The sequence below is a fragment of the Camarhynchus parvulus genome, chromosome 6, assembly GCF_901933205.1.
Source record: "Camarhynchus parvulus chromosome 6, STF_HiC, whole genome shotgun sequence".
Classification (NCBI taxonomy): domain Eukaryota; kingdom Metazoa; phylum Chordata; class Aves; order Passeriformes; family Thraupidae; genus Camarhynchus; species Camarhynchus parvulus.
In genome coordinates this window covers 3427135-3544023 of record NC_044576.1, presented here as the reverse complement: position 1 = coordinate 3544023, position 116889 = coordinate 3427135, and the positions used below count along the sequence as shown (strand labels likewise).

Sequence of the window (116889 nt, the reverse complement as noted above, 5' to 3'; positions counted from 1 at the left end):
GCTGTCAAAGAAGGAGTCAGAGCTCTTCAGTTCTCATTCTCAAGGTTGTTTATTGTTCCTTATCTATAAAATTCTGTCTCTGGCCTGCTGAGGTCTGTTCAGCAGGTCAGAGAGAGGCACACTGGTGTTATCTTTTTATACTAAAAACTACCTGTACAATATTTACCATAACATCCCAATACCCATCACCCATGTTAGACAGTGAGCTTCTACCTTAAACCAAGCCAAAAGTGCCAACATCACAGCAGAAGATGGAGGCCAAGAAGAAGGAGACAGGCTGGACAGGCCCAGATCCCTCCATCTTGCCCTTTGAACCCCCATCCTAAAAACCAAAAAAAAATCTATTTTTCACCCTGTGACAAGCTAATTATTATTTTACTTAGACTTCAGTGGCTTGCAGATCTTCATATAAGGTTGGTAATTTTTTCCATGGGTCATAATCAAAGTCACAGAGGTCTTGGGCTCTGTGTCAGGGTCTCTGAGCCCCCTGGCAGGGGATTGAGCCACCCAGGGCAGCCAGAGGGATGTCCTGAATTCCAACAGGTGGCTCCTCTCCATCACCCTGCCTGGGAGGTGACTCACAAGTGACCCTGCTGTGTCCCTTCCTGGTGACAGCCCCCCCTGCACATCTGCTTGTGGGGCTGCAGGGGTTCATTCCCAGCCTCTGAAGTGCTGCCCAAGCCCTCTCCCTCCCCTTCCCACATGGGGCACTTCCTTCATGAGCAATTAAGAGACCTCAGGGAGCAGATGCAGCTCAGTGATGGAAATAGTTGCACAACAGAGGGTTTGATTGATGCCTTCTGACTTATCCCAGAGTCAAAGCAAGCTTGGCTGAACTGCAGGCAAGAGGAGAGGGGAGAAGTCTGGAGCAGGAGGTGTGAGGGAGGTAAAAGGAGCTGAATGTCCACATAACAACATCTGAAGGGAAACCTGAGAGGAATTGAAGGGCCCACTGCTGACTGCTTGCTTTGGGTGGTTGGTTTTGTGGTTTTATTTAGCTCAGTGTCTTGCCGTGAAGCCTTAAAATGTAAAAGTGACAGTTTTGAATGTACAAGTGTGTAACTGCACAACTCTTTGGGGTTCTGGCTCACTGAAATGTGTGTCCTGCCCTGTGGCTGGAGGTGACTGCTCAGGGATGAGTACGAGCAGGGGATGCACATCTGAGAGCAGCCCAGAACCAGCTGCTGGCCAGGGCCCTCCTGAACCTGGGGTGGTTTGTGTGCTCAGCAACCTCCAACATGTTCATCTGCAAGGCACCGCTCCCATTGCCCCCAAACTGATGCAGAAACTCTTGGCATCCTCTGCATCCTGGGACAAGGTGCTGGGGGAAGTCAGGGAACATCTCCTCAATTCTGTCAGCCACTCCCAGCCCTTGTGCTGCAAGAGGCAGTGGAAGGACAGCCCTTCATCATCATCATCATCCTCCTCCTCCTCTTGGAGATCTCTGGCAAAGCCACCTCCAGGCTGCAGTCTCCAAGCCTGAATCCTTCAGACATCTCCAGGTTTTCTGCCAAGGCAGAATCTCCTTCCATGGCTGGTTTCCCCCCGGTCCCTCGCGGCACAGCTGTGGCTGCTGCATCCCCAAGAGGTCACTCAGTTTGTCAGCACCCTTGTGACACGAGTTTGGTGGTGGCACAGGCCAGGGTGGCTCTCCCAGGTGGCACAAACCCTGTGTGGGCCATGGCCCTCTGAGGAACCCCTGAGGGAGCTGGGGGTGCTCAGCCTGGAGAAAAGGGAGACTCTGGGGTGCCCTCATCACTCTCTACAGCTCCTGAAAGGTGGCTGTGTTCAGCTGGCGTGGGCTCTTTCTCCAGAACAAGAGGACACAGCCTTAAGCTGCACCAAGGGAAATATAGGTTGGATATTAGGAGAAAGTTTTTTACAGAAAGGGTGATAAAGTTCTGGAATGTTCTGCCCAGGGAGGTGCTGGAGTCACCATCCCTGGGTGTGTTTAAAAACAGCCTGGATGTGGCACTGGGTGCCAGGGTTTAGTTGAGGTGTTGGGGCTGGGTTGGACTCGATGATCTTGGAGGTCTCTTGCAACCCAACCCAGAGATTCTGGAATTCTGGGATTCTGTGATAGTGTGAATTTTGTGATTCTGTGATTCTGTGATCTGTGAATTCTGTGGTTCTGTGAGTGCCCCTGGCCCTCACTGCTGGAGCACTTTCCCTCCCTGCCCTGCGTGTTGGATTTCAGATCACGAGATCAAAGTCAGCACTTTCCATCTCCAGCCTCTCCAGCACGCGTTCCCTTCTTTTGAAGCCCATTAAGTGGTTTAACTGGGAGACAGGAGCTCTTGGCTGAGCAGTTGGAATTAAGGAGCTGCTTTAGCCGTTCATCCCTCACAAGGATTTTTTACCTCCCGTGCCAGTCGCTCCTCACCTGTTTTCTCCCTCTTTGCTGCATTTGGGAGGTGAGCCAGGCTTCCATTCCCTTTGTGTGGCAGTGGCACTGTGCAGGTGGCTGGGGAAGGGTTAATCCTCCCTTCAGGGGTGTCCTGAGCAGGGCTGATGTTTGTGCTCTGCTCCCAGCTGCCAGCCAAGCCCCAGTGAGGATTGTTCTCTCTGTGTCCCCAGAGGAGCCCAGTGCTCTTGCAAACAGGCCGTGCGCAGCCTGGACACTTTGGTCTCACCGGGGCTGCTGCTTTTCTGTTTGTCTGTCCCAGCTGCCGCCAAAAGCTGACTTTTTATCTGATCTGTGGTCTCTCACCACGAGCTGATGTGGTCCCACTCTGATTTGTGCCTCAGCCCCGCCGTGCTCGGTGCAGGCTGAGCTGTGGTCTCGCAGAGATGAAGTTTCCCTCCAGCCTTTGCAGCACCAAGAACTAAAAGCAGAGCCCCTCGGTGCCACCTGTGCTGCTCTCACCCTCCTCCCCTCCCTGTTTATCCCTTTGGGGCTGTAATCAGCTGCACCGCTGTGGTCTGAACTCCTCAGCCTCCCCCAGCTGGAGCTGCATCCTCAGGTTGAGCTCCAGCATCTTTTTAAAGATATTTTTTCCCTCTCTCTTTTCCCAAATAGGCAAAATATGCTGATACTGGAGCATTTCAGCCTGGAGGTGGCAGACACCTGGCCTCCATCCAAGGCCTTTCATGGCTTTGAGGTTGAATCCAGTATCTGTGGACATCAAACCTGTGCTGATCCACAGCAAATCCTAAATCCACAGGAAATGCCAACAGCCTGGCTCTCTCCTCCATGGACATGCCTCTTGAGCACAGGCTTTGTCCTTCTTGATGTGGCAGCAAAGGCCCAAAAACGAAGCCACTTCCCCACAGGGTGTGTGCTCCTCCCCAGGGCTGGTGTCCTTCCCAACTTCCCCTTTGCTGCTTTTCCTGCTTTTCTGATTGAGCTGGATCCCTGGTAGCTCATCATCATTAATAATTTAATGAGTTAGACCCTAAATAAGTGGCCTGAGCTGATTTTTTTTTCCCCCTCTCCCTGTGACACACTGTCAATGACCCTGCTGCTTGCACAGAAAATTCCCGTTCAAATGGATGTTTTCCCATGGAAAACTCTTGCCAAATCACTGATTATTTTTTTTTTCCCAATCAAAAGAAAAACAAATCCAGAGCTGGAAAAATTCCTCACCTGTTCAGCTCAACAGCAGTGAGTTCCAAGCTGTGCTCTAAGATCTGCCCACAAGTCTATTGAATAGAATAAGAGATTTTTTTTCTCCTCCCCAGTAAATGGAGATATTTTCAGGAGGCATTTGGAGGCATTTTCTAGTACACTTTTTATTCTGGTGCACTTTTTATCCCAGACTCAGCTCAGATGAGGAGGGACCAGAGTGTGCAGAGCGCTGTCTGCAGCCGAAGGGCTGGGAGCTGACGCAGCAGGAGATTATTTGGGAATTAAATCCACCAGAGTGGCCTGAGGGGACCTGGTGCTGCTGGAAATCACAGGGCTTTACCCAGGCACAGCTGCCTGAGCCACTCTGAGGTCTCCTGGCCAGGTTTCCAAGGCTGCTCCTGCTCTGGGGTGCAGCAGTGCCCAAAGGTGGGAGCTGTGCCCACCCCTGGCCTGGGTCAGAGCTGGGCTCCTTTGCCCCCCTTCAGCTGCCAGGGGAGGATTTTGCTCTTTCAAAGGTGAGATATTTGTGCCAAGTGCTTTTGAGGCTCTGCCCAAGGTGTGCAAACCGTGCCAGAGGTTTTCCACATTCCATTCATGAGAACCCAGTCTGCCCGCAGGGATTTCAGTGTAGCTGAGGGTCGGTGAAATTTGGGATTTGCTCTTCCTCTCCTTCTCAGAAAAGAGCCCAAAGGCTCCCAAAACACTGCAGATGTCTTTGAAAACGAAGCTCCCTCTTTGCCTTGTTGTAACCCAAGCTCATGTTGCTAAAGGATTCAATAAAACTGAGAGCAACTCCTGGTGGAATTCAAATTGGGTGATTTGTGACTGACTGGAACTGAGTATTTTCAGTTGGAAGGGACCTACAATGATCAAATTGAGTATTTGAAGCTCTCTGAAAATTTCCCTGAAAGTTTTTCCTCCAAAAAACCATTGAACATGGTTTCCTAATTATATACAGTTTTATTCACTATTATATATAGAATTACTATTATAGGTAACTTGCATTGCATGCAGTCAGGTGAAATACTGTATGAAATGTTCTAAAATGGTGTTTTTACCTTGGTAAAAAGATCAGTATTGGTGACTGTGCTTATGAAAGCTTGTGCTCTAAACAGCATCACATTTTAGCCAGGAGGCATTTTCTTTTTAAAATAAATGAAAAAATAAATAAATTGAGAAGTCCCCGTGGAGAGCAGCCACCCTTTCTCATGGAGCACGAGCAAAAACAGGCTCCTCACTTCTGATTTCAGAGTGGGAGGCAGAGGGATCCCAAACACTTTCCTGCTTCACAGGGCACCAGAGCAGCTCTGGGATGTCACTGGTGCCTGTGAGACATCTCCTGACCAATGCTATTTGTCTGAATTCCCAGGAATGCTGCTGCTTGTTCTGCAGAGCGGAAAAAATGTTCTATTTTTGGCCGTGACAAGTTTTTTTTTTCCTTTTTTTTTTTAAATTCTGGGAATCAAATGATTCAAACAAAGCATGGCAAGGGTTTGTATAGGTCTGAGTGGTGTGGGATGGGGCAGAGCTTGAGGCAGGGACAGGAGGAATCTATTAGTGCTCTCCTCCCAGTTTAAGTGGATGGTGATGGAGAGATCCTGGCATGTCAGAGTGGAGGCAGACGTGGATATGTGGGAAAATGTCTCTTGGAGCAGGGAAAAAAAAAAGATCAAAACAAATGAGTAAATAAACACAGGAGCATATGTCTCAAGGCTGGGGGAAGAAAAAAAAAAAGATTGGATCAAAACTCAGAGATTGAGGTCTGGTGGGGGAAGGAGAAAAAAATGAGATTGGATCAAAACTCAGCATCATTCCAGAGCCTGAGGTGGCCCTGGGTGAGCAAAGGCACTGCCAGGAATTGTGGCTGCCCCTGGATCCCTGGAACTGCCCAAGGCCGGGCTGGACAGGGCTTGGAGCACCCTGGGATAGTGGAAGGTGCAGGGGTGGAATTTTGGGTCTTCAGGGTGCATTTCAACCCAGGCCATCCTGGGATTCTGTGACTTTAATTGGTCCAAAATTGCTTTAGGCTTTGGAGGCAAAATGGAGCTGGAATCCCAAGGTAACGTTACTGGGAAGGACCAGCCTGGATCACCCTTTAGGGAAGGATTTGGCTGATTTGGGGTTTTTCTGGTTCCCTCCCCTGTGATAGGTGATGCCCTGTGTTAGAGTGGTTTGTAGATGAAGCCTTCTCCTGCCCACCTCTTAAACAAAACCAGCAACTGGAGAACCTCGGGCGCGTTTGGCGTCGGCGGTGAAGGAGCCCCAAAAAACGCCCTCCTCCATAAACTGCCCTGTGCCAGCTCTGCTCTGAGAACCCTCAGGAAAACTTTGACGTGGGGCTGGAGCAGGAAGTTCATTAGAGCTGCTTTGATATCTGCCAGCGTGTTTTAACAGCTGCTCTGGAGGCAGCTCCAGCAGCAGGAGCGTGGTTGGGTTGGTGCTCCTCAAAGTCCACGCTGCCCCTGCTGGAATTCCTCTGTGTGTGTGTCGTGGCATGGCTGCTTTTCTTCTTTCCTGAGAGCTCAAACTCACTTTCACAGGGATTTGGGAAAATAAAATGGCCAAACCTTATTGATTGTGGCTTGTAAAATTCGTAATAATAACAATAATAATAATAATTAAAAAATAAATCCCTTGATGCTGGGGTGTTGCAGCCACAGTCTGAAGTTTCCCCGTTTCTCACTTCTGTTTTCAGTTGTCTTTCTCCCAAAATCCTCCAGCAGGCTAACATTTTCCATGGCTTGTTCATATCTAAATGACTTCTCAGGGTATTTTAAAATGAAATCATTGCAGTGAAGAGGTTCAAGCTGTCTCTTTGTGGTGAGGAACCTCTAAAAAGCCCAAAAGCAGAGGTTTTGACCCATTGGTCCACCCTCTTGGGGGAGAATCCTCAAATGAACTCTTGCTGTGGTGATTAATGCTTGATTGGCAATGTGCTGCTCTGTCATGGAAAATAAACAGCTCTTCCAAAGGTTTTCCTCACTGCAGCTGTAACCTTTATCCTCCTTTCTTGTCTTTTGGTTGATCTTCATTTTTATGACTTGGTTTTTGTTATGTTTGTTAGTTTTTTTGGGTTTTTTTTAAATCATAAAATCATATAATCATGGAATGGTTTGGGTTGGAAGGGACCTTAAAGCTCATCCCATTCCACCCCTTGCCATGGGCAGGGACACCTTCCCCTATCCCAAATGGCTTCCCTCAGTCATAGCCCATATTGGGTTTATCCTAAGCAAGGCCAATGTCTGGGTATGGATTTTAAAAGAAAAATGAAATTATTTTGGTGGCTGTAGAAAGCAAAACAAATCAAGCAAAGAAAAACAAAGGGGTTCCCAGCTTCCCACCTCTTTTAGCTCAGTGGATTCTACCTAAAATTGGGGAATGCACATCTGTAGGTCACAAAGTGGGATCTAAAATTGGGGAATGCACACCTGTAGGTCACAAAGTGGGAACTAAAACTGGGGAATGCACATCTGTGGGTCACAAAGTGGGACCTGAAATTGGGGAATGCACATCTGTGTATTCAGTGGGACCTAAAATTGGGGAATGCACATCTGTGGGTCATACAATGAAAGCCATGACTTTCTCCACCATAGGAGAGTGGGAGATATCCATGCTTTCCCATTGCTCCTTGCTCCTCCTCTTTGGGCTTTGTGGGAGCTTTTAGGAGAATGCCTGGTCCAGGCTGAGCTGTAAACACGGAGCAGGCCAGCAGAGGCCGTGGATTTTTGGGTCTGTGCTGGAGTTTTCCCAGATGGCAGTGGCAGGAGGCCCTGGGCTCACAGGGATCTGCAGGACCAAGGTGTGTCCCCATCCCTGGGGAGCACGAGCAGCCTTGGAGTGTTTCTCCTGCAAGTGCCTCCTGAGGTGAGGCTGGAGGACAAATCCCACCCTGTGGCACCTCCCGAGCCTGTCTCTTTCCCTCTCGGATCCCTCCTGCTCACCCCTGCCCTTCTGGAGGCACTGGAGCAGCATCTGCTCTGCCCATCAGTGCCTCTGCCCTGCTGGCCCCCAGCCCACGTGGATTGAGGACAATTTCCTTCCTTGAGCTGGGAGCACAGGCTGGATGGGGCTGTGGTGGAGGGGCATGGAGGCTGTGTGTGTGTGTGTGTGTGTGTGTGTGAATGCCAGCCCTGGCAGGAGCCCTTCTCCCTCTGAACTTGGGATCACCTTCTGAGCAGAACTTATTCAATGCCCCCGCACCCCCCAAATCCAATTCTTTCCACACTTTCTTCCCATTTTGCTCCTGAAGTCATTCAGCAATGACTTAACTTGCCTGGAGCCACTTCAGTGAGGCACAAATCCCCCCTGGAAGAGGCCGGATCTCCTGCCTGGCTGCTGGATGCAGAGCCCAGCTATTCCTGGAGCCACAAATCCTCACACCTCGTTCGTCACGGGCCAGGGCCGGGCCCTGGGGCTGGTGTTAATTACTTTGGGCAAATTAAGGGATCCCCAGTAACCAAAGGCATGGTCAGGCAAAGGGTTTGGGGAGGAATGAGGTGTCTCTCTGTGCTGCCTGGTGAAGGGCTGCTCTTGGAGCAGATGCTTCTTTTGGGGGTGAAAATCAATGCTGCTCTTCCCAAGCGTCCCTGGGAGCTGCTGTGGATGCTCTGGGTGGGCTCCAGCCAAGGCACTGCAGGGTGTGGGGGGAAAAAGGCAGGAAAATGAAACCCCTGGGAGCTGATCACCTCACAGAAGCCACCACTGCTGCTTCTGCAGCCTTCAAACTGCTCTTTGTTGCCATTAATTATGAGCTCTCTTTGTTGGGCTATTTGTATTTTGCAGGAATCTTCACTGGTTTGTCCTGCCACGGAAAACCAATGTCTGTCAGAATTTGTGAAATGTTTTTATTCCTGGAAAGAGAAAGAGTTATTAAATTTTGTTTTTTACATAAACAATCTCTGGCACCTTCAAAAATATTTTTTCACCCGGTGCCACAGATCTGTGACCCCTTAAATCTCCAGAAAACCAGTTGTGTTCAGATGGTTTTTAAATTATTGAGGAGTTTTGGCACATCCCCCGTGAGGAGAGAGAACAAGAAGGAGAAATCTGGTGAAATGTCCAGTGCAGGAGAGGATGGGGCTCAGAATCAGAGAATAATTTAGGTCAGAAGAGCCTCCTGGGGGACTCAAATCCAACTTTACCCAATGCCATGCCAGCTGTGGAGCTTCATGGTGCCAGTGCTGCAAGGCTGTGCTTTCCTGGGATTACTGGGGTCAGAGGGATGGTTTTCCTGGGATTATTGGGGTCAGAGGGATGGTTTTCCAGTGGCATTACTGGGGTCAGAGGGATGGTTTTCCTGGGATTATTGGGGTCAGAGGGATGGTTTTCCAGTGGCTTTATTGGGGTCAGGTGGGATGGCTTTCCTGGGATTATTTGGAACAGGTGGGATGGCTTTTCAGTGGGATTATTGGGGTCAGGAGGGATGGCTTTCCTGGGATTATTGGGGTAAAGTGGGATGGTTTTCCAGTGACATTATTGTGGTCAGAAGGGATGACTTTATTGGGATCAGGTGGGATGGCTTTCCTGTGATTATTGGGGTCAGGAGGGATGGCTTTCCTGAGATTATTGGGGTCAGGAGGGATGACTTTCCTAGGAATATTGGGGTCATGAAGGATGGTTTTCCTGGGAATATTGGGGTCAGGAGGGATGATTTTCCAGTGGCATTATTGGGGTCAGGAGATTTTGGGGACAGGAGGGATGGCTTTCCTGGGATTATTTGGAACAAGGTGGGATGGCTTTCCTGAGATAACTGGGGTCAGGAGGGATGGCTTTATTGGGATCAGGAGGGATGATTTTCCAGTGGCATTGTTGGGGTCAGGAGGGATGTCTTTACAGTGGTATTATTGGGGTCAAATGGAATGGCTTTCCTGGGATTATTGGGTCAGGAGGGATGGTTTTCCTGGGATTATTGGGGTCAGGAGGGATGGCTTTACAGTGGGATTATTATGACCAGGTGGGATGGTTTTCCTGGCGTTATTGGGGTCAGGTGGGATGGCTTTCCTGGGATTATTATGACCAGATGGGATGGCTTTCCTGGGACTATTACTACCAGGTGGGATGATTTTCCAGTGGGATTATTGGGACCAGATGGGATGGCTTTCCTGGGATTATTGGGGTCAGGAGGGATGGCTTTCCTGAGATTATTGGGGTCAGGGGGGATGGCTTTCCTGGGATGTCCTACTGCCAAATTCAAAGCCCTTCCTAGAAAGGCACTTGGCCTTCAGGATTCTGCTTCTTGCAAATAGTGTCTGTCACCAAACCCCTGGAAATGTGGAGAAAGAAGGGAGAAAACCCTCTCCAGTGCCTGCAGGTCAATGTCCTTCCAGGAAAATAAAAAAAGGGAATAATGGAATTTGACTCAGGCTCGAGAACAAACATGAAACCTCCCCTAAATTGCCATCTGCAGGAGAGGGACAGGGGAGAGCATGTTTACCATGGCAGGCTCCAGGGTGATGCAGGCTGTCAGAATTATAAAATATTCTTGGAATTGCTAACTGTTCTAGACAGTAATTCCACCTCGGGAAGTCTCCCAGTGCAAATGAAATCCATTACAGGAGGGCTCGGCACCAAGTGAGTCTGGGCACTGCTGGAGGAATTCGCTGCTCTTTGGCCCCAGCTCGTGGGGAAATGCTCAAGGAGGTTCCAGTGGAAGCTCCAAGGCCTGGGCAGGAAGGAAAAGCTGGGCTGGTGTGGAGGGGAAGACAAGAGGGTTTGAGCTGCCTTCAGAGTGGAAACCACAGCCTGCAGGGGATGGAAATGGAAACGGGGAGTGCTGGATGGCAGTGGGGTCAGACATCGGGAGAGAAACTGCTTGGGGATATTGGGAATTAGGAATTGTTCCCTGCTGGGGCTGGGTGAGGCTGGGATCCAGGAGAGAGCCCAGAGGAGGGACCAGCATGGGCAGAGGGATGGAGCAGCTCTGCTGGGAGGAAAGGCTGGCACAGCTGGGGGTGCTCACCTGGAGAGGAGAAGCTTTGGGGTGACCAAACCGTGGCCTGAAGGAGCTGCAGGAAACATGGAGAGAGACTCTGTACAAGGGATGGAGGGACAGGACACAGGGAATGGGTTCCCAGTGCCAGAGGGCAGGGCTGGATGGGATATTGGGAATTAGGAATTGTTCCCTGGCAGGGTGGGCAGGCCCTGGCACAGGGTGCCCAGAGCAGCTGGGGCTGCCCCTGCATCCCTGGCAGTGCCCCAGGCTCTTGGATTTCTGTGGTTGAGATGATTTCTGGGTATTAGAAAGTCTTTTTCTCAGCCCTGCGACCTAAGAAGAAGTTGAGATTCACCAGTTTTGCTTTTTGTTTATTTTTTCTTATTTATTACATTCTCTGACCTGCTGAGATCTGTCCAGCAGGTTAGGTTGCGGCACAGCCCTTGCCTTTGGGGTGGAGTTAACTTTTTATACTACAAACTACGTGTACTTTATTTACAATAATCTTTCAATACCTATCACCTATGTTAGACAGTCTGTCTTTACTCTAAATCAATTAAAAAGTGCCACCATCCCAGCAGAAGATGGAGGACAAGAAGAAGGAGAAGAAGGACAGGACACGCCCAGATTCCTCCATTTTGCCTCTTGAACTCCCATTCTAAAACTCCAAAATTCTACTTTTTCACCTTGTAACAAATTAGCTATCATTCTACTCAAACTCCTGTGGCTTGTAAATCTTCACACAAAGTTGGTCATTTTTTTCTATGGACAAAAATTGAAGGCATAGGGGTTTTTTGACTCTGAGCTTCTTGCCAGGGTCTCTGGCTTTGGACAAGGAGCTCCTGGCAGCTTTGAAGAAGGCTGAGGAGCTTGTGGAGAGGGATGGAGGCAGTACAAATAATAATATAAATATATTATATATTCGATATTTTTTTATATATATATATATATAAAATTGTATAGAATATATATTATACATATATGCTCCCAAAAGGAGTTTGTCTTTAGAGGAAAAGCTGACACCATTTCTTACAGACAGGCTGGGGTGATGTGCACCCAGGGAAAGGTGGCAAGGATGGAATGTGGCTCCTGTGACAGACATGGGAAGTACTGACAGGAAAAAAAGGGAATGGGGAGGTGGTGGGAGGAGGGTGATGCTGGAGGGGGTCTGGAATCCCAGGGGGGAGTCACAGAGCCATGGGATCTAGACTGGTTTAGACCCTAAAGACCATTGAAGGTCTAAATGTCAGGGATGTCACCCCTAGGTCAGCTTGCTCAAATAATTCTCCCTGCTCATCATGGGGATCCACATCTGGATCCTGGGAATATTTTGGTGCCCCCAGTACCACAGAGACACCTGCAAACTGGAACCAGTCCAATGTGGGGTCCTGTGGGAATGGGCAGGAGGGAGCAGCCCAGGGTTTTGTTACAAAGGGAAGAGTAAATGTTTGGGGGATTAAATTTTCAGGTAACAGGCACAGTGTTTTGAAAGGGACATAAGGAAATCCTCCCTGCAACACCAATTTCTCCTCCACAGAATCCCAGGAACTTGTAAATGCCTTTTTTCCCCCCTTTGCCATGCCTTGCAGAGGTGCTTGCAAGGATTTGTGCACAGCTGTGGAGTGGAGATGCCTCGTGGGCTGGCTGCAAGCACGGAGCTTTGAATGGCTGGTTTTATTTAGAAAGTTTCAAATCCACTTACTTTCCAACTGTGCTGGTCATGCTCATTTATTAACTTCCTTCTCCACCTCATTTACTGCCCGTCAGATGTTCACACCCAGGAAATGTGTGCTTGCATAACTGAAACTTTTGCAACCTCAAGGTTCAGCTTAAGCTTCTAGTTATATATATTTTTTTTAAAGGTGAGTTTTGCAGCCTCAGCCCTGTGTGCAAATCTGTAGTAACAGAGTGCTGTTAATTCCTAGGCTGAGTAAAACAGACCCACTCTCTTCCTCCAGCTGGCTCTGAAAAGCAGCTCTGTGTGGCACAGAACTTTCTGGTGGTTATTTCTTTTTTTGAGGGGGGGGCAAGTCAAACAAAGCCTTTTGATCAAAAATATGAAGCAATGACAGGGCTTGTTTCTGATGCAGGTTTGTTTCTTGCACTCACTTGTTTCGTTTGTCTAAACACCACGGGGAAGTACCTGTGGCAGGCAAGTGCTGCTTTCAAGATCATTTACTGAGAAAAAAACCAAAAAACAAACCAAACCAAAACAAAAGATTAGTTCAGTGTTTTTAACAATTCTCAGGGAATAACCTTGCCCATCATTCCACTGTGAGGGTTTGGAGAGTGCAAGCCCAGGCTGTGAAAGGAACCCCCAGCTTTGCCTTTGTGCAGACATCAGGATGGGGGGAGTTTCATCTGAGCAGGCTGAGACAAGCCTCCCTCATCGGGGAGACCCTAATTTGGAGGCAATTTTTAATGTGAATCCTGCAGGGTCAGGGGGCTCCACTTCCACCTCTTGGTGGTGGAAGACAGAGGACAGACACAGAGCAGGAGAGCTCGAGCTGTCCACAGAGGAAAGGTGGGCACAGAGCCCAGGTCATGCAGAGACCAAGGGGATCTTTGGGATCTTTGTCCCCCCTCTCTGCTTGGGTAGAGGAAAATGCCACAGCTGCTCTGGTTCTGTGCCAGGAGCAGACTCTGATGATGGGGAGGTTGCCCAAGCCCATCCTGGGGCTCCCAGGCTGACATTTGCTGCTGCCCGGCCAGGTTGGATTAAGGAGTTGTAGGGGAAGGTGTTGTTTGCCTGTGGATTTAGGGAAAGAAGGAATGCCAGGCAGGATGTTGTCCAGGCAGGATGAGCACACTGTGGGAGCTCCATAGAGCCACCAGGCAGGACAACTTCAGCTCCAGGCTGAGCATGGGGAGAATCTTCTAATGGAGACCTGATGTTGCCTTGCCTTGGGCAGCGCATGGGGAGAGAGAGGGGCTGCTTGATGCTGTCACCAGCTGCTCCAGGGCTGACACTGTGGTCTTCTACTGAATCCTCCCTAACCCAGGGAGCAGAGCAGGTGCTCCACGGGGACCTAGCTCATTTTTGGGACAGTTACAGTTCTTGCATGCCATAAGAGCAAAATTATTTCGAGATTAAACACAAGTTAGAGCACACAATTCTTTCTTTTTGCTTGGTTGCAATCTCAAAAGAAGAGATGGCCACAAAGATACAGGGTAAGATTGTGGTCTAGCAGGGTGTTGAAGCGTGTGCACTGATGAGAGAGTTACATGGAGTGCACTGCCTTCTGTGTTTAACAGTTGGACTAAATTTGCAGCAATTTATCACAGATGTGGAGGGTGGGCAGGCCCTGGCACAGGTGCCCAGAGCAGCTGGGGCTGCCCCTGGATCCCTGGCAGTGCCCAAGGCCAGGCTGGATGGGGCTTGGAGCAGCTTGGGACAGTGGAAGGTGTCCCTGCCCATGGCAGGGGTGGCACTGGATGAGTTTAAGTTCCCTCCCAACCCAAACCATCCTGGGATTTCCAAGGTTCAGCACCAGTGCTTTGCTTGGAGGGCAGTGTGGGTGTTGCCTGCTCACGTCACATGCTGGAGAGCTCATCTGAAACCACAAACCAGAATTTGTGCCCTGGCCAGAAGAATGTGGAAATGAGAGCTCATGAAACCTTTGCTGAGATGCTCAGGGTGCTGCTGCGTGTGACGCACGATGGGCACAGCGAGGAAAACCACAAAGGTGCAGGGCTGGGATCAGAAACACCACTTGTAACCTGGGCTGGGTGAAAAGGAATTCATTACTGGTACTAGTGATGCCTTGAGAAGGCTAATCTAGAACAGAGGCCAGACAGAGTTAAAGAATAAAGCAGGGATTTATTAAAAGGATCTCCTCTATGGATCCACCTTGGGCAGCACAAGAGCCCAGCCAGGGCTGCACCCAAGGTGAACCAAAATGGGCACAAAATGGACGAGCTGTCACAAAATCTCCCACTTTGATCAGTTCTGCTCCATTTGCATATTGCAGTTAATTGTCCAATTCCAGCTTTAGCCCATGCAGTCCCATCCTTGTTTTTCTCTCTTCAGCCCACATTGTTTGTGCTCTTGGGCCTCAGATTTGGATCATTTGTCCTTGGGCCCAGCTAGAGAAGGAATTGTTTTGTCTCCCTACTCTGTGCACAGAGCTCACCATCCCTTAATGTGAAGCTCAGACCCACACACTAAAGCAGCACAGAATCTGAGAAATATAAAAGCTAAAACTTAAGGCATCAGCAGGTCAAGGAAAAGTGTGCTCCAAGCCACCCAGGTGAGCAGTGGCAAAATAATTCAGTGTAAGTGGTTTCCCAAGGAGAAGGTGCAGATCCTGGTGGGATTGATGGTGCTCTGCAGATGACAGCAGAGCCTGAGGGATTGTGAAGTGGGGCCACAAGCTTGGAAGTGAACCTGGAAGTAGGATCACCAGCCAAAAGATTTTGGGAACTTTCCCTGTGGTGATCAGAGGCCTCACAATCCGAAAATCCTGCGAAGGGAAATGTCTCTACACCGGGTCATTTCACCTTGCCAAGCCAAATAGTTTAAATGCAACCACAGCCTTCAAGAGGGGGGATCTCAGTCTGGGAAGAAGAGATCCCAGAGAGAAGATATCCCAGATCAGGTACTGAACTGAAGGTGGAAAATCTGGGTTCAGGTCCAGGGGCTGAATAATAGGGGGAATTTAAGTGTCATCCCAGAAGGCTTCTGGCTTGTTTCTATAGGCTTCTGTGAAAAGCTTCAGTTTTAATACATATAAACTTTTTGCTGTGAAAAAAAATCCTCAAAATACCTGAAATCATAAACTGGTTAAGGGAAAGCATAGATTATTTCCAGAAGGGAGGGACTTCTTACTAGAATTCAGTGGGTTGTTTTGGTGTGAGAGTTTGTTAGCCTGGGGCCATTCTCAGTCCTCACAGGTCTCCTGGGCTCTTGTTTTGTAGTTGGGTTGGTCTGCTGCCTTCTCTGGAGATTTGTGAACTGCTCTTATCCTCCTCAGGAGTGTCCCATAAATAACCTTTGTTGGTTTGGGGTTTTTTTTGCTGTTGTTGTTGTTGTTGGGTTTTTTGGGGGGTTTTTGTTTGGTTGTTTGTTTGTTTGGTTTGGTTTTTTGGTAAGTAGAGAAAATGTCTGTTCCCTCCAGAGAAATCACAGCTCTGGCTGATGTTACCTTGCATTTCCCCCTTGTTGTAGTTTCTCAAGGTCATTTGTGATCCTGTCAGGGCATCTGGGGTTTGGTATTGCACACACATCCCTCTGAGCTGAGCTAACATGGAACCATGGAATCTCAGGATGGTTTGGGTGGGAAGGGACCTTAAAGCCCATCCAGTGCCACCCCTGCCATGGCAGGGACACCTTCCACTGTCCCAGGCTGCTCCAAGCCCCAAAGTCCAGCCTGGCCTTGGGCACTGCCAGGGATCCAGGGGCAGCCCCAGGTGCTCTGGGCACCCTGTGCCAGGGCCTGCCCACCCTGCCAGGGAACAATTCCTAATTCCCAATATCCCATCCAGCCCTGCTGAAGCTGGAGGGATTGGAGCACAGCTATGATGAGGAGCAGCTCAGGGAGCTGGCAAGGGGCTCAGCCTGGAGCAAAGGAGGCTCAGGGGGACCTTGTGGCTCTGCACAACTCCCTGCCAGGAGGGGACAGCCAGGGGGGGTCGGGCTGTGCTGCCAGGGAACAGGGACAGGACAAGGGGAAAGGGCCTCAGGCTGGGCCAGGGGAGGCTCAGCTTGGCCAGCAGCAGGAATTTCTGCATGCAAAGGGTGCTCAGGCCTTGGCAGGGGCTGCCCAGGCAGCTTTGCAGTGCCCAGCCCTGCAGGTGTCCCAGGAAGGGCTGGAGGTGGCACTCAGTGCTCTGGGCTGGGGACAAGGTGGGCACTGGGCACAGCTGGGACTCCATGGGCTGGCAGGGATTTTCCAGCCTCAGTGATTCCTTGATTTCCATTTATTTGGTACACTTGTTAATTTTTACCTTCCCCCCTCCCTCCTTTTCCTTTTGTTGGTGGCAGTTTGGGGCTGGTTCCTTTTCTCAGAGCTCTCTGGTGTCCGTGGCAGGAGCAGCAGCCTCTGCAGCAGCAGCTGCCAAGGCAGGGAGATGTTCCCAGCCCAGGGAACACGGTGTGCTCCCTGCAGCACAGAGCCTGCCTCTGCTGGAGCTTGCTTCAGGTGGCTCCACGTGTGTAGGTGCCACGAGTGACTCACAGATGACTGCAGAGCTGAAGGCTCCTTGCACGGGGTTGATCTGAGGTGAGGAGAGAGGGAGGAAGCAGAAATCTTGCATGACTCTCTCAGCTGGTTCTTCGAGGCTGCTGGGGAAGTCACTTGCCTGTGAAATTCTCTCTCTGGCAAAGAAGCTTGCAGCAGATCATTCCCAGGGGTTCTTCACTTCTCAGCAACCAGAGGCAGGAACCAGGGAATGGCTGGAGCTGTGCAAGGGAGGGTTTAGGGTTGGGTATCAGGGAAAGGTTCTTCCCCAGAGGGTGCTGGGCACTGCCCAGTCTCCCCAGGGAATGGGCACAGCCCTGAGGCTGCCAGAGCTCCAGGAGAGCTTGGACACTGCTCCAGGGATGCCCAGGGTGGGATTGTTGGGATCAGGAGTGGGATCAATGAATCCCTTCCAGCTCAGGATATTCGGTGATTCTAAAGCTGGGAAAGCCAAGATGACCAACACATCCAGCAAAAGGAACCTTTCCTGATGTGTGTTTGAATGCAACCTAAGATTTTATTTAATGAGCCAAACTGCTGTGAGAACCACTCCAAAACAAGAATTAAGCTTGTGGATCCAGGCCATCTTGCAGAAACTTATTTATGTCTATGGGAGCTCTGTCTTCAAGCTTGCGCTGTTGTCTCCTGCTCACATCTATTTTGAAGGACCAGAAGGGTTTTGGAACAGCTGGATGTGGTTCCTGTAGTTTTTAGAATCAAAGAATCCCAGAATGGCTTGGGTGGGAAGGGCCCTCAAGGCCCATCTAGGGCCACCCCTGCCATGGCAGGGACACCTTCCACTGTCCCAGGCTGCTCCAAGCCCCAAATGTCCAGCCTGGCCTTGGGCACTGCCAGGGATCCAGGGGCAGCCCCAGCTGCTCTGGGCACCCTGTGCCAGGGCCTGCTCACCCTGCCAGGGAACAATTCCTAATTCCCAATATCCCATCTAAATTTCCCCTCTGGCAGTGGGAAGCCATCCCCCCTTGTCCTGACACTCCATCCCTTCTACAGAGTCTCTCTGCACGTTTCCTGTCAGCTCCTTCAGGCCACAATGAGGTCACCCCAAAGCTTCTCCTCTCCAGGCTGAACAATCCCAGCTCTCCCAGCCTTTCCTTGAAAAATGTGAGTGCAGAAAACCACACGAAAGCTCAAGATTCCTCTGCGTCCTGTGGGACAATCTTAGAAAATTCTACCTGTTCCCACAGCCCTGCATTTCCCAGGGTCTAAAATTCCCATTTTCCTGCAGTGGCCTGGATCTAACCTGGACACCAGCTCCCACCTTGGCACACCAGGCTTTTGAGATGGTGTTGCAATGTCCTTTGGGCTGTGGGAGCAGAGAGCCCTGGAAATCTGCATGTTTGAGCAAGTTCAATGCAGTCGCCTCTGCTGGAGCCTGACTTCCTTCCTTGGAGCAAGCCCGAGGTTTGTGGGCTCCAAGAAGGTGGCAAGTCACCAACCTGGCATCCATAGGAACGAGGAAGGCGCGGCGCCGCTCCCGTTGCACAAAAATGTCAGAGCCTATGGAGAGGAGATAGATGAAGGTGGAAGCAAAACCTGGTTTATTTTCTTTCCTCCCAAAGCCTGTTGTGTTTCTGGTTGCTGAGAACCATCCCATAAGTGCCAACATACAGGAAAAATTTTGGTAAAGGGTTGGGGTCTGAACCTGCGGTGTTCATGGTGAGGGATTCCTCTTGTGACAAAACTTGTTGGCATTTTAACACTGGGAGCAGAGGGCAGAGAGGTTGGTTGTGGTGGTTGGCATTGGTTCCTTGGTTGAAGGAGGTGTCTGTCTGTGGTCACCTCTGCCCATGCGGTCATGGGCCACAGAGCTGGCGTGAGATGGGTCCTCATCCCTGCCAGCCCCAGGGTGACCAGGGTGATCTCCAAGGACAAAACTCATCCAGCATGGGCTGATCTTTGTTTTCCAGCTTCTTGGCACGCTCAGAGCCGTGTTTTTGAGCCATCTCCAGCGGCCACGTGGATGTTTCCTTCTGACAGCAAGAATGGAAACTGGTGCAACTTCTGGTTTCCTTTAAAGGAGCTTTAAAACAAACCATCAGGAGTGGCAGAACTTGTTGTAAAGTGGAGGCTTCATGTTTTACTCGTTACCGTGGCTCCAAACGTCAAAGCAGCCAGCACTTCCAGCATCATTGTCACAGTGCTCTTCCCTGGGAGGAGAAAATGCCCTGGCTATGCTGGGAATGACAAACAATGCTGGCACAGGGAGAGGCAACAGGGCTGAAATCAAAATGCTTGTGTTTATAATAATTGCTTTTACCGTGGGCCTTGGAAGGCTCCGGGTCCTGTAGGGTGAGGGGCTCTTTGGGTCATTCAATAAAATAAAATCAAACACACACCAGGAAAGGTTCTGTTTGCTGGATATGTTGGTCATCTTGGCTTTCCCAGCTTTAGAATCACAGAATAGAACAGGAATAGAACAGGGCATAATCCCAGTCCCCAAAGGGCTTGAGGGCTGTCAGACTCCTGCACCAGCCAGACTGACACCACCACAGACACACTGATTTTAATTGGGGAAAACAAAAAAGAAATTTATAGGCTTCTTTTTCAGCTGCAAATTAAATTTCTTCCGTCTTGTCAACGGCTTTTGGATGGCCACTGCGGAAGGATCCTTCTGGTGAGACAAAAAGGCTGCAGAAATAATAGAAATGAACGTCTGCAGCTGAGGAGCTTGACTGAGACTTGAAAAGTTTGCTTTGGGTGGGAGCCAGGTCCTGCTGAGGTCTGCAGGAGTTTTGCTCTTGGCCTCGGTGGGGCCGAGCTTTCACCCTCAGAGATCGTGTCCCGAGGAAGAATTTAGTCTAAAATAATCCTCAAAACTTGTGTTGTTTGACTCCCATCCAGGGGTTTTTTTGGAGGCTGAGTGGCTTTGTGTTTCTGATTGACTCGGGTCGCTTCCCTTTGGCATCTCCCAAGGATGGGCTCTCAACGGAGGGCCAGGAGGCACAAGGGAGGGTCAGGCCTCAATCCAGGTTCCCAAACCAACAGATTCTTTAATCTGGGGGGTGTAGGACGTGTTGGGTGTGTGCTGAAGCCAAACATTTTTGGAGGGAGCCATAGCACACGGCAGAGTCACACCAAGGTGGCATCATTGGGGGTGGGGGTTCCTTGCCTCCCCTCTGCTGATTTTCCATCAAGCAGGCTTTGTAAAGAGGGAAAAGGGAAATGGTAAGAAGCAGTTGGATTCTTGTTCTTGATGATTTTCCCCTCCTTTTTTTCAGGACATGGTGGCAGGAAAAGCAACTTGTCCAATTCACATCCCCTGAAGCTCCCAGGGATGCAAGGCTGGCTTTTCCCCAGCCTGCTATATATCCCATTTAAACAGTACATAATTATCAAGATTTAAGGTTTGCTTCCTGAACTCGACTGGTTCCACAGCAGACCCTGAGAAATTAATTTTTTTTTTTAACTGAGAGTGTGAAATAATTTTTACAGGTTCCTTTTGGAAAACCTTGAAAACAGTCTAGTAAATAGATCTATAGTGTATAGGCTTTCTTTGGTTGCACTTGAAGATGTCCAGTGTGGAGTGCATGACTTAGACTCAAAAAATAAATTAATCTGTGAATCAGTGACTGCAATATAGGAACAATCAACCACCAAGAGGCTCCTTGAAATCTCTGCTGAGCTGGCCTCTCTCAAAACCGTGGCCTTGCGTGGGGAAGAATAACAAGAATAAAAGGAAATCTGAGAATTATTTGTCTTGTCATTATTTTTAGAAAAAATAATTTCTCTTTTTTGCTGGGAGAACTTTCATTTTTCCCTGCTGTCAAATAAAGCAGTGAGATGGTCCTGCTGTGCCTCAGGCTGTCCTCTTAAAATAAAGGAAGGGCTAAAAAGATGGACCATCTGGAAGCCTGTGCAGAAGGAGCGTGCCAGAGCAGGCTGACGTGCAAGAGCATCCTTTGGATGTATTTTTGAACACTGGTCAATCCACTGAGGGCTTTTTTTATCATTGGGTTTTTTTTGTGATGAGTTGATGGCAACTTCTCAGAGGCTTTTTGCTGCATGTTGCAGTGCTGGTGGTTATTCCATGAGAGGCTGAAAGGGAATTTGGGGACGCGCTGTTTCTCCCTGGAAGCAGCCTATGACTGGCACCAAAACCTCCCCCAGCTGAGTTTTGGGCTGAAATTCCAGCTGGGACTGGCTATTCCTCCAGGTCAGTGGTCTCCAAACTTCTTTTTATTGTGCTCCCCTCTGTGCAAAAACCATTTTTAAGCGTGCACCTCAGCTGTGTGTGTGTTTATAAATTACATAACGTGCTACTGCCATCCAGGTATTTCCTCCTGCTGCACTTTGGATCATCTCATGCTCCAAAGGATGATGGCACAATCTTCACCCCATCTCCTCTTTATTGAGACCTTCCTCCTCCTCCTCCCATTTTGTTTTTTGTCTTGAGAGGCCTGGCTCCTGTGACTCCAAAGTGTGGAGTGGGAAGTTTTCCATTCTGCTGGACTTTGCAGGACTGATGCATTAATCAGCAGCTTTGCTTAATTTCTACTCCCCAGAGATGGGCAGAAATTTACCCAGATTCCTGGGAAAGGGGATGAATGTCCAGCACAGGCAGAATTCTTCTTCTTAGGTTGTGTCCTCAAGTCCCAGCCCTGGACTTGATGCATCCCTAGGGAAACAAGGCAGATATTTTTTTTTTTTTTTTTTAGGAAATGTTGGGGAAATCTGGTTTTTATAATGCTGGTGGTTCTGGATTGATGGTTGACCTGGACAATCATCAAGCTCTTTTCCAACCTTAATGTTTCTGTAATTTTTGGTGGAAATTTTCATGCCACAAGCCCGACCAGCTCCACCTCCTCAAAGGCTCCTGGTGTTCCAGGCAGCCTCCACAAGGAGATGATTCCTGCTCCTTTGGAGGGTGGTGGAGAGGGACATTTGAAGGCTGGTGATTTTTTACAAGGACAAGTGATGGCACTTTCCCTCCTCTCATCGTGGCCCGTGTAGAAAGTGCTGAAAGACTAAAGGGCATCACAGTGTGGGGGCATTTGTGCTGTTTGTTTCTCCAGCCATATGTACAGCTCAGTCCTTTTTATAGTGCCACATATGGCACAACCAGAATTGAATTTTTCATCAGAATTGTTCTGACCTGTATCATCCTGTTGGCTTTAGCAGAGCTAATTCCAACAGTCTGAGATTAGGACTGAAAATATGGCCCAGTTAGTGGAGGAGCCATGACTTCCCAGCCATGAGGAGGTGCAGATTTTTTGCTTCTTTTTTCTGCCAAGGTCAGGATTAAATGTGTGAGATGGTATTTCTTGTTTGGACTCAGATGTTTATTAGTTCTTATCTATGTTACAGTCCCACAAGCTGTGAGTTCTACAGCACTTCACTCTAACAAACTAAAAATGGAGCTCCATCTCTCTCTCTCCAAGGCCTTTTAAGGATAAACTGTCCAATTAAGGAATGACACCTGAATTATTTTTACTTTTAACTCAATAACCAACCACCCATGGCCTGCAATGTGGACTTTTTAATCCAATTACACAAAACCACCCAAACCCATGGAGAAGAAGGTGGAGAAGAAGGTAAAGAAGCAGGTGAAGAAGAAGGACCAGCCTCTGCCCTAAAACCCCCATCTTGTTTATATATTTTACTATATTGTAAAACCTTAGACTCTAAGTTTTCTACCATGTGATATTACACTTCTATTCAAACTCCACACCTACAATCCCAGATTATGGCAAGAATTCAATTCTATCATTCACTCAGATAGAATTGAATTCTATTATTCAATTTTGGAAGCTTTTCCACAGCCTCAGGTCAAATGCAGTGTTCCATTGTGGGTCAGTGCCTGTCAGCACAGAAAGTCCGAAATTCTCAGCAGCCAGGGCTCCAAGAACTTTGCCCAGTTTGTGCTATTCACACACGGCACGTGGTGGAGGCTGACAGAGGCTCGGATTGCTTTTGTCTTCCATGGGATGTGGTGCAGGGGGGGCAGGTGGCTGCCTCTGCCCACAGCAGCCAGGAAAGCAGCTCTGCAATGCTGGGGCTGGTGGCTCTGGCTGTGTTTTATGGCAAACAGGAGGCTGAGGGTGCTGCAGTGTCCCACCCCTGGGCAGTGGGATGCTGAAGGCTCCTGTGTCACTTCGGAGCTTCACACAGCAAACTGGGGCAACAGCCATGCCAAAATCACTGCAACTGGTGAGCTGAGCCTGCCCTTGTGTTCAGAGGGGGGAAAAAACCCTTTGGTGGTCTCTAAATCTCCCCTCACTACTGCCAGAGCTTCCCTCTTCAGCTTGGACTCTGAAAGGAAGAAACAGCTCTGATGGACTGCTGACAATTTGAGAAGATTAGAAACTGTCCTACAAGATTAGGAAGCTGCAAAAATGGGCTGTAGCTACTTTCTTTCCCAGTGCTCTCAGCTGCAGCTGAGAATCTAGACCAGACTTTATTTTTGGCAAGGGGGAAAAAATAAATCTCCTTTGATACTGTGCAAAAAAAAAAAAAAAAATGGAGGAGGGAAAAAAAAAGGCAAGTAAATGTTAAACCTTGTGCCTTGAGCAAGGATCTCTTCTGCTGTGCAGCAGCAGCATTTTAGAGCTGAAATCCACTTGCTTTGATCACTGATGAAAAAAAAAAAAGACATAAAAGGGATTTATTGTGAAATAATGGACTTGATCCCTGGTAATCCTTTCTTTGGGATTAGACTTGGAATATTATTTTTGTGATCTCTGGAATTAGACTATGCTGGCGTAACAAACCAGAGCATGTGAGTTGCTCTGCAGGATGAGGGTGAGCTGTGAATAGAGAATTACTTGCACAGAACAAAGCAGATGATGAATTTACAGTTCTATTTTTGATTACTCAAGGCCTACGGGCAAGTCTAGAATCCAGCATAAAACCAACCCCAAGCCAAGCCAGAAAAGACCCCAGACCTTCTCTTATTTGCTCTAACCGTTGGTTAGAGCTCCTTTTTTGAGGATTTTCCCATTCATGGGGATTTAGAAGCTTGTACCCACTCCTGTTGGTGCTGCTGTGGACATGAGATTTAAAATGTCCCTGGAAACCTCCTTGGGGCAGGTTCTGGTGGATGGCCACAGTGCTCTCCAGGGAAATTGGGCAAACCTGACTTTCTCTGCCCAAAGGGTGAAGCACAGGTAAACTGCTGAGAAATCTCCCTGGGCAGGTCATTTATGGGGCTCTTAAAACAGAGTAAGTGCAAAACGTGCTGTGAAACCTTGATGTGGAACTTTGAACTCCCAAATCTTTCAAAGGGAGCTGTTTCAAGGAATTTATTCCAGTTTTCTTGGCAAATTTCAGCTTTCTGCACTCAGGAGTAGCTTTTAGACGGGGGGGGCAATTTTTCAGTGTCGGGCTTTGAAACAGCTGATATTTGAAAAAAAAATAAACAAACCAAAACCACCAAAAATAAAAATCAAGTTGTGGGTAGAGAGGAAGCTATGGAAAGAGGAAAATATTCACTGCCTGCCCCATTCCTGGGTGTGCTGCTGGAATTGCAAAGGTCATTTTGTCACTGAACTTTGCCCAGGCTCCCAACCTCACCCTCACCTGTGATCCCAGAGTGGCACAAAGCCATGGCTGAAGGAGGACTAAGGAAATGAGCTCTGGAGATCCCCTTGGCATCAGGGGCTGCTGCTGTGGTGCCCTGTGCCAGCTGCTTCTCCACGGCCAGCTCCTCTTTTGGGAGCTGTGGAGAGCCCAGGACAAGTTATCAGCGTCCCCAGCACTGAGTTTCCTGGCAAAATGTCACCTCCTGGAAGGGCTGGGGGTAGGATTGCTGTGCTGGCTCTGTGCATTTGGGGAATTATTCATGGAGTGCTCGGATGGGGATCCCTCCCAAAAACCACTTGCAAGGATTTCTGGGCAATGTGATCCCTTAGGAAGCAGTCAGTGACTACAACCCGTTTTCCAGAGGTAAAACAGTCTCCTGTTCCCTCTGGGGGATGAAAAATGTGCTAATCCTTTCCATTTTTGGCTCAGGGAAGGCGAGCTACCTTTCCCAGCGTTGGAGGGTTATGGATGAGGAGCTTGGAGCCCATCCTGCTTGGCTGAGGCTCAGGAGCTTTCCTGGAGCTCTTCGTGTCTGGAGGTGGTGCTGACAGCCCTGGGCACAGCCTGCAGCTGGCACCACTCCCCTGGATCTGGCTGTGCCACCTGGATTCCCCAGATCCAAGGGCTGGCACCACAGCAGCTCCCCTTGCAATGCCCAGGGAAGGATGATGCAGGTCCATGGGATGGGGGGTGTGGTGGTGCCTGTTTTGCCTGCTGGCACAGAGCTGGGGGCTTTGCTGGGGATGGTGCTGCTGGTGGGGAGTGCCCAGCAGGACCCTCACCCTCGTTACAAACCCTGGGGGTGATGCCTCAGGTTCTATCTCTTATATTTGTCAGATTCTGTGCTGCTTTAGTGTGTAGTTCTGAGCTTCACATTAAGGGATGGTTTTGTCTCCCTACTCTTCACAGAGCAGGAAGACAAAACAATTCCTTCTCTAGCTGGGGACCAAGGACAACTGATCCAAATTGTCACGGACATATTTTATGAAAAATCCTTTTGCTAGGATTTTTTTCCTCCTGAGAAGCTGAGAAGCCTCAGAGGAAAAGAAAAGCAATAATTATCTGCTGCTGTGGAGTGCAACAGGTGCATCTTTGATTGGTCCATGTTGGTTGTTTCTAATAATGGCCAATCACAGTCCAGCTGTCTCAGACTCTCTGAGAGCCACGAGCTTTTGTTATCATTCCTTTCTCTTCCTTTCAAGCCTTCTGATGAAATTTTTTCTTCTATTCTTTTAGTATAGTTTTAGTATATAATTTTCTTTTAATATCATATATATAATAAAATAATAAATCAGCCTTCTGAAACATGGAGTCAACATTCTCATCTCTTCCCTCATCCTGGGACCCCTAAAAAAACCACCACACAAATCTCAGGCCCAAGAGCACAAACAATGTGGGCTGGAGAGAGAAAAACAAGCAGGATGGGACTGCATAGGCTAAAGCTCTAATAGGACAATTAACTCCAATATGCAAATGGAGCAGAATTTATCAAAGTGACAGACCCCATGACCGGGTGTTCATTTTGTGCCCATTTTGGTTCACCTTGGGTGCAGCCCTGGCTGGGCTCTTGTGCTGCCCAAGGTGGACCCATGGAGGAGATCCTTTTAATAAATCCCTGCTTCATTCTTTAACTTTGTCCAGCCTCTGTTCTAGGGAAGCCTTCTCAAGGCACCAGTGGTGCTCCAGATCTGCCTGTGCTCCCCTTGTGCCTCTGGCTGCTTCCTTTCCTTGCAGCCCCCTGCATGGAAAACCACAATTATGGTGATATCAGCTCTAACTCAGCGAAGGATCTGAGCTCCAACCTTCATTTGCTTTCTAGATTTGGACTCCTTGGTCCTAAATTCCCTAGCAGCAGAGTGGTGATGCTTGGGAATGTTCTTGGAGCAGAGTAGCCTGCCTGCACCAGGGTTTGTGCCAACCCAAGTCACACCTGAAGGATCAGCAGCTCATGGTCTGGGGCATCTGGAGTAGAGACCACACAACTATTTACAAGAATGTGTAGTAATAGGACAAGGGGGAGCAGCTTCACATGGAAAGAGGGGAGGTTTAGAGTTGAAATTAGAAAAAAAATCCTTCCCTGTGGGGGTACTGAGGCCCTGGCAAGGGTTGCCCAGAGCAGCTGTGGCTGCCCCTGGATCCCTGGCAGTGCCCAAGGCCAGGCTGGACAGTTTATTGGAAAGGGTTCCTGTTCACAGCAGGGGTTTAGAATGAGATGATCTTTCACTGATCTTTATTTTCAGGGAGGTGTGTGTGTTTGGGCTATTTGTGGGCACAGCCTTGCAGAAAACCACCTGCCTCTTGGGCTCTGAGTTCTGGCGAATTTTTGAGAGCTGAAATCTAGAGAGATTTCTTTGCTTTCCAAAGAAACCTTCACCTCTGGCTTTTATTTCTACCTTCAGTTGGTTGGCTTTCAGAGCTCCTCCCAACAGTGGCTTGAACCAAAACCACAGACTCCAGAAAAATCCAAGGAGAAATAATGTGAATGTCTCAGAGCACATGATAAAGAGGATATAGGGGAGATAAAAAAATCCTGTCAGGAAGACTCCATGGCCATAAATCCATTGATTTAGAGTCAGAGTCCCCTTTAGCATCAGCTGAAGAAAACCCAGGTGAAGGAAACAGGTACAGACTGCAGAGCAAACTGGTGGTCCAAGCTCTAAGACCCATCTATAAATTATAAAAAACCTCCCTTGGCTGATGGTGCCAGGCTGCAAAATGGTATCAGAATCTGCAGGGGCAGAGGAACATCTGGGTGCAGATCTCCTCCAACCCCCCAGGCTCCTGGGCAAGCTGCACCTGCCCTTGAGGGTGTGTTTCAATAACTGATATTGAAAACCCTCCATGACAAGCAGAAGCTGATGGGAAGCATTTCTTCATTCTCACAAACCATCACCCCCCAGATACATTTGATGAAGTGTGGGAACCCAAAAAGCTGAAGTTTAGTTTCCATTGCTCGTTGGTTGAGTTTTGCAGAGTCATTTTTCTCGCCTAAAAGTGGAGCAGTTTTCTGCTTTCTGCTCCAAGTTGTGCTACAGACCTGACTCCTCTGTGTGGCCTGCTCACCTTGCAGGCAAGGGCAGAGCTTGCTGATCTAGCGAGCCCTGACTGCTGCTTTTCCCCACCCCATCACTTGAGAGGGTTTCTCAGACACACCTGCATCATGACCTCGATTTTGACAATCAGTCTCACGAGGGGGTTTTCACAGAGAGGAGGAGGAGGGGAGGTTCTGCTCCTCTCAGCCCCAGCCACAGCCTGCAGAGCGCCCCCAGGCCTGCTGAGCAACCCTCAGCTGGTGGGATGTCAGAGTAATGGCACAGTGGAAGTAAAATTACTGATTTCTGAGTGAGTCCTTTCCTTTGGAGTAACACTGCCCTGCCAGGGGAAACCTTGGGGTTAAAACAGGGGATGTTTCATGAGGTTCTCTTCTGTTCATTGGGCAGTTTTCTTTATCTCTTCCACACCCAGTCCTCCCTCCAGGAGATCTCTGCTGTTAATGGGCCATTAATTATTAATTATCTGCTGTTCATGGCCAGTGAGTGTCCCTGCATGGCTGATCAAATTCCAGCATCCCATGGGGAGATGCTGCGCCCAGGGGAGGAGCCAAGCATTCCTACCTGGATCCAATCTGAGCTTTGGCACACCCCAGCAGCCTTTGCCTCCTGCATTGCCAGAGGAGCAGCTTTCTGCTGCCCTGCATTGCCAGAGGGAGCCCAGGCCCATCTGCAGCAGCCCTGGAGCTGCAGAGGAAAACTCCCCCCTTGTGCAGGATCCCTGCTCCAGCAGCAGCACAGCTGGCACTGCAGGAGGGCTGAGCCCCCATGGCATGGGGCTGTGCCACCCCCTGACACACAGGGGGCAGGGCATGCTCTGACTCTGTTTATCTTTTTGTACTATTGCATTTGTATTTTATTTTTCCTAATAAGGAACTGTTATTCCTATTCCCATATCTTTGCCTGAGAGCCCCCTTAATTTCAAAATTATAATAATTGAGAGGGAGGGATTTTCCATTTTCCGTTTCAGGAGAGGCTCCTGCCTTCCTCAGCAGACATTTGTCTTTCCAACCAAGACAGATGGTCTCTGGAAAGGGCTAGTCCATTGCTCAGGAGCATCCAAAAAAAGCCAAAATGCTGTGAGGAATTACCAGCAAAGGAAGGGAGAGCACCACGATGCTGCAGCACAAATCCACCACACCCTGGGAGCAGTTTTAGTCTCCCCAGCTCAGAAGGGAGGTAACAGAGCTGGGAAAGCTTGGGGAAGGATGGAAGAGCTGGAATGGCTTCTGTAGGAGGAGCTATTTAAGCCAGGTTGCCTATGACAGGTCCAGCTGTAAGAAATTGGAGTGTAGCAGATGGCACCAACTTCAGCTGGAGACAGGCTCAGGTTGGGCAGGAGAAGGGTGCTGCTCTCAGGACACTGCACAGTCCCCTGGTTTTGGGGATGTAAGGAGTTTTTGTGAGTTTAAAAGGGTGATGAACGAGTTAATGAATGAGCAGAGCACTGGTGGCTTCCAAAGTGACCCACTTCATAAAATCCCAGAGCAGCAAAAGAACCTGCAAGAGCCCCCAGGTGAAATTTCCCTGTTTTCATGTTTCCCTTGTTCCTACACCTCTCCCCGGGTTTTTGGGCAGAGTTCAAGGCTGGGTACTGGCGTCAGGGGATTTGCAACAATGCAGACATTGTCACGCTCTCCTGGCACAGGAAATCAAAGAGACCTTCCCTCATGAGGACGGATGTGATGAGCAAGTGATTTCTGCTTTACATCCTCATTCAAGCTGAGCACCTGACGATGAAGCCCAGAGTTCAGAGACTGAGGGATGGAAAAATTCAACTCCCCCAAACCATTCTGTTTCAGGACACCTGTGCCACCAGGTTTCTGAGTAAAAGAACTACTTACAGGCTGCCTCAGGATCCAACCACAGAGCAATATTGGCAGGATAAAAGCCAAGTCAGCCAAAATGCTGAATAAGCAGAGAAACCTGTGCCACTTGCAATGTGTTCTCAGCTTCTTTTGCCAGCAGAAAAGGGTCCTGGGCTTGTGGGTGATTCACTTTGTGTCACTTGGCTCCACCTCAGAGGTGAGGGTTTCGGAATTACTCAGCCCCATGCTAACGGAGCAGATCGGGTGATGCTGCTCAAGTTTTGCACTCTTTGAACCCAAAGAGTTTCTGAGCAGGTGACTTCAAAACGAGACCTCCACGCTCTTTTTTTTTTTTTTTTTCCCAGTTTGAGGCAGGTTTCATTCCAGTGAGTCCTTGTTTCAGACTGGGTGGCTGGTATTGATTGAGCCTCAGCACAACAATCTCAGTTCTTCACTGGGAAGGGACAAGTGGGCTTCAATTATGGATGACACAGAGCTCTTAACCATTACCCAGGCATCACAAATTCATTTCCAAAATCCCAGAGCCTGTTTTTTTCTAATCCAACTCACACAAGGAAGGAAGAGGCTTTGGTGCAGACTGCTTGGGGGCCTGGGCATGGTCTGGCAGAGATGGAACAAGGTGCAGTGAGAGGGCTCAAGCATCTAATAAGTACAACCCTCTTTTGACTCCATAGATGGTTTTTCCTCCCCTCCTTAAATTTCTTCCCCAAGGAAACTAGAATCTGACACATCAGAACAAAAGAGAAAAACCCCAAGCCTTGCTTAAACCATATATCCAAAACTCTTGTAAATGGAAAGTTTGGAAGCCAGAGAAAATGATGTGTTGTGACAGATAGGGTTATTTTCAAAGTCCCCAAGTGTATTCCTTTGCCCTTCTCTCATTAAAAAGCTACAGTGGACCCTGCACAGATGTGTTTTTAAAGGTGTAAAGAGCTGCCCAAGAAGCTGGAGGGATCAGGAGATACTCTTGTGAGGACTGTGGTGCCTCAGCCTGGCTGGGATGCAGTTGTAGGAGAAAATACCCACCCTGATCAGTGTAGATGGATTTAGGAGGTGATTGCAATTGTGAATTCTCCCTCAGCCTGTGCTTCCTGCTGAGTGGAGGCTTGGCTTATTTTCCCCTACTTCTCAACTACATGGCCACCTTTGTTTTAGCCATGAAGCCTTCTTGGCCAAGCAAATATTTTTATTAATACTCATCAGCAAAAATATAAACTGATACTGAGTTAGAACCACGGGCTCGGCTCTGATTGTTTGACCTTTAGTTTCTATTGACAACAGCAAAGTAAACTATTTCTGTGGGGACTCAAGGCTGATTTCTGCCACAAATAAATAAGACCATGAGATGAACACAGTGAGCTTTAAGTTATTAAACAGAGACCTGAAGCCATTGAAACTGGGAGCTGCCCTGGAAGAATTGATACCTGTGGAGCAATGAGTGTCCCTGGCAAAATGCTGCTCTTTGCTCATCCTGCAGGTTGGATTAGGATGGATCTGCCCAGTGGTGTGGCCTTGAGCTGAAGTAGACGTGAGAAGGGTGTCTGCCCTCCTGCCCAGCGCTCAGGGTGGGTTTTCAGAGCCAGCAGCTCCCTTGAGGAACATGAATGGGCAGGGAAGCTCCTGTGCACAGTTCTGGTGTTCCAAGAAGGATGTGGAGTTGTTTGGAACAGGTCCAGAGAAGGCACCAGGCTGCTGAGGGGGCTGGAGCAGCTCCCCTGTGGAGCCAGGCTGGAGAGCTGGGGCTGCGAGAAGGGTGTGGGGGGACCTCACAGCTCCTTCCAGGACCTGAAGGGAAGCTGGAGAGGGATCCTGCAATAGGGACTGGAGTGCCAGGACAGAGGGCAGGGCTGGAGGGGATATTGGGAATTAGGAATTGTTCCCTGGCAGGGTGGGCAGGCCCTGGCACAGGGTGCCCAGAGCAGCTGGGGCTGCCCCTGCATCCCTGGCAGTGCCCAAGGCCAGGCTGGAGCAGCCTGGGACAGTGGAAGGTGTCCCTGTCCATGACAGGGAGAGGAACTGTATGGTCTTTAAGTTCCCTTCCAACCCAAACCATTCTCTTCATCTGTAATTTTATGATCCAAGCAGAGCAGGGAAGTAAAACCCCAGATCCCACTGCTTTATAGCCAGATAGGAAAATGCTGAAACCTCAAACACAGACGAACCTGCAGTGAAAGGAAAAGGCAAAAAGCCCTGTTTTTATCACAGCTCTTGCCCTCAGCAAAGAGCAGGAGGCAGGTGGAATGCTGCTCAGGCTGTGTGGGGATGGCTGGCCCAGCAGACAGCCCAGGCCTGCTGTAGCTGCAGGCCCACGAGTCGTGCTGACCTTTTGGGAGCTCCCATCCCTCCCCCACAGCCTGGGACAGCTGTAAACATCCCCATCATAAAGACACAATTGTGAGATCCCATTTCTTTGCCATTAGGACCCGGCCTGGCACGGCCCTGGGTCGCCCGAGGGGCTGGGCAGGCCAGGCCTGTCCCTGCCCTCCTGCCATGGCCAGGGACCATGGCAGGCCACAAACCCCTCTGGGCTGTCCCTGAGCCTCTCCTGGCGCCAGCGTCCCTGGGACAGCTCGTGCCAGATGAAAACAACAGCCCAATTCCCTCCTGGCCTCTCACCAGTGCTTCCCATCCCTGCTGCTCCCCCGGGTGCAGGCGCTGAGGGTGGGGAGGAGGGCAGGAAGTCGCTGACGCGGGCGGTTGGATTTGGGTTTGAACACCATCCAGAAAGGAGCACCAAATATTAGTAAACAGATCAGGAAGCGTTTCCGTGTTGGGCAATAACTCTGCTTTTCCACGGCAGCCATCATCTCCAGTGGTTTTTCCACCAGGGAAAGAGACCCCACTTGGTTGCTTTGCTCAAACATCAGCAGAGAAGATCGTGTGATGCTGCTCAAGTTTTGCACCCTTTGAACCCAAAGAGGTTTTGAGCAAATGACTTCAAAACGAGACCTCCATGCTCTTTTTTTTTTTCCCTCCCCCAGTTTGAGGCAGGTTTCATTCCAGTGAGTCCTTGTTTCAGACTGGGTGGCTGGTATTGATTGAGCCTCAGCACAACAATCTCAGTTCTTCACTGGGAAGGGACAAGTGGCCTTCAATTATGGATGACACAGAGCCCTTAACCATTACCTGGGCATCACAGATTCATTTCCAAAATCCCAGAGCCTCATCCTGGAGCCCCTTCAGGTCCTGCCCTTCAAAGCCAGGTCTCTGGGCAGGTGCTGTAGCAGAGGATTCTGATTTGGGCATGTGTTGTATTTGCGGGGTGCCCTGTGGCAGGAAGGAACAATGGATCTGACTCCATGTTCTCAGAAGGATAATTTATTATTTTATGATACTATATTTTATTAAAGAATACTATACTAAAGAATACTAAAGAATACAGAAAAGATACTTACAGAAGGTTAAAAAGCTAATAATGAAAACTCTCCATAGTCTTGACACAGCTTGGCCCCAGCTGGCCAATGAGTGAAAACAATCCGCAGCAGAATCCAATGAAACAACCACCTGTGGGTAAACCATCTCCAAACACATTTCACATGTGAGCACAACACAGGAGAAGCAAATGAGATAAGAATTTGTTTTCCTGTTTCTCTGAGGCTTCTCAGCTCCCCAGGAGGAAAATCCTGGGTGAAAGGATTTTTCTAGAAAATGTGAATGCCACAGGCATGGGTCTGATTGTTGCAGAGCACAGGGTGCACGCTCCTGAACATCCCAGGGGATTACAGGATCCTGCAGCCATGCCCAGCATCTCCACCATGATCCAGGCTGAAAAGGAAAGGATCAGGATGCCTGGCCTATATTGCCTTGGAAAAGAAGATTATGAAGCAGTTTCCTGGCCGTGTGGTGAAAAGGGAATTACTGAGTTCCGTGGGCTCCTCGGGGCAGGGACAAAAGGCCTGTCAAGTCCTCCTGCTTCAAGCTGCAGTCCGTCCCGTTAGGAAAAAGACACAGGAATGAATCAAGCACTGCATGAAATCCTGGTTTTACCATTTCTCAGCATTCTGGGACGAACCCAAGCTGCTCCTCTTGCAACATGTGAGGGAAACAAAACAGTCCCTGATTCCGGAGGGCTGAACTGCCCCAAATCTGTGTTTCTGTGCTCTCCACCATGACTTCCACTCAACAAGTTCAAATGTAGGGGCTTGGATAAGAAGCCTGGGGTCAAGGGTTGGTTTTGGAGAGAAGACCTTGTTTTTGGGCACAGCACCTCCCACTGCAGCTGTAGAGGGATGCTGATGTGGGATGGAGGTGGCACCAGCACGAAGAAGAGGAGCTGAGAGGATGAGGGGAAAATCATTTCAAATGAGACAATCCTGACCCACAGCCGACAGCAACCCTAAAAGCAAAGGAGGAAAAAGCAACAGAATTTGTCTTTTTTCATGTTGAACTCCGTGAGATGGTGTGAGAAACCATCTGATCTAACACCTCGTGTGACCAAGTCACTGTGACTGCACGAATCATCCCACACAGACACCTGGTGATACTAAAGGTGACACTGTGACACCCACAGCTTGCCACTTGTTTTGCCTCTGGTGGTTTTCACTGATACCATCAGTGCTGCCTGCAATAACTAACAAGTGGCATTTGAGAACCAGGGTCTCCAGGGAGATGCCACCACACCTTGTGTTCTCACCACTTCAGTCTCCTTCCTACACCTCTGTCTGCTTTTTCTGGTTTACCAAGATAAGGGGCCTGTCTCACTCCAACCCCTGCCATGGGCAGGGACACCTTCCACTATCCCAGGCTGCTCCAAGCCCTGTCCAGCCTGGCCTTGGGCACTGCCAGGGATCCAGGGGCAGCCACAGCTGCTCTGGGCACCCTGTGCCAGGGCCTCAGCACCCTTGCTGCCCATCCTGGGCATCCCTCAGCCCCAGCAGCTGGGATAACAAAGGGAGCAGGAAAAGTGAATCCTGCAGGACCAGCTTTGCTATAAAGTGAGGGAGCTGGAAAAGGGGCTCAGCCTGGAGCAAAGGAGGCTCAGGGGGACCTTGTGGCTCGGCACAACTCCCTGCCAGGAGGGGACAGCCAGGGGGGGTCGGGCTGTGCTGCCAGGGAACAGGGACAGGACAAGGGGAAAGGGCCTCAAGCTGGGCCAGGGGAGGCTCAGCTTGGCCAGCAGCAGGAATTTCTGCATGGAAAGGGTGAATTGGTTCTTATCTATGTTACAGTCTCACAAACCCTGAGTTCTACAGGACTTCACTCTAACAAACTAAAAATGGAGCTCCATCTCTCTCTCTACAAGGCCTTTTAAGGATAAACTTAAGAAAGGACACCTGAATTATTTCTACTTTTAACCCAATAACCAACCACCCATGGCCTGCAATGTGGACTTTTTTATCCAATTACACAAAACAACCCAAACCCATGGAGAAGAAGGTGAAGAAGGACCAGTCTCTGCCCTAAAACCTCCATCTTGTTTATACGTATTACTGTATTCTAAAACCTTAAACTCTTAAATTTCCCACCATGTGATATTACACACTTCTATTCAAACTCCACACCCATAATCCCAGTTCTATCATTCCATTTTGGAATTCAATTTCAGGCCTTGGCAGGGGCTGCCCAGGGAGCTTTGCAGTGCCCATCCCTGGAGGTGTCCCAGGAAGGGCTGGAGGTGTCCAAGGAAGGGCTGGAGGTGGCTCTGGGCTGGGGACAAGGTGGGCATTGGGATTCCATGGGCAGGGAGGGCTTTTCCAAGCTCAGGGATTCTGGGATTCTCTAAACACCACCCAAAAGCACCCCAAGGGAATTGCTGGTGCAGCCTCCTGGCCCAGCTGGGAAGTTGATGCCAGGTTTAAGGAGCTTTGCTGGCCATGGGCTGAGCTCAGCCGTGTGCCCAGCTCCTGCAGGGCTCATCTCCAGCTCTCCTCGCCCGAGGGAAGCGCCGAACGTGCCGGGGCGTTCTAACGAGCTTTCCAAATGGTTCCTAGCCCTGTGCTCCCAGGCCAGGCCTGCATGGAGCAAACAGAGCTGTGCCGAGGCGTGGATGGAGCTGGAATCCTTCCCTAGCTGTGGCCAAGTGGGAATAAGAGTTACTTCTTTATAGCAGATGTGTAGCTCAAAGTTCACCATAAGGGCACTCACATCGAGAGCACAGCGTGTATTGTTCTGCAAGCAGGCTCAGCTCAGCCCTTCAAAAGACTCTGGAACAACTAATTTCATTATTCAAAGAATAAAGTGAGGCAGAGGGAGCCAAAATTAACCCTCTGGCCGCTCCCTGGAAGCAGGGATTTCTTTAGCACCCTGTGCTCACAGATGCAGGCAGAAAATCTGCCTCACGGCGTCCCAGCTCTGTTTTTCTCACTAGTTTAGGAGTTGGATGTCTTATTCCTCTCAGAATGACTACCTGGAGCCAGGCCAGGCTGAGCACCCCCACATGTGTACACTGCAGCAGCAAATATGACTCAGGATTTTCATCTCCACTTATGACCTCCAGGGAAAATCAGAAGCAATTTTTTTTTTAAATTATCCATACAAAAGAAGATCATTCTCTTACTGGCCAAATTAAAAAATAATACTTGCAGACAAGAAGGATAAAAAAAGACAAGTTCCACAAAAGGAAAATTCACCTATTTTTAGGCAGATTTGAGCAAAGAAAAATGCACTCCTTCGAATTATGTCCTGTCCTTGGACAAGGATCTCCTGACCATGTGGCTGGGGCATGAACTGTTCCTGAAATTCTCCCTGCCCGACTAAATTCCTCTCTCTGGAGCTGAGCTGCTCGCTCTGCATCAATCCTACCTGTGAGTTAAGTTCTAAGGGAAAAGCCCAGGACACCTAAAGGAAATCCACCCAGAGCAGGAGGTTGATAAAGGCTCAGGCAAGGACCAGGACCATGTGCAGATGGGTCCCTTTCATTTGCTGCTTCACTTCCCACTTCCAGCACACCGTGCAGGGGGTGGAAATGAGATGGGGCAGAAACCCCGGGTTTCTCCCCAACCCAGAGCTGCTCAAAAATCCTTTGGTGAGTCCCTTGGCGAGGGCCAGGGACCGGCTGGGGCTGTGATGTGTAACAGGGATTATTTACACTTGCTCCCGTCCTGCTGTGCCTGCAGCTTGCATTCCCAAGCTGGCCCCCAGGACTGCCTTTTAATTCAAAGGAAAGTGGGATTTGCGCTACCCAGGCGCGCTGAGGGAGGCAGCAAACCCCAAATGACCGGGATGAGGGGTGCTGATGATCTGATTTGGACCAGACTCGCTCCAGCTCTGCCTGTACAGAGCAACACCCGCGCACAGCCCGTGGCTATTGCAGCATCACATCTGGGAGCAGCTCGAGAACAAAAATCCCTTTGTCCTGGCGTGTTCCCGAGGCTCCAACCCTCCCGTGCCGGGGAATGTGTGAATGGTTTGCCGCAAATAGGAACGGCGACCGTGCCTGGCTAAATTCGAAGTGCTGAGCCCGGGATTTTCTGTGCTGGAGAAGGTGGAGAAGTGCGGGAAATGGATTTATAGAAAATTTTTAAAACTTAACAGAATGCTCATATAGTGTATATTTGTATGTAAACTTTGAGATAAGAAATGTGTATTGTTATGCAATATATATTATTCTATACTTAGAAACAGTATAGAGTGAGACAGACATTGTTAAGAGAGGAATAGATCTAGAAACAAGTTTTAAAAGGTAGTTTTCTAAATAAGACTAGATACTTTCAAGAAATAGAATTATGAAAGATACATGGAGGTAAGATTTATGAGGGGTAATTTTAGATTATTAGTTTTAAGGTATTTACAGCATAGCATAGCTAAAACTGATAGAAAGATAAGAAACACATAGTGTATTGTAAAAGATAAAGAAACACTTATAGTGTATTGTAATTAAGAAACAGTTTCTGATTGTGATGGTGTGAATTATAACACCTATATCATCTCACTCTTCTCGTAAGACTAAAAATAGAATGAAAAGTTTAATAGAATAATAGAATAAAGAATAAAAGAATAAACGCCTCTCAGTCACCCCATCTCTGGGTCAGAAAAGAACATAATCCGACAGCGAAGGAGAGTGGCCCATCCCCTCCTCTCCCGCCAGCTCATCCCCTTTCCCTGCGCTCTGGCTCGGGAACCAGCTGCCGGGACAGAGGCTGACCTATATCCAGCTCTGACTGCCCACCACGTTGTTTTTTTGTTTTTAAAACTCATTTTCCCCCAAATCTGGTCTGAAAAAGGACGGTCAAACCCTTGCCCGGGGCGCTCGCATCCCTGCGGGGAGCCCTCGCTGCGCAGCCCGCGGCACGGGGGAGATGCGAGCGGCTGATAGCGCTGAGAAAGGAAGGATGTCGGGCCCGGCACAGGTGAGGGAGGAGGTGCCGCTGGGCTGGGCTGCAGCTCTGAGCACGGCAGATAATGTCACGCTGAGCTGCGGTTGACCGCAGCGGCCCCGTGACCGGCCCGGCGGTCGGGCGGCAGGGGCACAGCGGAACGGGCTCGTTTTCCCGCAGCTCGGCTCGCATGGGGCTGGGTGACAGCCCTCGGCACTGAAAACCCTTCCCCAGAGGTTCGGGGATGAGGGTGACAGCCACACACACCCGTCTGGGTTTTTCCGTGGGATGAAAATTGGGAAAGGACCAGAAGCCTTTCCAAGCATCACCACAGCCTCCAAGATGACAACTCGCCCTGCACCCCCTTTACCTAACATGAAATTTCTCCACTGGGGTTGAGCCAGTGCTCAACCCATGTGAGCCCTCAGCACTAAAAACCCTTCCCCAGGTGTTCAGGGATGAGGGACAGCCGCACACACCCAGCTGGGATGAAAATTGGGATGAAAATTGGGAAAGGACCAGAAGCCTTTCCAGGGCTCTCCATGGGTTTCATCACCACAACCTCCAAGATGACAGCATCCTGTCCTGCAACCCCTTTACCCAATGCGAAATTTCTCCACTGGGGTTGAGCCTTTGGCATTAAAAACCCTTCCCCAGATGTTGGGGGACAAGGGTGTATCCTGGTTCAGGGCAAAATTTTGGAGAGCATAAACAGAAGACGACGACTGGGAATTAAAGCATCATATAGTCAACCTAGGACATTGTGACAGCCACACACTCCCGGCTGGGTTTTTCCATGGGATGAAAATTGGGAAAGGACCAGAAGCCTTTCCAAGGGTCTCCAGGGGTTTCATTACCACAGCCTCCAAGATGCCAGCACCCTGTCCTGCACTCTCTTTACCCAACATGAAATTTCTCCACTGGGGTTGAGCCATTATGGGGATTTTTGAATGAGTTAGAGATGGGACTTCTAAATTGGTTTTGATAATGTGGTTTATTTTTTTTGTCTCTTACATAGGTAGGAAGGGTAAGTTTGGCTCACATCTTTATTGTATGGTTTAGAAGGTCATAAGACCCATAGTTACAAGACTTTTAAAGGATTTATTGACTAATAAAACAAGGATATTTATGTTTTTTACTTAATCTTTGAATATTTTGTCTTATGGGCTCATGTTACAGTGTAAGCTTTCTTAGCCAATCATGTTATGGCACACAAACCTACAGCACTGCATTCTAAACTTCTTGTTTACCCCTGTAACTACTTTTATTTTTACATCTTAAAAACTCTAAGCTTTCTTCTTTTTAACTTAAGGCGCCTCTGCTTTAAACTATAAATCCACATTCTCCCTTCTAGCACCTAAGTTTGGAAACCTTTTCTGAGGTCTCAGATCAAATCCTGTGTTTAATTCCAAACTTGGCCTTACAAAGTTCTGAGAGCTATTTGCATGCTGGATTCCAACAAGCCACAGCTCTCTCCCACTTTCAATTTATTTACCTCCAGGGGAGAAATTTTGCTTGGATCTTCTTGAAAATGAAGCCAGTTACTCTCCCTCCTCCTCCTCAGCCAAGGGGCTGCTCCGTGCCCGTGGGGCTGATCCTGGAGGTGCCACCTGAGAGTGGGAATGAAGCACAAATGCCAAGGAGGATGCCAGGGAGGAGCTGCAGTGATCAGGGCATAGCAGCAGCAGAAGGCTCTGTGATTTCAGGGCTGCAGCTCTGCCACACAAAGCGGCTTAGGGACAGCACAGCTGAGCCAGGGGATGGATTAGAGGCAAAACCGGCTCTGGCTCTGGGGAAAGCTCTGCACAGGGGCTCAAGGAGCTCAGAGAGTGCCCTGGTCCTCCCCTGGGAGCAGCTGGGCTGCTGGGTCTGTCACAGCCTCCCTGTGTCCTGTCACCATCCCCTCGGAGCTGGTCACTCTGGCATTTGCAGCCCAGCAAACGCTGCCCTGGCCCAGGCAGCCACAGAGCCCTTGGTGCCAGGCTGGGGCTGGTGACCCAGACACAGTCAGGGTGGCACAAGGTCAGGTTCCTCTTCCCTGCACTGTCTCAAGGAGGAAACTCCTCTGCCAGTGTCACACTCCATGCTGGTGGCACTGCAGCAGCAGAGACTCTGCTCTGAGTCTGGGGCTGCACCAGCACAAGGCTGCCCCTCCAGCAAGAGGAAGTGTGGTCACAGGGGTGCTTTCAGCTGGGCAGCACCTCCCACCTGCAGCTGACTTTTAAAAATAATTTAAAAAAAAGAAAGAACCTCAACACAAAAACCCCCGAGTCTCCAAAACTAAATTAATCTCTTAAATTCTTTTCATATGCTTGCATAAAACCACGGCCCAGGTCTCTGGAGACAGAAGAGACTTGTCTGGTTGATTTCCTGGGATTTTCCCTGCATGGATGTGGCTTTTGGTGGCAGAGCCATCCATTGCAGCCCTGTTCCCACATTCCCTGATCCCAGAGTAAGAGCAGTGGCTGCACAGAGTGCCACAGGCCAGCCCTGCCAGGGGATATTCCCTGGGTGGAAGTTACCACAGCCGGGAGCTGGAGGGCTGTGAGAAGCCGTGGGCCTGGTTTTCCTTGTGATGAGGAACACAAGAACACCATGGTCTGGGGGCTGGAAGGCTCCAGTCCCACTTCAGGCAGTGGCACAGATGAGAGCAGACACAGCCATGCCCCTTGTCTGGGAACAAGGAGAGAGAGGCTGGAATGGATGGATCTGCCAGTTAATCAAAAATCAGGGGAAATCACAGGAAATCAAGCAGACAAGTCTCTTCTGTTGCCACCCTTCTGGACACAGTGGGCTCTTTGAAACATCACCCTGTGTGAGAATTCCATATCTGCCTGCTCCCAGCATTCCCACTGCCCAGAGGAATACATCCAACAACTTTTCCTCTCCACCTTAAAAAAAAAAACTCAAGCAGGTTTTACCTAAATTATCTTATCCTGGAGGGATGCTGCAGAATTGGTAGCCTGGCATGATATTTTCAGGAGGAATTTCTGCATGCAAAGGGTGCTCAGGCCTTGCCAGGGGCTGCCCAGGCAGCTTTGCAGTGCCCAGCCCTGCAGGTGTCCCAGGAAGGGCTGGAGGTGGCACTCAGTGCTCTGGGCTGGGGACAAGGTGGGCCCTGGGCACAGCTGGGACTCCATGGGCTGGCAGGGATTTTCCAGCCTCGGGGATCCTGGGATCTGAGGAAGAAGCAATTTGAGACTCATCAGGATTCAAAAAAGCTCCAAATTGAAAAACTCATGACTCAAAAATCATCTCTGGATCTGTGATTTGGGTGCTTGGAGGCATCAGGGTGAGCAAAGCTGAGATTGCTGAAAGGAGGAGTCAGAGACACTGCTGGTGTCAGAGGCTGCTGCTGATACAAACCCCCTGAAAAAGCATCACAGCCCTTCAGAGAGCAACCATTGGGCCAAAGATGCCTCACATCCAGTTTTTTGCCTACTTTTAAAATTAACAAGTCTTAAATTCTTAGTGTCGCTTAAAATACTCCACAAGAAATGGCCAAAGGCAGCAGAAAATCACTGTGGTCAGCTGGTGCGACACAGGATGTCAGATTTGGGTAAAATAAGAAAAACAGAGGCTGAATTGTACTCCTCTAATGGTTTAAATCCTGTCTGCTCTATTTTGTTATTTTCAGTGCTGTGGTAGAGAGGTACTAGACTTGTGACACGTGATTGAAGAGGAAGGGCAAGTTAAAATGCAATTTAGAATAAATAAATTATTTCTTCGTTAACTTCTGAGGAATTTTTGAGCCCATCCCATTTCACCCCCTGCCATGTCAGGGACACCTTCCCCTGTCCCAGGCTGCTCCAGCCTGGCCCTGGGCACTGCCAGGGATCCAGGGGCAGCCCCAGCTGCTCTGGGCACCCTGTGCCAGGGCCTGCCCACCCTCCCAGGGAACAATTCCTGCCCAATATCCCCTCTAACCCTGGTTCTGGAAGTAGGAAGCCATTCCCCCTTGTCCTGTCACTAGGACAAGGAGAAAATAAGGAGTTTCCAAGGAATAAACTCTGCAGTTTCATGGATTTTTGTGCTGCTTCAAGTCAGGCTCCTCTCCTTGACATAATTTTCATGGGCTGTAAAAGTATCAGGAGACCTGGCAAGAGTGCTGGATCTCTGTGCCTCTGCCAGGGAAAGTCTTATTTTAATCAAAGTAACCACTCTGAGCACCAGATCCTGGAAAATTCAATTTAATTCCATCCAAATAATTATTCCAGGGCACTGCTACATTTTCCTTTATTTGTTTTTTGCAAGATGATGTTGATGTTAAACTCAAATTCGATCCATCACAGCAAAATTCATAATTAATCTGGAGGAATTTTAGCAGCCTGAGTTTGAAATTGCTGTAAATGAGGCTTCACAGCCTCTGCAAGGCTCATGGCAGACTCTATGCAGCCATCAAAGTTGGAGCGAGTGAATCCATCACCCCCACAGATCAGGAGAGGCTGAGTGTGAAGAATCATCTGTCCTGGACAATTGGGCACAGCTCTGGTAACCTGAGAATGAAAAACATAAAGGGAGTGGGGAGAGAAAGTATTTCATTTACCTGAATTTCACACCAGAAAGATCTGAGCTCCTGAGAAGCACATCACAGAACCACAGGATGCTTTGGGGTGGAAGGGACCTTAAAAATCATCTCTGCCATGGGCAGGGACCTTCCACTATCCCAGGCTGCTCCAAGCCCTGTCCAACCTGGCCTCCCACTCCAAAAGGTAAATCCAAACTTTAACTATCAAAGCATCACAGTAAAATACTTACTTCTGGGAGTTGAAAAATTAGAGTAAAACTTGATTGTGTGTGGAAATTCAGAAACTGTACAGCTTGTTGTGTTTTATTTTCAATAGATATGACTTGTCTGAGATCCAAAAAGGTGTGAGGGTGATCTCACATTAGCAAAGTGGGGCTTGCAAAATCCCAGACAGGTTCAACCTCCTGTCTCTGGATCACAAAATTCCAGGATCCCTGAGGCTGGAAAATCCCTGCCAGCCCATGGAGTCCCAGCTGTGCCCAGTGCCCACCTTGTCTCCAGCCCAGAGCACTGAGTGCCACCTCCAGCCCTTCCTGGGACACCTGCAGGGCTGGGCACTGCAAAGCTGCCTGGGCAGCCCCTGCCAAGGCCTGAGCACCCTTTGCATGCAGGAATTCCTGCTGCTGGCCAAGCTGCTAAAGCATGATACTCTTACAATTTTCTTTTGATCATTCCATGGATTTCCACCCAGTAAATCATTTCTGTATCCCCCCGTGGGACTGTCAGCTTCCAAGGAATCTTGCTAAATCCAGGGATTTTCCCACTGATTCAGATGTACCCTCAGCTGGCCACTGCCAAGCCATTCTCTGCCGCTGCCATGCAAAGCACCCACATTTATGTTGCTGGCTGCATTTTCTGCTGCTGGGTGTTAGCATCTTTTCAAAGGAGGAAATTAGCTGAAAAAAACAGTTGTAACCCCTTACACTTTGTTCAGCTTAACAGAGGAGTCCATCCAGATATGGCAAATCCAGAGAGAGCTTCTCCCTCAGACCAGTTTTAAGTCAGTACTTAATTTATTCCTGAATTTTTCTCACCGATCAAGCTGAGTACAAACAAAGGAGAAAGACTTGGCAGAAACAGTCCTTTTTGAGTGTCCTTTCTCTTTGGCTACCCAGTGTTTATTTGGTGCTGGCTGTACCAAACAGCTCCTACCCCTCCTGGTATTTGGTCAAAGATCATGGAGGTGTTTTCCAGCCTCAGCAATTCCATAGAAACTGATTGTGCCAAAGACACACGGTGGGTTGGGAAGCTGCTGGCTCTGAATGCTAATGGTGCCTCCACCATAATTAGAGCAAGGGGATCCAGAGCTGCAGCTGTGCTGCTAAGTAGTGTCAGTAGAATTTTGGAAGTCCTAATCCCTCATCTGCCATGGATAATTGTAATGTCTGCATTTTAATCCCTGGATTGTGTTTGGCCATGTGAAGGATGTTACAGCTGGATTTAATTAACGAGCAGGATAAATCCCAACTAAAAGAGTCGGGGGAAACAGGCACCCATCTTATCAGTTCCCTTGGCCTCTGGGGCAACAGCTTATTATAATTGAAAGTAAAGAGAGCTTTAGCAGAAAGAGGGAGCTCTGCCCCAGATATTTCATTAAGGCAGTGATTATTTTATAGGGTGGCTTTAGAGATCTCTTTATTGAGATAACGGATCTGACCTACACGGACTTATCTGCAACCTAAGACATATTGACATTCATCCACCAAATTACAGGCTGGTGATAATTCCTCCTGTGGCACCAGCAGCTGCTGGACTCAGAGCCCTGGCTGGCAGCAGCAACAGAAGCAGGAGCTGGATGGGGTTTGGGAACCCTTTCCAGAGCTGGATCTATTGTATTTGCAGGGATTGCCCTGATGAAGGCAGGAATGATGCATTTGATTTCATGTTTTTAGAAGGTTAATTTGTTACTTTATTATATTAAAGAACATTATATTATATAATATATATAATTATATATAATATATATAATTGTTTATATTATATTAGATTAGATTAGATTCCATGTTTTTAGAAGGTTAATTTATTACTTCATTATATTAAAGAATACTATATTATATTAAAGAATATTATATTATACTATAATAAAGAACACAGAAAAAATATTTACTGAATGTTGAAAAGATAATAATGAAAACTTGTGACTCTTTTTAGAGTCCTGACACAGCTTGGCTGTAATTGGCTAATGAGTTAAAACAACTCACACAAGAATTTAATTAGGCAATTACTTTTGGGTAAACAATTTTAAAACACATTCTACATGAGCAAAACACGGGAGAAGCAAATGAGATAAGAATTGTTTTCCTTTTCTTTGAGGCTTCTCAGCTTCCCAGGAGAAAACTCCTGGGCAAAGGCATTTTTTCAGAGAATGTGAACACCACATGGATCCAACTCTTCTCACCCCCTCTCACCTACATCTCTCGTGAGCACCAGCAGCTCTCAGCAGGTAAGGCAGGAGAAAAGTCAGATGTCACAACCAGGGAACCTTAGCAGTGACACCTGTTTGTCCAAAAAAAACCCCCATAACTGATAAAGAGGAACTTAGAGAACACACACAACATTTTTTGTAGGTTTTATATAAGTATTAATACCCGTGCTGAGGTTGCTTTTGCAATCCACCAGTATTTTACTTGCAGAAAAATAAACTTTGTGCTAACCAGACCAGGTTCCCAAACTGGATGCAGATCAAGGGGTATGAACAGACTCCACAACAGCCATCCACAGCAACTTCAAAAAAGGAAAAATTTTTAGGGGACTGCTTTAAAAGTAAATATTTTGCATCAACCTCCACGTTCAAACTCACCAATGTAAATTAACTTGAGAGGCTTTGGGTAAACATGGAGATACACTCCAGTACTTTAGGAAATTGCCAACAATTTCCTTGGATTTTTAAAAGAAGACTGCAAAATATGCACATTTTGCTATTATTACCCTTAGGTAGTTTACTTTAAAATCCTTTTCACATAACATTCTGTTAAATTGAGCTGGGCCAAATCAAATAACAACAATTAGTATGTCTGTACTTCTGCTCTTCTGTGGCAGGGTGGGAATTTTGCTGATAATACCACGTACTTTTGGATGTACAGAGATGTATGGAGTCATGACTTTTAAATACCAGTGAAAATCCCACCGAATTACGTGGGATTTACTTCCTTCCTGTACACTGCTCCTACCCCTGCTTACCAGGAGAGTTGCACAACTCACTGCTGAGCCAGGCCCACAATGTTAAAAAATGGCTAAAAATGACCTGGCTTTGCTGGCCAGCCCTGGATGCTGCTCATGGCTGCCTGGAGGAATTTGTTTTGGATACTGAGCAACCATCCCCTCTCCTCTTGCTCCCTGGGGATGGAAAACACAGCCCCAGCAGGTCCTCCCAGCTGAGTACCTGGGAGTATCTCCATCTCTGGCACTTGATGCTGCTTGGCTTAGGCAGGGAGGGCACAATCCTCTGCAGGTGGCTGAGGATGATCTGCTGCACCTCCTCAGGGTCTGAGTCCAGGTGCTCGCTGCCAAAGGCCACAGTGGTGTGCACCACGACCGAGGGCCCAATTTCAGGAGACTCTGGAAGAAAGAAAGGAAGAGGAGAGGTGCTTTTGAAGCATTGCTCATCCATACCTGCCTTCCACACATGCTGACAATTGTGCCTCTGGACTGGGAGTCAGTAAGAACAAAAATATCTGTGGTACCACTCTGTTCTTCCAGATGGGAGAAAAGCACGTGGAATGACAACACAAGTCAGGGAGGACAATCTCTGCAACAACCTGGCCTTGGACACTTCCAGGGATCCAGGGGCAGGCACAGCTTCTCTGGGCAACCTGTGCCAGGGCCTCCCTGTAAAAAAATTGGTGTTTTTTATCTCATCTAAATTGACCCTCCCTCAGTTTAAAACCATCACCCTTTGTCCTATCACAAAAATAAGTTCTCATCTTATGAAATCATAGCTCAAGTGCTGACATTGATCCCAGCAGACTTGGAAAGGGCCAGGCTTTGTTACATTTGGGGCTGGCTGCAGGTTCTCTGCAGCAGGTGATTCCTGTCCCCTTGGCATGTTGGCTTGTCACCTTACAGACGTGGTCTAACAACCAGGAGCCAGGGAATTTGCCTGGATTAGGGGATTTTTGGATGCCCCAATGAGCAGGATGGAGCAAGGATATGGGGTTATGCTGCATTTCAGCTGAGCTGGCTGTTCAATTAAGTGATTCTTTCTCACTCCCTTACCCAGCAACTCTCTCCTTGGGAAGCCTCTCCTGGTTAGAACTTTGTTTGGACTAGCACATTCTCAGAAGATTTTATTTCCAGCAAACCAGTGTTTTCTGACCCAGGAATCCACAAAGAAAGAGGTGGTTGAACACTTGCTGACCATTCTGGCTCTAAGGCACTAAGCTTGATAAACTCCTTATCTCTGCCCTGCCACTGAAGAAATCTCCAGCTCCTCAAGCCAGAGATCCCCTCTGGGAAGATGACACATTCCAGCTTCCCAAAGCGATTGTTGGAGTGCTCAGGGGTCATCCAAGGGTCACAACCTGGTCTCCAGCAGAAAACTGTCCATGGATGTGATAGGCACACATCTCCCACAGGAGTGTTCTCCTCATTTTAGGGGAACAGCACTGAGTATTTTTCTCACATTGCTGCCCAAAACCTGGAGCCGTAACGGATCCCAATAAAAACCGTGATGCATTTGTTTCCTGACCCTCAGGGATTTGTAAGCTTCCTGGGGAGATGTGTTTTGCCATCTGAGCCCCATTCTGGTCCTGGGTAGCAGGAGTGGAAGGGTTTTCCCAAACCAAACAAACCCTGGAAGAAGGGAATGCTGCTGGGTCAGTGTGGAGGGCAGCAGAGCAGCTCTGGACAGGCTGGAACTGCATCCCTGCTCCCTGGGAGGCTTCACACAGTGCCAAAAGAGAAATCAATGTGCAGGCCTCATAAACCCTACCTAAAAGTTCAAAAAGATCAACTTTACAGTGACCAACTTTACTACACCTAGAAAGCAAGAGAGGTGGAGGGTCACTTTCAAAATGCCATGCTGCTGTTTGGGAGGAGGGCCAGCGAGCTTCCCCAGTTATCCTCAGAAATCCCTGTGGTTCTTAAGGTCCCATGTTCTCCCTGGAGTAAAATCTACTCCCTGAGAAGGCACATTTGGGAGGAGTCATGGAAAGAATGGCACTAACTTTTTCATATTCAGAAACCCAGCATTTCATTAGCCTTACCAACAGTTTCTGATTATTTTTCTAGAAGGCAGGCAGGGCTGGCAGAGGATTAGAACACAACCAGCTGCTTAACAAGGCAAAAACTTAAACAGTTCTTTAACTCCTTCATCTTCCTAAAAATTCGTATTTCAGGAAGGAATGGAATCTCTATTTCAAAATTGAATAGGATACTCAGGAATTATACAATGCCAAAAAACCTGCAAGGCAGATCTTCCCTTTAAATTACATAACCCCACAATCCTGGAGCAAAAGAAAGGAACCACTTCCCCTTTGATGTGTCATCTATCTTTAGTCCTCCTGGAATGCAGAGAGATGCAAAGACTGCAGTATTCCAGAAATAATTGATGCTGGAGAATTCCCACTGTCCCCCCCGACCTGGTATAAATATGGATGGGGTGTTTGAGGCAGCCAATCCCACAAAGTGTTTAATATTCATGCACGCCACACGGGGAATTCAGCACACGCTTCTGGTGGGCTCTCCTTACGTAACATCACCTCTGCAGGCAGGCATGGGATTCTGCCCACAGCAGCTGGGATCCTCAGCTGCTGGGAAAAGCCTTCCCTCCTGGAGGCTCCTGGTTACACCAGGAATTGGTGGCATCAGGGAAATTTCTTTATTAAATCCTGCGTGATGACAGCAACAAGGCCGGTTTGGGTTTCACTGGTGCAACGCCCACGAGTTGGATGTCTCTGCTTTACTGAGTCAAGGCAGGGACTGCCACGCCTCAGACAAGTGACAAGGACAGTCTGGGCTTCCAACAGCCTTTGCTGCTGGCCTTTGAGGGCTGGACTAGCTGCTTTAGGGAGATGTTCTCTGAGTCCCTCAGCAGAAAGCTCATAGGATCATAAAATGGATTGAGGATCATCCAGCTGCAAACCTCCTGCAGGGGACAACTACCAGCTATAGTTATTTTCTCTGGATCTCTACTGTTCAAGGCTGTTTATTAAAAAGCTGCTATTTGAGGTGGCAGTGAGGCTGAGATAAGCCTCCATTAATTGTGGGTACATCAGGTGAAGAAACAACTGGAGAAAGTGATGGCTTTTTGGGAATGATGACTGCCCTGGAAGATCTCAGCTGCCTCACCCAGCAATTCTGCTTTCTCTGAATGTTTACTTTGTGGTTGTCACCATCCTCTTCTTCAGATGAGTCCAAATAATCAAGGTTGGAGAACAAAAAGGTGGGAAAATGATGAGTGGAGTGGAGTTAAAAGAGACAGCGAGGTGCTCTTGTGCCTCCCACTGAAATCTTCTGCAGGGCAGAAGAAGCACAGGAAGAAAAATGCAGATGCAAAATACTTGCATGTGTGCTGAAACAAGCATAAAGGAACTTTTTATTCATGTGTTTTGGTTGCAGGACTTCACATGTAAATAAATTTCACACTCAACCTCCCTTGCCTGTGCTGTCTAAAGCCTGTCTCCTAGGAAGAGACACACACATACACAATTTGTTCTTCTTGGAAAAATTTGTTCATATAAACAGAACTCTCCCACAATTCAAGGGAAATTTTCAGTGAGAAAGGTATGTGTCAACACTGATGTTCTGGTACTTTCTATGTATTTGTTAACAATATGCCCCAAATAATGTGCTTTGTTCTTGGTTCAATTGCATCTGGAGACAGCAAAGCTGTCTGATAATTCCATCACAGTTCCATATTTGCTGTTCTTGGTGCTGGGGCTTTGAGACCACATGTGTAGAGAGGTGGGGAAAGTATGGGTGAATTCCTCCTTGACACTGGTAAGGATAATATCAGTAGGTCCTATTAACTATCAGGTACTTTTTGCTGAACACAACAATGGCAACAGAATCTCAGATGCAAGAAAATCTCCAGCTGAACGCTGTCAGTAACAAGGAGACCGTGCCAGAGAAACAAAAGATCACTCTGTATTTGGCTTTCCTTAGGCTCTTTTTTTCACATATTCACCTAAGTCCCTGCTGGAGAAAGCAGGATAGCTACATCCTTATTTTGGCCAGTCCAGCCATTCTTCTGTTTTGTTTTCACTCCTTTCAGATCAACAGGCTAAATTCTTAGGGCAAACAACAAATTTGTGCTTGCACAGAGGGATGGAGAATCTCTCCTACAAGGAAAGGCTGAGTGAGCTGGGAGTGTTCTGCCTGGAGAAGGGAAAGCTCTGGAGAGTTCTTAGAGCCCCTTCCAGAGCCTAAAAGGGGCTCCAGGAGAGCTGGGGAGGGACATGGGACAAGGGATGAAGGAACAGGACAAGCAGGAATGGCTTCCCAGTGCCAGAGGGCAGGGATGGATGGGATATTGGGAATTAGGAATTGTTCCCTGGCAGGGTGGGCAGGCCCTGGCACAGAGTGCCCAGAGCAGCTGGGGCTGCCCTGCATCCCTGGCAGTGCCCAAGGCCAGGCTGGACAGGTGGAAGGTGTCCCTGCCCATGGCAGGGGGTGGAACTTTGGGTCCTTAAGGTCCCTCACAAGCCAAACCATGCTGGATTCTGTGACTCTGATTGGTCTGCCAGTTTTTCTTCTTGAGCTATTCTATGCCACCCCACTCCTGGCAGGTGAAACACATTTAATAAATAAAACACACACTTCCTCAGCTGCCATCCTCCAGAAAGACAGGAGAAGGGTCTGTCTTGGGGGATATTCTCCAAGCCCTGCTGAGCACGTGCAGCCATTTCAGGGGCTCTCCCTGGTCACAAAAGCAGCTTGGCTGACTGAACTGGGCTGAGCAGCTCCAATTACCCAAGTCATTCCTGCTTCCAAGCCTTGAGGAGAGAGCAGGAGCTGCAGAGTAATGGGTGACGGGAGACAAACCAGTGAGTGCATGGACCAGTGTTTAAACAAAGGAACCCCAGCTCTTTCTTGGAATAGCAACATTTTGATGTCTCCAATCCCCTGACACTGGTCTCATAAAGGCAGTAACATAAACCATGTGCTGGGGGCTGATTTTCTGAGGGCCAGTCCGCTCTCATTGTGCGCTTCATTACAGGCCAAAGGCGACATGAAACGCCATCCGCCGCGGCCGGGAGTTAAACACTGGAGTTAAACACTCCCTCTGTTCAGAACAGCAACACTCAATTAAACAGCATTTCTCATGCTCTGCACCCTCCATTGTGGCTGTGTTTAAGGGGAATAATGGGAGCACTGACCTATATTGCGCTTCTTGTTATCGATGGAGATGAAGCGCACGCAGGGATTATCGGCGATGTAGCGAGCAGCCCAGGGGACAGCAATCCCTGTGCCAGCCTCATAAAACAGTCCCAGGGCATAACGGGATGAGTAGCTCACAGATTCCAGTTGCTGCTTTTGACTTGCATTAATTACTGTGAAAAGAGGGAAAAAAAAAATAAAAAAAGGGAAAAGGAAATCAGACAATCCCTCTCCGCTCAGAACATTAAATATGGGAATGCTGTGGTTAAGCTGATTATTCCTTCCTGAAAATGACCAGACTGCTAAAACTAAGAATTTAATATTAAGCCAGTGCTTTTTAGGTTTCTTTTTGTTGGTTTTTTTTTTTTTCTGGAACATCTCTTCATGAAGTTTTAATGGTGCATTATGTGGAGTGTGTCCTTCACACACAACCCTCCCCCAGCTGCTGGGGGTTCATCTCCCAGCTCTCCCTTCTAACTTCAAATTTCGATGATTTTGGTGACTTTTTGTTTCAAATCTTGTCTCAAAGGGTGAATAAAAAACAATAAAATGCTTGGCTTGCCTCAAGGACATCAAGTAAATGGTCATATGGCTCGACAAGCACCAAAATTATTTCACATATCAACAAAATGAACTCAGAGCCTCTTGAACCTCTGGGGAGAAGAGCCCTGTGACTTCTGTGCTGCAATTCAAATGAATGAAGAAAACCACACTTCAGCCTACAAAAGGTTTGTAGTGAAGTTCAGCTCCTTCAGCTGAAGGAATTTTAAAGCAGTTTAGAAAATTTCAGAGCAAGCATGAATCCTAATTCCTCCCTATGATTAACTCTTCTATCTTCTAATTACAGCAAGATCTGCTTTTTGCTGCAGTTTCGTAATCTTCATAAAAAGCTGCACAAAGTAGCATTAGCCCCACGGTGAGCATTCAAATACTATTTAATTTCATGCCACAGGGAAATCCACCAGCTTGGCTAATTGTGGAGTTCAGTCCCATGTCTCTCTCCCTGTGACTGGATGGATGTCCAAGGCTCCTGCGAGCTGGAGCAGCACACAGCAGAGACAACAGCTCAGCTGATGATGCATGAAGAAAGGAACAGCTCACCCCACAATGGGGCAGGCTGACCAAACTCAGGGCACAGCACTGTGGCCTGCCAGCTCTCCCTGCTGAGGGGCTCCTGGTGGGTCTCCCCCACCAGTCTGACCTAATGCCCAGCACACCAGAGGATCACAAGTCAGGTTCTGTCGCAGACAACTTTTATGAAAACTCTTTTCCTTAATATTTTTCCTCCTGAGAAGCTGAGAAGCCTCAGGAACAGAATGTAAACATTGATTATCTGCTGCTGCGGAATGCAACAGGTGGATCTGTGATTGGCCCATGTTGGTTGTTTCTAATTAATGGCCAATCACAGTCAGCTGGCTTGGACAGAGAGTCTAAGACAGCTGCCTTTGTTATCATTCTTTCTTATTCCATTCTTAGCCAGCCTTCTGATGAAACCTTTTCTTCTATTCTTTTAGTTTAGTTTTAATGTAATATATATAATAAAACAATAAATCAAGCCTTCTGCAACATGGAGTCAGATGCTCATCTCTTCCCCAATCCAAGAACCCCTGTGAACACTGTCACAAGATTCCACCTCAAATCCCACCAGAAACCTGCCCTGAAATGCCCCCAAGGAAAAAAAAAATAAAAACTGAAAAAACTTGGGGTGTTTTTTTTCACGTTTTCCCCACGAATATGCTGGGGACCAGAGCAATGGGGAGAGCAGAAAGAAACACTGACCAAGGCACAAAACCTGGGGAGAGGAAAGGAGGAGAAATTGGCATCTGGCAGGTGGTGGGGGGGGAGGAAGCAGGACTGGCTGAGCACGAAGGGCTTTGAAGAAGCTCCCCTTCCCTCTCCAGTTCTCCCTCTGAGAAGGAGCTGAGGGGTGCAGCTGCCTCTCACCCCTGCACTCAGATCTTCCCAAGAAGGATCTACCCCAAGGTCACTCTGCTCTCTTCCTCCCCTGGCACTCAGGGCTCCTGGGTGCCATGCCAAAGGCCCAGAGCAGCCTGGCACGCCCCAGGCAGGGCTCTGGCTTCCATCCCAAATTTCTGTGCTGCTCAAAGGCTGACCCAGGCTCCTCGGGACTGTCTCACCTCCATCCTCTTCCACAGCTTCCCTGCAGCTCCTGCAGCCCTCAGGACAGGGATGTGGATGGATTTCTTGGCTTGGAGGGGGAGGCAGGGATTAAGCAGGGCTGTGGGGCAGGCTGGAGGGCTGCCCTGGAGGAAAGGATGCCAGCAGGAGAGGACCTTGCCCATCCCTCCCTGCTGGAAGTGTTCCCTGGATTAAGTTCCTGTGAGCTTAACGTGGTGCCAGCACCCAGGAACATCCCAGGGCTCTCCTCCAAGCAGCAGCAGAGATTTTCCTGGGGCTTGTCCCGGCCCAGCCAGGGCACAGAGCTGCTGCTGAACACATTAAGCCCAGCCCAGGGGACAGATCCCACACAGAAGCCAGCCCCTGTCCCCTCTCAGGAAGGAGCTGTGCCCAGCTGGGCTCCCAGATGTCCATCACCACCTCCTTACAGCCACCACAAATAACCACACTGCATTGCACATCCTTGCTGTGCTCCAAAAGAATAGAAAAGTCCTATAAACAAGCACATGTAAAGTAAAATCCCACAGTGCACCACAATTTGTCCAGGTTGCTCTGGCTACTCCTTATCCCTTGGGGAAAGGAACATAAACAAAACCTCCTGAAAATTCCCTGCAATGGAGCTGAGCTTCCCTGCTCCTCAGGGTGGGAATTTGCTCCAGTTTTATTACAGGGAGCCCCTGAGCAGGTACAACCTTCAGAACATTCAGTGGTGCCAGAGCTGGGGTGGCCAGCTGGCTCTGAAGCACCTGGTTTGAGAGCCACCATGTCCTTATGGAGCTGCCTCCACCAGCTTGAGGAGGTGTCAGGGGTCACCAGGATGTCTCTGGGCTGGAGGGTTGAACAGCCGCACGTTGGGTGCCAAAATATTGGAATTTAATACCAATATAGCCAGATGGAACATGCCTGGGCTCATCTGGCCCTTGCTGCTTGACCAAAGGTGGCAGCTGTGGTGGTTTCACCTCAGAGACACCTTTGGCTGGCTGGATGCTGCAGCTGGGCGCTTGGGACAAGTCCAGGCAAGCAGGAGCTCAGGTTTACCTCTGGCCGAGAGGCTTCAAGGCAAGGTGAAGGAAAGGAGTCGGTTCTGCTGGAGGGTTTGGATCCAGAGCTTTATTCCTGGCTCACAGGCCTCTGAATCCAGCAACAGCTCCAACAGAACCACGAACCCCAAGGCTGTGTGTCTTTTAACCACAGGGAGAGGGGGAGGGAAGGGGTAGGGATCCCACCAACCAGGTAAGGGTGGGGGGCGAAGTCTCAGGGGACAAATGACACCTGGATGGCCCAATGTCCCCAGGGCTGAGTGGCATCTTTTGAACTTTGCCAATCACATGATGCCCTTTCTGGAATGCCAAGATTGAGGGACAGCACTCAGCAAGGGGGCAAGGCAGGGGAAAGGAGAGGTGATTGGCACATCTGGGGAAAGAACTGGGATACTGAGACAGGCTATTACATCGCACCGCAACAAGGATGGATGCTGGATAGCTGGATTGAGGATAAACTGAGATTTTGTCAGGTGTAAGCAGACCCATGGTGGTGCTTGGCCAGGGGATGATGGGGAAGTGCAGGATGGAGGGACACCAGCCCAGCTGGGCAGGCCAGGAGAGGGGAGAAGAGGGAAGGCAGCTCCAGGGCTGGGACTTCCCAGATCCAAGGGCTGTAAACAGCCAGGACAGCTCATTCCCATGGCCAGGGAAGGAACAGCTTGGGGAAGAAGTGACTTTTCCAAGCCTTGGGGAGATGGCATAACAGCCAGGCTGAGGACAGGCTGCCGCAGTGCCCAGCACCTGCAGGTGTTTGGGGACAGTGACAGGCTGCTCACCTGGTGACATGTGAACCCCAGAGGAGCTCACACAGGATCCCCGAGGCTGGAAAATCCCTGCCAGCCCATGCAGCCCACCCTGTGCCCAGTGCCCACCTTGTGCCCAGAGCACGGAGTGCCACCTCCAGCCCTTCCTGGGACACCTCCAGGGATGGGGACTCCAAAGCTCCTGACAAGGTCTGAGCACCACTTTCTGTGAAAAAAAGGTTCCTCCAGACCCCCAGGCTAAGCCAGAGCTGGGAGGGAACCCACAGGCTGGAAGCAGCAGGGCCCTGGAGCCCTGGCCAGGCTCAGGGCACTGAGGCCACGTCAGGGCATCCCTGGGCATGGGGATCCCCCAGCACCCCATCCCAGAGCTGCTCCTGGCTGGGGTTTTCTGTGCCCCAGCTGTGCCTCTGGTCTCTTTCTGGTCACACCATAAACCAGAACTGACTAAAACCCATCATCCCCAGCAGTCACATTTACACCCCAACATTTGAAAGTGCATTAATTCAATTACTGATGTGTGTTTGCCAACTAATTTCCTTCACTACTGCTCAGGTTCTTCAAAAAAAGAAAAAAAAAGTCTGTGGTTCACTGGGTTCTAAGCAGCTGCACATTTACCAAATGGAGGAAGTTTTTATAGCTCGAGAAGACAAGCAAGAAAGTGACGTCAAATTTGAAATCCAGCAGCAACAAAAAAAGCTGAGCTACGTGCAAAAACAAAGCTAAGAGTTGTAGGATTGAGGTTTTCCCCCTGCTCCATCCATTATGCATTTCAGCAAGGCCAACAAGTTGATCTAAGGACATGGAGAGAACCTTCATTTTGAATTTCCATACTTTTATTGGTTTAAATGAAAACCAGACTGTTGTTTTAACGCTGGGTATGAAACCACAAAATAACTATTAACTTTTCCCCTTCCAACAAAAACGGTTACGATGATTTTAATAACACTTTTGGAAAAAAGAAAACCCAACAAAAACAACAAAACAACCCAAGCTTTCAGAACACAGAATTGCCCAGCATAGAGCCATAGTGATATTTTTAAAGCAATGCATGAAGACATGAAAATCTTGTATTTTCCACTGCAAGACAGCTCCAGCTGCACTGTGAGCGCCACTGAAGTGAGTGTCCTCTGGAGATTTCATCACATCAAAGCAAGGGCCATGTATACTTTATTTGCTGTTTCTGCAGACACTGACAGCAGAGTGGATTACTTATCTGTAACACTCAATAAATACAGCCAGGGCCTTTTATCTGCTGTTCCAGGGCTTTAATGTCACCTCGCTGCCTCACTGGTGTTGTGGGAAGGAGAGGACCCAGAGATGCCATCAGGGCCAAGGCTGGAGCTGGCAGGCTGGGAGCACGGGCACCATGCCATGCAGGAGGGAGCCCAGCCTCCCACACAGAGCCAGGGAGGCAAAAATAAACCCAGCTGCTAAAACAGCCAGGAACTGACTGGAGTGATCAAGGTTTCACCCTGGGCTTTTCGCTCTTTCTGCCAGAAAGTGCAGGAGGAGGTTGCAACATCACGGAATCACAGACTGGTTTGGGTTGGAAGGGACCTTAAAAATCATCTCTGCCATGGGCAGGGACACCTTCCACTATGCCAGGCTGCTCCAAGCTCCATCCAGCCTGGCCTTGGGCACTGCCAGGGATCCAGGGCAGCCCCAGCTGTGCCAGGGCCTGCCCACCCTGCCAGGGAACAATTCCTAATTCCCAATATCCCATCCAGCCCTGCCCTCTGGCAGTGGGGAGACACCCTGCTCTGCGGAGAGGCACTGCAGGAGGGCACAGCTGCATCCCTCACCACCAGCTCCTGGCAACTGTCAGAGCATCCAGCAAGGACTGGGCTCCCTGCTGCCCCTTTGGGCAAGCAGAGATGGGCAAGAGCCACCACGGCTCAGTGCAGGACTCAGGAGGCTGAAACCATGTCAGGACTGCAGGGAACACCAGCTGCTACCATGTGAGATGTATTTAAAACAACACTTGTTTTGGAAAGTTTCACTATTGCTAATTCAGTGCTGCTAAAAGCTTGTGGGGACCCATGTCCCCATGAAGTCACCCCATGACATCAGAGCTCAGCTGGGACGCCTGGAGCCAGCTCCTGCATCACCCCAAGGGTGTGGGGGCAAACTTGGGCAAAGAAACCAAGATCCTGCTTTAAAGGCTTCCAGGGATGAGAGGGAAAACCCTCACTTTGTTCCACCAGCTGAGTGGCAGAGGGGATTTTGCATCCTGACAATCAGCAGCTCCAAGAAAGGGTAGCAAACAGCCAGAACTATCTTCTGCTTTAGTGCACAGCAGCTACTGCCTAGAAAGTTCAAAATCACTTATTGAGGTATTGCCAAGGTGACTACATCCAGAGCTAATAGACATGACCAGCCACCAAAGCAGTAAGGAAAAAAAAAACCCTTTGGCAGTACTTTGAAGGAATCAAAGTACTATTAATACTGCAAAATGTGAGGAAGCTGGACTTTTTACTTCAGGAGAAGATGGCTCTTTTTCACCTGAACTGCTTTCACTCTAAACTTCTTATTCTAATAATTCCATGGGAATGGCATTAGGGCCTGGCTTGAACTTTGTGACTTTGTCACTGCCCAGCCACCCTGCAGCTTCCTCCACCTTCTTCATTTCTTCTCCCACTTCATTTTATTGACCACCTGCCTCTCTCACAGCTATGCCCTCAATAACCCCACCACTGACCCTGTGCCCCAGGAGGTTTTGTGGCTTCCTTAGACTGCTTTGCTCAAGATTTTGCTTGCACCAAATCCCCACACATCACTCAGACTCTGCTGGTGGCAGGGCATCTGTGAGTGCCCAGTGACCACCACTGCTCTGAAAGCTGAAAAGGAAACTGTGGTTAAACGGCTGCAAAGATATTTTCAGCTCAGGTGTCAGGCTGAGGGATCTCCAGAGATTCACCCAGCAGAATGGGCAGCTCAGATGATATCTGCAGGGACAGTTTATTGTCACAGCTCTGCTCAGGAGGTGACTTGGGCTGGCGCGTTATCACAACATTCATTCACACACCAAAGCCTGCTTGGATGGGCACCTCTCCTTGCCCAGCAGGGACCTCTCCCACTGCTCTCCAGAGGCAGGAGCTGCTGCCCTGAGCTCTCCAGCTGCGTGGGGACAAAGGACAGGCCCTGCAGGCCAGGCTCTCAGCAGTGGCCATGCCACTGGCCCTGTGCCACCACCGCGCTGGCCGCAGCCCGTTCCCGCTGCTGCTCTGCGTGGGAGGGAGCAGAGGTTATGAGAAAGGCTCCACTTTTAATCCAGCTTCCTTATCAAACAGCTCAGAAGTTTGTTGGGTTGTTTTTTTAATTTTTAAAAAGGCAGTGTAACAGTTAAAGCCAGCCATGGCCATGCCTGCACTGAAATGGTCACTAAATGGAGTTATTGCTGTGATATTCTTCCCACTGCTGGAATAATCCTGCTCACCTCTGTGTGTGTGTTTGCAGCAACAAGGACCTAAATAATCACTACAAATCACAGCAGCCCTGGCTCACTTGGCACAAAGCTTCATTATCTCAAGTCTGTGGCATATGAAGGAAAGGCACATCTAGAAATGTAGATGATGAAGAGGAAAAGAGATGCTGGGGGAGAAAAAGACAGCACAACGAAGTTTTTTATGAAGTTCCTGATTTTGAGAACTTGGATAACTGTCCATCAGCTGCTCTTGATGAGATGATTAGGAATTCATAGGATCACAGGAGAGTTGGGGTTGAAGGCACCTCTGGAGATGATCCAGTGCAGGCAGGGTCACCTGGAGCAGGTGACACAGCAGCACTTCCAGGAGGGCTTGGGATGAATCCAGAGAGGGAGACTCCACACCCTGCCCAGGCAGCTCTGCCACCCTCATGGGAAAAAGTTCTGCCTCCTGTTGGTAGGCGGAACACCCTGTGTTTATGGCCATTGCTCCTTATCCTCAGCATCTCACTCAGTATTAAACTAAAACCTTGCATTTTCACAAGAAACATTTCCATTCATCTGCACAACCACACGAGTTCAAGTTTTGAACCAACAGAGAAATGGAACTGCACCTTTCCTAGAACAGGGGGCAAAGCTGGCACAGGGGCTGAGAGCCACCCACTCCTGTCTCCTGCAGGAAGGGCAAAAAATTTTAAAAAAAGAAAAAAAAAAGAAAAGAGGAGGGATGAGGAACCAAGGGAGAAGCTCCGTGGCATCTTTGCCAAACACTTCAATGCTCAACTCATACTTAAAAAAAAAAAAACAAACAGCTCTGATCTCCACAGCAATAATATTTTTTGTTACTTTTAACAGACAATTCAATTTTTAAATTTGGCGAACCACTATCCCCCATCCCCAATTCCATATTTTTACCCTGCATTACACACAGCTCCACACTGCTCTCTCCAGCCAGCATGCTCACTCTCAGGTGGGTTTAACGCACATGCTGACATCACATTCACATTTCCTTGTGCTTGTATTCATGAAGAAAAATAACTTTTCAGCCTGGTTATTGGGAGGGCTGAGCTGTGAGGGCAGAGGCTGACTCTCAACCCAAAATCTGGTCGTGCAATGCCCACACACCACAGCATGGAAATGCAGCTCCCTGTGGGTTATTGCATCCATGGTTTTGATCCAAAATTAATGACAGTCGAAAATGTGAACGTCTGCTAAGCTTCCACCCTGGGAAGAACAGGATATGACATTTATAAGCAAGTAGAACTAAAGGAGAAGACAATAACTGAGTGTTTCTCACCACCCAAACCCTTCCTGTGGTTACAGCACAACCTGCCTGGGGAAAGGAAGCCAGTTCTGTCATGGTTCAAAATGCCCACATTTCAGCTGGGAAATTTCTTCCAGTTTGGTTTGGCTGTGCAGCCTCCAGTACAGAGCATTCCTCCTTCCAGCAAGGAATTAAGAACCCCAGAATTTTCCAGGAGATTTTGGGCATGCCTGGAAATTAGATTCACTCAGAAAGAACCCTGAGAAATTAGTCAATAAAGCCCAAATAAAAAATAAAACGCACGTGTACACTCCAGTTCCTGCTTTGTAAGCATTCAGTGGGAGATGTGGATGATACACATGGCAGATTAGCAGGACTGCAAATCCAGTTTCCATACAAAACCTCATTTTTACTGTGTTATTCTCACAGAGCCCACTAATTCCTGTAGCTGGATGTTGACAGAAACCAAAGACATCTTCAAGAAAATCTGATTTATTCAGGGATCTCTACATAGATGTACGATCTTACCTTTGAGGTAAGAGGCTCGGAAAAGCCTGGCTATAAAAAATAAAGCTCATTGTCACATTTCCCCCGGATTAATCTGCAAATTAATTTGCAGAAGTTACTCTGTAACTTGATGTAGGAAGGAAGCTCCTCTAAGTCCTCTGTAATGACAGGGCACAGCAGGAAGATGAAACTGGATTAATTTGCAAATTAAGCTTCCTTCCTACATCAAGTTCCAAAGTACTCCACACAGTTCTGGTACTCTCTGGTGCCAAAACGTAAAAGCTCATTACTTATAATAATCACCATCATAAAACATTTAGCAAATAACTTCTTCACCTACTGTACACACAGCATTGAGCCGAATAATAAAGCCAGGAGGATTTATTTTCTTTAAATATTCCACCAGTTGCTGAAATAGCATTAAAAGCTTTTCAAGGCAACGAAGCAAGAGGTTGGATTATTGCTGCGTGCTGTGACTCAGGCAGAAGAAACACATAAATCAATTGAATTAGATCTGCCCTGGTGTTTGTGGTTTCTGGGCTGCAGCAGGACCCTAATGGCCTGTAGGGCTGGGACACAGCAACTGGGATTCTCCCACAAGGTCCCAGTAAAGGCAGACCCCTGGAAACCCTGCCCTGTTTCCCAGCTCACATCAAGCCCTGCAAAAAGCAACACCAGACAGTGCAGGGCAGCTCCACAATATCAGACACCAAAGCTATTTCCATTTAAATAAGAACTGGAGGAAAATGCTTTCAGGCATTAATTATTGAGGAAGGATTCAGCTGGCCTCTGGAAATTTCCACTTAAGAGGAGATAACATATTTTCTTCTCTTTTTAAAGTGCATCTGGTTCATTACCAGGAGGATGCAGAAGGAAGGAATACAGGTCAAAAAAAGTCAAAGAAACTGCATTCAACTTTGCAAAGAACCCCCTTGGGGTGACTCTTAGGGGATTTTTTTCCCCCCATTCAGGCCAGACTAGTAAGTTTCAGTATTACTTCTACTTGGACCTCTGCTTTTGGGAATGTTCTGAGTCACTCCAAGCAGCCTTCCTGGGCTTGCCAGTGCTGGGAGAGAGCTCCACTCTCCTGACACAGAGCAGCTGCCTCCTCCAGGCCACTGAGCCACCCCATCCACCTCTGGAGCCTCTGGGATGCAGAGCTGCAGGGACACCAGGGGATGCACCAACAGCAGGAACCTGCACAGGAGCCACCTCCTTCCCTCCCATGGCCACCTCCCCAAGGCACAACTGTTCCCCTGTTAAATCAGAATTATGATGTTTTCCCCCTGATGTTGTGGGAATTACCAATCCCAGTCCTCCCAGAAAGGCAGAGCTGAAGTGGAAGGCACAGCCAAGAAGGGGTTTGCTGCCATGCCCTCCTCCCTGGCAGTCCAGCTGTGCTTCCCATGTGGATTTTACTGCTAAGCAGAGACTGTGGTAAATACTGCAGGGTCTGTCTGCTGCCTCACTTAGTTAGGAAAAACGCTTGCTGGGGAGCTAAATGACCTTGCACATCTGTAGGGAATTTCTGGATGTCTCTTCTGCTGCTCACTCTCAGCATTAAGCTTTGTTTTCTCAATTCATCACAAACAGCCTCCCTTTTTTTGATATTATTAATGCCTGTGAGTTTCTATCTGTCACACAGTTTAGCTTAAATGCTTCCAGGCTGCTTCTCCTCCTTCCAGGGGTTTGGCCTGAAGTTGCATCTGTATTTTACCATCCTCAGATGGGTCCTCTACCAGCTCTGCTCATTTCCAGCCCCTCCTGAGCAGAACCTCAGTGCATGCTGATGGGGATTTTGCAATACCTTGAAGTATTGGGGCAAATCTTAGACCATCCTCTTCCTGTTCAGATTCCTATTATTTATATATTTATATATAAATATATAAATATTATTTATTCCTATATTTATATATTCCCCAGATCCTCCCTTTGGATCTGGTTTAGACAAAAAAATTAACAAATTAGGAGTAAGACAAGTCTTGAATGGTTTTTTTTTTTTGGTTATGCCAGAGAACAGTAAGACATTTGTGGTCTCTTCAGATAGATGCATCAGGAAGGTGTTTGATGGTTTATAACGTGCTGGGCTTGAATAAAAACCTGATTAGTAAATTTGCAATACCTTGAGGTAAATTGGACAGCTGACTTTTCCAAGAGATGCAGGCTATGATGGTGCAAATAAAACCAGAACTTAGTATGGTTTTCTTTTATTAAATCTGCAAAGAATGATCCCCTTATGGAGGTGATTCCTGACAGGAAATACCTTATCAGCTGCCCAATCTACCCTGCTTCCACCACAGGAAAGCACAGAGCAGTATGAAAGCAAAGAAGGAAAAAAAAAAAAAAAAAAGCAGAGAACAAATTCCAAAGAGAAAAGGGGTTTGAAAAGGGGTTTCTTAGTGTAAAAGGCTGGGAGAGCTGGGATTGTTCAGCCTGGAGAGGAGAAGCTTTGGGGTGACCAAACTGTGACCTTCCAGTGCTTGGAGCAGCCAAAAAAAAAAAGATGGAGACTCATTATAAGGGCCTGGACAAGGGAGAATGGCTTCAAACTGGAAGAAAGTAGAGTTAGATGGGATATTGGGAATTAGGAATTGTTCCCTGGCAGGGTGGGCAGGCCCTGGCACAGGGTGCCCAGAGCAGCTGGGGCTGCCCCTGCATCCCTGGCAGTGCCCAAGGCCAGGCTGGAGCAGCCTGGGACAGTGGAAGGTGTCCCTGCCCATGGCAGGGGTGGAATGGGATAAGTTTTAAGGTCCTTTCCAACTTATGATTTTGTGACAATCCTGAAGCCCTCCAGGAAAGCAGAGCTGCAGCAAGAAGATATTTTTCCCCATCTGATAAAGTTCTGTGCTCTCCCTTGGATGGGTGAGCTGAAAACTCACAAAATACCAAATCCCACTGCTCCTTCCACCTGCTGGGGTATGTGGAAAAGGCAAAAGGATCAGGGTGACAAAGTCACCAGTGAGAAAGGAAGAAAGGCACTGGCACAGGGACATGCCAGTGGTGCTAGGAAATTCATGACACATCACACACAAATATTTGCAATATTAAAAAAACCCCTAAATTATATTTGGAGGAAGTCTGTGATTTTCTACTGTTGGGAGAAATCTCATCACGAGCTGAAACACTGAATCCATTTAAATGTAATTTCAACTCCCAATGAGGCTTTCAAGCTTCCAAAGGCATACAAATGATTTCAGAGGGTAAATCCTCATGCTGCTAAGACACAGCCAAGAGAACTGAGCTTGGTTTGGCAACACCTGTAAGACAAGCAGGAGGGAGGTGCAGCAGGTTTAAAGGGAAGAAAAAAGGGATAAGGCAAAGAGGTGACACAAGGCAAAGACACTCATCTCCCTCCTCATCACCAGAGAAAGCAAATATTTGCTTCATACAACCCACCACAACTGTGCCTGTGCAAGCACAGAACTCCACTACCTGGCACTAGAAGCTTTTTGCGATTATCTTTATATATAATCATATAAATATATATATATGATTATATAAAAAGATATATACATATAAACTTTATCTATATTTTAATATATATATTTTATATATATAAATATATATTTATAGATACATTATATATATACACAGAACATTTATATATATATATAATATATATAAATATATTTATTTTATATATATATTTATATATATGTATATATACACAAACATAGAACTCCCACTACCTGGCACTAGAAGCTTTTTGTGATTATCTTTCTATATAATCATATATATATATATCTTTATATATATTTTATATATATTTTTATATATAATATATTTATAGATATATTATATATATATATACAAACACAGAACATTTGTATATATAATATATAAAAATATATTTATTTTTATATATTATATATATATATATACACACAAACACAGAACTCCACTACCTGGCACTAGAAGCTTTTTGTGATAATCTGATTATCTTTATATAAAATCATATATATATATATGATTATATATAAAGATATAGATATAATCTTTATATATCTTTTCTATAAATATATATATTTATATATAAATGAATAAATAAATAAATAATTAAAAATATATATAATCTTTATATATAATCACATACAAAAGCTCCCTGTCCCATCCTTTAATTCACCCCAAACACTTTATTTTTTGTGCCTGTCTGCATTACCAGTACTTCAGGGGGTTATGGGGAAGGAAATAAAGCCATAAAATTTATTCTTTCAAGAGGAGAATACAACTTTTCTGAAGAGAAAAGTTGTTATAAAACCTAGTAGCTAATGAGAAAGTTTATTTTTAGGAGGTTTCTGCACTGTAATAATTAGTCCAGGAGAATCTGGGACACACAGTTTCAGGAATCCTCATCCTGAGATAAAGCTACATAACACTGGAGCATCACAGGGCTGAGGATCTTTATAATCACCTCACAAGCATCTACAGATCCAAATTTGGATGGAATTTAAAGTTTAACATTCATAATATTGTGTACAGGACGATAATAAAAAAAAATCAAATCCATTTACTTTCATCTGAGAATTATCTAAGCAGTCTTACAAAGCAAATCCTCTTGCTGGGGAAAAAGAAGCTTTTGGACAATGGAAAAGGCCAGGACTCCACAACTGCCAGCCTGGACAGACATTTCCTGCAGGAAGAACTTCTCATCCATCAGATCTTTCACCCTTTACATGACTCTCATCTCCTCTAAAAATGGCCCTGACAAACTTTTCCTTTTTTAAACCCACACCAAGTGCTGCTGGGTTTCATAGGAGCTACCAGAACTGTGAAAAACACAATAAACCTCCTCACAGAAATCAAGAGACAGAAATCAAGGGTATAAAATGCCACTTGGGATCCCACATGCCACACTGACACTGTCCACAGACAGAGCACACATGAAATTTGGGGCTTTTGTTTTATTCTGGGTGGTTTTAAATCAAATAAGTTGTGGCCATATTTCTTTCTAGGTTTTATTATGCTTTTTTTTTTTCCTTTTTTTGTTCCCTGCAGCTGAATTAGTTCTAGACTTTCTGAGCCTTTCCTGCCAGAAGTTCTAATAAAGCAAAGACTGAAAAGCTGAAACAAACAGTTTTATCCTTCTGCTATTTTTAGAAGCCCATTTGAATTCTTATGTGCATATTTCAGTAACTAAAAGGGCAAGGGAGAGGGGAAAAACATAATTTCTGCTGTGTTCCAGCAGAAGAAGAATCTGAAGTGGATACAAAGGGAGAGAAAAGGGAAAAAACTGGGACTGGATAAAGGAGCAGGGAAAGAAGCAAAAGGGCAGATGAGAAAACCAAGGCAGTTTGTACAGAGGAAAAACAACATTAAATGCAAGGCAACAGGACAGGAGGAAAAGACAACAGAAAATACAGTAGAGACAACAGATTTACAGACAAAAAAAGTTCAAGGAAGAGAAGGAAAAGTTTCAAAGTTTTAGGGGACAGTAATTAAAAAGCAAGTGAAAGATGAATCAAGGGAAACCCGAACTAAAGGAGGAAAACACGGAACTGAGGTTTGCAGAGGGAGGCAGCCCAGAAGGAAGGCTCACATAATAACTGAGATTAACAGACACTTCTGCCAGATGTTCTGTCTCCCTGAACTCAGTAGAAACAATGGGATGGCTCCTCTTACTGAACTGGCAGGGAGTTTTATTTTGGGTTACACACTTTACGAATTCCAGTTGCCTTGGCCGGTGCTGAACGTCTGAAAGTCTCTTTAAAGATTTCCACTGCCACTGCTGAAAAGAAGCATCCAGAGAACTGCTGCTCTCCTCCCAGATATGCTCTGCGGGTTTTATTTACTCTTCTGAACAGCAGAACCATAACAGATCTCTCTATCAAAAGCAGAATAGCTGAAAGGCCCTATAATAACTTAAAAAGTTGCTGTGTTCTGTAACTGAATGCTCAGCCCCAAGCAAGCTCAGAGCTCATTCCACCTTTTCAGAAAAGGCTGAGACAACACACATCCCAACCTGAAAAATTACTCAGGCCCACCAGGAGCTGAGAGATGCTAAAATACACTAAAAATACAATAAATGCAGAAATTTTCAAGGCCAGCTTGAACAGAGCAACCAGGAAAGTGTCTCTGTCCCATGGCAGGGGGTTGGGGTGGGATGGTTTTTAAGGTCCCTTCCAACCCAAACCATCCTGTGATTCCCTGATCCTGTGAAATGGGTGAGGAGCTGCCAGGGGGTATTTTTAGTGGGCTCCTGCAGAGATGGGTAAGAAGTTTTAAAAAGTGCACAAACAATTAAGGAAATGGCAACGGAAAGTTGCTAATGGCACCAAGTCTGCCTGAGTGGGCAGCCCTGCAGGATCTGTACCTTCCATGCAGGAAGCTGGAGTAGCAAGGAGGAGCAGAGCTTGAATTTCATCCTGAAATGACAAATTCTGACCTTAAAAAGGAGCTGGAGGAAAAGAAAGAAGTCTGGGAGATGGGATAAATTAAGGAGGCTCAGCACTTCTCTGGACAGGGAATTCCCACCTCTAAGAGGATCTGCCAGCCCCAGAAAAACACTTCAAGAGGCAACAACTGGAAATGAAAGTTTTCAAAAGCAGGTGGTTAACTACCAGGTGTTTCATCTTTGAGGGTTTCTGCAAACCCTGAATGAATTTCTCTGCTGAAGTGCCAGAGGGGAACCCAAATGTGATTTTTTGTCATCTGAGAGACCAGGCTCCACTCAGAATGGGAAGGAAGGGCTGGCCTGTGGCAGGGCAGGGAAAAGACGCTGACTGAACAATCTTCCAAACTTGAAACCATTTGTGAGACCTGTGCAAAGTCTCTCCTGCCATATCAGCAGCCCAGAGGGGCTCCAAGAGAGCTGGGAAAGGACTCTTCCCATGGGAATGCAGTGACAGGACAAGGGGGAATGGCCTCAAGTGAAGTAGGGAAGGTTGAAAGTAGATATTAGGTTTAGATTAGATATTAGGAACTAGTTCTTTACCCTGCAGGCTTGGGGGGAGCAATGTCTCTCCTTCCCCAGGCTGGATGTGAGCCAAGACCAAACACAACTTCCCCAGTCTAAGGTAGCCCAAGGACTCCCTCACTCCTGTCAGCAATTCTGGTTCTTCCTGCAGCACAGCCTGGAGCAGGAAACACAGAGATCCATCCCTGATGTATATATACAATATATAATGATGCATTTATATAACATATATAATATAATACAGACACATCAGAGCCCTGATGGGCTGAGCAAGGGGCTGAGGCCAGCACAGGAGCCAGGCAGAGAGAGGTGCAGGCAGGATAGCCTGGGCAGCAGGCACTGGGAGCACTGGGAGCATTGGGAGCACTGGGAACACTGGGAGCATTGGGAGTATTGGGAGCACTGGGAGCACTGGGAGCATTGAGAGCATTGGGGGCATTGGGAACACTGGGAGCACTGGTAGCACTGGGAGCACTGGGAGCATTGGGAGCATTGGGAACACTGGGAGCACTGGGAGCACTGGGAGCACTGGGAGCACTGGGAGCACTGGGAGCACTGGGGGCATTGGGAACACTGGGAGCACTGGGAGCACTGGGAGCATTGGGAGCATTGGGAACACTGGGAACACTGGGAGCATTGGGAGTATTGGGAGCATTGGGAGCATTGGGAGCACTGGGAGCACTGGGAGCATTGGGAGCATTGGGAGTATTGGGAGCACTGGGAGCATTGGGAGCATTGGGAGCATTGGGAGCACTGGGAACACTGGGAGCATTGGGAACATTGGGAGCATTGGGAGCACTGGGAGCACTGGGAGCATTGGGAGCACTGGGAACATTGGGAACACTGGGAGCATTGGGAGCATTGGGAACACTGGGAGCATTGGGAGCACTGGGAGCATTGGGGGCACTGGGAGCATTGGGAGCATTGGGAGCGCTGGGAGCACTGGGAGCATTGGGAGCATTGGGAGCACTGGGAGCACTGGGAGCATTGGGAGCATTGGGAGTATTGGGAGCACTGGGAGCATTGGGAGCATTGGGAGCATTGGGAGCACTGGGAACACTGGGAGCATTGGGAACATTGGGAGCATTGGGAGCACTGGGAGCACTGGGAGCATTGGGAGCATTGGGAGCATTGGGAGCACTGGGAGCATTGGGAACACTGGGAGCACTGGGAGCATTGGGAGCACTGGGAGCATTGGGAACATTGGGAGCACTGGGAACACTGGGAGCATTGGGAGCACTGGGAGCATTGGGGGCACTGGGAACACTGGGAGCATTGGGAACACTGGGAGCATTGGGAGCATTGGGAGCATTGGGAGCACTGGGAACACTGGGAGCATTGGGAGCACTGGGAGCATTGGGGGCACTGGGAGCATTGGGAGCATTGGGAGCACTGGGAGCACTGGGAGCATTGGGAGTGTTGGGAGCACTGGGAGCATTGGGAGCATTGGCAGCACTGGGAACACTGGGAGCATTGGGAACATTGGGAGCATTGGGAGCACTGGGAGCATTGGGAACATTGGGAGCATTGGGAGCATTGGGAACATTGGGAGCATTGGGAGCACTGGGAACACTGGGAGCACTGGGAGCATTGGGAGTGTTGGGAGCACTGGGAACATTGGGAGCATTGGGAGCACTGGGAACACTGGGAGCACTGGGAACATTGGGAGCACTGGGAGCATTGGGAGCATTGGGAGCACTGGGAGCATTGGGGGCACTGGGAGCACTGGGAGCATTGAGAGCACTGGGAGCACTGGGAACACTGGGAGCACTGGGAACATTGGGAACACTGGGACCATTGGGAGCACTGGGAACATTGGGAGCACTGGGAGCACTGGGAACATTGGGAGCATTGGGAGCACTGGGAGCACTGGGAGCACTGGGAACACTGGGAGCACTGGGAACATTGGGAACACTGGGACCATTGGGAGCACTGGGAGCATTGGGGGCACTGGGAGCATTGGAAGCACTGGGAGCATTGGGAGCATTGGGAGCACTGGGAGCATTGGGAACATTGGTAGCATTGGGAGCATTGGGAGCACTGGGAGCATTGGGAGCACTGGGAACACTGGGAGCATTGGGAGCATTGGGAGCACTGGGAGCATTGGGAGCACTGGGAGCACTGGGAGCATTGGGAGCACTGGGAGCATTGGGAACATTGGGAGCATTGGGAGCACTGGGAACACTGGGAACACTGGGAGCACTGGGAGCATTGGGAGCACTGGGAGCACTGGGAGCACTGGGAGCATTGGGAGTATTGGGAGCACTGGGAGCATTGGGAGCATTGGGAGCATTGGGAGCACTGGGAACACTGGGAGCATTGGGAACATTGGGAGCATTGGGAGCACTGGGAGCATTGGGAGCATTGGGAACACTGGGAGCACTGGGGGCACTGGGAGCATTGGGAGCACTGGGAGCATTGGGAGCATGGGAGCATTGGGGAGCATTGGGAACACTGGGAGCATTGGGAACATTGGGAGCATTGGGAGCACTGGGAACACTGGGAGCATTGGGAGCATTGGGAGCACTGGGAGCATTGGGAGCATTGGGAGCACTGGGAGCACTGGGAGCACTGGGAGCACTGGGAGCATTGGGAGCATTGGGAGCACTGGGAGCATTGGGAGCACTGGGAGCACTGGGAGCATTGGGAGCACTGGGAGCATTGGGAACATTGGGAGCATTGGGAGCACTGGGAACACTGGGAACACTGGGAGCACTGGGAGCATTGGGAGCACTGGGAGCACTGGGAGCACTGGGAGCATTGGGAGCATTGGGAGCACTGGGAGCATTGGGAGCACTGGGAGCACTGGGAACATTGGGAGCACTGGGAGCATTGGGAACATTGGGAGCATTGGGAGCATTGGGAACATTGGGAGCATTGGGAGCACTGGGAGCATTGGGGGCACTGGGAGCACTGGGAGCATTGGGAGCACTGGGAGCACTGGGAGCATTGGGAGCACTGGGAGCATTGGGAGCACTGGGAGCACTGGGAACATTGGGAGCACTGGGAGCATTGGGAACATTGGGAGCATTGGGAACACTGGGAGCACTGGGAGCACTGGGAACATTGGGAGCATTGGGGGCACTGGGAGCACTGGGAGCACTGGGAACATTGGGAACACTGGGACCATTGGGAGCACTGGGAGCATTGGGGGCACTGGGAGCATTGGGAGCACTGGGAGCATTGGGAGCATTGGGAGCATTGGGAGCACTGGGAGCACTGGGAGCATTGGGAGCATTGGGAGCACTGGGAGCATTGGGAGCACTGGGAGCACTGGGAGCACTGGGAGCATTGGGAGCATTGGGAGCACTGGGAGCACTGGGAGCATTGGGAGCACTGGGAGCACTGGGAGCATTGGGAGCATTGGGAGTATTGGGAGCATTGGGAGCACTGGGAACACTGGGAGCATTGGGAGCACTGGGAGCATTGGGAGCATTGGGAGCATTGGGAGCACTGGGAGCATTGGGAGCATTGGGAGCACTGGGAGCACTGGGAGCATTGGGAGCATTGGGAGCACTGGGAGCATTGGGAGCATTGGGAGCACTGGGAGCACTGGGAGCATTGGGAGCACTGGGAATACTGGGAGCATTGGGAGCACTGGGAGCACTGGGAGCACTGGGAGCACTGGGAGCACTGGGAGCACTGGGAGCACTGGGAGAATTGGGAGCACTGGGAACACTGGGGGTACTGGGAGCATTGAGCATGTTTGCCTTCTGACTTTTTCATTTCTTTCTACTTCTCTCACTAGCATAGAAAATATTTAATTTAATTTTCCAGGTATGGTCAAAGCAGCTCAGAATTTAAGGTGACTCTTTAACCCTGGGTTAAACAAACCCCAACAAAAATCAAACCAAAACCAAATCCCCCAGATGCTGCAGAACAAAACTGATACCACTGTAACCACATGAAAAATACTATCATGATAGCTGTAAAAACAGCATTTCCAGTTTTGAATAGTTGCATGATACAATCAAAGCTCTCTGACAAAAAGTGCTAGGAAAAAAAACCTCTTGCAAAAAAACTCTTGCAGCCCCAGTCTCAATAACTAGGATTGGAAACTACTTATTTTTGACAAATCCCTTCATTCTGTGCAACTCAGGATTGTCACAAAGGCAACAGAAACCCATTAAGTGAGTGGTCCAGGCTTCCAGGGTATTAGGTCTCTTCCCTGGATCAAGTTGTGTATGTCTAAATATAATCCAGAATAAGCAGCTAAATGTTATCACATTCATAGTAAGTAACAGCAGAGCTTTTCACCTTAAATAGCCAACCCCAAAAGAGGAAACTTCTTCTGGGGGAATAAAAACACCAGGAAAACCTTGTTGTGTCTCAGAGCATTCTGCTGAAATCCTACTGGCACAGGTTCTGGTCCTACAGAAATCTCTGAAGAGATTCAGAAGGGAAAATCAGTTACAGCTCAGTCCCCTCTGCAGGACACTGCAGGGATTTTCTCACCTGACTAACCAGAAAAAATCCAGACCAAGCAAAAAAAACCCCACATAACGCAACAAAGAAATCCTGTCCAGTTATCTGGAAAAAAAATTCTTTCCAATAATCATGTCCTGGTCTGCTCTGTCAGTTCATCCATAATGCACTTCCCTCATTAAAAGATGTTATTCTGACTCTGGCCTTTGGCTGAAAACAGAGCACAGCAGGACAAGTGCATCCTAAACATGTGGAGAAGTTGCAGTTTTGCTTGGCATTAACACACTGTCCCTTCCTACACTTGTTGGGATTTACAGGAAGGTTCTGAACAGGCAGGAATTCTCTCCTCTGCTGTTTGAAATCCACCAAGCTCTAAAGCCCCAGCCCTAAGTGAGGTTTTTTACTTTTCATCACACACACACTCAATCACACACATCAGTATTCAAATTACATCAAATTGCAGAATGACCATAATGGATATTTCATGGTTAAAAATACCCCATGCAATGCAGTCAACACCAGCCAACTTCAATTGTTTATAGGACTGCAAACTCTTCTTTTTACAAATAAAGATTTCATCTATATGATCAAAGAAAGATTTCTTTCCAGCCACACTTAAAAAAAAAATAGCTTTTCAAGTTCAGAAAACACTTAAAGAATGAAGCTTCCCAAGTCCAAGTCCCAGCCTGCAGCAGATTTTACAGTTGAGTAATAAACCCTTTTAAAATATGGTTTATTATGGAAATACTATCAGAGCCTTCATTAAAGCAGGCGCCACGACAGCAGAGCTGCTTCCACAACAAATGGGCTCAGCAGAGAACACCAGGCACCCACTGGCCTGGCCATGGGGGGCTTCCCTCCCATCCCACCCTTCCTTTTCCCTGGGGTGGCATCCCTGGAACTGCAGCTCCAAGGTGCACACACCTCCTGCAATGCCACGGAATCGCTGCTGGCTGCAGAGTTAAAAAGGGATTTTAAACCAGACTTTAAGGTCTGAGGTTTAATTCAGCTTTGCCTCAAAGAGATCATGAAGAATTAAGATCCCATGTCAGCAACATTTCGTGATTTTCATTGAAATATCCTGGCCTCACCGAAGGCAGTTTTGCCCACAGCTTCAGAGCACGAGTTTTACCCAAAGTAAATCAGAGAAACACCTGCTCATTAAGAAAAGAAAAAAGGAGAAAAAATTATGCGTTATTATTACAAGAATTTGTTATATGCTGGTAAAATGGGTCAAGACTGAGAGAGTCTGGTAAATGTAAAAAGTACCTCAGCACCCTCTATCAGAGAAATTCAGAATCTGTGTGTAGAACACACTGAGGGCACCTATCCCAAGCAGGAATGTTCTCAGAGCACAGAGCCTCCCTTCCTTCTGCAGCCTTCCCTCCAGTTTTGCCCACAGCTTCAGAGCCCAAGTTTTACCCAAAGTAACTCAGAGAATCACCTGCTTATTAGGAAAAGAAAATAAAAAGGAGAAAAATTATGCATTATGACAAGAATTTGTTATATGCTGGCAAAATGGGTCAAGACTGAGAGTCTGATAAATGTAAAAAGCACCTCTGTACCCCAGAAATTCAGAATCTGTGTGTAGAACACACTGAGGGCACCTATCCCAAGCAGGAATGTTCTCAGAGCACAGAGCCTCCCTTCCTTCTGCAGCCTTCCCTCCAGTTTTGCCCACAGCTTCAGAGCCCAAATTTTACTCAAAGTAACTCAGAGAATCACCTGCTCATGAGGAAAAAAAAAAAATGGAGGATTTTAGAAAATGATGCTTTATTACAAGAATTTGTTATATGCTGGTAAAATGGGCCAAGACTGAGAGAGTCTGATAAATGCAAAAAGCACCTCTGTACCCTTCTATCAGAGAAATTCAGAATCTGTGTGTAAGACACACCGAGCATTGGGATAGAAATATAAATACATATTTTTTCACACTGAGGGCACCTATCCCAAGCAGCAATGTTCCCAGAGCACAGAGGCTCCCCTCCATGTGTCTAGGTTTAATGCCACAGTTCCTTACCCCGAGGCAAACAGGATTCTTTCTTTCCCACTCAGTTATGTTAATTGCAGAAGAACTTGCCTGTCCCTGGGGAAACTGTGGGAAGATCCTGCAGGGCCAGCCAGGGATCCTGGCCACATCCTCAGTGTCACTGAGTTTGCCTCCTGATTGCTCCATGTCTTCCAACTCCTCTCACCAGCATAGAAAATATTCCATTTTTAATATTTTTAATATTTAATTTTCCAGATATGGTCAAAGCAGCTCAGAATTTAAGGTGACTCTTGAACTCTGGACTAAAAAAAAAAACAAAACAAAAAACCCCACTCAAATAAAACAAACCAAAGTGCAGGGGAGGAGGGAGGAAAGGGGGCTTCTGCCCTGGCTGTGCCAGGAGCCTGCTGGGAGGAAGAGGCTGAAGGTTCTTCACAAAAATTGCATTTTCTTTGTATTTTTATTTCCAGGGCACATCACAGGCACAGTCCCTCCTTGATTTCCTCAAATGACCACATTACCAATTTCTTTTTGCAAGAAGAAGACCAACTTCTTGGTGTCCCCCCAAAAAACCATCAGGACATCAGGGATAATATCAGAGGAAAAGCAGCCAGAGAAATACACCTGACATGATTTAAATCCAGGTTTCTCCAGTAAATAAATCTTTAAACCCAGTGAGAGGAAGGCAGTGCAAGGAGCCCTGGTGGGGACACAGGAGGAGTTTGGGAAAGCAGTGCTGCAGATGAAAAGCTCATGGGCTGAGCTCCGTCCAGCCCACGCAGAGGAGGCCAAGGAACAGCTCAATCCCACCGGGATTGCAGAAATCTGGGAAGCAAACACTCACTGGAGCACTTTTCACTTGCAAGCCTAGCAAGGCCTGCTAAACCCAGGCTTCTCTCAAGGCAGGATTTAAAGGGAGAGATAGATTTATCAAAGGCAAGGAATGGAAGAGACCTCTTGCCCTTCCCAAAAAAGCTGAAAAATCACAAACCAGAGCGATCCCCACTCGAATGTACCAAGCATCCTTTGGCTCATCCATCACTGGAAGTGTTTATGCCAAGATTGGATGTTTGTTTCTAGATTGGCCCCAATTAAAACAGTCTTGTGGCCTCCAGGGCACTATTTTATCTGGTCAGAGTGGTCCCTCTGGGCTTTCTAATCCGTAATCTGATTTCCAATCATGGAACAGCACTGCAGTGTGCTCTCCTTGGTTCCATCCTTGGAAGTGTCATGCGGTGCAGGATGTGGTAAATAAAAGCACATAGCACTTATTTTTAAAGCTGGCTGGGCTGAGATAGGGAGGAAGGACTATTTGTGGGTGGTTTAAATGAATGTACTATATTTAATTCATGGCATTCATCAGATGACACAGCAAGAGGCACAGAACAAGGATCAAACAATTAAGATTTACTGAGAAAATGCAGTCATTCCACTGGTTTGGAATGGCTAAGGAGGGCCAGCTCTTCAGCCAGCCACGAGATTTTCCTTTTCCATTCATCAGTTTCCCCCCAAAGCCTGGCAGTGAAATCCATATTTATTCCCATTAGGTTTGGTGACATCATATATTTAAGAACACACCAGATCTCCCTGTCCCACTGATGAATTCTGGTGTGTAAAATGGGAACAGAACTGAAAAAATAACCTTGTCATGGGCTCTCAGCACTGAACTGGTCCCAGCTTGCTTCCCATCACTTTGAATTTTTGTGGATTTGCCAGAATGGAGGTGGCCAAGTGGCTCTTCTTATATATATAAATATATATATATAACATATATATATATATATATGCATCATGCCACTCAAAAAGTTTGGTTAGATTTTTATGATAAATACAAATAATAAACCTACCTGGCCCAAGAATGCCTTTTTTTTCTTTCCCCCTGAGTGCCCTATTCTCTCTCCAATTTTCCACACAATCAACAGACAAAAGAAGGTCTCGTGTGTTTCCTTGAGAAGAATTCTGTAATTAGAAAGAAATTTGACTGATACAGAGTTAGCTCAGTGGAAAAACTGCAGGAATGGTGAAATGATCAAAGTCACTTGTAAAAACAGACAAAACTAAACATTTGCTTGTGTTTATCCAATGGGGCTCCAGAAAAGAAACATTAATGAACATTTTAATAGGACATTTCACAGCCTAGATAAAAGCTGTATTAAAAAAACAATAATAATTCCAAATCAAATCTTGGGCACCTTAGGAGTATAAATGAAAACAATGAGCACTCTCCTACTTTTTATATGATAAGCAAATCTCTGTTTATTAAATATCAAGAGCCCAATTTTCATTCCACGGGAGCTGCATGTCTAATTCCTCCCAGCTTTTCTGGAAGAGAACACTGCAGGGACAGACAGCCATTCTTTCAAAGCCCTGATGTCTGTGCTTCTGAGTGGGAGCTCCTCAAAAAGGAACGTGAAAGAACGAAACACACATAAAGAGCAAAATCCACAGCCAGACAAACAATAAAGAGCACAAAACAATAAACAGCACAGAACAATAAATAGCACAAGGAGGCCAGGCTGTGATAGCACAGCAAAGCCTTGCCTGGCGTGCGTGTGCGTGTTCTGTCAAAGTTCAGAAAGTCACATCCATCTTTAATAAAGCAAAGCCACACATGGTGGGTTCATTACTGCTGAGCCTCCAGAGCTCGGTGCACTGCAATAATAATCCCAAGCTGGAGTTCAGGAGGTTCCAGGTCTTTTTCTGCGCGACAGATCCTCACGCAGTAACCAAACAATTCCCAGCCTCTGCTCGCTCAGCCTGGGATTCCCAGCGACTGCAAACTTCCCCCAGCACAACCAACAGAAACTAAAACACCACAAATTTATGCAAATCACCCCCAAAACACACAGGGTTTTTAAATTTGGGGCTGTCCAGTGAGAGAAAGGCAGTGCAAATAGCACCTCAGAAAGAGAAAATGACAATAAAAGCCCTACTGCCGCTCAAATTCTGCATATTTATTTTCTCTCCCTTCAGCCAGAAAAACAGAAATATTTTTTTGCTTTGCACGGATTGCTCCGTGGTGAAGTTGTGACTTAAAAAACTTGCATTTAAGTTAAATTAAAAACTTGCACTAAAAAGTTGCATTTAAAAAACTTCCACAGTCCCTGCAGTGGATTTAAGGCTGTGAGCTGTGCTCATGTTGAATAAGAAATTAGAGAGTTTTCAAAAAAACCTCCTGAAAACAGAGCCAGAGTGGAGGTGGCCAAGTGGCTCTTGTGCCTGCCCCACAGTGTCAGGCCAGTCAAAAAGTTTGGTTATATAATAATAATAATAATAATAATAATAATAATAATAATAATAATAATAATAATAATAATAATAATAATAATAATAATAATGTTGTTGCTTTGTTGTTGTTGTTGTTATCATCATTATATTTTTTATTTATTTTTTATTTATTAATGTTAAAATTTAAAAGAACAATTAATTTGTAATTAACATAATAACAATAATACTTTGATTGTATTATTATGATTAATTTAAGGATAAATACTAATTTATTACTCTTATAAATACCTATAATCAATTATTATAAATTATAATCTAAAACTGTGATAATTATCAATTATACTGTTAATTAATAATGTTAATATTATCAGTAACTATTAATTAGAATTATTATTACAAATATTCATAATTCGTATACATTATTATATAGTCAGTGTATAATTATATATTTTCAATATATAATTATATATTATATATAATATTATATATAATAACAATATAATATATAATAATATTGCATTGTTTATATTATATATTCAATATTCATATATATTATTATAGGATTTGGGGTTTTTTTTTTATTTTTATTCATATATTTAATGTATATTTACTTACATTTATATTTATATTTATATTTATATTTATATTTATATTTATATTTATATTTATATTTATATTTATTATCATTATTTTAATACAAATACAGCTGAAAATGAAGTTTAAGTCCTGCCCTCTCAGATAACATTGCTGCTGCTTTCAAGCTAATATCAAGTTGTGCACACCTGATGCAGGGAACAGTGAGGCAGCTCAAAATTCTCATTATTTGCCCCCACAAGCCTTTATTCAAAGGCTGCATGAATAAACCTGATACTGATCCTTCTGCTGCTCAAACAAAAAAGTAATATTAGTTCCCAAATCAAAACACAAAGTTTTAAATATACCACTTCTAGCATGCTCCATATATTGGGATTGGCAGAATAAAATTTGGCAAAGAACAGACAGGATTTGCCCTTGTTATTCCCCCCAGATTGTCAAAAATAACACAACGCTGATTAAAATCAGAGGAAACTTCGCAGAAGATGTTTTGGGGTTCTTGGGCAGCAGGAGTCCTGAATAAACTGGGAAAAAACAAAAACAAAATTAAAAAAAAAAAACCACACAAAAAAATAAGACAAAAAAAGGTCAAAAAAAACCCAAAACGAATAAATTAACACACACACACACACAAAAAAAGCAGCCCACCAAAACCCACCAAAAACAAAAAAAAAAAAAAAAACAGAAAATGGGTTTTGCACAGCTCCCAGACTGCTGGCTGTGCACAGGGACACACAAGATTCTCCCCATCCTTCTAAAACCACTCTGAGGAAGTCACAAATCCCAGGGAGAGCCTCTCCAAACCCTGCAGAAGGTTTCTAATCCTAAAACAATCGGTGACTCAGCCTTGCAGCCTGAGTGAGTGAAAAGTGCTGACACCAACCCCAGTGCCAGGGGTGAGCTGGCATGATAGTGATAATTCTGCACACTCACTTTCAGCCAGCCAAAATGCCTCCCAAAAATAGAACCAGAGATATGAGCCCTCATTAGAAGTGGCTGAATTACCAGGATTCCTAATTTCAAAAAAAAAAAAAAAAAAACTTTATTGATGACAACTCAGCAGGTTTCCATTCCACTGCAATTAATCTGGTAAAATATTCAGAGTATTTAAAGGGAAATTAAGGACTGGCCCCATAAAAAACAAATTCCTACCTGGCAGTTTTGTTGCATAAAGATTTACAACTCATTAATTAGCTTTTGGGAGATGTTTTAGGTGCCCTGCAATGAATGCACATCCCACACTGTAAACTGCACTGACAGGTTTTGGAGTACAAAAACCAGTGTGGTAATAAACAATTAATTTGTAAAAGCATGCTAAAATTTAGGGGTGGCCATTTGACACAGAACCACACCTGTGCAGCACTGATTTTTTACTCTGCTCTTTGCTGAATTTTATTCTGCCAATCCCGATAAAGGAGCATGCTAAAAATGATATTTTTTAAAACTTTTGTGTTTTGATTTGGGAACTAACATGACTTTTTTGTTTGAACAGCACTTTACTGCTGGAAAACAACTGAGAAAATGCAGAATTGTGGGGGAAATCTGTGCCCATCTGGGAGGTCAACCCACATCCAAATTAACTCCTCCAGCAAGAACCTCATCCTGTGCCTGTGCTTTGCAGCCCTCTGCATGAAAAACACTGAATTTACACAAAGCTGAATTTATTCTCCCTGATTTTCTTCTATTCCCATGGCTCCTCTTTCCAGAGGTCCACGTCCCTTCTTTTATTACCTAAATAAAAGGTACTAAATGCTTCCTTAGACATCCCTGCTCTCCACCACCACCTTTGAAAAAAAAATCCTCCCAAAGTGCTGAAACTCAGACAAAGCACAGCATTTGCACTGCCCTGAAATGAACATTTTTACACAGCAAAATGAAAGCATTTTTGGTACCAACTGTTCCCACAGAAAGGGAACACTCAATCCAGTTTCCCCAAACAGAAAAAAAAAAATAAAATAAAAAGGCAAGGAAAGCCATTTTTAGACTGTACAAAAATACAAAGAACTGATATAACCCGCAAGGAAGTGTGGCTTGTGTGCACCACTATTAATCTATCTTGACTGAACAATATATATAATTTTTATTTTTTTTTATTTCACTCTTCCGCCTCCACTTTTTGTTTGCTGTTGAGGACAGATAAGTGCTCCTGGCAGTATCTTGGCACAGGCACTTCGCTGAACACTAGCTATTGTAAAAGCAAAAAAAATAAATAAAAAAAAAAATCTCAGTCCCTCAGGTTCTGAGAATTTCACTTTAGGCTGAAAAGTCTCCAATTCCAGGTTCATGCTGGAAAAACAAGAAACCTTTCCTCTGCAGAGGCTCCTAACCCAGTCAATGAGGGGGTTTAAAATTCTGATTAAATCCTCTAAGGATCTGCCACTGCTGTGAAGGCAAACATCAGCCAAGACAAAGAATCCCAATCCTGGATGGTCTTTAAGATCCTTCCCAACCCAAACCAGTTTGTGGTTCTGTGATTTTGCCAAAATCAAAATAACCCCGGGGAGGAGGGTGCAGGAACAGCCAGGGATGAACAGCTCCCTGCACTGGGAGCCTTGCAGTGATCAAGGTTAGAGGATGATTAAAAAATGGATAGGGAGTTCTTGCCTTACCAATGTGGAAAACAAAAACAATTTAAAAAAATATGACATATTAGGAGTTTTCACACAGAAGGGAGTGGCTCACCCTAGTAAATATTCCAAATTACGCTGTGCACATTTTGTTTTTAAAGGGATTTTTCAAATCAGTTCACAGCGGTGTCATCTTTTGTACCAGCTTTGTCAGGCCTACTAAATTAGCTTTTTTTTTTTTTTTTTTTTAATTTATTTACTCTGAAGTGTCTTTTTAGGGAAGGTTTAGAACTGTGCCAAGAAATAAAAGTGCTAAATCTTCTCAGACGTGAAGGTATCTTAAATAACTGTGTGGCTGTGCCTTTGATCATTTCAGGGTAGAAGCCTGGCAATGCTGCTGAGAGGAGTCACCCCCTCTATTAGTTCAGCAGATCCTGCACTGAGAAGACAGAAACACTTTGAGGCTCACCAACCTTTATCAAGAACGAAGCAGAAAATGTTAACTGGCAAACCAAGGACTCATTGAGAGCAATTGCTCCCTCTGTAACTTGGTTATGTTAATCAAGTAACAGTTAGGGGGGGAAATAAAGGGGAAAAGAGATGGTTAACAGTAATTATCTCTCTCTTCTGCAAAGCTGATACATGCATCATCTGCCTCTTTGCTAAAACTTTATGGGCATCCACCACTTTTTCTTTCTTTTTCTTTCCAGCTGGCTGAAATGCTGCCTGTGGAGCAGAGCTGTGCCACAGATGACATTCAGGTTTTGGAGGCCACAGCCTCTGGACTTGAATTTACCTACTTGTTTTCCTAGGGGGAGAAAAAATCAACTTTTTTTTTTGGAGTCATCCCCTCTACTAGTTCAGCAGATCCTGCACTTCAAGGCTCACCAACCTCACCAACCTTTATCAAGAACGAAGCAGAAAATGTTAATTGGCAAACCAAGGACTCACTGAGAGCAACTGCTCCCTCTGTAACTTGATTATGTTAATCAAGTAACAGTTAGGGGGGGAAATAAAGGGGAAAAGAGATGGTTAACAGTAATTATCCTTCTCTTCTGCAAAGCTGATACATGCATCATCTGCCTCTTTGCTAAAACCTTTTTACTACACAGGCATCCACCACTTTTTATTTTTCTTTCTTCTTTTTCTTTCTTCTTTTTCTTTCCAGCTGGCTGAAATCCTGCCTGTGGAGCAGAGCTGTGCCACAGGTGACATTCAGGTTTTGGAGGCCACAGCCTCTGGACTTTAATTTACCTACTTGGGGGGAAAAAAAATCTACATTTTTCTCTTGTCCCCAACTTCAGCTGGATTTATTTATCCCCTTACTATTCCCAGCAGCTCTGTAAAACTCATTTCCCTCATTCTTTTGGCTTTCTAGGATAAAGAGGCAATTGCACCCTTCAAACCTCATTATGGGGGAAGAAACAACTGAGGCAAAATCTACTTATGATAAAAGGGTCAGTGGAAATTTGGCAATTAAGTGTGAGCAGGATGAGCTGCACAAACTGCCAGATCCAGGGTCTCCTCTCTTTGCAGCAGTTTTAAAAGTAAATTTAATTTTTTTTTAATACACTTTTCCAGGATTCTTTTACCCCCCACTTCATCAGGGTTCTGAGAAGGCATCGCTGCATATTCATGAAAATATCCAGCACACACTGGCAAATCCTTCTGGGTTTTTTCAGCTGCTCAAACTTTCCATCAATTTTAATAACCAGCCTTTTTTTCTGCTGACCGCTTCTCACTTCTTCCTTCTACTCCTGAATTCAGGGATTCCATATTTTATTTCCTCTTCTTCTTCATGTGGAGACTTTTTTTTTTTTTAATTTGCATGGATAGTTCCTGAATTTTATCAGAGGGTTTTTTTTTTCATTTTCCAAATTTCTCATGAGATAAGTACACAAACCCAGGAATTCATAGTTGTCTCTTACCAATTTCATCTCAAACAATTGAAGGCACTCAATTTAAAAATTAATTTTTGAGTAAAACAAATACCCAAATTGCAGCCAAACCTCGCAGTGCACTCTTCTGGTGGAGGACATGCTCTAAGTGACAAAGAGATAAAAAAGAGGCTCAAAATACCTTCCCACAGGAACAAAACCTTGCTTTTTTTATTGCTGTCCAACCTAACCCTTGTCTTTTGATTCAGAGAGCTTCAATCAGCTTAGCTTATCAGTTTTGGGAGCAATAATTCTAATTAAACCCCACTAATAATGTTGATAGGGGAAATAAACCCTGTCCAAGCATAGATTTTCCTAGAGCTAAAAACACAACATTATAAAGCTGCAAGCAGCCACTGTAACAAAAGAAGGTGAGGTGCCAGAAGTTCCAAAAAGAAATTGATAAAGCCCTCTCAACCCCATTAAAATCTCCTCTGGGAATAATTTGCAATCTGCAAATCACACTCATTTCTTTATTCATTCTGCAAACCATGATCACAAATCATCAACCAATCACCCACCAAATTTGACGTTCTTGTAGCTTTTTATAAGCTAATACAATCAAATCACCATTATTACTATTATCAACAGTATTATTAATGATACCATTACTATTATTTTATAGTATTATTCTATTATTATTTATAGCATATTGTTAATCTTATATTATTATATAATAATATAAATAATAAATATATCAATAATATAAATATATAAAAATATAAATAATATTTAATTTGTATGATATTATATGTATTATTTATAGCATATTACATTTATAGTATATATTATTATCATTTTTATTGTTGTTATTATTTTTATATATTTTATATTTTTTATATTTATAAAATATATATAAATATATATAAATATATATTAAAATAATAACAATTATTACAATTGTTATAATAATAAATAATAAATATACAAATATTTATATATTATTATATTTTATATATAATGTTTATATATTATTTTTATATATTTAATTTATTTTTAATTTATTTAATTTTAAAATTTTGAAGAAGAATTAATTAATAATTAATATAGTAATGTTAATAATAGTAATAATATTATTATAATAGTATTACTAATAGTAATAGTAATAATAATGTGTCCCCATGTCAGCTGCATTTCAGGGCAACCAAACAAGGGCAGGAGGCACCTCAAAAAGAACAATTTGGTCTTACTCATCCCCTTGGGAGATGCTGGGAAAGCTGAGCCTTGTCTCCCACTTCCCTCCTTCCCGAGGTGAAGGAGCAGAACCTGCAGGCATGGGACAGCAAACGTGACCTCTGCAACCACAGAGCCACAAGAGAAAAGACCTGTCTGCTGTACCACAGCCCAAAAAACCCAGAACAAACAAAACAAAACCCAGTGCAACACCAAGGAAAGGCAGAAGCGAGCACAGGGGAGAAGTACAAAGTGAAAAGTGGAAGTAGAAAGAGAGCGTGTCAACTCCCGTGTAGCTGTCTGTCCTTCTGGAGTGTGACTCAGCAGAACAAAGGATTTTGTCCTCATGCAGAAACAGAGTCCATATTGCACAGGAAGTGGCAAAAAATCACTGTCTGGAATGTGACTGCAGCTCCAGTGGCTTCCCTGGGGAATTTCCTCAGCTGCAGATCACCACCCTGCTCCACATCAGCTGTGCAGACCAGGGTAAGACTCTGCTTTTCCTGCTCTCAATGGAAACAAAACAGAAATTTGCAGAAAAACTACATGAGTGTGAGACTGTCATAGCTGAGAAAATGCACTTTTGCATGGAATAAATCTGGAATTTATAAACTGGAATACTCTGGGAGGACACAGGTACAGGACAAACCCCGTGCCTCCACCACGACCCAACACTGAAATTGTCACCATACAAAAGTCACCAGGTTTAAGACCAACATCTATATTTGAAATACTTGTACTTCCCTTTTTACACCAGTTCTGTCACATGCATGAATGTTAAAGGAGGCTGAAAGGGGAACATGAACAAACAGCTTTTAAACCATCAATTAAAAAAAAAAAAAGATGTTTTTAGCAGTACCAAGAGAGGCAGCACTTGGATGTGATCAGACCCAGCTTATCAGCATTTGGAGTTAAACGACACGTGGCAGAAAAAACAAGACAGCTATAACTTTATCCAAGGACAGATTTTTCTGCAAGATCTGTGTTTGGACTAATTTCTATCACTCTTCCTCTCCAACCTTTCCCATGCCATCACCAGTGGATTTTCTAAGGAAAACACAGCATTATTCTACACCCAGAAATCACCTGCTACCATGCAAAGCGGCATGCTCAGGGGGTGTAAAAACATCTAAGTTAATGTAAATTAAAATGAAAAATAAAAGTTATTTTATTAATTTTTTTTTAAGTTAAATAAAAAGAAAACAAAAGTTCATTTTCTTTGGTTTAGTGAAGCCATGCTTATCCTCACTTTGATGGAATAAATCTCCACCTCCATCCATGCACTCTTCCTGTTTTTATTAAAATCCTGAGTGCAGTTTTCCTTGCAGAGTGGGCGAGTGGGAGTGTGGAGCACAAGTAAACCCTGTCTCTGCACGTCACAGTTGTGAAACACATTCTAAATAAAACCATATGCTCTCAGAGGGAAAATTTCATCTCTCTCCCCTTTTGCTGCCTGCTCAGGTCGGCCCCAGTGCAGGGCTGAGGGAATGCAAATGCATTTACAGAAAGGTTTGATGAGAAATTGATAAAAAACACGTTCATTTCTTTATTCATTCTGCAGGGTGAGGTCACAAGAGACTTAATTTTAAGAAGAATTCCACAATTTGCCTTCTCCTCTTGTGTTCTCCCTTGAAACAGTTGGGAATTGGTGTCAACTGGTACCTGTGATGTTTTAGTGTCTGAAACTTCAGTGATTTCCAGATCCTCTCATGATGATGGGGAGGAAAGAAACAAACAAAAAATCACTAATCCACTGTTCTAGCAAAAAAAACACCTTAATTACAGATTTATTCTAGAGCTGGTTAGAAAGTTCTGTGGTTTGTCCTCACATTTAACACTTTAATGATGCCCTGTGTGGCTCTCAGCTATGAAATTTAACAAGCCATCCTGTTCATTCTTTCTAACATTTTGCAAAATGTGCCTGTCATGCCACAGAAATAACTGACCCCATGTTCTTCTTTTCCATTCCTTATTTTCTGTCCAAACACCTGCCTTGGTGACACAGGGAGGCTGACCCAGGAACGTGGGGAGCAAAGACAAACCACCTCATTTCTCCCTCCTGCCAGGACTTCTTTTGCTGATCAAAACCACAGCAAAGGGGAAGTGCCAGAATATATTTTTTTTTCCTCTGTATAATATTTAATTTCCCATTCTGGGTTATGCAATGAGCAGCTTTCCTCCCTGGGTCTGCACTAGGTATTTTGGACACATATAAAGTGTGTTGTTACCTTTTTTTCTCCCGTCCTTTGGCATCTCAGCTGCTGGTCAGGTTGCTCTGAAGGAAAAGGGCAAACCCAAAAGCAACACCTTCCAATGCTGCAGTTGTGGAATGATGGAAAAAAAAAGGAATATTGGGAAAGCAAGCCAGCAAGGGCCAGGTTATTCAGGAGTGCTCATCAAACCCTCATCTGTGTGATCAGCACTGAACCCCAGGCTCACTGACAAAGGGAAGATAAACTTCCCCCCAAGCTGAGGCTGCTCTGTTGTGCAAACCACAGGCCCACTCCAGAGCTCTGACAGCTAAATGTTGTTAAATGACTAAATTTCCATTAGTAATAGGGATTTTTGCTTGTTTTTCAAGCAGGTTCCTCGCCTGGCTCTCAGATCTACCTAAGACATAATCACTACCAGAGATGGCTAAAATAATAAAATAAAATTAAATTAAAGCTGTGTACATTTGTAATGCCTCACCCACCATCAGTTTCATGTGGCTTCGAGTGGATCACATGTTCTGGGTGTCTTGTCTGGTTTATTTCTTTTGTTTTATCACACATTCCTTCATTTTGAGTCCTGTCTCTCCTGTCAGGACTCTCCAAAGGATTTAGAGAGGCAGCCAAGCATGCAGAGCACATGTTCTGGAAGCACAGATAAATTAAACAAGCTGTACCTGATTGCAACTGGCCCCTCCTCTGCCAGGATTTTGCCAACTTTCACAAATTAGACACACAATCAAGTGCACAACTTAGAAAACCTGGATCTCCACTCTCCTTTTTTTAGCTTGTGAGAAGGGAAGGCACGGCTGACAAATCCTAATGCTCAAAATGTGACACACAGTGGAGGGGGGGAAAATAAAAATATGATTCCTTGAAAGTTATTGACAGATCAGCTGCAACCTACCAGAGGCTGAAAAAGGATACCAGATGGAATTAAAAAATCCTTGCCATTAGTGCATCAAACCAAATGCTGTATTCCAAAGCCAAACTCTGCCCTCCTCCTGCTGCAAGGAACTGTTTCTTGGAAAATTGCTTATGCCTTTACTGGTGGTGACTATTGACTCTAATAGATAAATGTGACAAAGGGAAGAAAAAAACAAAACAAAACAAAGCAGAAATACTGTCATAAAACACTGTCCAGACTTATCTGCCTTGCAAATCCCATTAAGATAAAAAAGTCACTTAAAATTGAACCTTAAAACCCCACAAATTGTTATTGATACTGAGTACCTTGATATTTGACTTTTCAATAAAATATAAGAGACAACATACACACACACACACACACACAAAAAAGTGGGCAGATAGGATTTATGGCTGAAGGAAACATGATAGAAAGGAAACAGAAAAGAGCAAATTCTAATTTAAAGTACACCAAGTAAGAATGTCTTCCACTGCCTGTAAACACATATAATATAATATAATATAATATAATATAATATAATATAATATAATATAATATAATATAATATAATATAATATAATATAATATAATATAATATAATATAATATAATATAATATAATATAATATAATATAATATAATATAATATAATATAATATAATATAATATAATATAATATAAGCAGCACAGCTCCACTGCCAGAAGGCTGATGCAGGGTTAAAAAACACAAATCCAAACCCCTTAAAATCAGCATTCATGTAAACCCCAGTTCAGGCCACCAAACCACCTGGAAATCCCACTCAGGATCCAAAACTATGACAATTTTTTGAGCACTTCCAAGACGGGAAAGCCAAAATTTTCTCAAACAAACCTCTAACTGCTCCCAAGGAACAGTCAGAGCCCTTCCCCATGGGATTACTGAGGCATTCCACCACCTCCTGAGGGTTTAAAAAAAAGAACTGATGTTCTTTTTTTATTTTACATTTTATTTTACATTTATTTCCCAAACACCTGCTGGTGTTCCAGGGCCTGAAGCAGCAAAGGCATCGTGACTGTCACCAACAGGCAGGGCAGAGCTGGGAAAATCACACAGAATTCTGAACCAAGGGGCAAAAACTTGGAGGAGTGAAGTTTAAAAAGCCTGCCATAACCATGGCCTCCACCAGGATCTTAAGCAGAAAACAAACTGGGACTGGGATGCCTTCCTGGAGGCATTCTGATAGCAGCACAGATATGTCATTTATTAGTTATATATATTACATATATATATATATTACATATATATATACACATATATATATATATATACATATATATATTCATATATTAATTATATTAATTATATTAAAAATAATAAAATAATATACGTAATAGATATATCCTATATATTATATAATACATAGTTATAGATTAATATTATTGTGTAATATATTATTATATGTATATTACATAATATATAATTATGTAATGATTATGTATTATATAAGGTTTTATATTTTTATTTATATTATTATATAAGTTTAAAAAGCCTGCCATAACCATGGCCTCCACCAGGATTTTAAGCAGAAAATAAATTGGGACTGGGATGCCTTCCTGGAAGCATTCTGATACCACCACAGATATGTCATTTATTAGTTATATATATATATAATAGAAAAATAGATTTATATGTCAATTATATAAATAATATATAATATATACAACATATATATTATATTATAATATATATAATTATATATATGGTATATATATTTGATATTATGTAATTTTGTAATGCTTATACCTATTATATATTTATATACATTTATATAAATTTATAGATTTCTATTGATTTCTTTTTATTTATTCTATTATATTTGTATATTATATAAAATATATTATAATGTATAATATATTATCTAAATAATATATTATATAATTATATAATACATTATGTAATTAATAATTATGGGTAATATATAATATATAATAAAAGATATTATATTATATTATATTATATTATATTATATTATATTATATTATATTATATATATAATATAATATGTTTATATGTTGTTATGTTTATTTTATATATTTATTATGTTATATTATGTTATATTATGTTTGTATGTTATATTATGTTATATTTATATTTATGTTATATTATATTTATTATTATTTTTATTTTTTTATTATATTTATTTTTTTTTAATTTTTTATTTTTTTTTTTTTATTTTTTTTATTTTTATTATATTATTTTTTTATTTTTTTTTTTTTTTGTTTTTATTTTATTTTTTTTATTTATTATATTATATTTTTTTTTTTTTTTTTGTATTTTTTATTTATTTATTATTTATTATTTTTTTTTATTTTTTATTTATTTTTTTGTTTATTTGTTATGTTATGTTTATTATGTTATATTATATTATATTATGTTATGTTATATTATATTATGTTATATTATATTATGTTATGTTATATTATATTATATTATGTTATATTATATTATATTATATTATGTTATATTATGTTATATTATGTTATATTATGTTATATTATATTATATTATATTTTTCACTTCTTTCCAAGTGTGCAGATGCTGACAGGGCCGGGATCCTGCAGCACCAGCACAAGGCAAACAGACTTACACTGACATCTAAAGGTGTCATTTACCACATGATGCCTTACAAAACGTCTGCAAAGGGCCAGCATCTTGCAAAGAGGTAACAAGACAGAAAAAAATGTCATTATTTAATTCTTACAATGAGTGTCCAAAGCCAGGCTGGGCAGGGCTTGGAGAAACTTGGGAGAGAGGAAGGAGTCCCTGCCCATGGAATGAGACGAGCATTAAGATCCCTCTCAAACATCTGCACACAAACCCCAGTTTTGAGGCAAATTTCCTTGTTTCAGTAAGAATTATGTGGCATTTTCTTCCATCTGGAAAACTCAGCTTTGGCTAAATTCTGTCTTAGGGAAAAAGATGCATCTTTTCCATGGGGTTGGGCACAAATCCTAGCTGTGGTTCAGCCACTTGAAACCAAGTGGTCGTTTCAGAGTTGATATTTTTTTCCCTGCTTTTAAGTTGGTTTTGAGCATAATTCCCATTAGAAAAGGTGAATGCTGTTTTTGCAAGCAGCATGGATTAAATCAAAATATATGAAAAGGTCTCTTATCAGTGATCCTAAACACACCTCCTACCGTGCCAGAGAGAAATGGACATGGAAACAGACAGCAAATCTATTTCTTTTGCGCTTTTCAAACCTTGTTGTTCTGCAGCCACTCCACAGCCTGTGAGACACTTACACCTGCACACAGTTCACTGAATAAAATTTATTTTCCTGAATTTCCATAGGCATCCAGCCCGTTCCCCCTGAAGTATAAATGCACTGGGAAGGGAGCAGTAAATCCTTCTTTAAGGAGAGGTGCACACCCATCCTCTGTGCCTGTGCAGAGCCTCCCATCCTGGCAGAGCTGTATTTCTGAAGGATTAATTTGGGAACAGAACTGAAGGCTCCTGGTGCTGACTCTGAAAAGCCTGATCTGCATGTCCCTTGTTCTGTGGAATAAATCAAGTGAAGAGATAGCTTTAATCCATTTCAGCAAGGTTCTTCAAACTTGAAATAATCTGTGGCAGCAGAGTCCACTGCTACAACAGGAGGCGCTTCATCAGCTGAGTCAATAAAGGTGACCAATCACACCATTTCCTAAATTACACCAGCCCTCGAACAGAGTTTGTTTTTAAAGAATTTTTTTTAATAGTTACAGTGCTTTGAGCATCCCTGGCAAGGTGGGGAGAGGAGGGAATTAAAACCCTGAGGAACAGCAAGGCCATCAGTAGTGAACTCAGGCTTCCAAGGCAGCACAGGTCAACCCAAAACCATCCGTAACATCTCACCTGATGGCTCAGGAAATCATTTTTGATTTCTACACAAGGTGTCTGAGGGTGAGCTATTCCTAAAGCTTCTTTAATCCAAGAGCACACCAACATTCCTGGAAATTGCAAAGCTGAGTGGGGAAAGCTGACAGCAGGCTCCACACAAAATTTAGGTTTGACTCAATGCAGCCAAAACCTCATTAGGTTTAAAATTAGTATTTTTTTCCTCTGCTTTAATCCAGATGTGGGCTGCAAAAATAACTGAAAAGGTCACAGACATGTCCGTGGGAGGTAAAGATAATCTTTGTAAAGAATGGTCTCAATTACAGTGATGGGAGTGGCCAGCAACTATTAAAAATCCTCTAGAAATCCACAAAACCCCATCCAGTGCAGAGGCACTGCCTAAGCTATGAGAATACATTTAAAAAACATTGTCCAGTGAAGGCTTTTGTCTGCCTACTCAATTGCAGCACTAAAAAATAAATAAATCCCAAAGCAAGCAATTAAATGTAAGGACTGCTTGCAAACCTGCACCAGACTTTTCAAGGGTTTTCAGCTCTACAAAAGCCACAGTCTGAGTGGCAGATTTCACATCAAAAAGAAGGCTGTAAAGTCCAAATCAGCCTGTGGTCACCTCTGCACATTTCTATCTCTCGAGTGTGCCCAGAAGGTTTGGGAACAGGAAAGGAGGGAGAGCTTTCCCAAATATATTTTTCCCAAAAAAAACCGAGTGAAAAACTTCAAACAAAAAAAAAAAAAAAAAAAAAAAAAATAAAAAGGATTTTATTCAAAGGGAGAAATGACACATAACACTATCACATATCCCAAAACCAACCATCAAAACCATTTTAGATTCAGGGCCTGAAAATTCAAAGCTGGTAAAATTGCCCAAACTGGACTTCCTGAAGAATGAGATCTTACAGCACATCCCAGCCTCCTACAACACAGGAACCATCATTAAACACATGTCCCACAAGACACAAATAGAGAAGTTTCAGAATTGCTCAGTTTGGTCTCATTTTTTGTCAAGGAACTTTTGTTTTCCCCCAGCCCCCTTCCTTTTAGGCTCATGGCAAAAAGCAGCTTTGGAAAGATTTCTCCATCCTAACCTAACCCCTGGAGAGAACCAAAGACTGGGAAAAAACTGAGAGGTATCTGTGTTTATTGTTGGGATAAACAAACTTCAGAGCATTTATTTGTTCTGTTCCAAGTATGTCCTGGGCTCAAATACCATCACCTTTATTATCCAGAAAATTAAAACCCCACTTTGTGCACGCGGCTGATCCTTGCGCACGTTCAGCCGATCCCACGTGTCTGTGGTGCCATTCTCTATTTTGGGCACTGGAATGACACAAAAGAGCTAAAAAAGCATCAGACAAATCTGTGACCAAGAGCCCTGGTGCTGCTGGACCCTGCCAAGCCAGCCCAGGCTGCAGTGGCAGGAGAAGCACGTCCAGGTTTAAGGAATTACAAACAGCCACGTCAGGCAGACTTGAAAGTGTCAGCACACAAAAAAACTCCTTTTTTCCCAAACCAGCCCAGCTAAATCAGCCCAATCTGCTGCCAGTTTAACATGCAGGTGCTCTGAAATCCCTCCTGGGACGGCACAGGAAAGCTGAGCTTAGGATTCAAACCACAGAATCACCAGCAATTCATTGAGAGGGCTCAGCCCCTCTCCCAGCCCCTGAGCTGCTCCCTGTCCTTGCTGGAGGAGCAGCATGTGCCAGCAAGTCTGTGGGCCACATGGTGAACTGAGCATCACACCACTGAGGCTGCTAAAAATAACTCCCCCACCCTTTTTTGGGGGGAGAAAGGGGTGGGGGGAGCGTGTCTGGGGTGCCACAGCCAGCTGTGCTGCTGCAGCTGGAGCTGCGGCAGGCACTGCTGGAGGAAATGCTTCTGCCACGTCCCCAGGCACTGCAAGGTGATGCTGTGACACAGCAGGACTCACCTTCTCTGCAGGGTGACTGCTGAAGAGCTGGCACCCTGCTCTGGCCAAAGGATGGGCAGCCCTGGAGGGGGAACCAAGCCTGGAGAGAAGAAGCTGCGTATTTTGCTCTCCCAGCAAATTGCATCTGGTTTTCCTTCTGTTTCACCCTGACATCTGTCAAATAAAGAGTTTCAGCTCTCCACCCAAGGCAGGCAGCCTCAGCTGACAGCACCAAAATGCAGAGCAGCCCTTTATCTAACACAGACTGGATTTCACCCTCCTTTCCAGGCCTCCTCTCTGCTCACACACGTGGGGTTTCATCCCCACACTCCCCAGATGGAGAGGGTCACTGGCATCAGTGTGTTTGACAGGTTTCCAATGTACTCCATAACTGCAGAAAAAGCCCATCATAATCAATGTAGATATTTAAAAAAACACGTAAAAGAGACCAGGTTTCCAATGTGCTCAATAACTGCAGAACATGCCCATTATAATCACTGGAGATATTTTAAAAAACACCTAAAAGAAGACCAGGTTTCCAATGTGCTCCATAACTGCAGAAAAAGCCCATCATAATCACTGTAAATATTTTTTAAAACACCTAAAAGAAGATCAGGTTTCCAATGTGCTCAATAACTGCAGGATAAGCCCAAATATTTTTTAAAATACCTAAAAGAAGACCAGGTTTCCAATGTACTCCATAACGGCAGGATAAGCACATTATAACACTATAATCACTGTAGATATTAAAAAAAACACCTAAAAACAGGCTAAGCCAAACGCACACTGAAGAACACACACGGCCTACCTTGATTTTTTTTTTTTTTTCTCCTCCTGATGTGCAATTCCAGCTCTGGCAGCCTTTCTTTTCAGCAGTACTCCCTCAGAGAGGCTATACCCGAGCTGCAGTGGGCACAGAGGAGCTGTGCCCTGCTCTGAGGGCTGGCACAGAGCTTCTGGTGGCAGCTGCTGCTCCTCAGACCCTCCCCAGATGTGCAGTGCCACCTTCTCCTTCCTGCCTCCCTCACACCTGCCAAAACCATCCCAACAGCAAAACCCTTGACAAAATCCAAATCCTTGACGTGGAATGGACAATAACAATAAAAACGACCTCCCAAAACCAAAACCAAACCACCTCCCAAAAGGAGGGCCATGGAGCTGGTCTGAGGGATGGAGCAGCTCTGCTGGGAGAGCTGGGATTGTTCAGCCTGGAGAGGAGAAGCTTTGGGGTGACCAAATTGAGGCCTTGCAAGGCCTGGAGGAGCCAACAAAAAGGATGGAGACTCATTATAAGGGCCTGGACAAGGGGGAATGGCTTCAAACTGGAAGAAAGTAGGGTTAAATGGGATATTGGGAATTAGGAATTGTTCCCTGGCACAGGGTGCCCAGAGCAGCTGGGGCTGCCCCTGGATCCCTGGCAGTGCCCAAGGCCAGGCTGGGCACTGGGGCTTGGAGCAGCCTGGGATAGTGGAAGGTGTCCCTGCTCATGGCAGGGGTGGCACTGGATGGGATTTAAGGTCCTTCCAACACAATCCATTCAGGGATTTCATGCCAGAAACCTCCATCTCCCTGCTGGACTGCTCAGATCCCCTCTCAGGAAGGTCCAAAACGCTGCTGGGCAAGGTTTGGGGCAGCGCTGGCAGCAGCAGAGGCGCACAGGGATGGGCAGCCTGGCCCTGCACTCACCCCAGTGCCTGGGGTGAATCCTGCCCCAAATCCCAGCAGGACAGGAGGGTTTCCTGCACAGGGATGGATACTCCACGTCCTGCTGCAGCCCCAGTATTGTCTTTGACACTGCCATGCCAGGGATCCCCCAAATTCCCCACTGACCCCTCCCCTGGCACAGCCTCAGGCAGCACTGGGGGCTCTCCAGGCAGCTTTTCAAAGGAGCACAACCAAGAACTCCTCCAAATACGTTTCCAAAAAAGCCCAAATATTTCCACGTTGAGGCCTCAGCTCCCTGATAAGCAACTAACAAATCAGTGTACATGTTTACAGTGGACATTGCAGATCTGTTAGGTAATGAGGGCTCCAAGCTGGATAAGCCCTGCTCGGATTGCTTGGAACTGGAACCACAGAATTCCGAATTTATCGTGGTGCTATCCAAAAATAAACACATTCACTCAGCAAGGACTTGTGACTCGTGAAAAATTATCAGGGTTTTGTGCTTTCCTAACTCACATTATAAAGCCTTCCCACGCAAATGCAGCCCTGTTTCACTTGTATCTTCTCATCAGCTTGTATTATTTAAAACATGTGGGACATTCACACAGATGGAAAAAGGGAAAAAAAAAAAAAATAGGTCAGGCTCGAAACAAAAGCCAAGCCATCCTGTTTTATTAGCAGCTTAAACATGCACAACTGTAATTTGAAATTCCAAGGAAAGCAACATAATGAAAACATTCTGAACACACAAATAAAGAAATAAAATAAAAAACCATCGGCAAATCGCTGCTACCCTAATTTGCCATGTTGCCAAATGCCTTAAACTAAAAACCAGAACTGATAAGAAGGCTTCTCCAGCTGATATGAAAATGCACAGAAAGAACGACACTGCTCAGTGATCATATGGAATCTGGGCTATAAATCCAGGATTTTTCTAACATCAGCAGCCTGTGTAACAGTCCAGCACCTTTGAAACACTGCTGGACAATGAACAATTTGCAAAATCTTGCCCTTTCATTTGCCAAGATCCTACTTTTAAGTAAATTTATTCCTTTCCTTGAGCTGACCTTACAAACCTCAGAAACATTGATTCATTTCCCTTTTACCTTCTGCACAACCCCAATATTTACTACCAGAACACGTAAAGCCCAAATCAGTGCAGTGAATTTAATTTACTTATTCAAGCTGAATGTCCCAAACATCATTTGATTGCTGCCACCTATTGTTGTTCCAAACATGTTGCAAGGAGTTAACCCTTTATCCAGCAGCTACTGGAAGTCATGCTGGAAATTATTCTGGCTCTGCTGCTGCTAAATATGCAAATAATTATGCAACTAAACATGCAACTGCATAATTAGCATCTATTTGGGCGTGATAATTGTAGAAAGAATGAATAAAGGTTGAAAATTAAGGTGAAAAAAAATATATATATATACACACTGTTTATTACATTATTTATTTTATATCTATTTTTTTTAATTACACACTAACTTCTCCATTAATCTAAGACTTGGCTTTTCCCTCACAAGAGAAGTAAATCTGGAACATTCATTTCTCACACAGCCTATATAAAATGGCAATTTTAGGTTGCCAAAGGCCACTTAATTCTGTCTCCTCCTAAACACACAAGGCTTCACAAGGACATCATGTTCAGGCTCATCTAAGAGGTTAAAGAACACAAAAACTATCCAGTCTAGTTTAGTCTGCTAAGTTTAAGTATTCAAACAGCAATGTAAAATTTGAGGGGTTGTTTCAAAATATTGATTTTCCGAATATGGCGTAAATAAGTGAAAATTGTTTTCAAAAAAACACCTGGAGGGCAAAAGACCTCCTCCCTCAAACAGGAAAATGGTGAATTCCAGAGGGGGAAATTCCCACCTCTGGCAAGTCATTTGAACTCTACAATTCAGGCTCAAATGTCAAAGGCTAATTTCAGCCCTCACTGATGGACCAAAGCACTCCCTACCCCACCCAGCTGCTCCTTTGCTCCTTCTCCTCTCCTGCAGCCTTTATCCAGCAATGCCTCACCACAACCCATTTAAAAATTCATCTGGATTTCAACTGGGAGCCAAATTATACCCAAGTGGCTCAAGAAGGTCCTGGCACAGGTCCCCAGCCAAGCACTTCAAGCCCTGGCAAAACTGCCCCAAAAAGGGAGCAGCCTCAGATGGGGCAAGAAAAGGGAGACCAGGGGGGATGTGGGAGAGCTTAAACCCAAAAATGTCCCTGCTGAAGGAGCTGCCAAAGCAGGGATGTGACACCAGAGCAGCAGGAACATCCAAAACTCATTGCTTGAACACTCCTCTCCCCAAACCACAACAGCCAGTGGGATTAACACTGCCAAGGCACATCTTTTTATTGAGCTCCAGAATCCTCCTTCTATACAATAAGGGACTTCCAGAGCAGCAGGGAATATTCCCAAATCCTGTCTCCTTCCCTTTGAGAGGAATGAGGAGTGAACCACTTTACAAACAAGCTGTGGGCGTGCTGGTGGATAAAACCAGCACTGGGAGATAAAAGAAACAATGGGAAGGATTCCACTGATTGATGAAGGGAAAAAGATATTTGCTTTTACCAATAAACTTTATGTTTGCTGATAAACGAAATTAGACACTGAAAGATGAAAGAAACAACGGGAAAGAAAAAACCCTAAATTCCATAAGAATTAAAAATGAAAAGGGAGGGTTATACAGTAGAGAGAAATCTTTGGTATCAGGCATTCTGGGAATTCTGTGCCTCTCAAGTACCTCAGAAATGGGGAAAAACCCCTAAATCCCATAAGAATTAAACATTAAAAAGGAGGGTTATACATCAGAGGGGACTCATTGGGATCAGGTGTATTGGAAAGTCTGAACCTCTCAAGTACCTCAGAAATGGGGAAAAACCCCTAAATTCCATAAGAATTAAAAAGGAAGGTTATGCATTAGAGGGAAATCTTTGGTATCTGGGAAGTCTGTGCCTCTCAAGTACCTCAGAAATGGGGTTCAGAGTTCTAGGGATTGTTGCTATTGAGTTTGTAACCTTTGTTATTTTTGGTTTTTATAAGTAACACTGATAAATAATGATTGTTGTTAATGTTATCCGAATACTTTAAAAAGCTTGTCTTAATCCCTTCAAACACTTCCTGTTGATAAGCTGATTCTATAATGTGAATTCTCAGATTTTAATGATAAGAATTATTATTAAGGTGTTGTTGTAGTATTTACAGCCAGCTTTCATGTGTTTTACTATCTCTTTATATGATCATTTACAAGACACATGTCTCTTAAGAAACAAAAAGGTAGGATCCTGAAGTACTCATATGTTTGGTTTGTTTTTTTTAAATCCAGATTGCCAGTTTTGTGGTTTTCTTCAGTTATTATTACAGACATACTCCAGCAGAGAGTTCAGCTGTACCATTAACTTCTTGGGTTTTTCTGAGTTTCAATTTTGTACTAGGTGATCAGTCTTTCATTCAGCTGCATTTCCTCCACCTTTACATTCTCAGTGTCCAGACCCAGGCTCACGATCCTGACTGTGAACACTTTCAGAGGGAAATGTGGCTGGGAAATTGGGATAAAAAGGAGGCTGTGTCCTCCAAAAATGGGAGAGATCCCAGGGGTTTGGCCCATTGGCTCTTCCTTTATTTAACTAAAGCAAAAGCACTCCTCTGTCTCCTTTTAGGACAGAAACCTCTGGTGTTTGTGGATCAATTTTCCTGACACCTTTAAGCCGCGAGTGGCCACACGTGACCCTTAGCTGGCCACACAGGGGGAAGCCCTCCCCTTGCTCCAGCTCTGCACACCTCCTGTTCCATCCCAGGGCAGCAAGAGAGCCCTGTCACCCGCAGTGACAGCCACAGGGAAGGCTCCAACAGGCAGCAAGAACCTCCCCTTCCAGGAGCAGCTGGAATTGCTACCGGGAGGGAATGCACACATGGCTCCTGCCAGAATCTGATTTTTTACCCCTGGATTTAGGAGACCAGAGTATAAAAATTACTAAAAAGTGTCAGTGTGGAAGGGAGAGAATGCCTATTCCTTCCAGCAGCTGTCAGGAAATTGCATCTGAAATGCCAAGCGAGGTGAATCCGGGGAAAGCTCCCTCCTCTGCCAGCAAAACTCGGCTCTCTGACACACAACCAAAACATCCCTGAGGTTTACACACAGCGATGCACCTGAGCCTCTGCAAGTCAAACCAGAGCTGAAACTGCACCCTGCTCAGGCTCTGAAACACCCTCCTCATCTGCTCTTCCCCCCACTCAGCTCTTAGCATAAAGAACCAAGAGTAAAGATGCCCGTGGCTCCAATGCCAAGGGCTCTGGGGCAGGGGGGGAGTCAGAGATGTCAGCCAGTCCTGCAGCCTGAGATGCAGAATTAACAGCTGGATGGACATCTGGAAGCTGGTCTCACCCAGAGAACAGGCAGACAGGGGAAGAAACGGGAAGAAGGGGAGGAGAAGGCAAAACTTGGTGGATTCCCTCAGATAAAAGTCAACCCTGCACTTAGAGAGAATATGAAGAGAGGATGTTGTGGGAAGCATCTGGCAGCTCCAGCTCTCCCAAGAGCAAGTGAAATGAGCTGTTCACCTTAATTACACCTTCTGAAGGGGAGCTGCCTGCTTTCTGGACAAGGAACTGTTTAATTACCCCAAGAAAAACAATTTGCAAAGACATCAGTGACATCAGGCGGGGAAGGCCTTGAGGTGCAGACTATGCATGCAACAGAACCTCGGGAAGGCTCTGAAAAAACCACTCCCTCTACTTTTCTTCTCTTCTACTTTTTATTTCTACTTTTCTATCCTATTTCTTATTTTATTTTTACTTCTTTCACTATTAACCAGACCACCTCACCTGGGCCAGACTCACCATTATTTTCCAGGGTAAATGGGAGGCCTCATAAAACAGCAACTAGCAGAGAAATCCTGTTCTTACAGAATATTTACCCACTTAGGCACAAAGCTTAAAACCAGAGGTTTTAATGAAGACACTTCTCTTGACAGAAATGCTCAAAAAAACTTGTCCAATTCAGTAACTATTTGCAAGCTGCACAAAGACAAGCCCTGCTTTAGAAGTCAGCAAAAAAAATTAAAGATCAGATTCAAATCTGACTCACCCATTTAGATATTTTATGCTGTCAAAGTGTTACATGTATGGCCTCGAAATTACCCATCTCTTATCATTCTCCAGCCGGTCCTGATGGAATAATTAAGCAGCTCAGACTGCTGAGTGTTATTTTTTTGCTTCACAAGATGCTCAAATGCTATTTTAAATTCGTCACCTGCCATCCTGAGGGCTGAACTTACTGTTCACAATGTCACCCTGCAGCTGGAGAATCTGTGGGACAGGCATGGTGAGAATTACCACATCAAACTGCTCCGGAGGCCCAGCTTTCCTGGAGACTTCCCACCTGCCATCCCGCAGGGAAATGTGAGTTACCTGCTGCTCATAGGACACCTCTGCACCTGGATGGGGGAAAAAGCAGCAGCTAAATACCTCACAGCAGGGAAATCCACAGGGAAAATGCACAGAGAGAGAGTTATTGCAAGGGGGAATGGCTTCCCACTGCAAATATAGCTCATTATTTACAAGATCAGGGTTTAAAAAAAAATCAGCTGATTAAAAAGAAAAATGAAAACAATTGCACAGGAGGACCAAAGCTTGACTACTCTCACAACTCAAACTTTTCAGAACAGGGTTAAATAAGTCACTGAATTGTACACGTGGTTGTGCCACATGACATCTAAGGCAGTAGTTAGAAAGTTTAAACTCATTTTCCAAAGGATTCTCCACCCAGCAGACTCATCTCCTTTCCCCAAAACACAGGGTGCTGCTCACCCCTCTGCCCCCAGTTACCCATCAGATATTCTATTTGTATAAAAGACTTTTATACCTGCAGGACTTGGAAATTCACCGAGCTCACAGACACTTTCATCCACCCAAGCGACTTCCAGACATGCATAAAGCAACGACGAACATAAACATCCTCACCAGGGATGTAAATTCGAAAGGCACCGCCAAAAACACAGCCATTAAAACCTTAACCTTCACAAAAAGGCATCCAAAGGCATTACCTGACTGCTCCAAATAGTACTTGACAACCGAGGAGATGCCCTGGGGTGCCACGAAATTGCGGGAGCCTTCTCTCTCCACCAGTCCTTCCACGGGAGCCGTCAGTGGCTTCAGGATGCCGTGGGTGACAAGCTCCTCGTAGAAGCTAGAAAGGGAGAAATCCACAAGGAGAAATGCTCGGAAATACACATGAAAACTTGGATTGCGGGAAACGGAGCGAGTTAAGAGCAGCCTGAATTTTAACAGGCGACATTTCAAGGCAGGTTATGCAAAAATGCAGCAATAAAAGAACGAACTACCTTGCTAATTGCATTGGGCCTGGAGCAAGGCTAAAAGTGATGGAATTGTCAGCAGCTTGACCCGGAGGCAGGGGAATACACAGCGGTTCCCTAAATCTCTGAACAGCAGCCCGAGCTCCACAGCCCCTGCGGAGCGCAGGAATATTCCAGGTGCCTGAAACGCTCCTGCCTTTTCGCTGCTTTCCAGGCAAAATTTTTGCATTTTCACAGCGCTGCTACACCTCCGTCCCCCTCCCCACGGTACCCCTGCACCTTTCATCCCAACCCAGGCGAAGTTTCCCGGCTTTCACCCCTCCACAACTGCCCTAAATCCCGCAGGCAGGGCAGAGAGCGAGGATGGGGCGGGATGGGGAGGAATGGGATGGATGGGGCGGGATGGATGGGGCGGGATGGATGGGGCGGGATTGGATGGATGGGGCGAGATGGATGGGGATGAGGGCGGGATGGATGGGGTGGGAGGAGCGGGATGGGGGCAGGATGGATGGGGCGGAATGGGGGCGGGATGGATGGGGAAGTATGGAGCGGGATAGGGCGGGATGGGGACGGGACGGGATGGGGATGGGATGGGGGTGGGACGGGGCGGGATGGGATGGATGGGGCGGGTCTCACCTGAGCCGCGGCCCCGCCAGCTCCGGCTCGCAGGTGACGAACTGCGCGCCCAGGTCGGCGCTGCCGCGGTCGGCGCGGGTCGTGCTCATGCGGCCCCCTGCGCGACAGCGGGTCACAGACCGCCGCGACACGCCACGACACACACGACACACCACACATGACACACGCCAGGCCCGGGTTTCCCTCCCACCCCCCGGCCCGCCGGACCCACCTGCGCCCCGCGCCTTGTCCCACACGGCCACCTGTCCCCGCGGGGCCCCGCGCAGCAGCGCCGCGCCCGCCGCGCCCGTCAGCCCCGCGCCCACCACCAGCACCCGCGCCATGGCCGCCGCACGGCCCGCACCGGCACCGGCACCCGCACCGGCCCGCCCCGGACACGGACAGCGGCACCGACACGCCCCGGACACCGACACGGACACGCCCCCAGGACACGCCCCCGCGGTGGGCGGGGCCTCCCGACGCCGCCGCGCGCCCTCGTGAGAGCCACGCCCGTGGGCGGGGCGGGGAAATGCCACGCCCACAGTGCAGAACCCGCTGAGGGAGCTGTGCTGGGCACACACCTGGACTGACAGCTCTGTACGGGCACAGCTGTACTGGGTGTACACACCTGGGCACACGTCTGGACTGGCACCTCTGTACGGACACACCTGTGCTGGGCACACACCTGTGTGTGCACACCTGTACACACACCTGTACACACACACACACACACACACCTGTACACACACACACACACACCTGTACACACACACACACACACACACACACACACCTGTACACACACACACACACCTGTACATACACACACACACACCTGTACACACACACACACAGCTGTACGTGCATGCCTGCCTGGTGCACACACCTATACACACAAACACACCCCTGTGTCACACACACACACACACACACAGCCATGTCACACACACCTATGCACACACAGACACCCCTGTGTCACACACCTCCATATCACACACACCTATACACACACAGACTCCCCTGTGTCACGCACCCCCGTATCACACACACCCGTGTCACACCCCCCTGTGTTACACACACCCCCCTGTGTCTCACACACACACACCTGTGTGTCACACACACCCCCGTGTCACACACACCTATGTCACACATCCCTGCGTGTGACAAACCCTGCCCACCTGGAGGTGCCACCCAGCAGGAAATGGGGGGTGTGACACCTTCCAGAAGGTGCTGCTGGATCGCCCCCAACACCTGGCTGTGAGGAAAGCGCGATGCTGCGCCCGGAGCAAACAGTGCTGGGGGTGGTGACACTGCGTGGTGGCACTGCGTGGTGACACTGCGTGCAATGCCTGCCCCAGGAAAACAAGCTGCCGTCCCCAGAGCCCCGAGAGTGGGCAGCTCTGGGGAGGATCCGGGTTGCTCCCCTTCCCCAGCGCCGTGGGTGGAAGGAGATGTTCCCGAAAACGTGCGATAGGATCGCTGTGGTATGGGGGACACCAGGAGGCGACACTTTTGGCAGAGGTGTTTGTCCGCAGAGAGGTGTGAAGCGCTGCAGGGCTGCCTGTGGCCGAGGCACGGGCAGGGGCTGGTGATGCTCCTCTCCAAAGGGAGCTCCGAGCTGACCTCGGGGCAGGCGTTGTGTCACTATAGGACACGGAACAACGCGACACAGCGGACACGCTGCTCTTTTCAAGGTGCGAAAAACGCCAGTCGCCTGTTTTTTAAATTTTAAAAATTTAATAGTAATGAAATGGTTGTGAAAATAGAAAATTAGAGTAATAATAATTTGGACAATTTGGATTAGGACAACATGAGACAATAGAAACAAAGAGTTACAGACAGTCCGGGTACCTCTTTCTGGGCAAAATAAGCCCGAAAAAGGACCCACGTTAACAGAGGATTAACCCTTAAAAGCAACAGCCTGTTGCATATTCCTACACCTCATCCATGATGCATAAATTCCATTCAAACACAGGATTCTGTCTGGTCAGCGTCAGCTTCTTCCTCTGAGTCCTAACAGCGCCTTTGAGGCAGGAAGAAGTTCGTTTCTTCTGATAATGGAGCAATAAATTCTTTTTCTCTGAAAGATTGAGGTGTACTGTGGCTGCTATCTCGCTGCGAGTCCTTTCTTTAAAAAAAGTATCTTAGATAGCATAGTTTCTATTTTAACATCTTTTATAACCTAAAACTGTATTTACCACACTACTTAAGAGAATTAATACAACATTACTTTCTAACACAACACACACAATATTCATTTTAATATTTGCAAAAAGCCAATCATAAAATACATGCATTTTTCACAAAGGTAAAAGAGACTTTTTAATTTCTGACTCTAACATTTACAGATTTCTAAAAGTGACAGTGGAGTGGAGGGTGAAAGCGCCACCTCTCCAATGACACTGGATGAACTAACAGTTTATTACATTTTTTTGTCTTCCATAAAAGAATGCAAAGTAAAGTGTGTAAGAAAGTTCGTTACAAAAATGTAAACATCAGAAGGCTTAAAAAATCTTTAAAAATCAGGGCAACAGTGTTGTTTAATAGGCTCTTCCTGGAGAGAGGTGGGAGCCCCTGTCCCCCCTTCTCGTGTGTTGTGGGGCCATGATGGAGGAGGACATGTGCTCAGTCTGGCACTTTTTTAAAGAAAAATAAAATAAAAGACTGACTCTGTAACTGAGCATCCAACATGTGCGAGTTTACAGCTGTGGGTTCCCATTTGTGGGAGGTTTTCTCATCTCCACACCATTGCCCCCAAAAGAAGCCTCAGGATTTGCGTCCCCTCCTCAGCACCTCCTGCAGGGTTGGCACCTTGTCCTGTTCCCTCCCTCCAGATTCTCAGTTTACTTTTAATTTCTTCTTTAATAAATGTGAGACATCTCACTTCAATGTAAGAACTTGTTCACTAATGCTTCCTTTACTAAATGGTCTACAATATCTCTGCTTGCAGTCCCGGGAAGGGCTGTTCTATTGGTTGAAATTTGGTTATGTCTTTCATCATGATGGATTGTTTCCTTTAAAGAGGTTCTCTCACTGAAATACACCTTATAATTGAAGCTTGACTTTTTGATGTGGGAGCTATAAAGGTGAAAGCAGGAATGGATTTAGTAATTTAAAGATATTTTTAATAATTATATTTTTTTTGTTTGCTAATGTCTACATATTAAATAAATGTACATATAATTCAGAATGCTTTGTTTCTCCTCAGAGAACCCGTGGGTTCCATTGCTGGTGTCTTTGTGTAAAGGAGATTTCTCAAACCTCATAAATGTTTGGCCCACTGGCCACGGGATGGCTCTGTGTGGGAAATGTGCTTTAGGAATGGTTGGTGGCTCCAAGGGGTCACCTGGATTGTCACTGCCACCTCAGCATGCCCGTGGGCTCAGCAGAGCAGGAAAAGCACTTACAGAGGCACAGAACCAGGGAGTACCCCGAGCTGGAAGGGACCCACAGGGCCCAGCAGCCCAGCTCCTGGCCCTGCACAGACACCCCAACAATCCCACCCTGTGTGGAGCTCTGGCAGCCTCGGGGCTGTGCCCATTCCCTGGGGAGCCTGGGCAGTGCCCAGCACCCTCTGGGGGAAGAACCTTGCCCTGAAATCCAGCCTGGCCCAGCTCCAGCCATTCCCTGGTCCTGTCCCTGTCCCAGAGAGAAGCTGCAGCCCTCGGTGAGGTCTGACCTCAGTTGCTCTGCTCCAGCTGAACAAACCAACTGACCTCAGCCAGCCCCTGTGTGACCCTCCAGACCCCTCCCCATCATCTCCTTTAAATCCTTTCTAGCACCTATTAGATGTAGAAGAGTATCAAGACATTATTACACTTAAAGAGGAACACCAAGAATTCAGACAGAACCCCTGGCAGTAATTTTACAGAAAACTCGATGATTTAAACTTGAGCATGATGGGTAGTGCTGAAGTTTCCACTGCAATGGAAAAAGCTCCGTGCTCACCTGATGAGCAGGTGGGGACTGGCAGCGAGGAAAGCAGGAGTGGTGCAAGAGAGGGTTGCAGGAGCTGGGTGAGAGCCCCTGGATGTGTGACACGTTCCTGCTCTCAGGCTAAACACCCACCTCAAGTATGTGCTGGTGGCAGGCGGCCCTGGGTGAGGACACAGATTAGGAGCTGCGGCACAACAGCCTTACTGGAAATGACCTGGGAAGGGTGGCAGGCACCACCCTGGGCACGAGCCAGCAGTGTGCTCTCCCTGCAAGGATGGAGAACCACAGCCTGGGCCACAGGAGAGGGCAAGGGCCACCAGGCTGGTGTCACCCCTGACAAGGGAGGTGACATCTGGATGCTGTGTCCAGTGTGGAATGCCTGGTGAGAGGAATGTGAGGATGGTGACTCCACAGAGGCTGAGGAGCTGTCAGTGACCTGCAGCAGGATGGAGGTGCATGGAGCTGAGTTTGCTGGGTCTGGCCATGCAGTGAAGACTCCCCTTGACCCTGATGCCTTGTTCAGGCTGCCCAAGAACAGAGGCCAGACAGAGTTAAAGAATAAAGCAGGGATTTATTAAAAGGCCTCTATGGATCCACCTTGGGCAGCACAAGAGCCCAGTCAGGGCTGCACCCAAGATGAACCAAAATGGGCACAAAATGAACACCCGGTCACAGGGTTTCTCACTTTGATCAGTTCTGCTCCATTTGCATATTGGAGTTAATTGTCCAATTATAGCTTTAGTTATGCAGTCCCATCCTGCTTGTTTTTCTCTCTTCAGCCCACGGTGTTTGTGCTCTTGGGCCTGAGATTTGGATCATTTGTCCTTGGTCCCCAGCTAGAGTAGGAATTGTTCTGTCTCCCCGCTCTGTGCACAGAGCTCACCATCCCTTAATGTGAAGCTCAGACCCACACACTAAAGCAGCGCAGAATCACAGAATTTTTCACAGAATTTCTAGGTTGGAAGAGACCTTTAAGATCATTGAGTCTGAAAAATACAAAAGCTAAAACCTGTGGCATCAATCCCATCCAGTCTCTGCAGTGGTGGTGCTTCAGCAGGAGCTGCACATGCCCCTTGAGAGGCTGGAGCATCTTGTAAGAGCCGTGGCAATGTCCTGCTCTCCAAGTGCTGCAGGACTCTGGGGTGCAGCCTCTGTCTTGCCCTTTCCAGTGCCTCCAGATGAGTGTGGCCAGAGCTGCCCTGCCCTTCCCCTGGAGTGTAGATTTCCATGTTCTCTTTCCTCAGGAGGTGAAAGCCAGAGGCGTCTTAGCTTTAGTACCCCCAAAAGAAAGTCTCCCTTCCCCTCCAAACCTCTAAATTGCAAACCCCTGCTCTAGTGTGTGTTTATAGAAGTGGGACAAACTGACAAATCTAGTTGGACACCTCTCAGGCTCGTTCCAGGCTGACAGACAGACGACACCTTTCCCTACTGACCTTTCACCACGATTCCCAGAGCAAAACAATCTAGGAAAGAAGGGCAGGAGGCAGCCTCAGCCCTGGCACGGGGCATGGAGAGGGAGAACTCTCCCTGTTGGCAGGACAAGGCACTCAGGTGCTCCTCATACCTTCCTGCAAGGGTGTGAAGAGCAGGGATGTTGTGGTGGGCTGGCACAGCTCCATCCCCCGGCCCAAAGTGGGGCAGGTGGAGGGAACCGGGAGAGCAAAAGTGGAAAACTGGGTCGGGATAGACAAGGTTGCTATGGCAACTGGGCTGGGTCCCATCCCTGGGCTATGAGCAAAGGGAGCTCCATCCCTGCCTGACCCAGTATAGATGTTTTCAGTCTGTTGCCTGGGATTTAATCTCCATCCCACATGTGGCACCTTTGTATAACCAGAAGCATCATCATTTCTACACCCCAACCACGGGAAATCTATTTGAGACTTTGATCTTTCCCTGCAATAATCTAATTATGCCTCTTGTAACAAACAAATAAAACCACCATTGAAATGGGATGCTGGAAACTTTCTTCAGCAGCACCAATTAAACCACTCAATGGAAATCACCTCCAAACTCTGCCCAAACAATATTTAACCGGCCTCCACAAACAAATTCTGGGGAATTGCACTTTCTAAACTGTGCTGTTACCTAATGATGGATATGCCCTGTATCCCAGGGTGTTTACACTGCACCCCACCCTGCAGCCAGTTGAAATAGGGCTGTCTCTGTGCACCAGCCAGGGGACAGAACCCATCCTCTGGCACTGCCACATCTCCATCTCCTCCAGGCTGGCCATCTCTTCCCTGCACTGCCCATCCTCTCCAGGGGCTGACAGGTTCCTGTCACCTCCTGCAGGAGTTGTGCCACCTCTCAGCTGGGCTGGCTGCCTTCGCTTCTGGACAGGTGAGTGTGGGGAAAGCATGGCTAGAGCCTGGGCAGGCAAAAGGACAGTGGACACGTGCCCTGGACAGGGAAAAGCATTCTAAACTTGCCTCTGAACAGCACTTACCAGTCATGGCACTTCCAGCCCTCAGAACAGGGCACCAAAATCTCATTTGCTGGCTCGGTTCTAGAGGCTGCTCCAGCCCAGTTTTTCTTGTGGTGCCCAATGTTATGGTTGTTGGAGGGAGCAATCCTGGCCAGAGCTTTCAGTGCCTGTCTGTGATGCCTCCTGCCCATAACTGTGTGCAAAGCCTGCTGTTCCCCACCTCCTGTGGCAGCTGCACTCTCCAGCACATTGAGGGAGGGGTTTTAAAGCTGTGTTAAAGCCAATATCACCAAGGGATGTCTAGATCTGCTGGAAGATACATCTCTCCCCATTTTACATATAGATTTGCACTCCAAAATGTCCTTCTCTGAATGAAATGTAACCAATTCTTGTCTTTTACACCATGATCGAGGAGATGGGCAAGCAGTTAGAGATTTTCTTCTCATGATTTTATTTCTATTTCGGGAGGGAAGGCAGCGCTGGAATTTATTCATCCTCCCTCTCCCTCCTGGGGAGGTTTGGGCAGTGGTGCCAGCAGGTGATGCAAACAGCAGGGTGATGGGACAGAGCTGTCCCTTTGCTGGAAGAGACACCGGAGCAGTGGCACTGCATGGTCACTGACAGGACATACAACACCCTACATCCTCTGCGTATTGGAATGGCTCAGTGGAGGTCTGACCAACCCCAGGGGGCTGCAAGGAGCCCAAACCACCCTGTGATTTTTAACATTTTGCAGTTCCCAGTGATGTGTACAGCACCACAAGGGTTGCTGCCTCACCTCTTACAGGAATTCCTGAAAGTCTGCCCCAGCTCCCTGGAATTGTCCCTGCTGAGATGCGCTCCCTCAGCCACCCTATGTGCATTGACGCTTTTAGGTGGTCATCCAGGCCACCAGGCTGAGGCTGGGTCCCACCTGGGGTGTTTCCCTGCCCTGCCCTCCCTGGCACTGACTGTGTGGGTCACTGTGTTGTTCCAGGCACAGCGAGGATGTGGCTGGCTCTAGCTCTGCTGTCCGTGCTCCACGGGATGGCAGCCGGGGAATGCTTCTTGAATTCCCCATTCCCCAAGAACCAGAGGCAACGATGAACATTGTAAGTATGATGGCATTGGAGAGGAGGTGGGAAGTGTCCAGGAAACAGCCACCATTAAATAATCTCAGTGAAATATCACATTCAGGGATTTCCTCGCAGGAGCCTTGAAAATGTTATTATTTATGGGAATAAATCACACAGGACTCCATTTTCTTCTTGGTGGAAAAAAGGCTATTCTTTATGGATATAATTCCCTTTTATACAGTTTTACAGGCCTTGTGTGGGTCAGTAGTTTTTTGGCAATTACTTTATTGGTAATTAACAAGTTGTTATTCTGTATTGATTGGTCACTCAAACTCCTGGTGTGTACAAGTTGTTTGTGAGAGATAGTTTTCATTTTTCTATCTAAGAGTGTAAAAACAGTTTTTACAGGTGCAAACAAAAAAAAAATTGTTTTTTACCCAGGAATAATATTAACTAATTGTTATGTTAACTAATTGCTCACACCAGGATTGCTTTCACACAGGAATTTGCAAAATGCTGGCTTTGACAAGGCCAGCCACTGACTCCAGGAGAGCAGGCTTGATTTTATGGAGCCGTTCTCTACCATTTTTCTACCTTACTGCAACAATTATTGGCTTTCTTCTTGTTGCAGAGTGAAATGGTCTCCTTCTGGGGGTACCCCAGCGAGGAGTATGACGTGGTGACAGAAGATGGCTACATCCTTCAGCTGAACAGAATTCCTCATGGCAGAGGAAATTATGGGTGCCAAGGTAAAACTGATCCCACACAAGACACACACACATGCCTTGAGCAGTCACTGGGCTACCAGGGCTTGTGCAAGAGGGTTTGCAGGGTTCCCTGTGGCTTAGCATCAGTTTTGATGGGTCAGAATTTGTCAGGAAGGCTGATCCCTTGCCAGGGATGTTTCCTCACACCCTTCACGGACCCCTGAGCACTGAATGTCAGGCTGCAATCCCTGGTGGTACACCTCGGGCTCTCTCCAGAGCCTGGCTCCCAAAATGTGCTCCTGCTGCCATTTGATGGATCAGCAGACTGGTTTGGTTCTCCCTGGGGATCCTCTTGTCCTGTGAGGAGGGGTTAGATCCGTGAAAATTGCGCTTTTCCTGTCACATCCCCAGGCTCCTCCATGTTTGCCCACAGAGCTCCCTGGGCAGCCCAAGTTCTGCCAGAGATTCTGGGGATAAAGTCCAAGATAATGGTGCAGCTTAGCAAAACTGCTTTTTAAATGAAATCTAGAGTAGCACTGACACAAACCTCCATGGATTTTGGCTGCCATGGGGATAACACCTCATAAACCGTTTCAAAAGGCAAAAAACAGCATTAAAATGAGGAGAGTCATCATGCTGCCTGTCTTGCAGGTGTGAGGCCCGTGGCACTTCTGCAGCATGGTCTCCTTACAGAAGGCAGCATCTGGCTCACCAACTTGGCCAACAGCAGCCTGGGCTTCATCCTGGCAGATGCTGGCTACGACGTCTGGATAGGAAACAGCAGAGGGAACACCTGGTCCAGGAGGCACCAGGTCCTGACCACCACACAGGATGAATTCTGGGCTTTCAGGTAAATGGGTGGGGTTGAGGGTCTCAGAAACAGCTGAATTCTGTCAGGATCACGCTGCCCCTGAGTGACCCAGGCTGGAGTGGAGCTCATCCAACTTGTTTTGAGGGAAAACTCAGTAGGATGAAGAGTTTTGTGGGGTGGCTCTGCCCTCCCTGCTGGTTTTGTGGTTTGCCGGTGGTGGCTGTGCACGTGCAGATGCTGCCCCTCTCAGCAGGACATCTCCTCTTCCTTCTGCAGCTTTGATGAGATGGCTAAATACGATCTGCCAGCCATGATCAGCTTTATTGAGCAGAAAACAGGACAGAAACAGCTCTATTATATTGGCCATTCCCAAGGCACCACCATAGGTGAGTGGGTCCTGCTGATGACAGCACGAGAAGTCAACATCCCCTCTCAGATTTGCAGAATTACTCACTGAAATTAAACTATGTGCATGAGCGTCTTGAAAGCCTAAATAAGTCTAAACCTTTTTTTTTTCCCTACTTTTTTCCCCCTCCCCAGGTTTTATAGCCTTTTCCACTATGCCCGAGCTGGCTCAGAAAATCAAGGTGTTCTTTGCTCTTTCACCTGTGACCACGGTGATATTTTCTCAGAGCCCATTTAGAAAACTCTCAGTCTTTTCTGACTCTGGGCTTAAGGTTGGTCTGCACTATGTTCTGCACAGCCAAAATGTTTTTCGTAGGGATTGTGAAATTATCTATGGGCTATTTCATGTCATTTACAGAGAGGGGAGCTGTGCGCTGTTTTATTGTGAAGGAAAGCACATCTCACTGCAGAACCTTTCAGTCCTGTCCTGAATTCACTCCCCAAAATGTTCTGGCAGAATTAGATCAAAATGTTGGTGAATAAAACTGATGCAGAGGCTGTGAATTGAGCCCTAGCATTTAACACAAGAGCATTAATGACTGTAAGAGATCATGCCCATAAGACAACAAGGAGCTGAAGCATTTAAGGGGGTGCAAGGGAGGCTTCACTATGAGCAACCTTAATGGGGGGATAAAATAGTAAAGTGGTGGTGCTTTGGGGAAAAGCATGACCAGACTTCCTATTTGATGAGCACATTTGGGATTTTACAGGAGCTGTTTGGCACCAGGGAGTTCCTGCCCCACACTGCCCTGGGGGAGGTGGTCCTCTCCAGGTTCTGCTCCTGCTCCAAGGTCTGCAAGCACATCCTGGCTACAATTTTTGGGTTTAACTGGAAGAACACAAACATGGTACGTGGGAATGGACCTGCAGAGGGTCCTCCTGAAGGCCCAAACCTTGCCCATGCCCTGTTTTGCAGGGCCAGGTGAAGGCTGCTGTGAAATGTGGGGTGTGCTGGTGTCCTTGCAGAGCCGGTTCGATGTGTACATGGGGCACACCCCGGCGGGCTCCTCAGTGCAGAACATCATCCACTGGCTGCAGGTAAACCTCCCCAGCCTCCCTCCCGTGCCCCACAGAGTGTCCCTGGTCCCTTGTGGGCAGCCTGCTGTGCTGCAGGCCGCAAGGCACACCTTGGCCAGGTCTTTGGTGGGTTTCGTTTCCACCCCTCCCTGAAACGCTCGGCAGGTTTTGGAGCCAGAAGAGTGGATCTGTCATGGAGCTGAGGGCCCTGCTGCCACATTCCAGGGCTCTTATTTCAAACCAGATCCAGCCCTGCAGCCCAAGTGCCATTAGGGGTCAGACTAGTGGCAGGGGTGCATCTGGACAGCAGCCAATTAAGCTTATTACTGATAAAGCTAATTATTTCTCCTTCTTCCCCTCGTGGGCATGAGAACAGTGACCACCAGAGCCTTTGACACTGCAGCTGTGCTCTGCTGCACTCCATTTCCCTTCCCCAAGCTAAAAATTTGCACATTTTTTGGTAGATTGCCTGTTTACCATCTGTGAGGCGTGTGCCACAGGCTGTACTCAGGGCACAGCCTCTTCCCTGTGTGGCATTCCTGCTCAGGGACCCCAGAAGGACTTTGTGGGGTTCATAGCAAGAATGCACACCCCATTTTCTGACGTGCTGCTGCCCACTGGAGGGATGAAGCCTTTTCCCTTGACCTTGCCTTGCTGCTAGTCCTGTTCCAGTTAGACAAGAGATGCTCAGAGGCTCCTTCCATCTTTGATTGGGCCATTTCAGGCCAGCTCTCCAGCCCACAAGGAATATTTCGCATTCTAAACCCATTTTCCAGACCATTTTCATTTCTTCCCATCCTGGTGTTAGCCACAAACATTAGAAACATAACCTCTGCCCATTTGTCCAAATTCACGACAATAATTACTTGTGCTGGGCCTGGGGCCAGGCCTGTGAGACACTGCTGGTTCAGTGATGAAAACTAACTTTTGAGGGTTGACTTTGGAGGGTTGAGTGCATCCCCAGAGAGCTGTGATTTCGCTCATGTCTGAATTTGCTGCAGGGAGTCCACGGTGGGGCACTGAGAGCTTTTGATGGGGGGCACATGTACAACAGCCTTCATTACCAACAGGTGAGGTGCTTCCAGCGGCCTTCCCTGCCCCTGTTCTCTTCCCATGCATGCCTGCTGTGTCTCCCCTTAATGTATTCCTCCCTTCACAAACTGGAAGTCAGGATTTCTGCTTGGAACAACGGCACTTTCCATTCTCAACACTGCTTTGCAAATATCTTTTAGATAGAATAAAAGTCTTTAAGTTAGACTTTCCACTTTCCAGAGGATAAGGGGACAAGTTACACCAGACTGAATATTAGGAAAAATTTCTTCTCTGAAATACTGGTTAAGCCTTGGAACAGAAAAGAAAGAAAGAAAGAAAGAAAGAAAAGAAAGAAAAGAAAGAAAAAAAGAAAGAAAGAAAGAAAGAAAAGAAAGAAAAGAAAGAAAAGAAAGAAAGAAAGAAAGAAAGAAAGAAAGAAAGAAAGAAAGAAAGAAAGAAAAGAAAGAAAGAAAGAAAGAAAGAAAGAAAGAAAGAAAGAAAGAAAGAAAGAAAGAAAAGAAAGAAAGAAAGAAAGAAAGAAAGAAAGAAAGAAAGAAAGAAAGAAAAGAAAGAAAGAAAGAAAGAAAGAAAAGAAAAGAAAGAAAGAAAGAAAGAAAGAAAAGAAAGAAAGAAAGAAAGAAAAGAAAGAAAGAAAGAAAGAAAGAAAGAAAGAAAGAAAAGAAAAGAAAGAAAAGAAAGAAAGAAAAGAAAGAAAGAAAGAAAGAAAGAAAGAAAGAAAGAAAGAAAAGAAAGAAAGAAAGAAAGAAAGAAAGAAAAGAAAGAAAGAAAGAAAAGAAAGAAAGAAAAAGAAAGAAAGAAAGAAAGAAAGAAAGAAAGAAAGAAAGAAAGAAAGAAAGAAAGAAAGAAAGAAAGAAAGAAAGAAAGAAAAGAAAGAAGAAAGAAAGAAAGAAAGAAAAGAAAGAAAAAAAGAAAGAAAGAAAGAAAGAAAGAAAGAAAGAAAGAAAGAAAGAAAGAAAAAGAAAGAAAGAAAGAAAGAAAGAAAGAAAAGAAAGAAAGAAAGAAAGAAAGAAAGAAAGAAAGAAAGAAAGAAAGAAAGAAAAGAAAGAAAGAAAAGAAAGAAAAAAGAAAGAAAGAAAGAAAGAAAGAAAGAAAGAAAGAAAGAAAGAAAAGAAAGAAAGAAAGAAAGAAAGAAAAAAAAGAAAGAAAGAAAGAAAGAAAGAAAAGAAAAGAAAGAAAGAAAAGAAAGAAAGAAAAGAAAGAAAGAAAGAAAGAAAGAAAGGAAAGAAAGAAAGAAAGAAAGAAAGAAAGAAAGAAAGAAAGAAAGAAAGAAAGAAAGAAAGAAAGAAAGAAAGAAAGAAAGAAAGAAAGAAAGAAAGAAAGAAAAGAAAGAAAGAAAGAAAGAAAGAAAGAAAAGAAAGAAAGAAAGGAAAGAAAGAAAGGAAAGAAAGAAAGGAAAGAAAGAAAGAAAGAAAAGAAAGAAAGAAAGAAAGAAAAAAAGAGAAAGAAAGAAAGAAAGAAAGAAAGAAAGAAAGAAAGAAAGAAAGAAAAAAGAAAGAAAGAAAGAGAAAGAAAGAAAGAAAGAAAGAAAGTTTTTTTAATTTCAGAAACTTGCTTCCAAACACCTCCCTGGTGTCACTGAAGGAAGTGCTGGGGAAGTGTCACCACAAAGCCCAGCAGGGCTGGCTGGGAGGGACCTGTGGAGGTCAGGATGATCCAACAGCACCAAACCAGGGCAGCCAAAGTTCTGCCTCCTTATCCAAACCATCTGTAGAATCAGAACTAGAATTTCTAGCCCGGCAGAACAAATTCACTAATTCATTTTAATTAAATTAACTCACTAAATCATAGCACATAGGACTATGCTGCATCTCTACTGAAGTTCCTCCCCTTTCTAGAAGAAACGAGTTCCAGTTTTCATTTCCCCCCATTCCCAAAGAGTAGCAAAGGTGCACAGTTTGTTGCAGTCCAACAACTTCTCCTCTTTGTGAAGCCCCTTTTCCCTCTCCACTTTGTGAAGCTCCTTTTTCATCTCCTCTTATGAAGCCCCTTCTCCATCCCCTCCTTGTGAAGCCCATTTTCCCTCTCCTCTTTGTGAAGCCCCTTTGCAATGTCTTTGTGAAACTCCTTTTCCCTCTCCTCTTTGTGAAGCCCCTTTTCCATCTCCTCCTTGTGAAGCCCATTTTCCATCTCTTCTTTGTGAAGCCTCTTCTCCATCTCCTCCTTGTGAAGCCCCTTTTCCATCTGCTGTTTGTGAAGCCCCTTTTCCATCTATCTCCTCCTTGTGAAGCCCCTTTTCCATCTGCTCTTTGTGAAGCCACTCTTCTCTCTCCACTTTGTGAATTCCCTTCTCCATCTCCTCCTTGTCAAACCCCTTTTCCATCTGCTTCTTGTGAAATCCCTTTTCCATCTCTCCTCTTTGTGAAGCCCCTTTTCCATCTCCTCCTTATGAAGCCCATTTTCCATCTCTTCTTTGTGAAGCCTCTTCTCCATCTCCTCCTTGTGAAGCCACTTTTCCATCTGTCTTCTCCTTGTGAAACCATTTTTCCATCCATCTCCTCTTTGTGAATCCCCTTCTCCATCTCCTCCTTATCAAAACCCTTTTCCTTCTGCTCCCTGTGAATCCCCTTTTCCCTCTGCTCCTTGTGAATCCCCTTTTCCCCCTCCTCTTTTTGAAGCCCCTTCTCCTTCTGCTCCCTGTGAATCCCCTTTTCCCTCTGCTCTCAGACCGGGGCCCCATTCTACGACGTGCAGGACATGGAGGTGCCCACAGCCGTCTGGAACGCGGGCCAGGACTGCATGGCCGACCCGCGGGACACGGCGCTCCTGCTGCCCCAGGTCAGGAACCTGGTGCACCACAAGCTCATCCCCCACTGGAACCACATGGATTTCGTGCTGGGCCTCGACGCCACCGACATTCTGTACCGCGAAATCCTGGACATCATGAAGAAGCACCCCTAAAGATGCTGGTTCTACTTGATACAATTTTTTTTCTAGTGTTGTCTCTAGAGGATTTTGAAATTTCTTTTAAATCTTTTGAATTTTTTGAATCTTTTTGAATCTTTCGAAATTTTTTTAATCTCTGTTTGGACCACCTGAATACAGTTGATTAAAATGTTCAGCTTTCACCTGGAGAAGTGACAGGGTGGGGAGAGGAGCCTTCATGCCATTCCTGGCTGGCACTGCATTGCCTTTCTTTCTTTTTCCTTCTTTTTCCTTCTTTTTTTTTCCTTCTTCTTTTCCTGCTTTTTTTTCCTGCTTTTTTTTCCTTCTTTTTCCCTTTTTTTCCCTTCTTTTTCCTTCTTTTTTTTTTCTTTTTCCTTCTTTTTTCCTTCTTTTTTCCTTCTTTTTTCCTTCTTTTTTCCTTCTTTTTTTCTCCTTCTTTCTTTTTCTTCTTTCTTTTCCCTTCTTTTCCTTCTTTTCCTTTTTTTTTTTTTTTTGGTTTAGTTTGGCGGGTTTTTTTGTTTTGTTTTGTTTGGGGTTTTTTAGTTTTTGGGGGTTTTTTTTGTGCCTTCATCAGTGACACAAAGCTCATCGTTGCTGTCTCAGGTCTGCCACTTGTTACACTGAAAACCATCAAGGCGGATCAGAAAGAGATCCAACAGATCTGTGGTGAAAAACACTGGAGTTAGGTTCCCAGAATGTTTTGGGTGGGAAGGGACCTTAAAGCCCATCCACCTTCCAGCATCCCAAGCTGCTCCAGCCTGGCCTTGGGCACTGCCAGGGATGCAGGGGCAGCCCCAGCTGCTCTGGGCACCCTGTGCCAGGGCCTGCCCACCCTGCCAGGGAACAACTCCTAATTCCCAATATCCCATCTAAACATCCTCTCTGGCAGTGAGAAGCCATTCCCTGTGTCCTGTGCCTCCATCCCTTGTAAATAGTTTCTTTCCATCTTTCTCCCTTCAGGTACTGGAAGGACATCTCCCTAGGGAAAAAACAGTCCTAGTGGTTTTGAATTCAATAAAAATTGTAATTAATCACATTTTTAATGTGGCTGGGTTTGGGCAGTATTTTTTTTTCCTTTCAGTGACTGAGAGGTGAGAAATGAATAAATCCTGAAGAGAAATTTCCAGTCAGACAGCCCAGTGTGTGATTCTGGTGGAGAATGTGTAAAATCCAAATAAAAAGGGGCTTAGGGTTTCACAAAGTGCTTATCTTAGGGTTTATCTGAGAGGTTAGGGCAATAAGACTGAGCAGTAATCTCAGAGGGGCTGTGATGCGTTGATGGTTATTTTCTTTAGTCTGAAGGAAGCGCAGTTATTTTACAGCAATAAAAAACTTGGCTGTTTCTGTCAGCCAAAATCCTGAGGGCCATCAGAAAATCTCCATAAACGTGTCAATGGTGCAAGCACCAGAAGAATCAGCTTGTTTCAGAGAGGGAGAATTCAGCTGTGAGGCAAAGCAATATTTCATGGAGAAAGTGCTCAAAATCATGCACTGGGATATGGTCAGATTTTCAGTCTGTCATGCTTCCTTTAAAATTCCTTGGAAGATCTGCATCATCCTGAAAAATAGAGTAGATCAGTCAGAGGCTTGGGGGAGGCCAGAAAATAAATTCAGGGGAGAGCAGCCATTCCAAATGTTACTGTGGGTTATATTATATTATATTATATTATATTATATTATATTATATTATATTATATTATATTATATTATATTATATTATATTATATTATATTATATTATATTATATTATATTATATTATATTATATTATATTATATTATATTATAAAATACTATATTATATTATATTATATTATAGGTAATATATATTATAATATAATAATACGATAAATAATAATATATTATAATAATTATATTATTATATATTATATAATTATCATATAAAGAATATTATATAATATATATTACATAATATATATAATATATATGATAATATATATTATATGTACTATAAAATATAATATATAGTAATATATATATATATATTATATAATTATATATGTATCATTATATTTATGTATATTATACATAATGTATATAATTAATGATATATAATATATAATATATTAATATTATATTTTATTATATCATGTATATATATTATATAATATATTATATATATCATATTATGTACATTATATTAATATATATTATTAATATTCTATTATATATTGTAAAATACATTAAATTATATTATAATATATCATTATTTTACTATATTATATTATATCATATTTAAATATAAGTAATATATTGTATTATATATAATATATATGATTATATTATAATTTAATATAATATATAATTTAATATGATTTTTTATAATATATTACAATATAATATATAATATCATATATTAATATATATTATATATTATATGGTGTAGATAATACATATTAATATATATTATATATTTTAAGATAAAATATATTATGATATATTATCATATTATATATAGTATATTTTATACATTATATTAATATATATTATATTCTAATATTGTCATAGATATATTATATAATACAATAAATTATAATCAATCACATATTATATAATATAGAATATATTGGATATAATATAATATGATATAATGTGATATAATATAATGTAATATAATATAATATAATATAATATAATATAATATAATATAATATAATATAATATAATATAATGTAATGTAATGTAATATAATGTAATGTAATGTAATAAAAATATAATATAAAATATAATATAATATAATATTTTTATTGTTGGTGTATTACTATATAACAGAATTCCTGGCTATAATTTGGCAGAACTGAAGGCCAGAGCTCCCTCCCTGCTGCTGGATTTCGTTGTGCTGTCCTTGGTGGCCCCTGCAGTGGCTTTGGGGGAACCTTCCCAGGCTGACTCTGAGTCACTGCTGCTTCCCTCAC

General features: G+C 45.8%; 2 protein-coding genes across 3 annotated transcripts; one reads left to right on the top strand and one right to left on the bottom strand.

Moving 5' to 3' along the window:
• Positions 1 to 41579: 41579 nt before the first annotated feature.
• Positions 41580 to 100007, bottom strand: RNLS (renalase, FAD dependent amine oxidase). Of its 2 annotated transcripts, XM_030951670.1 has the most exons (8): positions 99896 to 100007; positions 99685 to 99781; positions 98779 to 98921; positions 98144 to 98169; positions 98011 to 98041; positions 50198 to 50371; positions 45262 to 45437; positions 41580 to 41847 (listed from the first exon to the last, which is right to left on the bottom strand). In XM_030951670.1, exons 1-8 carry the CDS (start codon positions 100005 to 100007, stop codon positions 41656 to 41658), a joined length of 951 nt encoding a protein of 316 aa, XP_030807530.1. In that variant the 3' UTR covers positions 41580 to 41655. The 2 variants fall into 2 exon arrangements, with proteins under 2 accessions (XP_030807530.1, XP_030807529.1); XM_030951669.1 differs by having other exon boundaries at positions 98011 to 98169.
• A 7004-nt stretch (positions 100008 to 107011) lies between these two features.
• On the top strand, positions 107012 to 113970 carry LOC115905024 (lipase member K-like). Its single transcript, XM_030951057.1, has 9 exons — positions 107012 to 107115; positions 107711 to 107828; positions 108438 to 108636; positions 108874 to 108983; positions 109138 to 109274; positions 109713 to 109850; positions 109969 to 110040; positions 111021 to 111089; positions 113737 to 113970. Exons 1-9 carry the CDS (start codon positions 107065 to 107067, stop codon positions 113968 to 113970), a joined length of 1128 nt encoding a protein of 375 aa, XP_030806917.1. The 5' UTR covers positions 107012 to 107064.
• The last annotated feature ends 2919 nt before the right edge of the window (positions 113971 to 116889 follow it).

What these genes read in the sequence shown, in the direction of transcription:
- RNLS (XM_030951669.1), bottom strand. Translation starts at nt 100,007, where the DNA reads ATGGCGCGGGTGCTGGTGGTGGGCGCGGGGCTGACGGGCGCGGCGGGC. An exon ending in TAACAAGAAGCGCAATATAG is followed by an intron (nt 45,438 to 50,197) that starts GTCAGTGCTCCC and finishes TCTTTCTTCCAG; the next exon opens with AGTCTCCTGAAATTGGGCCC. An exon ending in AGAGATGGAGATACTCCCAG is followed by an intron (nt 41,848 to 45,261) that starts GTACTCAGCTGG and finishes TTTCATTCTCAG; the next exon opens with GTTACCAGAGCTGTGCCCAA.
- LOC115905024 (XM_030951057.1), top strand. Translation starts at nt 107,065, where the DNA reads ATGCTTCTTGAATTCCCCATTCCCCAAGAACCAGAGGCAACGATGAAC. An exon ending in AGGAAATTATGGGTGCCAAG is followed by an intron (nt 107,829 to 108,437) that starts GTAAAACTGATC and finishes CCTGTCTTGCAG; the next exon opens with GTGTGAGGCCCGTGGCACTT. An exon ending in ACATCATCCACTGGCTGCAG is followed by an intron (nt 110,041 to 111,020) that starts GTAAACCTCCCC and finishes AATTTGCTGCAG; the next exon opens with GGAGTCCACGGTGGGGCACT.